General features: G+C 41.3%; 6 protein-coding genes across 7 annotated transcripts; 4 read left to right on the forward strand and 2 right to left on the reverse strand.

Annotated features, from left to right (window-relative positions):
- The first annotated feature begins 11,333 nt into the window (after positions 1-11,333).
- On the forward strand, positions 11,334-13,258 carry bhlhe23 (basic helix-loop-helix family, member e23). Its single transcript, XM_049580864.1, has one exon. The coding sequence runs from the start codon at positions 11,786-11,788 to the stop codon at positions 12,467-12,469; it is 684 nt and encodes a 227-aa protein (XP_049436821.1). The 5' UTR covers positions 11,334-11,785; the 3' UTR covers positions 12,470-13,258.
- A 35,304-nt stretch (positions 13,259-48,562) lies between these two features.
- slc17a9b (solute carrier family 17 member 9b) lies at positions 48,563-65,310 on the reverse strand. Its single transcript, XM_049581257.1, has 13 exons — positions 64,545-65,310; positions 61,829-62,026; positions 61,183-61,322; positions 59,597-59,696; positions 59,172-59,302; positions 58,965-59,061; positions 58,138-58,234; positions 56,863-56,950; positions 56,733-56,767; positions 56,482-56,597; positions 52,689-52,744; positions 52,519-52,548; positions 48,563-52,142 (listed from the first exon to the last, which is right to left on the reverse strand). The coding sequence occupies exons 1-13, from the start codon at positions 64,676-64,678 to the stop codon at positions 51,964-51,966; spliced, it is 1,401 nt and encodes a 466-aa protein (XP_049437214.1). The 5' UTR covers positions 64,679-65,310; the 3' UTR covers positions 48,563-51,963.
- Positions 65,311-67,816: 2,506 nt separating this feature from the next.
- LOC125892142 (glucose-induced degradation protein 8-B homolog) lies at positions 67,817-70,425 on the reverse strand. The gene is made up of 5 exons (XM_049581934.1): positions 70,325-70,425; positions 69,831-69,960; positions 69,510-69,706; positions 69,188-69,385; positions 67,817-68,911 (listed from the first exon to the last, which is right to left on the reverse strand). Exons 2-5 carry the CDS (start codon positions 69,946-69,948, stop codon positions 68,738-68,740), a joined length of 687 nt encoding a protein of 228 aa, XP_049437891.1. The 5' UTR covers positions 69,949-69,960; positions 70,325-70,425; the 3' UTR covers positions 67,817-68,737.
- A 1,807-nt stretch (positions 70,426-72,232) lies between these two features.
- Positions 72,233-98,134, forward strand: dnah12 (dynein, axonemal, heavy chain 12). Its single transcript, XM_049581918.1, has 74 exons — positions 72,233-72,345; positions 72,520-72,747; positions 73,894-73,981; positions 74,077-74,103; positions 74,210-74,399; positions 74,494-74,563; positions 74,659-74,817; positions 74,913-75,108; positions 75,305-75,493; positions 75,605-75,758; positions 75,847-75,938; positions 76,053-76,231; positions 76,328-76,463; positions 76,560-76,685; positions 76,775-76,909; positions 77,956-78,149; positions 78,231-78,471; positions 78,578-78,763; positions 78,868-79,068; positions 79,224-79,418; positions 79,519-79,640; positions 79,728-79,863; positions 79,950-80,096; positions 80,248-80,367; positions 81,278-81,434; positions 81,531-81,703; positions 81,813-81,965; positions 82,056-82,295; positions 82,802-83,047; positions 83,159-83,278; positions 83,392-83,501; positions 83,647-83,830; positions 83,939-84,079; positions 84,174-84,257; positions 84,422-84,610; positions 84,691-84,810; positions 85,046-85,234; positions 85,312-85,463; positions 85,632-85,770; positions 86,574-86,740; positions 86,986-87,241; positions 87,366-87,662; positions 87,930-88,108; positions 88,291-88,483; positions 88,644-88,805; positions 88,916-89,110; positions 89,385-89,518; positions 89,598-89,760; positions 89,871-89,951; positions 90,042-90,218; positions 90,321-90,452; positions 90,556-90,645; positions 90,783-90,923; positions 91,022-91,263; positions 91,344-91,491; positions 91,593-91,738; positions 91,859-92,073; positions 92,162-92,354; positions 92,654-92,846; positions 92,960-93,132; positions 93,697-93,837; positions 93,976-94,134; positions 94,259-94,554; positions 94,628-94,881; positions 94,980-95,120; positions 95,235-95,372; positions 95,452-95,685; positions 95,769-95,957; positions 96,065-96,168; positions 96,253-96,457; positions 97,175-97,312; positions 97,421-97,512; positions 97,610-97,677; positions 97,829-98,134. The coding sequence occupies exons 2-74, from the start codon at positions 72,536-72,538 to the stop codon at positions 98,020-98,022; spliced, it is 11,922 nt and encodes a 3,973-aa protein (XP_049437875.1). The 5' UTR covers positions 72,233-72,345; positions 72,520-72,535; the 3' UTR covers positions 98,023-98,134.
- Positions 98,135-99,267: 1,133 nt separating this feature from the next.
- Positions 99,268-103,553, forward strand: asb14b (ankyrin repeat and SOCS box containing 14b). The gene is made up of 10 exons (XM_049581931.1): positions 99,268-99,341; positions 99,866-100,028; positions 100,104-100,156; positions 100,246-100,377; positions 100,461-100,619; positions 101,002-101,247; positions 101,469-101,637; positions 102,062-102,596; positions 102,980-103,133; positions 103,230-103,553. The coding sequence occupies exons 2-10, from the start codon at positions 99,904-99,906 to the stop codon at positions 103,403-103,405; spliced, it is 1,749 nt and encodes a 582-aa protein (XP_049437888.1). The 5' UTR covers positions 99,268-99,341; positions 99,866-99,903; the 3' UTR covers positions 103,406-103,553.
- Positions 103,554-105,720: 2,167 nt separating this feature from the next.
- On the forward strand, positions 105,721-121,522 carry tasorb (transcription activation suppressor b). 2 transcript variants are annotated; one of them, XM_049581924.1, is made up of 23 exons: positions 105,721-106,118; positions 107,635-107,780; positions 107,924-108,016; positions 108,104-108,176; positions 109,023-109,114; positions 109,472-109,606; positions 109,715-109,839; positions 109,955-109,986; positions 110,337-110,442; positions 110,666-110,769; positions 111,656-111,765; positions 112,230-112,302; positions 112,420-112,494; positions 112,789-113,658; positions 114,205-114,515; positions 114,622-114,724; positions 114,831-115,705; positions 116,400-116,522; positions 116,829-116,988; positions 117,084-117,192; positions 117,305-117,483; positions 119,101-119,235; positions 119,475-121,522. In XM_049581924.1, the coding sequence occupies exons 1-23, from the start codon at positions 105,836-105,838 to the stop codon at positions 121,001-121,003; spliced, it is 5,841 nt and encodes a 1,946-aa protein (XP_049437881.1). In that variant the 5' UTR covers positions 105,721-105,835; the 3' UTR covers positions 121,004-121,522. The 2 variants fall into 2 exon arrangements, with proteins under 2 accessions (XP_049437881.1, XP_049437882.1); XM_049581925.1 differs by having other exon boundaries at positions 119,478-121,522.
- Positions 121,523-121,896: the final 374 nt, after the last annotated feature.

The raw sequence follows: 121,896 nt of genomic DNA on the forward strand, positions 1-121,896 counted from the left end.
CTGCCTACTTGATTTTTATGATACCAAACTAACGACCAGCAATCAAAATGGAAGTGCTACATCCTAAAGCATCATCACAAACTCACTATGTACTTTACGATGATATACTTTAAACAGTGGAGGTGGTAACTGACAAGCCTGCCATCACAGGAGGTTAAAATGACCCCGGCTCGAGGCCCATGGGGGGGCCAAGCAAAGGCCTATGCACCACTCCGCTGGAATGGGTGTGGATAAGGGGCCCAGTTTGGAAATACTTGTGCCCCTGTCCATATTTCCTAATGGCTGGCCTGGTGAGTGATGGACACATTTTCCTGCTGTATGAACTCTCTGCTGAGACTGTTCAGTTCTACAAGCCCATGTACTCGACTCGACTTGGCTGCTGCTGATACCAGCTCTCATGCATGCTCACTGCCATCCGCACTTCTTGTACATGCCGAACTGCAGCCTGTATGCCGAAAAACACAGCAGAGACCAGTTTGGGGCTGCAGGACTGGCTAGATTTGTTCATGTACAGGCGTCAGACACTTGTCTCAGTACTTGTTAGCCTGCTATTTTCTGTTTTGTTTTGTTTTTTACTTTAGCTTGATCCTATTAGCACACCCTGCTATCTTATGGCTAGCTGCTACATCTGCTGGACCCCTCCCTTTTACACAATCCATTAGTAGTCCAAAACGTTTTTCAAAAACGCTTGTGAGTGGGTAACGCAGGTAAGAAGACTCTATGCTTGGGCTAATAATACTGGTTATGAACAAGTCAAATGTTTCTAAGATAGCTGTAGAGACTGATATGGCAGTGGAGACCACACAACTCACCAGTGAATTGGTTCATGCATTTGTGGTGCTCTTTTTAACATCCTGTGTTGACTTAAGACAGAGTATGGCTGCGGCACCTTTAAGGGGGGCGAAAGGGACTCCAAAGTGGGTCAGAGTAAAAATATCTTCAACAATTATTCATGGTACCCCGCCTATCTCTACCATACCTCCACCCTGTGAAAAATCTGCATTGCACTGCAGTGAGGGGAGACAAAATGGAAAGAAAAGAGATAAGGAGTGAGGAGAGACATGGATGAGAGAGGTTTGGGGTAAAAAAGAGCAAAGACAGAGAAAAGAGTGGGTACATTGTTTACTTATTTCGGCTTGGCTTGTGATGAAACGTGGGTGCAACGTGCAATGCACAAAGTACAATGTGTGCCGCGCAAACACTTCCTTTGATGCTCGATGCTAAACATTTGCTCCACCGTCGTCAGCAAGCCTCCCACCAAACACCAACACTGTACCCACCATTTCAAATGACTGCCAAGACTGGCTGAATTAAACATGTACCACACCAGTCTTCATCTTTCTCATGTAACTTTCTGTTTATTCTAAGATGAAGCAAAGGGTTTGGATTGGGTGGAAAGGCTTTTACAAAGCAGACTTTGTGAAGTCTCTCTGATTGGGCAGGTACAGCGTATGCCGGCCTGTGATTTGTGACAGCGGTGGGATTTTGGAGACTTTGGGTTGGGCGCTTGAGGTCGAATGAGTGTGAGCGCTTGGGTTTGTTTCGTTCTTTTGTGAGTGCCTGTGTGAAAAGCGTTGTGATTGGAGCGATGAATAAAATCAAGGGCTGTGATTGGTTTTGAGGAAAACTAGATTCCAGCGCAGCAGAAGGGTGTCATGGCTGCCAGGTCCCTGTAGGTCTGCACTGTAAATCCACACATTAATCAGAGCCGGCAGGGAGAGATCAAAGGAGCCTGTTCCATCTTTACTCAGAGCAGCACTTTGATGTGTGTGTGAGAGAGAGGGGGGGCCGAGAGCGGGGGAGAAAGAGAGAGAAGGAGTGTATGTATGAGAAAGGGGGGAAAGAGTCAGACAGAGAGAGGGGTTGAAAATTAGGATATGAGAGACAGCCTGGAGAGAAAACCCTCATGTTTGGATCCTGCTGGGTCTCGATATAAAACATATTAGCAATAATCAAGACCTGCTGCAACTTTGAATATCAACACCAGCTAACACTAAAGCATGTGTACAGTTCATACACTATGTTGTCATTCCACTGCAGCCACAGAACAAACAGCACAATCAACAGTGACAGTGTAAGGTTGATGCAGCACATTTGACAGTACAGTACGGGTCTGCATGCATTTATACACACATTTGTGCACACATGCATTGTTCCTGTCAAATCTGACAGCGCCGCCATATTCTCAGCCATAGAAAATACTTTTCTGCCCCATGGTGGTCCTCTCCTGTCACTGCAATGTAAACCCCCCCCCCCAAAATGTGGAGTGCCACCATTGTATGGCAGCTGAGCCTGCAGTTGCTATGGTGACGCCGAGCCGCAGCACAGGCTTTAAAAGCATCATGTATTATTAGTTGGTGTGTTGACACTTTTGCGTTTCTTCCATTCTCTGTGAATCAGAAGCTTTTAGTGCTCAGTCCCCCTGGAGAAAGGTGACGACTGTAGTGCTGTCAGTCGAACACTAGGGGATGTGATCATAATGTACCATGACTGCCTGCACTGGATACTTTTCTTACTGTGGATCAGTAGTTGATTTAGCTTGAGAATATTTTCTTTAAACAGACGCTCAGAGAGTGTAGACAGTGATGCCTTTCTTTTGTCTGCATCTTGTTTACAAATTGCTGTTGTTATTGTGCCACAGTTAGATTAACATGATTATTGTATAAAATCAAGATATCCGCTGTACAAACTAAAAATAAATATATATGAAAAAAAAAAAAACTCAGCCTATACTAAATTGTTTTGTCTGACTGATACACGTCTGACTGATTCCATTCTGCATCTGAAGTATTTTGTCAACTGCTGGGCTTTCCTGCCATCTGCTGGTTGAAGTATTGCTCATCATCCTGTGGTGGTGAAAAGAAAACTCTTTGCTGCAGTCAGTTAAAACTTTGTCTCCTTGTTCTTCATCAAGTCACATGTACAGAAGAGCCTTAAACACCCCAGCAGCTGGAGGCACATATTTGAATATGGATATGTTGATGTTAAAGGTCCAGTATACAGGATCTGGGGGGTTAGGTGGGCAGAAATTGTAGCCTATATAATATTTATAACTGTGTTTTAATTAGTTTATGATCATCTCAAAATAAGAATTGTTTTGTTTTCTGCAGAATGAGCCATTTAAATCTACATAATGGAGCCCCTCCAAGATGAGAGTGTTGGAAAAACACTGATTGTTTTAATGTGATCCTGCTTTATTCTGTGTTTTTACCAGTTAAAACCACTGGGTTAATTTGTTTTGGAAAGTGGGAGACATCTGCGGATAATTCAGCTCCTGGTAAAAACCGCTTCAGCACCTGGATCTGAACTTATCAGAGAGTAGAGGTGAGCAAACATTAGCATGTGCTAGGCTAGCCGCGCATCTCTGACACGCCAAACACTGTCAGAGGAATATTGATTTGTAACATGAAACTGCTGTATTCGGTGTTTCTACCTGTTTAAATCAGTAGGTCAATTTGTTTGGGCGAGGAAGAGAACGTCTGGTTTAGAAATAAGGTGAGCACACATTCGATCATCAGAGACAAAAAGGTGAGCACACTTTACTTTACTGCACACTTTGGGCGAGCAACCCATCTGGAACATGCCAAACAGTGTAGGAGAAACACTGATTCACAATGTGAAACTGCTTTATTCAGTACAGGTTGTAATCACCTGGTCTGGTTGTTCTGAAGAGGAAGAGACCCCTGCTGATAATCCATGGTAAAAACCTCCTGAACAATGAACACTGAAGGAAATCTGCAATCCTCACCACTAGATACCACTAAATCCCCCTCAACCTCACAGAATGGACTCTTAAATAGCTGCCAGACATTAAACACAAACCAGACACATAACTAATACCTTAAAGAATGTTGTAAATAATAAACTCAGTGAGCCTCAGTTGTTCTTACTTGATTGTATACGTTTAATTACAACACAGATCTGATATCAGAGAAGCCTTTGGTGCATGCATATGTGCATGGACTGAGACATACCAAAAACCTCAAATACAGAACAATCATTTCAGCCTTGTACAGTGTCGGCCCCACGTTATTCAGATCCTCGTATCAATAATGAGAGTCAGACAAAGTGTGTGTGTTACTCTGCAACATCATCAAGGTCGACGTCTTATCTTCCAGGCAGGAGTCTTGCAAAATGAAACAGATGAATGTGAAGGGCACTGATGTTTCTGAGGTCAAATACATGTCATTGTCATGTATAATCAAATTAAACATTCTTATAGGGCATTGAATCAAACATTTCTTTATGATCAAAAATTCCTTCAAACTCTCCTCTCAGGTCAAGCAACATCTCAAACATGAAAATGTATGATCAAAATTGCATGCTGTTAGCATAGCTAACAGGCTAGCTGTTGTAAATTTTTTTCCAGTGCTACTTGTTGGTGTCAAAGGTCAGAGCTTGAGTATTGTAAAAAGTAGCCTCATGCTACACCTCTTCAGGCTGCACTAAATCTTTATGCTGTGTTGTGTTGTTCTCTACTCTACATTTAGGATAATAGGCCTTTTCATAGTAAAGCACAGGTGTAAATGTTAACAGCTGAATCCCAATTAGCTGCTTCAGTTTCAGGGCCCTGATGTGCATGCTGGCTCACTCTCACACTGTCACGGCTTAACGAGATGCTTGAATAAAACGGGCCATCGTTAATGTTATTAGTAACACCTGTTCTTTTCCTTCAATGACAAATCAAAACTGTGAAAAAGGCCGACTGACTTTTTTATGGAGTGAACCTTGTGTAATTACTAACAGACGAAAATACGTTTTACATGCTTTTATTTATAGTGTTAGTTTTGCATGTTTGTTTTCTTTTCTCAATCAGACTGCTTTTAGTCATGGTGTTGAGAGTGATTTTTTTTGTGTGTTTTACGTCATGTTAGTTGTTTTGACCAGTTATTGTTTGCATAAATTCAAACCTTTGCCGTCATCTTCCTGTTTTGTTTTCATTTTGTTGTTATTGATCGCTCCTGTATGAACGCATTCATCTTGTGTTGCTTTTTCTTGGAAAATCAATCCCATATTTTTATGTTCTTGTTTGGTGTTTTTCTAGTGTCTGGTTCACGGCGAGACTGTATTCAGCACTGATGAACACACACACACACAACCACAGAGAAATTACACTGAACACACTGAAGCACATTCAATACAAATGTTATTGATAATGAGAGTCAACTATACCCATTAAAACATTTGACGATTATTACTGCGTAAATCAGGTCAGGATGTCATGTAAGGCGACAGTCTTTGCAGTCAAGTCCTGAGTCCTACACAAGTCATAATGTGCTCTTCAAAGCATCAAATATAATGCAATATTAGGAACAGACTAATAATATATTAAATTTAGCAAAATCATGAATGCTTTTAAACATTTGTTTACATTTGTAAAATCAAGTTTGATGAAAGTTGTTGTGTCTCTGTCTATTATTTTCTACCTCCACTGTGGAATTGTCTTCAGTACAGGGGCATAAGTATAAACAGTGCAGGCAGTGCTGTTGCACTGGGGCCCATGATGTGGGGGTCTATAGAGAGAGTGGGTCCTCCAACCATGTGTTAAGTGGAGAATGGTATCTTATGAGTGATTGCTATCTTGAAAATATACCTGTGTTCAGGGTGTTGGTAGCAGAGTGGATAGTGCCAGCGCCCCATGTACAGAGGCGATGCCTTGCTGCAGCGGTTGCAGGTTCAACTCTAGCTTGCAACCCTTTGCTGTATGTCAACCCCCACTCTCTCTCACCCCATTTCACTCTGTCCTGGTCATTAAAGGCAAAAAGCCCCCCAAAAAATAATCTTTAAAAAAAAAGAAAATATGCCTGTGTTCAAAGAAGAATTCTCATTCAATTAAAAAGCTATATATATGCCCTTGAGGAAGGCAAACCGATCTGTGTCATGTTTAGTTTTTCTTTTTTTGTAAAATAGTCAATACCATCTATAACAAAATTATATGCTTATTCTATAACTATAAATCAACTATTAACATTGTTAAATTAAATTAATGATTTCTTTTTTTTCCTTGGTGTTTTTTGTTATATACAAATATGTAATGATGACTGTTGGGTAATATGTCTGTTGATGTTATCCAATGTCAAGTCTCTGATCATGTGACAATATGTGCATAATAGTGTGCACTGGGGCCCGTCATAACTACCTTATGCCATTACTTTGGTATCATTTCTTTTCCAACTGGTGCTCAGTAACATAATGCTTGTCTTCCTGGTTCTTTCCTGCAATTTGATTGGATGCTGTCGATTTGGTTCAAAGTGGATCTGATGGATTAAGCATTGACTTGAATGAATGGCCTTAACGTTAAATGATTCAGGACATGAAGAGAAATTCATTGATTTGTAGCACGCTTTTTAACATGTTTTTTAATCTTTGGGTTTGGGGTAAGTTGTCAGGCATTTTCAAGGTAAAGGCCCAAATCATTGGTGTTAAAGTCCAAGTTGTCACAAACTGGCTCAATGAATGTGACAAGTAAGGAGTCCACACAAAAGATTTAGTTAAAACACACATAATTTATTCAACTAAGATTAACTTCAATAACCAACAGAGTGTGTAGGTCAGCAAAGTCAGTAATGAAAGCCATGTATGGGTGTGTGTCAGGTGTGCTGTGGAGGTGTTGAGGATGCAAACCAAAAGCAATGATGCCAGGTGGATATCTGCTGCAGGAAGGGAGTGAACAAGTGAAAATATGAGGCAGAGTTTATCGCCTGGACAGCCCCGGTGAGCTCAATCAAGGCAACAACCCTTCCATCTCAGCCAGCTCCCTCAGTCTTTTTGATTTTGTTGAGTTAAAAGTCATCCTATTTGTGATTCCAGTCTGACTCAACTCCACGTCATGTGACCCAAGTCCACATCTCTGGTATGTAAAGTACATGTATAACAAGTATGAACAGTTTCTTATTCAGATGTGATGGTGCCTCTGACTGTTTAACAATTCAGGCAATGGCTTCTTTACATCCCGATTACAGTGACAGCTGAACAATTAGGTCATTATGAGCTAAATACCAATTAGCAGGATGTGTCAGCTTTAATGAAAGTCTGCTAATCACTATTTTATTAGTGGGTTTTTGAGGCAATGCAAAGTGCAGTAACTTACATGTGATGTGAAAAAGAGAAAAGGCTCAAAAATAATAACACCATTTGCATACACAATAATAATTACATTAGGAAAGAAGATCGGTGGTCACAAAGAGACCTTTGCCTACACTCATTTACAAGGAATTTACTCTGGTGTTTTGGGGCATATAAAATAAATATAATGTAACTTATAAAGAGGAAATAGAGGCAAAGTACTGCAAACATAAATATAGAATAGAAGATTTACAGTAAAACATGAAAAGGGTACTATTAAAATCAGAAAACAAAGGTTCATTGTGGTTCTATATAAAACATCAAGGTTTTAATAGACCCACAAGTTGCTTTGAATACATATCTGTGTCTGATATGGTTTGGACACTAAAAAGTTAAATTAACTCGTTAATAAGTCATGTTTCCGCATCACACTACAAGTAGCACATTGTGATGCCTTGAAATCATGCGACTTAAACTGAGATTTAACAGCAACAAACTCAAACAAATAACATTTATGTACATTGATAAACATACACAACAACACAAATAGGACCACACACACACACACACACACACACACACACACACACATAAACACACTACTGCACACATATACGCTCTTTATAGAGGAAGATGTACAAGTGAAAACACACTCACACAGACACAAACACACCTATGTATTCATTTATTTTCTCATTTATACTTTTATTTTCTTTCTGTAGACCGTCCTTTTGTTCGTTTTTATTTTCCTGCTGCCACAAATATCACTAATACAATGGTGTAAGTAAGCTAGGACAGGCCTTTGTCCATGCAATTGTGCATGTATTGTCTTGACATAAAAAGAAACTTGACACTGGACAGCATCAACATACATATTACCAAGCAGCCATCACTGCATATCTGACAAAAATATCAGAGAGAATTAATCATTTAATTGAATAGTTTTTGTAGTTTGTAGATTTTATAAAAATAGTAAAGAAAAAATAAGAAAGGAGATGGGTTTGCCTTTTTAAGGACACATATGGCAAACAGCACCATTTTTAAATTAGGAACTTTTTTTGTTTTTATCATTCCTCTTTGAACACATTCAAGGTGGCAATCTGTCACTTGCGAGGGCCCGCTCTCTCTACAGGACCCTCCACCCCACGGGCCCCAGTGCAGCTGCACTCCCTGCACATCTACAGTTAATCTCTTGTATTCTATATTTAGGGTCCGGGCAGCTAAGCTGCCAGGACACTGTTGTACTCCTAGGTATTCTTCTTCTTTCTTCTTTCTTCTTCTGAGGAAATCATACTTCCCATGGGTGAAAACTTTGCACAAAGGTCCAGTCTCATGCCAGATATCCTCAGCTGTAAACTCAAGCCAATAGTCCTGATGGTGGCGCTACAGCAAGCATCTAAAGTTCAAAACTTTGAAAATTCATAACAAATCAACCATACGTGCTACACCTTCACAACTTTCATCAAACTGTAGCCCCAATACTGAAGAAACTTTTGTACATTTAAACCTATTAAAAATTCTGGAGTTCATCACTCTGGTTTTTTTTTTCCAAAAACTGTAAAACTTCTTAAACCTATCTCCTCCCACAATTTTTGCTCAATTGACACCAAACTTGCTACAGAGTATCCTCAGACTGTCCTACAAAAACTGCGTTTCTCAGATTTTTGATTTATTAAAAAATAGAGCCTACAGTGCATCAAAATGTTTGACTGTAAACGGTACTGTAAACATATACATGCAAATTCTTGCTAAATAAATCTTCAATGTTCATGAAAAAAATGACAAAATTCTAGAGTCACGGTAGATGATGTGTGGCAAATTTCAGAATTTTATCTCAAAAACTGAATTTTTGACAGTATTTTGAATTTTGCTCTAATGTGAACAATTGGAGTCAATGTAAAAATGGTAATTTTAAACATCAGTTTTTCACTTATGGAGCAAATCAATCATTGTTACAAACAAATTACCAACATCTCCATGCTGTCTAGATGCAATATGTGTATTTTCAGATTTTTGTTTCGATAACTCAACAGTGGTTTGAAATCTGCTTTTCCATGCATGGACGGCTGCTAAACCTGCATGTCTGGCTTAGTCAATTTGTGAAGCTACACATAAATTGCTGCTGACTAATTAGCTCAGTAAGATAGAAATTGATTTTTAGTCTCAGAGGTTGTGAGTTCAAGCCTCAGCTGATGCAAAAGGCAGATTGTGTTGCTAAATTCCTAAATGTCTTCCAATTCTTCTGCTTGTTGCTCAGAATTGCCTAAAAATGCCCGGACCCGACCCATCGCTGCGCAGCAGCTATAATTATTTTTTAATCCTTTATTTAAACAGGTTGTCTTGTTGAGATCAGAACCTCTTTTTCAAGAGAGACCTGTGTACAAAAATAACATGAACAGTTCAAATATAGACAAATGTTAACACTTAAGATATGCAATTACAAGTGTGATTGCAAACACATAAGTACAACCTTTTAAAATGTCCACATGGAATAAGAGAATGTAACTTAAACATTTTGGAGCTCATTCCATTTGTATGCAGCATAGTGTTTGAAGCCATGTTTTCCAAGTTCAGTGTGAACTAGAGGTACAGAGGATGTTAGGATGTCCTGAGACCTATTATTGCTAGATACTGAATTTAAATGCAACCAGAGAGCAGAAGTAACTGGGCAGTTTTTGCAGGAGAGCCTTATAAAAATAACAACATACAGTGCTGCTCCCTTCTGTGTGTTAAGGAGGAACATGCTACCATTTCATATAAGACACAACAGTTTGTGAGAAATGTATCACCGCAGAGAGAAGGATGCATATGTACAATATCAGTATAATCAAGCATATACATATTTGTAGATTGCACAGTGGTTATATGATGTTAACCTGTACCCCGTCCTATCTTCCTGTTTGCATGTACCCTGCCTCTCGCCCAATGTCAGCTGGGATAGGCTCCAGCCCCCTGCGACCCCAAGGATAAGTGGTTACTAAAAATGAATGCAACAATGGCAAAAAAAAAAACTTTTCTCCTTCAACAGGTGAATGTGAAAACAGCTTTCTGGTGTCTCACATACATCACTCTGCACAGTGAAGGTCAAACACCAATAGAAGTAAGTGAAACACATGTATTTATAACAGAGGGGGGACTACAAATGGTCTCAAAAAGGATCACACATGAAGTTGGTGTTAACCTCAGATCCACAAGGTGGCACCATCACCCAAACAATTTCCCCAAGAATACACTGTGGACTACAACCTGCAAGAAACTGAACCTGCAGGAAGCCAGATGTGAAGTTGAGCTGGAGTAGTTGATCACACGTGGATCATCGTCACAGTGTAATGCTCCGTACTGGACACTGAGTGGCAGCCTCACCTTCTCTATTGAATTTCATGCTTAGGACACCTGTTTCTTTGCCTCAAGAGACCTTTTACTTGAAAAGGTTTGCTATTATACTACCTGTTGTGTCTGGTTTGGATTCTTATACATACATCCACTGAATTACTAGGCCTATAGGGGGTTACTCAGTTTTCTTAACACTTTGTATCACCTGTGGCATCACTGTATGTGCAGGTGCAAAAGCCTGTAGGTGGCCTATATGATATTGTCTTAAAATGTACTAATAGCAGCTTGTAGTGTTCATGATCTATGACTCAGTGAAGGCAAATTTGAAGCCATTTGTCCTTCACTACTGACTGGCCGGTGTAAGATGCTGCCTGCAAAGGTGACTGAGTGTAACTTGTCATTGAGCATTTGGTGCCAGTGCTGACTCTGCTTGCATGCAAGGTGAAAAGGTAAACTTATTGATCTGTCCAGAGCAGTAAAGCCAACCTATCACTGTGATTTACATGCACAGCTCCAAGAGTCTGCACCAGAAAGAAGAGTCTGGAGGTCAGCTGTTCAAACCTCACAACCTCTTTACATCCTGTCTGTGCCCTCCTGCTCCCCTTCTTGATCTCTCATTGTGTGTTCCTGATCTAGACAGACATCTCCTTCAGACAGGTGAGTGCTTTATATCCACCTACCTGTCTGATGCTGATACATGAAGGTTTGCACCCAGCTCAGGTTGCATCTGCAAAATATCATTACATATCTCTTGTTTTATGTTTGTTTAAATGCCTCATGATGAAACATGTTTGAATATATCAGTGCACAATACAGTAGCAGCAGTGAGGCTGGGCTGCGTGTCAGTTTGCGTTGCAATTATCACATTATGATTGAAATTGGGAGTAGACTCGCGCTCATCCCGAGTTAATTAAAACGCCCCCCTGATTGGACGGGCAGATAATCCCGGCGGGCCTCCTGCTCCTACTAACTTGCGAGCAGGGCAGAGCGCGAGTCACAATCTGCCCAAGGCGAGGGAGGGCACGAAAGACGCGCGAGAGGAAACCGACCGTACGAGGGGGGACACGAGCGCTCCGATCTCAGCGAGCACAATTAGACAAGTGTTGCTGAACGTGGGCTATGCGCGCAACAAGGGGGGAGCGCAGTGTACAGAGGAGGTGAACGCTCGTAGAGGCTCAGCTTCAGACTCACAGCCTCCTTCTTGAAGAGTCACTGCACTGACAGAGGAAAGGAGTGAAGGGAAGAGAGGGACTCCTAGAAAACAGCAACTCTTGGAGAGAACTACGTGAGTACTACAGCATACAGTTTCCAAAACAAAAAGGGTAGCGGTAGAGAAACAAGCGGAAGAGTAGACTTTTCCTGGTCACAATCTGCTCTGGAAGAGAAAATGAATGTCAGCGAAGAGAACCTGCTCAAGTCCATCAGCAACGACGCGCTCCTCGACCTGACGCAGCGCTACGGCCAGTCAGCCTTCGGGTTCGGACCCGCTCACGGCGCTGGGAGTCCCGGTCGGTTCCCTCTCACACCGACCACCGACTTCCTCTCCGGGCAGACCGCGAAGTCCAACGAGAGCGGCGGGGAGCACACAAGCGACGACGAGGACGGCTTCGACTCGCTGGAGTCCCGGAAGAGAGGCTCGTCATTTGGGGATGACAAGCCCGGGGGGCCCCTCGCCAAAAAGTCCAAGGAGCAGCGGTCCCTGCGGCTCAGCATCAACGCCCGGGAGAGGAGGAGGATGCATGATCTGAACGACGCGCTGGACGGCCTGCGCGCTGTTATCCCCTACGCCCACAGCCCCTCGGTGAGAAAACTCTCCAAAATAGCCACTCTCCTCCTGGCCAAGAACTATATCCTCATGCAGGCTCAGGCTCTGGAGGAGATGAGGCGGCTGGTGGCGTATCTGAACCAGGGACAGACCATAACTTCACCAATCCCCACCGCCCTGGCGCCCTTTGGACAGGCTGCCGTCTACCCGTTCTCGGGCTCTGCACTCGCCACCTGTGCCGAAAAGTGCACCACTTATTCCGGGACACCGTCGAGTCTCTTCAAACACTGCAACGACAAGCCTTGATTTGGTTTCATTCTCTTTTCCTGAACTTTTACCTTTACTGCACCCATGTCCGTCTCTCTCTCCCACTCTAGTTATTTTTAAATCATTCTGTGGAAAAATAAAACAAGTTTAGTCTAATGCATAAAATATGGTTAAGTAATTATACTGCAATGTCTCATCCAGATTTAACAAACGCTACATAGAAAATAAACACTTTGGGCCTTCCTATAAGATGAAGTTGTCGCTCGTACTTTACACACACCACAGGCCATGTCCAAAATATGAGTTTGATTAAATTTTTAGGAGGATTAAGTTATCAGCTCTTATTTGTAATCTATGCAACATTTACCAACATGACAAGTAGAAATGCCAAGAAATGCGACCTAATTACACCTTTTAGATTTATTAACCCAGCAATCATGAAAAGGACTTCCCTCGACTGACTGTACTGATGCTCTGTGGAGGAACACATGTGATGTTGGCTGATATATTTTCTGAAACGATGTGTTTGGGGTTTTTTTAATTTTTATTTAAGTTATTGCACATCTCACATGATTGTATTGTATAACTGTGGAAAATCACTTGCTCCAAGCCCGGCTATACTAATGGTTATATAACTACAGCCTATACATTGAAGAAGCGTTTTTTTGGTTGTGTTGCAACATGGATTTCATATATTGTTTATATGTCTTTATAATTAAAACACATATCTATGCTTGGACCCGGTTTGCTTCATTTCAACAGACATTTTTTGTCACACTAAGAGCACATTAAATGACACATAGAACGTGAAATGCCAGCCACGTTTGCATATGACATATTTAATTTGCTTTTTTTTATATGATTATTTAAAAACATTTATTTTTGCTTATTGTGTTTATTATGCTGTGGGCAATATGTGTGATAGTTTAAGACTCTGAAAACTGATCCACTTTTAATGTAAAAAAAAAAAAACGAAATCATGAAAATTAACCGCAAATTGTAGTGGTTAAAAAAAAATCTGACAAACAGTCGCCTCTCACGCTGCTAACATGATTTCCACTTCTCACCCTCTGACTGGCCCTCCCTAAAAATGACTTGGCAACTTCTCTTTTCTTGCATGAGAGACCCTCTGACATGAGGAGCCGGGTCTAAATGAGCTCACAGAGGCTGGTGGGGCCCGTTTGGCACGCAGTGGGGTCGGTGGCGCTGAGGGGAAGGGCGCACGAGCCGCCCGGGGCACCCACGACCTGTCTCTGGGTATTTGGGTGATTGCAGGCTTCCTTGGCGGGCTCTTATACTCTGGACAGCTATTAACACGATTTCAGCTGCTGTCTCCCTGCTCCACTTAATTCAGTGAACGTTGCAGGGTCAGTTTTGCTCTGCAGGTTGTGACTTGTGAGTGGATGGATTTAGGAAAGAATAGTACAATGGTATTTATATTCCTGAAAACATATCTGTGTGTGTGTTTTCTTTGTCTACTGACTGTCTCCTTTGACAGCAGTCACCTTCACCTAGATACTGACACTTTCTTGGTCCACATTTGCATGTTAGTCTTGGCTGATGTTGGTGCTATAATGTTTGGGTTAATCATTATATTTAAACTCAGGATTTTCTTGGTGTGAATAAAAACACCTGGCTTGATAACAGTAAGATATGCTTACAGTGTTTTTACAGCAAATTGGGGAATTATTTTCCAGTATATACCATACAGAGCTGAATTAGATTATGCAGAAATTACATTGAGTTTTCAAATCAGTAAAAATGTTTTCCCCATCACACCCAGTCCACAAAGTTTTAAGATCATTTTAATGTGCCAAACCAACAAAAATCATCACGTTTACCCCTCTGGCACTCTTCTGTTATCAGCCTTTCTACATTAATTTGGTTCTTCACAAACTACATGTGGTTTTGAAGACATCAGACCAGACATTTAGATCAGTCTATTTATGCAAGTCAGAGAGTGACTAAGTGATCCACCCTAGTCTCTCTCTTACAATTTAGCTGCATGTCACAACAACAGGCCACCCATGGCATCTTAAATTGGCCCTCTGATGACACATGTCTCGTCTGAGGCCCCACGACACAGTCAGGGCAGCGGGGATGAAATGTGACAAATGCTGCCGATGATTTGAGGGCTCGGGCCCCGCGCTCCATCAGTCCCCGCACAGCCTAATTGCCATAAATGAGATGGTTGCTTTTTTTTTTGCACGGATGGTTGAGTGGTCACTTTCTGTCCCTATAGGCCTCTAATGTGGAGCTGCTGAAATATATGTTTTATTGTGTCATCTTATTATCTTAATGGCCGTCAGAGTGCATGGTGGCAGTGTGTCATTTGGTGTGTAGGCTAAATCTATACATTAGGACAGATTTGTGATTTTGCTAGTCACATGGTTTAGTGTTTCCTGACCCTATAGCCCACCAGTAATGGATGGTGTGTGTATAAAATCACCAGTCATCTTCATCTTTCCCTTTACAGAGATAAATATGTAGTTAAGAGATGTGTAAGCTACGTTTTCTTTCTGTATTTTGCTTTTTCCTAGATGAACGCCTGCTAAGTATTAAAACAATATCATTAAATAAGTGGCAAAGCGTGCCAAGTGCCCAGTGTATTTATGTTACTCTGTGTAATATGTGTTGAGTGTTCATTTGATTTGATAATAGAGCGAGATACTTTATCAGTTTAATTCATTTTTAAAAAATGAATACACAATTTATGTCTCATATCGCTTTTGCATTCTGGTACAACAGCAGATAAAATATAATGAAACTGGTCAGAAACTCAATTTAGTGTGTTTATACCAGGCAAATATACAACACAAAGACTAAAACAAACATGCAAGAGGATGATTTTTTAGCAATTCAATTAGAACTGTACAAACACATTCAAATTTTGGATGCAACAAAGCAAACAGATCAATGCTTCAGTATGCCCTGGGCATGCCCCTGCAGAAAGTCTGCCATGTGTGTCAAGATGTAAAAAACAAAAACACCAAGTGAGCCCGTCTGAAACACTTGAAAAGAATGCAATCATTCAAAAACGTTGGCAAAATGATGCTTTAAAAAAAAACAAAAAAAGCAATATATTTCATAGAGAAAGCCAATCATGCACATTTAAAATATTCAATAAAATATCTAAGTGGCATGTTACCGATTTGTTGGATGAAGGCACATTTTGACCCCCATAAAAACACATTTTCAACCAGGTGGAGCATTGCAAATAACCACAATTTCACCTGTAATTATAATGAAATGTTCATGCCACATTGTTGCTGCAATTTGTTACATGTGATGTTTTACAAAATACTAAACAACCCATGTAGTTCAAACTGTTTAATCCTCTATCTGGCATGTAAATACAAAATATAGATGCTTAATAAATGGCTTCCAACACATTATAATGTAGCCATGAGCAGATATAAAGACATTTGTGAGCACAATTCATATTGGTCAACAATTACAGCTTCCATTACAAGGACATTTAGATAACTATAACTGTGTTTTACTACATTGTTGTTTCTTTACACACCTGCCCACAGGAGGAGTTATAGATGTTGACACAAGCTTTTATTAAATGTTTATGTACTGCTTCTAAATGCTAAACAGGAGAGTTGGAGTGTTATAGAATTAATGCTAGACTCAAATTCATGCTATATAGAATAGGATAAAATATATCAGATATAGTAACATTACAAAGAACATCCTGCTGCTTACTCTTACCTATTGTCTGTTGTTGACAGAGTCTTTACACAGACAAACACACAGCACCACAGTCAGTGCACCAGCACTCTCACGACAGCCCAGTGTGGTGCAGGAGTACGGACAGACTGTGTGATGTCTGTAAACATTTGTGTTTGCTCTCAGTGGGATAGAAAGGGAGTGATTTCATTAGCATGGCTCAGAGCTTTGAGGTATGTTTGTGTGGTTTTCTCCAACCCGATGGTATAGTACTAAAACCATATGCCCTTAAGTGCGTACCTCTGCCTAATGCATCTGACAGCGCTGTTTTCTCTAATTAAGTTCTCTCTATGTGCAAGCTCATGTGTCTTATGCACATTGTAGCACTTCATCACACACACACACACAGACTGTACTTACAACAGGGGGCCTTGAAGGAAAATGAACATACTTCAGCTCTGATTATGCTTACAGTGGGGGATAAAGGGGCTTTATAAAACATTTGAATTTTTTTTTCTATTATTAAAATTTGCTCACAGAAGCATCGCTGTGGCTGTAGAGGCCAAGTGGCATGGAAGATTTTGTTGTTCCGGGCAGGTTCATGATGGGCGGTAGGGGTGAGGAGGTGAGATAAACAATAGGGCTAAAGAAGTGAGTGTGTGCATGTGTGTCTGGGGTGGCAGAAAGATGGAGCGTAGGATGTGGAGGAAGAGATGGTGCCTCAGTGTTTTTGTGCCGGCGGTGGCACTGTAAGGACCCCCCACCCACCCATCACCCATGGACCCCCCAACTTCTCTGCTCCGCTATGACATCACACTCTGTCGTCCCTTGCAGCCCCGCCTTGTCGGAAGCAATGAGCGGGTGAGTCAGTTGGTTCCGAAGAGCCATGTGATTCGGGGCGACGTTGCTGCAAGTGCAGCGGGATGGGCCGGGGCCCTTCATTCGTTAATCAGACTTCCAAAGGGGGGTGGAGAGCAGGATGTCTGTTTGTATGTGTCTGTGTGTTTTGTGCATCGTGTGTGTGTGTGTTTTGTGCTCATATGGCCGCAAACCCTTGAAACATGGCAGTCAGGCAAAGCGTTTTGCCTATCGCCACAAGGCACCTGACACCACGCATGGTAGACCCAGACAGTGTGGCAGGGGCCAAATTGGGCCTGGTGGGAGGGAGCGGAGATGGAGGAGGGGTTGTTAAATATGATGTCCTACTCAGGTCCGTGGTGGCTCATCATCTCCCATAGGTGCTCTTTGTGAATGTGGAGACAGATCTCATGACGTCCCAGTTTTGTTGCACCACTTCCCTTCCACTTTGCTAAAGCATGCCAACATGCCTTTTCTCCTCCCTCCGCAGTCCCTCCCCCTGTTTCCATCACTCTCACTCTTTTCTCCTTTTAGCTTGTTGTCTTGACAGAGGATGCGAGTTGACAATCAGGGGCATCCGTTACTCTAGCACTGCCTAATCTCTGTAATGGCCCCCACAGATACAGGACTGGTGGTGAGCAAACACACACACACACACACACACACACACACACACACACACACACACACACCTCAACTTGCTGGACAAATGTACATGCAAAGCCCTGGGGTCAACAATCATCTCTGTGTTCAGCCTTTTGTACACACCATAACCTCTTCACTCACATTGTCTACTCTCTGTTACTCTTTCTCCCTCGTTGTCTCTCTCTCTTACACACACACACACACACACACACACATACACAGACACACACACATGGCCCAGCACCCCTCTCCCTGTTCAGTACCAGCTGAGGAGCACCGTGGTTTTGTGGGGAGCAGGGGGAGCTCGTTATCCTCATTAATTAATGACAAAAGCGATGTAATTGGCCATCCATAATCCTCCATGCGGAGAAGGTGTGACAGGCAGGGCCGGGACCATCCTCTCTACAGCGAGTGCAACTCATAAACACACACAGAGAAAATGAAGACACATTTCATCCTGTTTGTGTGTCTGTGTGGGTGTGTGTGTGATGCACTTGAATAGGAAGACTTGGCTTGTAATTACAAAGTGATGTTAAAGGTCTCAGCAGAAGGGAAATGTAAAACTGTGTATTTCCATTGCTTCAGTCTGAATCTACGCAAATGAAAAACAATTCAAAGTATGCCACTTGATTTTCTAATTCTCATTCTGTTGTGGCATTTGAGGCTGCAACATGCTGTGCCCCCCCCCTTCTCTGAATGAAAAGACAAGATTAATGGCACTTCCTGTCGCCGACGATCTTGCGCTAGCCTAATTAAAACCATTGGAACATGCGCGTGGCCAAGGATCAGTGGCTTTTAATGAGGAGCTTGTAGGCTGATTTGGGCCTCATTTTCTGCTTAATAAGGCCGGTTTAAAAAGTAATTTTGGAGGGATGTGACTCCTTTAAACCTGCTCATTATCAATGATAGCGCTTCACTTAAGTACTTCAGGAAACGCTGTGTTTAATTAATATTGTGTCGCGCACGTGGATTAGCTGACAGGCTGGAATGGTGCGAGCGCGAGCAAGTGAGCAAGGGAGCTAAAATTGATGAAGAACTTTCAAGGGCACTGATTTCATTAAGCAGCTTCATTACAGCCCAAATAACTCTTCATGTCATTTCAATGCTTCAGTCGCTCTCACCACACACACACACACACACACGCACACACACACACACACACACACACACACACACACACACACACACACACACACACACACAAAATAATCCTATGCTGAATGAGGAAGGTGCACTGAGGATTTTTACATTTTAAATGAAAATAAGACAATGGAGCTTTTGCTTCAGGCAATGACATCTATTCTCTACCTGCTACCTGACAACATTTTTTTGTATTCTTTCTTTGTGTGTAATTCTGACTTGTTTTCCCATTTTATGAATTGTGTTTTCTATTTATTATGCCTTTGTCATTTCAGAGCTCTTTTTCTTTGCGAGCTCATAAACAGAGCTTTTAAGGTCAAGCAGTTTAAGGGCTTGGGAGTGCGGTGGCAACTTTCACTGTGCGCTTCTCCCACAACACTGAGGCCACAAAGGCTCTTACGGCCTCTTCATCCCATTGTGATAATCTTCTTAGCCCCCTGACTCAACTGTTCAATATGTATAGAGCCGAAAAAAAAAAACGCTGGACTTGAGGGGCTTTGAGTGTCCTGCAGCTCAGTCTCTGGGATTTCCTCTCTCTAGGACCAATTACCACACGCAAACAGTCCGAGCACTTTGCTATGACATGAGGCTCCTTTGTTAAACTGTGACGAGGCTTAGTGTACATCAGTTAGTCAGTCAAGTTCTCAGCCACCCTACAGGTGATTATTTCCAGTCCATTTACCTTGCCTTGATGTACAAAACTGATTTGCTTATGACAATGTGGGAAAATGTGCTCAGCGGGTTTTGTAGCTCAAAATACAACTGAATTAGTTATTTAAGTAGGTAAACAAAGCCAGAGCTTTTTTGGGTGCCTGATTTCACTTGTTATCAAGAGAATGAAAAACATATTAAGTCCTTAAGCATAAGATACAAATAATATAGAATTTGAATAAATCCCCAACAGTGTCACCAGCAAAACACCCCACACCATCACACCTCCTCCTCCATGCTTCACAGTGGGAACCAGGCATGTGGAATCCATCCGCTCACCTTTTCTGACTGTCACAAAGACACCGGTTGGAACCAAAGATCTCAAATTTGGACTCACAGACCAAAGCACAGATTTCCACTGATCTAATGTCCATTCCTTGTGTTTCTTGGCCCAAACAAATCTCTTCTGCTTGTTGCCTCTCCTTAGCAGTGGTTTCCCAGCAGCTATTTGACCATGAAGGCCTGATTCGTGCAGTCTCCTCTTAACAGTTGTTCTAGAGATGGGTCTGCTGCTAGAACTCTGTGTGGCATTCATCTGGTCTCTGATCTGAGCTGCTATTAACTTGCGATTTCTGAGGCTGGTGACTCGGATGAACTTATCCTCAGAAGCAGAGGTGACTCTTGGTCTTCCTTTCCTGGTCGGGTCCTCATGTGTGCCAGTTTCGTTGTAGCGCTTGATGGTTTTTGCGACTCCACTTGGGGACACATTTAAAGTTTTTGCAATTTTCCGGACTGACTGACCTTCATTTCTTAAAGTAATGATGGCCACTCATTTTTCTTTAGTTAGCTGATTGGTTCTTGCCATAATATGAATTTTAACAGTTGTCCAATAGGGCTGTCGGCTGTGTATTAACCTGACTTCTGCACAACACAACTGATGGTCCCAACCCCATTGATAAAGCAAGAAATTCCACTAATTAACCCTGATAAGGCACACCTGTGAAGTGGAAACCATTTCAGGTGACTACCTCTTGAAGCTCATGGAGAGAATGCCAAGAGTGTGCAAAGCAGTAATCAGAGCAAAGGGTGGCTATTTTGAAGAAACTAGAATATAAAACATGTTTTCAGTTATTTCACTATTTTTTGTTAAGTACATAACTCCACATGTGTTCATTCATAGTTTTGATGCCTTCAGTGAGAATCTACAATGTAAATAGTCATGAAAATAAAGAAAACAGTCTGAAACAATAATTTTTTGATTCCATTAAATTGTGCCATCCATTTAGTTTTTTGATGTACATCTCCGGTCTTGCACAATATACGTCACCAACACCAGTGTGGCCGTTACCTTGGCATATTTCACTTTGTTCATATAGACAGACTAAAAAAGTATTAAAATATCGTAAGACTTCAATAAATAGCCCAATGGACTTAAATCACTGAAATCAATTGGCCTATATTTGGGACAGGCCTTTAATTCCTTTAACATAAAACTGTTGCTCAGCAAAGATCAGAAATACAATCACATTGTTTATTTGAATCTGTATGAATATTATTTGTTTAAAACTTTAGGCTTCAGATAATATAACAATTATGAATTATTCATTTGGTCTAGCTGATATGAATAACTTACAGGGTATTCGAGAAATGGACACATAATTTGAGGTAGCCAACAACCTGCTTTTATACATCTGAAGTACTTCTGTAAAAAAAAAAAGGTTTGGCAACCAGACCAGGTGTTTAATTGAGATAGGCCTTTATTTGTCAAAATTTGTAGCCACACCAGGTAAAAAGGGACTGGGCTTTTAATTGAAGTCTTACAGTAGGTGAAAATCACCACAAGTCTGGCCACGCTGAGAGCTGCAGCTATGCAAATGGAGAGTTAGTCAATTCCAAAAGAGGCATTGTGGCTTCAGCAAGAGACAGATATGACAGCCCTCATGTGACTTTTGGGTGTGTTGTCCTTCTAATTACATATTTTATGAGAATGTGACTTTCTTGACTTGGAAAATTGGCGATTAAATTGTTTTAAATTTACAAACATCGTATGTGTAATTAATGGCACAATTCAAACAGGATCAAATTACCATATGTATTTTTCACAAATAACGTCCCATGCTGGTCTACCAGAATGGGAGGGACTTTGTCTCTCTATATAATCTCATTTTAAGTACATTTTTTTACTTACAAGTTGTTCCCCAAACTCTTCTTTTACTCCCTCATAATTGACCTCTTTCCCTTCACTAACCCCTGCCCTGCACAATTTGTACTTTACTATTGTTTTATAAACTGTGGGACAAAGCAAAAGAAGCTAGTAGCCTTGAGTTGGTTGATAATTCAATCTGGGGGACAGAGGAGGGAGAGCGGGTGAAATACAGAGAAAACGAGGCGTTACATTTCGGGGAAGAGATAAATTGGGAGAGAGACATGCTCGGTCTAATCTCCACAATGGGGACCTGCTTACATTATTTTCGGCATGTCTTGTTGATAGTATTCACACTGTACAACATCCTATCAGGTAATATCACAGTCTTTGAAGGATTAGCAGGAATAAGAGGGGTTTTATTCTGTTTTGTGGAAGGGGATAATTCCTCTGAAATACTCTAACATTTTCATACTAATATGGAAATGGATTTTAGCTTTTTTTTTCTATGCGGAGGTTCCTTCAGGACACAGTGATAGAAGAGTGGATTTTGGTGATTGAATGAGAGTGGGAGAAACAAATAGAAACAGATAGATGGAAGGGATGTCAGCAGAAATGTTATTCAATAAAGCCATCTCTCTTGTTCTCTCTCAGTGAGAAATACTTTCAAGGCTTTTGATTTTTGTCACCCTCTCTTGATGCGGTGTTGTGGGCTACATGAACAAGTTAGCATTAGGCCTGCTAATGCCACAATGGTTAGTACAAAAGCTCTAGATAAGCCACAGCTCCGCTACCTTGTTATTTTTCATAGAATGCAAATAAGAGGATAATAACGTCGGATATGATCCGCCTGAAACAGTTCTCCAATTGTTTTTGGTCCTGAGTCAAACAACAGAAAAACACCTCTTGTTTGTTTCCACGGTATCCCCCGCTGTTTTTGTTTTGCTAATATGAATATCTGGAAAGAGATGAACTCATATGTGAGACATACCAAACACTGCAGTGAAAACATCACCTTGTTAAAAGACAATATTGCTCTCAATTAATGAATCAATTAACTTATCTAACTGCCAGGCTACTGTATATAAATCATTCATTATCACTGCTCTGCTAACCTTCCAGTGTTATCTCAGTGGTCCAATAGACGTCCCCCAGGTCCCTCTGTCTCAAGGTTGATCTGCACAGACGATGGACAAGAGACAGCTGCCCATCAGTCTCCTGCTACAGCGGGCCATTAGAGCACGGCCTGTGTTTGCGTCTGCCTGTGTGTTTGTCATTTACAGGTTTAATTAGACACTGCTGTTAATGGCGGAGATGACTTTGGGGCGATGGATGAATGACACTCAGGCAGCAGGGATACAATATGTTTCACTAAGAGTTGAGGAGGGGAGGCAAAGAGAGGAAGCTACAATGGAGGAGTGGAGATAAAGCGGAGGGAAAGAGTGAAGGGTGAAGGGAGGGTCATATTGATATTATTTATGAATGGATGGTTCTGTGTGTGTGAAAATGTGTATACATGAGTGTGTGTCTGTGTATGTGTATGTGTGTATGTGTGTGTGTGTGTGTGTGTTTGTTAATGGAGCCCCATACTGTATCTCTGCTGGTCCAGGTCACCTGCCGTTCCCTCTGTTGTGCTAAGGATTATCCCAGGAAGTGAATTGGAGCAACAGTAATGTGGAGCGTGCCTCTTACTGTAAGCCCGCCCAGGAGTCTCACACACACACACACATGGATTTCTGGAGAGGACAGTCCTTCCCACACATACATACACACACACACACACACACACATAAACTGACACACATTAAACATGTATAATTCATCAAAGGGAGACAATGATGACTTTGCATATTATCTGGTTTTGCATGTTTTGAGCTATCACATATAACCTGCATCACTGCTGTAAATTGTTAGCGGCCTGATGGAAAATCTCTTTGTAGAGAAACATGCTTAAAATTCATACTTTTTTAAAGGAAGAGTGTGTAAGATTTAGTGGCATCTAGCAGGGAGGATTGCAGCTTGCAAAACAGCTGAAATTTCTCAAGGCTGTAATCCTTAAGTGATCTTGTTCTGGAGGTTTTTACCTTGAGCCGAATCATCCGCAGAGGTCTCTTCCTCTCAAAAACAAATGAACCAGGTGATTAAAACCAGTAAAAACTCGAAATTAAGCAGTGTTACGTTCAAAATCAGTGTTTCTCTTACACTGATTGGCTAGCCCAGTCGCTAGCCCAGCACTAGCTAATGTGTGCTCACCTGATTTCTGATCCAGACATTCAGGAGATTTTTATGATGAGCCAGCAGAGCTCTCCTCCCTTTACCAAACAAATGGATCCACTGATTTAAACTGGTAAAAAGTTTGAATAAAGCAGTTTCACGTTACAAATCAGTGTTTTGCAATGCTGTTTCGCATGTCGGAGTCAGGCCGCTAGCCTAGCATTTGCTAATGTGTGCTCACCTTTTCTCTCTGATAACCTAAGAACCAGATGATCAGGAGGTTTTTACCAGGAGCCAAATCATCGGCAGAGGTCTCTTCCTCTCCAAAACAAACAGACCCAGTGATTTAAACTGGTAAAAACACTGAATAAAGCAGTTTCACATTAAAAATAAGTGTTTCCCAATGCTGTTTGACTCGTCATGGAGGGCCTTTTAACTATGGTGGCAGACGTGAAAACGTGAATGGCCTTATCTACAGCCAGTGGTTGGTTTGTTTGCTCTGGGCTACTGTAGAAACATGGCAGTGCAACATGGCAATCTCTGTGAACGCGGACCTGCTCCCTACGTAAATATAAACAGCTCATTCTAAGGTAACGACAACATAGCGATTCTTAATTTCAGGTGATTATAAATTAAAGAAAACATTATATTGTATATCTGCCAATATATCGAAATCTGCATTATGTGGTTTTGATTTAGTTGTTCATTGATTCCTGCAAATATGAGTTATTACCGGATTGTAGTTATAAGTAAAGGTGACAAAATGTGATGGATTGTCCAATTTAAGTTTCAAGCGTGCTCAAGTTGATTTCATACTGTGAAAAAATGGAAACCATCGCATACTTGGAACAACAAACAGTCAATAAGTCGATCAACAGAAATTTAATTGGCAACTTTTTTGATAATTGTATTAATGCTGGTTATTTGTAATGCTGGTCTCACCAAGATGTGATGCATCTCTTTGTCAAACATGATAGTAAATTGAATGTTTTCGGGTTTTGGACGGTTTGTTGGACAAATAAGATGTTTGAAGACATTCCCTTGGGATGTGACGAGTTGTACCAGGCATTTTCTTTTACTATTTCCTGTAACTAATAATTGGCACATTAATCAATAATGGAAATAACTATGGCTATGGAGCATGAATATATTTGTATTTCATATTTTAAAACCAGTACTTTACTGCCTGACTTGTGAACAACCAGAAAAATCCAGCAGCACTCTGTGTGATGTTATGAGTTTCACCAACTGCTGTACAGGTGCTTCCGTGCTGTTGTGCATCACAATAAAAACATGTTTTCCTGAATACATGCTGTTCATAAACAAATTAATTTATTACTTTTTGAGAATGGAAACGCTAAATATTACTAATCCAATCCCATCAATCATAATCTTCCTTCTTTTAATATTGTAAACAATAAGAACAGTGTTTTGTGATCCAAGCCAGGGAATTACACACGACACATTTATATTATCCCCTTTTTGTGCACGCGCGTGCACACACACACACACACACACACACACACACACACACACACACACGCAGACTTCTGATCTTCCTTATAAGGTGAACATGGGATTTCTGGTAATGTCCCGGCTCCATTTTCATTTTAATCACGGCAATGGGATCAGACAAGCTGGTAGGGCGGGCTTGGCCTGGCTTGGTTGATTGTTCTGATTGAGTTTTCTTTGTTTGGCAGATATGTAATACAGCCTGCTTAAGAGGATTTGATAAGAGGAAGGAGGTTATTGTGTGATTTAATCATGTTCACTGAGGTGAACCTGCACTTCTCCACTTCCTGACAGGCAGACAGCGACCTTAATGTCTCAGCACACAGAGGGACAAGTTTGTTGGCATTTAAACCATACTGCTGGTATGCCACAAAGCACTGTGGTGCAGTTTATGGCAGGAAATATTTGTGCCCTTTTTCCCTTTGTTCTTGAGTAATAAGTGATCTAATATATACATCCAGAGAATATAATAATTATTATAATTTTATTTTTTTTATTATATTATAATTTTTTTTTTTTTTTCAAATTTCCCCTCATCAGACTACACTTAATACCCTACTATGACAAAGTGAAATTCTGCAAATTCATTACAAAGGAGAAAGTGAAATATCACACTGATTTAAGGATTCAGACCGTTTGCTGTGACACTTGAAATTAAGCTCAGGTGCCTCCCATTCCTCTTAATCATGTGTGAGGTGTTTCTACAGCTTGACTGGAGTCCACCTGCAGTAAATCCAACTGATTGGACCTGATTTGGAAAAGGACCCACCGTCTATATAAGATCTCACAGCTTACAGTGCATGTCAGAGGCCGTTTACACGTGGCCGGCCATTTTCATAAACGGACATTTCACCGTCTCCGTTTTCAAAAAGATCTTCGTTTACACTTACCCGTGTATATATACACAAGAGCATGCCAAACCTGTAGGTGGCAGTGTAACGAGAAGCTCAAGCCTTCCATGTATCCATTGTCACCATAGCAACATAGGTCGCACTTTTGACACAGGCGTAAGTTCCGGCGCATACTGTGACGTCAGCTGTCTATAACTCCGTTTATCTCCATTTATCTTGATCTTTATATCCAGTTTACATGGATGGAGTTTTCCAAAATCTCCACTCTGGCTGGAGTTTTTAGAAAGACTCGTTTTCAAAGGAGAAATCTCCGTTTGCGTGTAAACGAAGGGCACAAACGAAGGAAGATGTCTCCGTTTATCAAAATCACCGTGTACGTGTAAACGGCCTCTCAAACTGCCCTGCAGATCTCAGAGACAGGATTGCATTCAGGCATAGATCTAGGGAAGGCTACAAAAACATTCCCATGAGCACAGTGGCCTCCATAATTCTTAAATGAGGAAGTCTGGAACAAGCAGGACTCTTCCTAGAGCTAGTGGCCTGGCAAAACTGAGTAACTGGGGTAAAAAGGCCTCAGTAAGAGAGGTGACAGAGAACCTAATGGACCTCAAACTCTGCCAAAGGCTCACCTTCTGAGTGGACAATGACTCTGAGCACATAGTTGAGACAACGCAGGAGTGGCTTGGGGACAACTCTGTGAATGTCCTGGAGCTCAAACTCAATCGAACATCTTTGGAGAGACCTTAGAATAACCGTCCACCAGCTGTCCCCATCCAACCTGACGGAACAAGAGCGGATCTGCAGAAATCCCCAAATCCCTGTTAAGGGTCTGAATCCATGTGTCAGTGTGATATTACATTTTTTTCTTTACAATAAATCTGCAAAAAAAAATCTGAAATCCTGTTTTCGCTTCATCATTATGTGGTGTTGAATGTTTTTTAAGTATTTTAGCTGAAGACTGCAACACAAAATGTGGAAAAAAGTGAACGTATCTCAAAGCTTCCTGAATGCACTGTATTTGTGCTTCAGTTTGTGTGACTGGAGTTGGAGCAGAAGGGCCAGTGTTTTTGCAAACTGACAAAACGTGGCTTTGATAATGACACTGGTTGTCAAGATTTTAAAGGCAGTAGCTGCAATATTCTATTAAATCCATAAAAAGATAAACCAGCAATGTTTTAGGCTGTGCATCAAAATTGTTTGACGTCCTATACCCCGTCTATGACAAACACTACTGAAGACATCAATCTTTAAAACGGTCATTAGAACACAAACATAAACAGATTTCCTAAAATAGCTAAATAGTACATTTGTGGGGGACTATTTTCAGCTTCACATTCGGTGTGTAAGTGAGTCTTTATGGCAGCAGGACGATGCACTGTGTGGGATTGAGAAAATCAACTACAGCGTGTGTGTGTGTGTTCACTGTTACAAGTGAATGCGTCACCAGTGCCACAGTGTGGTTCCTGAATGTGCTTCTGACACTACAATATAGATCTATGGCTACACAGGTGATAGTTGTCAGCAGCATCAATTCATTGTTGGTTTGGGCTTTTTCTTGAGGATTTGTCGACACTAAAAGTAGAATTCCACCACTTGTTTTTAAAGGTTTAGTCGCCACAGATGCACAGTTTGAAGAGAAAGTGTAGGGTTTTGAAGGATGTCTGGATGGGTTGCGTCTGGCACTGAGGGGGATCTTTCACATTTTAATGTGAAACAAAGATGGATTAGTTAGAGGAACATCCGCAGACAGATAATAGACAGATTATGGATGAGCAAATGTCACGCGGATAAACTATGTCATGAACAATGCACAAAAGGTGAAACAATGCAAACAGTCACTGACATATCTTGAGGACTTATAGGTTTTTAGAGAAACTGAAAATGTATATGCTTTTTCCATTTTAAAATGGGCTTGAGGGCAACCTAAAATCTTACTATACCAGCTTTCTATAACATATATTATTTAAAAAGCATATAATTTTTATGCTTTAATCGTTTGTCACATTCATATTAATGACAAATGCTGGCACCAAGGTAAAAACAGTGCTCTAAATATGTCCATAAGGGTTTCCTGATGTCTAACTGGTCTTGCTGTCTGCCACTGGGAGGATTAAGCATGGGGCTGAGGTGGTGATCTGACCCCCTTCCCCTGATGTTCTCTCTCCCTCTTACGTTTCTCTTACGTGCTCCTCGTTAACACCAGTGACAAAAATCATCTGAAGAAATAATCATCCCAGCTCGTTGGATTCATTTGCAGTTAATTCAGCATTGAAGAGATAAGGCAAAGCAAACTTGTAATGTAATGCAGCGTCTGTGTATGTGTGTGTGTGTGTGTGTGTGACTGTAAATGTGTGTGTAAGAGCGAGAGGCAGAGAGAGAGAGAGTTAAGCCTAGCATTAGCTTTGCTCAGTTTGTGGCTTTTCCTCCATCAGCAGCAGTATTATTTACATGAGTCCCAGCAGGGTGCCTGCTCCTGGTCCAACACTTCAGCTCGTTACTTGTTGGTATTTTGACATGACAGTTTAATCTAGATTGAGAGAAACAAGACACACAACATGCAAACTCCCACTTCTGCAATTAAATTACATAAGAGATATCATAAATGTCTCTTTTCATAGTTTGACACTTAGACAATTTCAAGAGAGAGATCGCACTGCGGGTTTGGATTTCCTGGATCTAAGCATTACAATATTAATATACATTTTTTAACAGTGTACCCTTAATTACTTAATCCTCTTATTCCCTCTGCAGTGCTCTGAAAAACAGGGTCATCTGTGTTTGTGTGTGTGTGTGATTATGTGCTTGCATCTACTGAATATCATGAGAAAATCTACTGTACGTGTGTGTGTGTGTGTGTGTGTGTGTGTGTGTGTGTGTGTGTGTGTGTGTGTGTCTAATATGTCCTGACACAGTACTGCACCCAAACACACCGCAGCTCCACGACCTCAACTAACTTCAGCCCCTCCTTCCACCTCTGTCAACCTCTGCACAAACACTCAGTCGTGCCAGTCACATCATAATCACATCAAGATATATGTGTATGCATATGCACATAAGTGGGGAGGACACATCCCTCTTAATATTTACAACATGAGCATTTGTCCACTCCGAATAAAAACATTAAAGTAGACATTTACAACATAAATTGATGCAGAAAAGGAAAAAACGGTGCATAAAAAATCATTAGAATGCAGGAAATTAAGTGTTTAATGCTACCCCCAAACCCCTTGCTTCATATGTGTGTCCCCGAAATGCTGAGACAAAAGCTACGCCCTTGCATGTACAGTATTTATCAGCAGCAGCAACAACCTGAGTGGCATCTTTAAACTTTAATACTGTTAATAATTTATTCACTAAAATCTCCTTTTTTCTACAAAATTGTCAACATGCTACGTGAATTTTTCCTTTTTTTCGGTGTCAGACAACCACGTGTCTTAGCTCAGTTGTTTTTATACAAAAGACATTCATGAATTATTACTTCAACCAATATCTGCTAACTATTTGTGAAAAAAAAAAAATCTTGTGGAATATTTCCATCTCCTCCTTTCTTGTGGCATTTTGGGCCTACCAACCCCACAGAGGCTTTGCGGCTGACTTGCTGGCTGGTTGAGTGTGACTGGTTGGCTTAGCGTCAGCTGTTGGCCCAGCCAGGCTCAGCTCAGATTGCTCCAGATTAGGAGATGGGGCACTCTGAGAGCAACTATGATCCATATTAAAGCTGCATAAAATGAAAATTGCAAAGATTTAGAGGCGGATCATAGGCCACAGAGAATTTAATCACAACCTGGCAGTGTGTGTGTGTGTGTGTGTGTGTGTGTGCAACTCTCATAATACAGAGCACATAGTGACATGAGGATTATCGATGTAGGCTGTATTTACTTATCAACCCAGTGTTCCGAGATGTATCACAAATGTTTTATCAGTGCTGCAGCTCCTTCTCTGTCATGGCTACCCGAGAGCATGATGATGCATGAAAACTGTGGAGGGTTTTTTTTGGGTTTTAAAGACTGTGGAGACAAATGTGATGCGTTCACAGACAAAAAACGGACATGCATTTGTTCTGTGTTGGTGTGCGAGTGGGCGAGAGAGAGAGAGTGTGTGCGTGTGTGTTTATGTGTGAGCGGACGCAGCCGGGGATGATACTGTTCCGGTGTCCTCAACACTTGTAATCCCCCTAAAGCTTTAAATACTGTTACTGTGTATTCAAAGGGTGGTCTAGTAATAGATAGCTGTATAGAGGTCCTTAATATTTGGTTGTTATACTTTAGATATATTTTATTTCATATGATAAAACATTTGCCTTCTTATACCTTCAAAACTATTAATTAGATCTCACATAACTCAACACTAACTCTTCTTTATACTGTCAATTATACAGTATATTAGACTCAACTTTGGCATGTAGGTATGATGAACACCTTAAATGACAAAGAACACAATTTATTTGGATTGGTGGAAAGTAATTATTACTCACTCAGGATTTAAGCATACCTGCACTTAGCTTATTTCAATATGTGATACTTTATATTTCTACTGTTTCTCATTACATGTCAAAGGCAAATATTGTACTTTTTCTGCACAATAGTAGTTTAATAGCTGCATTCAAGGGCTAAAGTTTCGATTCAACACTGGGGAGGACACATATAAAATCAAGGGGGTTGTGGGTCCTCTAACAGAACATTTTGAGCATTCTGAAGAATGCTGGGGTATTTTTGAGCACCAATTAGTCACTTTCCTGCATCAGTTAATGGCATAAATATCTTTAAATTTTCAAGTCCTTGGCTACTTTCATGTTTTAATTGGGGGTGACAAATGCACATGTTCTAAATATTTATGCACCTTTTGGCTGTATTTATTTTGCAGATTCATACAAACACACAAAATATGCAGTCAGTGCATTAAATCTGATGTTGTAGATGTAGATTAAACCATCAAATGGCACAGAAAGTATAATATATAGAATATAGAATTGGTTCTACTTCGACCAGCTAATTCTCTTTAGACAAAATCGTTTCACTCCAATGTTAGAATGATGGGGTCCATTCTGCATAATGAGTACTTTACTTTAATACTTACAGTAAATCACTTTAACTGATATTTTTTCTGTGCTTTCATTTCAGTAAAATATTAATGCAGTTTTATTAGTAATGGCATTTTCCTTCATGGTGGTGCTGCTGCTTTTACCAAAGTAAAAAAATCTGAATATTTCCTCCACTTTGTGTGTGTGTGTGTGTGTGTGTGTGTGTGTGTGTGTGTGTGTGTGTGTGTGTGTGCACGCGCGCGCCCTGTGTTGTTAACACAAATCTTGAAGATGTATATATTAGGGGTAGGAATTGCCAGAGGCCCCACAATACAATGTTATCACGATATTTATGTATTTAAGTCACGATACAATATACAATATACAGATACAATATATATATGTTTGCGATATGCCGAGTATTGCGATTACATATATTGTGATATATTGTGATTTAATACCTGTTTTCAACTGTCAGTTATGTCCCAAAGGAAAACTTTCTCAACATCAATTTTCATTTGATGAAATAAAGTTTTCAGTCTGTTCATGTCACCTCAACCATTTTTACTACAGCAAAATGTATCTTGTGGACTAAAAAAAGCAACTGATTTTGTTATTGTAGTAGAATACCAGAATTTTAGTATTTGCAGCATTAACAATTTATATGGTTAAATAATCAATAGTCAGCACAATATTGCAACACAAAATTGTGCAATATTATGTTATATTATGTATCAGTTTTCCCTAATCTCTATTGTAGCTCAAATTAGGGCTGGGCGATATGAAAAACATCAAATATCATGGTATTTTTTACCAAATACCTTGATATCAGTATTGCCATCATATTTTAGGGTTGACTATTGGTTCTCTCAATTAATAGATTTTTCTGTTTAAAAAAAATCAAATAACAGCTAAAACAGTCTCGTAAGTTCAGAAAATTACATCACTTTACCGTAATGCCAGATCTGCAGCGTTTAATCAATTAGTTGTCAACTATGAAATGAATCACCACCTAATTTAATACCAGATTAATTGGTCTGAGTAATTTTTTAAGAAAACAGTCAAAATTTTCTGATTCCAGCTTCTTAAATGTAAATATTTTCTGGTTTCTTTACTCCTCGATGACAGTAAACTGAATATCTTCGGGCTGTTGACAAAACAAGACATTTGAGGATGTCATCTTGTGCTTTGGGAGACACTGATCAACATTTTCTGACATTTTATAAAACAAACAATTAATCAATTAATCGAGAAAATAATCAGCAGATTCATTGACAATGGAAATAATCATTTAGTTGCAGCCCTATGTGATGCAGCCAGGAAAAGACAACACTTACACAATATATTGATATCCAAAATCTAAGACGGTATCTATTCTCATATCAGGATGTCAGCCCTGTTTCAGATGTCATCTTCCTTTATGGTATCAGTAATGAAAACCTTTCTATTCCTTTATAGTGAGTTGTGCATGTTTTTAGTGTATGTGTTCAGAGCCTGTGTGTTTGCAGCCATAGGCTACATGTGCTTGAGAAACCTGACAGAATTCATGACTTGTGCCCTATTTGTGCTCACCTGTATCTGCGTCTGCGCTACATCTAAACACACATGATGTTGCCTACATGAATATCATTTCTTTCCTCTCACTTTCATTGTCTCTTTCAGGTCTGTCTTCTGTTAGCTGCTTCCTCCTCTTATTCGTGCTCCCTCCCTTTTCTTCCATTCCATATTTCCAAATCCCTCTCCAAGAGCACATTGTGTGTGTGTGCGTGTGTGTGTGTGTGCCGGCATCATTGTCGTACACACAAATGTGCACACACGCACATGCACAGAACGCAGACTTAGATCGAGCAGATGGTGACCGTATTCATTTTTTCCCCGACTAACATTAACCATTCATTATAGACAGCAGACTAAGCCAATCCCACATCCTCCCCCATGCAACATGTACACACACATCCACACACATGTCCAATAATTTTGCCATCAGCCCATTGACAGTCCCAAAATCTTGTGTGCCCCTCAGTCAGTGTTGATACTCTCTCCTTCCAGACGGTCCCAGCTCTGCTCTGACTCAATCTGTTGACATTTCTGATTCCGTCCCCATGACTCAAATTTCTCCTCCTTCACTTCAGCAGCCCACAACAGGAATAAGGAGCATCTGACGCTTCCCTCTGCCTCCCCTTCCATCCAATCCTGCAATTTTTTTTTTTGTCTTTGTTCCTTCCACTTTCACTGTCTGGCTTCTTCTGGCAACTTCCCCATAAGTAAGAGACACAATCACTCCGTTTTCTTCCTTTGTTTCTCTTTTCCTCTGTGTCTCGTTTACCTCCTCTCGTCATTTCTCTCTCTGTAATCAAATAGAAAAAAAAACAACCTAAAACCTGTTAGGCGGTAAATCAGGTTTAATCTCTGGCTTGAAGAAAAGATGAACATTAATCCACATCTGTCCATACAAATGTTTACCGCTCATATTTCAGACCTCATTAGGCCCTGCTGTTAAGCTGCATGCTCACGGTTATACATGCATGCTGCAAGAAAAAATAGAAGAGGATGCAGGCAGAGAGGCTAATGTGTGTGTAAAAATGTGTTTTTGTGTCAAAGTTTGTGTGCTCGCAGACATGCACGCTCACCTCCCCGGATGCCTCCCCTGTAGTGAAAGCCATCTGAGGAGGATTTGGCCCTCTGCCTCTCTGTGTTGTCTGAAGGGTGCAGAGGCAGAGAACTCTCACACACTTAAACTAATGAGAGTTTTAGATGCAGTCAGAGAACAGTGTGAGTTAGTGTTCCTCAGCCACCCGCTGGACATCAATCGCCCTGCGGCCTGAAGGCTTTACTCAGTTCCTTTTGCTAAACTGCACCCATCGCTGCCCTTTCCACACACTTGCACAGACCCACATGCACAGACACAGTCGAGGCATCCTGAGGAGTCGAAACTTTCTGTGATCTACAGTGGAAAGAAATTTACCAACATAGTCTGCAGCAGTCTCTTCCAGACAGAAGACTTTTTTAAAATGACAGTATTATGATTTTTGCAGCAAGAAATGGACACAAATTTGAGTAGCTCTAAAAAAAAAAAAAAAAATTAAGGTTGTTTTAAAGGTACACTGTGTAGTTTCTGACCACTGGGTGTGCTATGGAGCAGCGTTGTTAAAAGTGGATCTCTGTTTTGTTTGTATCTTACACATGAGCAGTTGATGCAATATGCAATACTAACACTCAAGCTTCAACGTCCAGGGCTTGCCATTCGGGTAGTTCCCCAAATGGCCACTTGAGGCTTGCTCCAAGAGCAAATCACTTCATGTTAAAATGTGGGGGTGAATTTTTATTTAACTCTCTGATTTAAATGTTATCAATTAAGGGCATGGCTGATTTGAGTGACAGGTGGGTGCCGTCCAAGTTGCTACCACAGTTCAGTGTAGGTTAGATAGGCTAAAGTACCTATGGCATAACCCCAGATTTACTGAATGTAGAGTATAGACTGAATCACAATGTTTGTTTACAATCACTACCAGGTAGAAAACTCCAGCATCACATACATAAAATCATATGGCGCTGAGCAGATGCTGCCTCAACTGGTTAGTTTTGGCTACTTACAAAAGTCCCACCTAAAAAATAAAAAAGTACCAGTTTAAGTGTACCCTATATAGCTTTACTTGTGACAGACAGACAGCCTTTTCCAATGGGGAATTTAAGCCATTATCTCAGAGCCACCAGACTCCATTGGAAAAAACAGGAATTTTACCCAGCAGAACACTGGAGTTGCTGGTCTACCGCAACCTCACTTGGTTAGGGTGTAAGGTAAAGCTGAGCAAACATTACACTTACACACGCAGTACACACACAGCACAGTAAATAAGCAGAAACATTAGATAGGTCTGTATCTTATAAATGTTACAGTTACAGCTGAACATGACAACAGAAATAAACAAGTCTGCCACTTTTATAGATTTCCACAATTGAAATCGGTTACCAGTTGTCTGCCTGAAGTGATTGCTGTTGTTAGCACTACATCATGGTGATTCAGCCTATAGGTGTAGCTGTAGCTGTCGTCATTTCAGTGTGTCTTCAGAGCATGAACATTAACTGTAATGTTTTGGTCACTGGATAAAGTCTTGTTCAGCATTTAGCTGTACGGAAAGACCCTATAAGGAGTCGGATGTTTGGCAGTAAGGAGGCCTAAAAATTTTTTTAATGGTTTTAAGCCTGTTTATCACAAGCAAAAATTAGCATTAACATTAGTATTATCAAAGACTATACAACAAACACTGACTTTCACCCGTGAGAGCAGTGAGAGCATCCCGTAAGATCCTAATGTCAAACCCTTTTCTTTTTTCCTAAACCAAACCATACGCTTTTCTTGCCTAAACCCAACCATGTGTGTTTGTTGCTGTGAAAAAAAAAACCTCAATTCACGTTGTTGTACAGACATAGTGCATTTATTTTGAAAGAGACTGTATGTAAACATTAAATTTCCTGTGAAAACAGAAGTGTATTTTGAAAGAAGACAATGCAAATAACAGGCAGAACTGGACACAGTGTCCCAGAACGTCAACAACCAATGCACCCGGGGTACCTTGCACGTCGTATGTGGACATGGAAAGTCCATGACCAAATGTGGATATGTGACTAGGTCGGAGTGAGAATGTGTTGGTAAAGCACCACGCTAACTAAGCTAGTAGCTAGCGTTAGAGTTAGCTCCTCCATCATGTCCAAATATAGTCCCTTCTGGCTTCAGAAAAAAACAAAATGGCGACATCCAAAATGTTGAACTCGAGGCTCCAAACCAGTAGGTGATGTCACAGTGGCTACGCCCATTAGTTTATACTGTGTGCTGCCACCATTACTGCTAAACAGTTGGCGGCAGTAAAAGCAGTTAAGAGGAAGACTGCAAGCTAGCAAACACTGATGTAAAGCCTGATTTTATATATTCAGAAAATCAGCTTAGAAAACGTTTTGTGAGGAAGGAATTTTTTGCTAAGTAATACCAAATGTAAACATAACTTAATTTACACGGAAACTCCCCAGAGCAGATTTAAATTGTATCATTTTACAGGTTAATGTATTGCAATCCAAAACTCAAGGTGGTAAGTGTTTTGTTGAAACAGTTTCAGTGAGGTGTTGCATTGATAGTGTGTAACACTGATGTATTGAATTGCATTAAATGTCAAGATCTCTTTTTTTGGACATGATGACAGAAACACCATACTGATGCATTGTGAATTGTCACATAAGGACCACAAACTACAGGCCCTAAAAATGTTAAAAATGAATCAGACCTTATTAGGGTCTCATCAGAAAATGAATATAATAACCTTCATGTTAACTGCACAGCAAATCTATTGTGTTGTATTATATTGTGCATGTATTTATATTCTCTACCCACACATATACATAATAATATTATTCCCATTATGACACAGACACAGTGGTAGCCTTACAAGTTGGCTTTATCACAATAAACTGTCGTTATTTTCTTTATTGCACTCTCAGGTCATGAACCTTTATGTATTGACTGATGACTGAAATTCCTATTGAATCATTTATCACTTACAGGGTTAGGATATTATGGGACACAACCCCTGCACGTGTTAGCCACATATATCACAGGTGTGTCAACATGCATTTGACTGTGTCTTTATCTCTTCATTTTGTGTGCCGTGTCTATATTTTTTTTCAAAGTACAACCCCTCCCCCCAAAATACTGTAAAGACAAAACACATTAACACAACCCCTGTCTGTCCTTTTGTCTCCTCTCCATCCAGCTCCTCTTCTGTCAGTCACCCCGCTGCCCTAAAACTGTCCTAAATGACTTAATCTACAGGGCGACAGTACTCCACCAGAGAGGCTGCTGAGTGAGGAGCGTTTCTGTGCGCTGTAAGGGGATTGCTGTAATTACTGGGATCTGTGCACCGTATTTATCTTTTCAAGGGACGGGTGATCCTGCCATAAAAAGCCCAACATTTGGCAGTTAACTAATGCACACCATTAGATTGATTGTGCTGGATTTGTGTTTGTGTGTGTGTATGTGTGTGTGTCCCATATTTCCCTACTGCTGCCATGGTCTGTGATGTGTGTTAAATAATGCTCGGTTGTTCTCTGTAATCCTGATTAAATGGGGGTTAATGTGTGTCTGTTATACTTTTTCACAGACTCTCCAGCCGTGACCTTCCACGACGAGAGAGAGAGAGTTTGCATAAATGAACTGGCTTACGAGACATGATTAGACGGAGGGAGATGCAGCGAGACAAGGCAGAGGTACGAGGTTCAGGTGGCATCAGTGTCTGTATTTGCTGCCTTGATGTCTCAGTACGTGGGAACAACAGAGACAGAACGACTGACATTTTGTCGAAAAATAAATAAAAATCATTGTCTGATATGCTCTTTTCTTAAACATAAACCTCAGCAGCTTTAAAAATCTGACATTAGGAGTACAATAAAAGGGAGAAAATAATGAAAGAAAATGAAATTATCACTCTTCTTGGATGTGGCAGAGAAACAAACAGATTGACCACGCTCTTCTTTCCAAAATCCTCCCCCGTGCAGGCAACATGTTCCTCACGTCCATCTTGGCTGTGTTTTTTTCAGATATTTGGTGTCAGTGTGTGTGTGTGTCTGTGTCTGTCTTTGTGTGTGCGTACGTGTAAATGTGAGCATGGGTTTGTGTGTGTGCGGGTTGTGAAGACGGAGGCTGCACCAGGCTGTCCAGCCTACACACAAACCGTCCCGTCGTTAAATCACCTTACTGTTCCATCCACCATCCACTGCCCTGAGCATGTTTTTCATTTGATGTGTGTTTTGGTTGAAATGAAAGACACACGGGGAGAGGAGAGTGAAAATAAAAATGCAGGGGTATCGAGACAGGAGGCATAAACACTGGATGTCAAAGTAACTTCGGACTGTGCTCTCTTTGCATTATTAAAACTAACTTTTGCCATCTTTGTCACTTCAAACTCTTACGCACACACACACTCATTTAATCTCTCTACTCTGTCCTCTTTCTCCCACTTGTTCCTTATTAATTTTTATGTTTCTGACCTCGGAAACGGGCATGAGTACACAGATATATTACAGTAATTATCTAATTTTACAGTGCCATTAAATGTCACAGAAATCCAGAGTTATGGCATTAATACAATAAAGAGGGTTTGGGCCAGAGGGATGATAACTTAATACTGGACCAGTCTGTAACAAACTGTCTGCGATGGATACTTGCCAGTTTTTTTTTTTATAACAACATAGTCAGTGTCTTCTTCTGTCGAGTTAATTTGCAACTGCAAGCAGGATAAAATAAATCATTTAAATCAAGTGAAAATCATGATACAGAAAGTTTCAAAAGTCAAATGCAAAGTTTGTTAAATTCCATGTGTGCTATTAAAACCCTTTTATATTTAGCTGAATATTTCAAGCACAATTCTGCACAAGGGACAAAACATATATTTCACATCCTCATTTCTGCACTAGGACAACTATGTTTTCCACTCGAATTCAAATTTACGACATATTATATTTAGATTCTCCTCATTTTCCCGGATCCTGGCCGGCAATAGTGTTATTTACTGTGGCTCTGACTGAGGCACATTTGGGAGCAGTTCAAATTCAAAGCTGTGCCAATCTACTCGTTCCTTTTTTTGTCTTTTTTTTTTCACCCCCTTCCATCGCCCTCTATTCCTCTCACTCACTCTCCACTCATTTCTACCTACCTCTGTCCCAGTAGATGGAGATGTGAAATATTTAAACACACTTTGTTGTTTGGGGACAATGCACTTCAGCAGATGGGCCATCGCCGCACAGACCCCAATGTATGCAAATCTCCATACAAAGCAGCCCAGGATGTTTTCAATATAACACAAGTGCCTCAGGCCCTGTTTTAATCCCTCTTTACCCGCAGCCAATGCACTGTTTCATCCAGTCAAACGCCTTAAGCGCTATGTCAACTTGGACATCTGGCCACATAACTGAACCCAAAAAAAAGTGTGCATGTGTGTTTGGAAGGGAGCATGTTTGTGGAGGGTTAGAGGGAGAGATAAAGGTGATACAGTGCATGCTGTCGGACTGAAATATCCAGAGATGAAATTATCAGTGGCATCATTAGTGGCAGAGTACATCAAAGGACCAGGAAGTGGAGTTTCTGAGGTGGATTCTTCGCCCTCCACACCAGGGGAAGCAGGTGCCAGTGCTGCTTTCTTCATTGTCTCTTAACTTGTTTTGCTGTTTTCTCACTTGTTTTTCTCACCCCCCCACCCTCTAGGAATAAGCAACCACAAGCACACACACAAGTGCATATGCGTGCACAGATGCACCAACACACACACACACACACACACACACACACACACACACACACACACACACACTTGTGTACCCAAATATGGCACGGTAACACACGCGTGCTGCCTGCAGACTTTCTGGTCAGAACACTGATTTCTGTCGTTGTGACATCTGAAGGGTGCTACAGCACAGCCAGACACCTGGATACACATGGCATCTTTCACTACTGTGTGTCAAAGTCCACGTGTGTGTGCGTGTGATTGTTTGTGTGCTAGGTGTGCGTTAGGTGTGGGGGAAGGTGCCATAGAAGGCAGCATCTCCTGAGGGTAACTCATCAGCTTTTCCTGGATGGAGCACAAGTTCAGATGCTTGTGGCAATGTTGCATGTCCTCATTGACCTACATGATACAGAATACACACATACACGTATGTGGCACATACATCCGTGCAAACCTACATGTGTACACGGCAAGATTCACGCACTCACATGGGAGAGTGAAGTCATATGTGATCATGCAAATTCATGTCAACGTTTATGAGGATCGGGCGGTTTATTGGGTTTGGGCTCTCATTAAACGTAGCTGAAACTCTCAAGGAATGAAGGTTGCCGAGGAAAATAAAACGTGCAAAAGACAATAGTTTATAATGCACGTACTGAACTTAATAATGTTTCTAAAACTGAGGTGAAATGGTATGCTAAAGCAGCCTTTCTCCTCTGGTTCATTTGCATGGTCAATAAATTTACAACTGCGCATAATCTCAAGAAAAAAAAATATTCTTTTTTTTTTAGATAATTAGCATGCATGTAAAATTTATGTTTACGCTGTTAATTATCTGTGAACAGCGTAAGTCTAACAAAAAATCTGATGTGCAATATAGGGTCAGGAGGAGGTTATGTTACTCATGGATGGGGGGGGCGTGAAATACACTGGGATGTGCAAAACACATCTTATTTATTAAATGACAGATTATGAACATGGTCTTTTGTTGTTCTGTGTTCCAAATTGCCTCTTTGGGAATGCTCAAGTTTTCTAAGTCCACGTATCTTTATATAATATATATAAAACAGGTTAGAAACAGGCTGTCATAAATAGACCTCGACCTGTATTTTCACACATATAACCTTAAACTGCTTTGATTATATTTCCATTACTGTTTCCTGAGTAAGAAGCACTAACTTCAAATTTATTTGAATCTTTGGAAGACATTAAATAGCTGCACTTTCTTATTTACAGCTTAATAAAATCACATGGATTAAGATATAGCACGGTCAAGTGCCTAAATGATGATAGATATTAATGGGAAGCATTTTTCACTTGAATATTCGATATCTTTTTCATCAAATTGTAAAAATGTGTTCAGGTTATGAAGTAGCCACTATATATCGGAGCTCTGTGAGCATATTCCTTTTGCACTGTGTTTGTAGCTGGCATGAGAGAGACTGCCTGCAGCTTGTGTGATGGTCTGTGGATATGTGTGGATGTGGGGGGGTGGGGGTGGGGGGTGGGGGGTCTTGTGTGTGCATGTGTACTTAAACCTCAGGCCATGAAAGTGTGTGTGTCCGTATGTGTGGCTCATTATGTGGATTGTGGTTGCATGTGTATGTATCGGTGCGTGTGTTTGTGTGTGTGTGCCTGTGTGTGCAGGGGAAGAAAGAGTGTAGGTGAGTGCAGAAGACAAACCTGTCAGTTTCACAGCTGGTTTCTCTGGCTGCAGGGCTCAGGCCGGAGCCGGGTGACACTCGGCATCACAGCACCACAGCACAGGGCCCGGGGTAAACACACCATCATATACTGTAGGCAGACGTACACACACACACACATACCTTGGTTGGCTGCCCTCACCCTGTAAGACCAAGAGACCAGTGAAACACACCACCTGGGCAAGTCATCATATCTTGTCAAAGATTTTTTTTTTCTGTCTTTTTGGCTCGGTGGAGGTGTGAACAACATCACAGACCAGATTGCCTGGCAATGGACTGACCATCATGTTGTAAGGAAGGGGTGGGGGGAGGTTGAGAGGAACACAGAGTGAGAGAAATAACAAGAGAAAAAGTATAATGTAAGATGAGAATGGCTCTCTTTTTATTAGCCCTGTTGGAGGATGGAGCTGGCTTGTCTCCCTGCATCATGAGCCACAGTTGCTTGATCGGGACTATCATGGCCACTCTTGACGCATTATTGATGATAGAAGTTGATGTGGACTATTAGCTGGATGGTCCCTTCCTGCGTCAAGAGGAGACGGTGTTCCCATCCTTTGGTCTCATTTCGGGACTCGCTTCATAGCGTGTTCCCGAGCGAAGTGGACTCTCTGTGGGGAAAAGAGCCTCAGGCAGTCTCCCCCCCTCTCATCCCTCCCTCCAAACCAAAGCATCCCCCCAACCATCCCCGCACATTTCCATCTCCACAAAGATGGAAGTGATGGCAATTTCTTCAGGGTATTAGGAGGATGTTGACCCTTTTGTTTTTTTGTAGTTCTCATAACCGGTGCAGTTGACAAACAAAAAGCGCATCAAGGTAAGACAAAAAAGGACAGTTTTAGCACTGAGGTTAGGAGACATATTCATCCACAATGTGCAATGTCAACGTGTTAATTGTGATTCTGTAGAGCGCTCTTGAGCAGCACAACGCAGGTATGCTCAGAAAAATAAGCAGCCACCTTGTGAATTCTGTTGACATTTTGTGGAGAAAGATCCTAAGTGGAGTCAATTATAAAAATAAAGTAAACATGTTGACAGGAGAAATAAAACTGTGTTTTGACTGCTGCTGTCAAGGGAGGTTCCCCTGTCTAAAGTTTACACAGCAACTGATTATGCTTCAGTGATTCTGCCCTGGATATGTGTGTGTCTCTACGTGTGTGTGTTTGAATGTGTGCACTCAGCGATCAACTTCTGCTAAATACTAATTACTGAATACTTAGTACGGATGCCCTTTCTATTGGGTCCCTTTAGTATAAACATTCATTATGGCTCTTTTTCTCCTTTGTAGCCCCATCATCATTATTCCATCGCATCCCCCGAGGAGTGAGGCAGAGCTGAGGCCGGGGCCGGACCCGGCTGGGGGAGAAAACACTGTAGAACCAGAGCGCCAGGACCTGGAAATGCACACAAGTGATATTTGTGCGCGGAGATCAAAAAGCGTTTACCTTTAGATGTTTCCCTGATATGAATATTCAACATCCTTATTGAAATCTAATTTGGGTCTCCTTGTCTCAGGGGTCTTTTCATCAGTGCCTGTTGCCTGAGGCCAGTGCTGATTGACAGCCAAACTTTAGTAAAGAGCAAGCAGGAAAAAAGGGGAGATCTGGTGGTGTTGGAGATGTGAGCGGTGTGAAGCCAGGGAGAGCTGGAACAGATGAGTGGAGGGGTGCTGAGGGCGGCGCGGGTGGGGGTGGGGGGCTTGACGGGGGTGGGGTATTTAACCTCCTCGCGTGCATGCACAAACAGAATGCTGCAGATTATTAGGAACTAGGAGTGAAAATAATAAGCAAAAGGGAGCGTTTAAACAAATGTTTTATCAAGTCAGGCTTTCTCCTGTGTGAAATCAATTTTCTCCCTCCAACCACGGTTGTTAACACACAGCTCTGTTTTGTTTGCAAAGAAGGATCATTTGGTATTTCTTATTTTTAGTAAAAATAGGAAAGATCTGCATAGAGCTGCAATGATTAGTGGCATAGGTGTAGATTTTGGGGTGGACAGAGGGGACACGTCCCAGTCAATATTTAAAAAATGTGCATTTGCTCACCTGAAAAACATGAAAGTATCAAAGGACCTTTATTTGAACATAATCAAATACATTCTCACTATAAATTGGTGCAGAAAATGCACAAAATAGTGTATAAAAAAACAGAATGCAGGAAATTCTGTGTTTGATGCTCAAAATTTTCTAGCGGTGAACCACTAAACTACCCATTTCATATGTATGTGCTCCAATATTGAAATGAAATTTATGCCCTTGATAAGTCAAATTATCAAATAGTTGATCAACAAAAATGAACTACTTTAATAATACAACAGTTGTAGAGAAATTAAAAAAAAAAAAAAAAAAAAAAAAAAAAGCCTGCAAAATATTCTCTGATTTCAGCTTCTCCAAACTGAGGATTGCCTTTCGTTGCAAACTTCTGGCCATTGATTGAACAAAACAAGCAATTTGAGGACATCATATTGGATTCTGGGAAATTTTAATGGGTTAATTGAGAAAATCATCATCAGATTTTATAATAATGAAAGTAAATGTTAGTTGCAGCCAAAGATCTGCAGGCCGTCTATATATAACAAGCTACAAAAAATCTAGGATGTTTTTTGTGGCAAACAACTCACTACTATTATTATCTGAACCGATTTCTCACCTGATTTATCTTCATTACTTAAATTTACCTATCATCCATAATCACTCATTCTCGATTCAAGACATAGCAACAGATTGACAATATGAAATTTGCTTGTACGTGCATTTTACATTATCTTTGAGCTGAAACAATGAGTTGATTACGCAAACAGTCGATAGACAGATAATTAACCCGCACTCCTTTTGATAATCAATGAATCCTTCTGTAGCGAAAATGTGTAACATTTTGTGCCTCCATCTGCTCAATTGTGAAGATTTGCTGCTTTTCTTTGTCCTGTGTGATAGCAAACTGACTGACTGCTATTACAATGTTTTCTAACAGTTTATAGACCAAGCGATTAATTGAGCAGATTGAGCGATAATGGCAATAATTGTTAGCTGCAGCCACACTAAAATATATATTTAAGCGCAGGTGTAGATTTCAGTGGGAACCCAGGGGACACGATGAACATGTGCATTTGTCTCCCCCAATGAACACATGAAAGTAAAATTAAATCAAAGACATTTACACAATAAACTGATGAGAAAAGGCACTAATTGGTGCACAAAAAATCACCAGAATGCAGGAAATTAAGTGTTTGATGCTCAAAAATTTCTGGCAGAGAACCTCCTGTTTCATATGTGTCCCCCCCAGTGTTGAAACAAAACCTACGCCCTTGTATTTAAGTATAATAATACAATCATCGTTCTACTGCTATGTTTGCCACAGTCAGTGGTAAGATTCACATTTAACAAAAATAGTTTAGTTACAGAAAGATTTGCTTTTTTTTACACAGAGTATTTCATTTATTCTCCTCTTGTCTTAAGCATGTGATGCTCCCTGCCAAATGCATAGCACCATATTGTTTTCTAAAATTATATTTCTAAACATTTGTTCAGTCATTTGTCTCCATTTCTGACTCAGGACCTGTGAACTCTGTAACCATTCATTTGGCAAAATAAGAACAGGAAAAACAAGAAAACTCTGTGCTCTCACTCTGTCTGCAGGGGGGAGAGATGGACCGCAGTGATGGAGTACTTTTGTGTCTTTCTTTCTTTTCTTTTTTTTTTTCTGCTTATATAATAACAAATATTAGAGGCTGAAAACAGCCTGAGCTGCCCCTCTCCTGGTGCAGCTCTGAAACCACAAAACAAACACTGTGAAGAAGGATTCAAACCAAACATACCTGTGGAGCCTATAGAGGCAGACATTACAGCAATGGAAGCTTCACAAAAACTGTCAGGGTCGGATATTGTTCTGTAAAAACTAATATTCCTATTGCTGGTGGTGCTGATGCCATGTCCATGCACACACACACACACACTCACACACAAACCAGCACTGTCCTCATCTGGCCAGTGGGTTGAGCATGGTTTAATGTTATTATTGCGCAGGTGTGGGTCCTGTCCCTCAGGGTTCCATTAAAATGATGCCCCTCTCAATAGCGGCTCCATTTGCTCTTTAGATTTAACACAGGCCATATGTCTAGCAGGAGGCAAACAGCTGATGGGGTTTAATTGACAGAAATCAACATATTTGGTTGTGTGTGTGTGTGTGTGTGTGTGTGTGTGTGTGTGTGTGTGTGTGTGTGTGTGTGTGTGCGCGGGTCTGAGTGTGTGGTGTGCTAATGGTGGACGTGCTTGGGCTCAGGGGATCCCTTTAAAGGGTCAATTGTGTATCAGAACAGAGTTTGGAAAGAAAAAAGAAAGAGGGCAAAAGAGAAGAGAGGCAGAGGCAGACACAGACAGAGATATTGATGGGAAACAAAACTAATTCATAATGGAGACAGAGAAAACTGCCACAGATTCAAAGCACAGTTTAGCATTGCAGGACATAACCCTGCACATCAATGTGTGAATACATTTCCTTCATTTTGGAGCTGACACTCTTGTCCATTCCAGGAACACCGCTGTGTACAGAGTGTTAACTTCATGTTTCATCTCGCTTCACAGAGACACTGTCCCTGGCTGCAGTCAAATCATGTAAAATTGCCTCTGTCACGGAGCTGATTCAGGCTCAGGAGGGGACCCAAAACAAATGAGTGTATCCACTGCAGGGCCCTCGAACTTCATCAATCCATGCGAGACACTGAAATAATTAGATTTGACGTACCAAACCATTTTATGCTCACTTAAAGGTCCAGCGGGTAAAATTTAGAGGGATTTAGTGGCATCTAGAGGTGGGGATTGCAGATTACAGCCATCTGAAAATTCTTGCGGTTAGATTTTCTTCAGTGTTCAGGAGGTTTTTATCAGGAGAATTATCTGTCCCCTCCTCTCCAAATCACCTGGACCTGGAGATTTAATCTGACTCTGAATAAAGCAGTTTCACATTAAAAATCAGTGTTTCTTCAATGCTGATCAGCTCATCAGGGACATGCTGCTATCTCAACATCTTCTAATATGTACTCACCTTTTTTCTCTGATGACTTAAGATCCAGATGTTCAGGAGGTTTTTAGTGGGAACTGAATCATCCGCAGAAGCCTCTTCCTTTCGGACCCGGTGATTTAAACTGGTAAAAACATTGCAGAGGGGCTGCTAACTACGGTCACCCACACACAAAAGTAAATGGCCCCATCTAGAGCCAGCAGTGGGTTCCTCCCTTCCAAGCTACTGTAGAAACAAGGTGGTGCAACATGGCAATCTCCGCAGACGAGGGCCTACTCCCTACATAGATATAAAAGGCATTCTGAAGACCAGTTCAGACCAAAATTCGCAACAAGACAAAACCGTTTTAGAACGTTGCAGAGAAAAGTTGCAGTGCTGTGAACTGGCCGTCTGAGCTCGACTCAATCTGGTTGATGGTGTCATCTGCAACTCAGCTGGTCAAATTGCTGATGGCTGGTTTTATAACGTAGAGCACGTCACCTGTTTCATCAGCCAGGTGTAGAGAAGTCCGCTGGTCAAGTCAAAATGACTGCAGACGGCTTGTTCGCTTGCTGCGGCAGGAGTTCCATCTTCGCCAAGCCCTCTGTAGCCGTCCTCACGGTGTGCCAGTGTCAGACAGTGGGTCATTGCTTCTGCTGGCTGTATGTGCTGTATGTGCTTATGTCCCCTCATGCACACATATTCTCATTGACTGATTAATTGATGCTGCTTATTTATAATATTGTTTTTCGCCGTTTCATCACTACTACAAATGCAACTGTAGCCAGTATCTCACTACCACGGTCCTCATTCGTATCTTAAGAAGCTACAAATTATATTCAGTCACAAAATAAGCCAAAAAGGCTGGAAATCAGAACAGAAGTACAGAGAGTTGTTGCATAGATGATGATACACCGTCTCATCTAGTTGCATCGGTGTGGATCGGCAGGTTTTTAGATCATTGCAGAGTGGCACATTGCAAGCAACTCATCTCGTCGCTAATCTTTGGTCTGAACAAAAACACAACAGTTCTTATTTTCAGGTGATTATGTACAAAAGGAAACATACTTATTATATTATATTCCATCTCTGCCAATATATCCCCCTAAATCCTACAAACTGAACCTTTAACAGAAATATTTCTTGGATATATTTTTGAAAAGTAGGAGAATGGTTAAAGTTCTTCTAAGTCATGAGGGATAACCCAACATTAGGCTAACAGGCGCAACGCAATTAGCACATAAAACCTGTCAATGGCCCACAATATCACAGCCCTCTAAGGAGTGGCAGACTTATAAAGCCTCCTGATCTACCACTACAAAGTCATTAATCCTTCCCACACAATGACCAGTCTTAAACAGGGCCTCTATATTATTAGGTAGCCCTATATGGCAGTTTAGCTTTGCACTAATTAGCATTCAGATCAGGGACCGCAGAGGCAGCCCCTCCACCACAGAGGAAGGACATAGGATGAGATGGCGACACAGTGAAATGTCATTAACTTGATGTTAATTACTAATTAATGGGGCTATTTCATTTACATGTATCTCTGGCTCTCTGATGGGGCCTGCCTTTACTGGGTTACTCTTACCAGCCGACAAGTTGGGGGAGGGTTTATCTCCCCTCTCCTCTACACTCACCCTCACAGTGTTTCATCTCTGCTAATTAAATAGTGGGCCACTCATCATGATTATGTCTGCTTTTACAACACCATTTTCCGTCAGTGAGAGCACTCCAATAAGTGACTGACCACCTCTTTAGCGCCGTGGCTGTTTTTGTATGAACTATACATCAAAAGCCAAATTCTCTGCCAACTCCACTCCACTCTGCTGACTTCTATCTGACTTGTTACTTTCACTCACTTGTGACCCCCTCCCTTTCTTTTCATTGCCACACGGCAGCCACAAGCCACCCGTCTCCATGGCAACCTGAGCCGTTCGGTCCCATGAGAAGGGAGTGGGTTGGGTTGACTAGCGTCTGGCCATTCGCACGTGGGCAGTGCCAGCTAGCCAACATGGCACGCAGCATCCTGCCATATGGTGCCACCACATACGTCCTGCTAGCCCCGGACTTGGGGATCTGGGCCTGTAGTGAGCCGCTGGTGTGAACAGGACAGACCTGCACTAGACCCTGTTCAGCAGCTGATCCATACGCAGAATTGGCTGCTGATGTACAGACAAATGTCTCAGCTTCACAGTGGCAAAACCTTCCTCAGTCTTTATCTGTTTGTGTATACAGGTGTATGAAATTAATCTTTCATATAATCATGAATATTCATTATAAGTCATATTAATGAAAACTTTCTTTTACCATGGTAGAATGGAGGCCTTCTATGTAGCTTAAAGTATTCAGAGACTAGATGGCACCATGTGCTCTCCTCATTGCCGATACTATGCTGCCTCTCTGTGGCACCACAGAGAAAATACACACAGACAGTGGAGCACATTGACACAACTCACCACTGCTGACAAAATATATTTTTATTCAAAGTTAATATATGCTTTTAAATACAACACATCTTAAAAGCATCAGAATACTGCATTTTCTTGAATGGTTGTATTCTGTTTTTTTTTTTTTTTTATCATACATATCTTACACGTTGTTATCAAAAAGGATTTGTCAGAAGGCTTTCAGGAACCTACAGTGAGATATGTTGGTGAACAGAACTCCAGTCATTTCACATGTCATTTCATATGTTTACATTTTGCAGGATGTCAGCACAGTAAACAGAAAAAAAGGGGACAAGCAGTGAAGGCAGTTGTAAAGAGTGCACATCTGCTGAGGCGAGTAAAACATCTGAGGAATGTGGGACGTTTGGTTTTAAAAAAGAAATGTTGAAGGCTGAGTATTTTGTACCATGTAATTAAATGGTGTATCTTAAAGGTCAAGGCATACAATTCGAGTATGATCACTATAAACCATAGTGAAGGTACAGAATCAGAGCGACATTTGCCGCGGATATCCGATTTCAATCAGATATCAAAATAAATTAGTCTAAACAGAATCTTTACTCTGAAATAGGGCTGGGCAAAATGTAGATATTATATCGATATTGTGATATGAGGCTAGATAGCGTAACATCTCAAGTGTCTTATCCTGGTTTTAAAGGCTGCATTACAGTAAAGTGATGTCATTTTCTGAACTTATAAAGCTGTTCTAGCTGTTATATTATTTACCTACTGGTGATTATTTAGCAAAATCTCATTGCGTAAATATTCTGTAAAAGCACCAACAGTCAACCCTAAAATATCGTCACAATATCGATATCAAGGTATTTGGTCAAATATATAGAGAAGTTTATTTTTCTCCGCATCGCCCGGCCCTATTCGGAAGGTTTGAATAAATCCTGTTAATTTCTTATACCCAAATTTTTGTAACCACTGACCAAGACAATGTAAGAAACATACCAGGCATTTCAGAAATGTAATCTACACCGACAAAATATTCAGCCAAAGGATACACTTCCCAGTGTTTACAGAAAACATCAATATAAACGTATGTGAACAACAATGACGAGTCGCACAGAAGCAACACAACTCCTACGAAGAAGGCAAAAATGTAGCGATGTACAATAGACAATAAATCTTCTGTCATTGCTTAAATCAGGCACAAAATAATAAATGCATAGATTTAAAGGTACGCGTGTCAAGTAAGCATTGAGATTGAAAATGAAATCTTAAGACTGAGCTAAAGCTAAATGCTACAATCTCTTCAACATTCAGCCAGAGCTATGCAGCTTGCTTTACGTTGCTACATACTTTACAGTTACAGCAATATGCCAAATCTTCTCCTGATTTCAAGTCCCCTCCCACCTGCCACCACAACATTCATCGTGTCAGTGTGTAACATGGAGACTGTTTAACTTTGCCTTCATGAGACAGAATGGACAGACACTAGCTCTGACACCACCGTGACAGGTGAATGGACGACCATCCTGCGCTAACTATCTCCCTCTAAAATACTGACTCACTTCCTGTCCAACATCTAGGTAACAATCATAAGTTAAGTGCGACGATAAAGGTGGATGATTTAATGCAAAAAAGTTAGAGATCAAGTTTTCACCAAAATGATAATATGGACCAAAGTGCAGGTCAGAAAAGAAAATAACTGAAGAAACTAGACAAGCACACAAGTCTATTAAAGTGAATCTTCGGTATGTTTTTACCTGGACCTCATATTTCCATGTTTTTGTGTCTGAGTGACTGATGAAGATAATTTTTGAAACTGGTTCAGTATTGAGAGAGCCGCCTGCAATGTAATACCAACAGGCAATTGTCCACCATCAATTTACATCTATTAGAAGTGATTGTTTTTGTCACTGACAGGCTCAGATTGTTATTAGAAGTGTCTGACAACATTGAGGAAAAGACCCAACAGTTCAAGGAGAAGTCTCACTCTGAAATCCTGCGGGAGGTGACTTGTTGCAGTACAAACAATGGTGGAAACTATAGCTTAATGTTATCTAAAGGATTTTCAACATGATGGGTATGTAACGGATTTCAATGATGTGGGAAAGCACGAGATTTCAGAATGAGACTTTTCTTTGAGCGAGACTTTGTAACAATATCAAACATCTGAGCCTATCAGTGGCAAAAACAAGCACTTTTAGTGGTTGTAAATAGATGGCGCACAAATGCCCACAGGGATAATAGTGCAGCTTGCTTCACTGCTGCGGCTGTCGCTGTCTTTGCTTAATACTGGACCAGCTTTAAAAACTGTCACTTAGACAAAAAGCACAGGTGAACAGGGTCCAGGTTGAAAATACCAAAGTTTCCCTTTCAGGTCATTCATACTGCATCATACTGTTGATAACTTACATAATCTTCGGTCATATTAGCTAATATATTTATTTCTCCTGTCACCTAAGTGTGAAAAAAAAATCTGAAATTGACAAAAAAAAATCAGAAAGCCTCATAAATACATAAGTTCTTAAAATAATTAAGTGAGGTATTTCTATTACATGCAACCACATAGAAAGAAAAAAAATATATTACCTTTGGTCTTACTCAAAACATATTCTTTGAGACAACAAACAGGGAGAATACACTCCATCAAGGCTGTGTTGCTGTTCAGCTCCCCATGACCCCTTTCACCCCCTCCGACTGTAACAATAAGATGGGCTTGTAACCATGGAGACGGGGGACTATAAATGGTAGATCGTACAGGACATTAGAGCGCCTGCCGAGTAATTAGTGGCTGGGTAATGAGGTGTCACTCAGACAGTGATGGGTGAGTGGGGCGTACTAATAAAAGACTTCAGGTAGGAGAGGCTGGACTCTCCCCACGTCACCCACGTGCGCCCACACCGCCTCCCCCACCCCTGCAGGGTAAGAACACACCACCTTGGTCTGTCACAGCTGTCAAAAAGCTCCTGAGACTAATACATCCATCACTCTCATGTATGATAACACATGAATTACAATTTCCATCTCGTTCCAAGTAACACATTCTGTAACAAATGACGAGCGTGAACAGCAGCCCGGCGCCTGTTTAACCACCGCGTGCTGCACAAGCTGGGACCTGGAGGTAGTGTAGACTCTTGTCATTCCCATTCCACCCTGAACTAACGGAGCATCCTCTAACACAGCTGTGTTTTTCTAGGGATTTGACGCTCTAGCTCCACAAGATTTTTCAGTTACAGTGTACAGGCTGTGCTGTGTGCTTTTCAGTAATGGCTGCAGTACTCCTTCAACCAGACACAGAGCCAGTCAAAGTTTCCCACGTTATATGTGGGCTTTATCCGTGTGCCACTTGCCATCCATTGGCTGGTTCTCCAATGTGGGTAATGTCCTAGCTGCTGGTTGCCCAAGGTCGTATCTCCCTTGAGGGGTTAGCACACTAGTCCCTCTGATGGCATGATGATTTAGATGTGGATGTTGTGGTGGCGGATTTTACTGGAGTCAATGTCGACCCGGCGGGCCTCAGCAAAGGCCAGGAAGGTGCAGAGGCCCAGCAGGTTGACTGTGGTAATAAGGGCAAACACGGATGCCCACGAGCCTGTGGCCTCGATGAGATATCCCGAGAAATACACCAGGAGGACCCCTGCACAGGAACACACACACCGTTAATAGTACATTATCACAAAGCTTTAAACAAAGCTCTCAGTATCTTCCATGTGACTGTTCAGTTTTTCCGCAGAGAAAATGTCACAGTCCATTACACATCCCTCACAGGACCACAAACTGTCATCCTCTGTTCCCTGTATTATTCATCTGACACACACCGCCATTATGCTCCCTTGATGAAATATGCATGGCACATAGGCGCCAGCGTGACTGACAGCAGACACACCAGCTCAAAGTTTGAATTTAAAGAAGCCGATGAATTATTTCACTTCATAGATTGGTGCAATTTAGCAACTGCTGGTGAAAGATTCATCACAAGTATTTTGTTCCCAACGTCCCTGCCTGAAACTCACCTAAGAAAGCACCACATGTATTCATAACACCTGTAAAAGAAATGCAGATACACAGATGTAAAATTCAAGACTTTATCAAAATTGTAGCTGGGCTTTAAAAAAATGATCACATGAAATGTTTGGTATGAATGAAAATTTCATAAAAATTCTGGAAATGCTTTTTAACTTACCAAATAAAGCTCCGGCACAGGACGGAGCAAGATCTTGAACATTTACAGATACGCCGCTGTAAGAGTAATACATTTCATTAGCCATTTCATCAGCCATAAATTGACTCCGAATTGCATCAGTGTAATACCAATAATCGGCCTGACAAATCTCAGCCACAAAATGATTAGAAGCAGAGGAGGAAATATCTGTGTTCAGGGAAATGTATCATAGACAGTTTGTATTCTGCTCCCAGCCTGCTAACAGACTGCATCTATATTGTGAATGAAACCAATCCATTTTCTTTCTTTACAAAGTAAGCTAAAAAAAATGGGTTATATTTAGGGCTGGGTATCACTACTTGATACCTTTAACCCAGTACAGAGTCGTATTGAAACTTCTCCAGTCAAACAAACCCTGCATTCGATCCTGTTTGTGCCCAGATCAAAGACAAAAGACTATTTGTAATATTTTGCTCGCAGCCAATCACCTCAAGCGTTCTTTGAGTTAATGTGGCATGTGATTGGCTGATTGGCCCACTACCGCAGCAGCTACAACCCATGGAGTCTGTGGTGGGTTGAGGCTGAGCTTGGTCTATATGACAAAGTTGTTTGTACAGTTATTCAATATACACTCATCAGCCACTTTATTAGGTACACCTTGCTAGTACCAGGTTGGACCCCTTTTACCTTCAGAACTGCCTTAATTCTTGGTGTCATAGATTCAACGAGGTGCTGGAAACATTCCTCAGAGATTTTGGTCCATATTGACATGATAGCATCACACAGTTGCTGCAGATTTGTCGGCTGCACATCCATGATGTGAATCTCCTGTTCCACCACATCCCAAAGGTGCTCTATTGGATTAAGATCTGGTGACTGTGGAGGCCATTGGAGTACAGTGAACTCATTGTCATGTTCAAGAAACCAGTTTGAGATGATCTGAGCTTTGTGACATGGTGCGTTATCCTGCTGGAAGTAGCCATCAGAAGATGGGTACACTGTGGTCATAAAGGGATGGACACGCTCAGCAACAATACTCAGGTAGGCTGTGGTGTTTAAACCATGCTCAGTTGGTACTAAGGAGCCCAAAGTGTGCCAAGAAAATATCCCCCACACCATTACACCACCACCAGCAGCCTGAACCGTTGATACAAGGCAGGATGGATCCATGCTTTCATGTTGTTTACACCAAATTCTGACCCTACCATCTGAATGTTGCAGCAGAAATCAAGACTCATCAGACCAGGCAACATTTTCCAATCTTCTATTGTCCAGTTTTGGCGAGCCTGTGTGAACTGTAGCCTCAGTCTCCTGTTGTTAGCTGACAGGAGTGGCACCTGGTGTGGTCTTCTGCTGCTGTAGCCCATCTGCTTCAAGGTTTGACGTGTTGTTGGTTCAGAGATGGTCTTCTGCAGATGGTTGTGTGTGAAAATCCCAGTAGATCAGCAGTTTCTGACAGACCAGCCCGTCCAACCATGCCACATTCAGAGTCACTTAAATCACCTTTCTTCCTCATTCTGATGCTCAGTTTGAACTTCAGCAGGTTGTCTTCACCATGTCTACATGCCTAAATGTATTGAGTTGCTGCCACGTGATTGGTTGATTAGCTATTTGTGTTAACGAGCAGTTGAACGGGTGTACCTAATAAAATGGCTGGTGAGTATATATTTTAATAATCTGAACACTTTTACAATGTATTCTTGTAAAAACCATTTGGATGGGGAGGAGTGGTGGTGGCATTTTAGGCAACTGAATAATTTCATTCACATATGGGTATTGAGTAAAGTAGAAAAAAATGTATCAGATGAGGTACTCTTGGTATTGGTATCACTTTATGGGTACTGGTTTTGGTATTGGTATTGGAATTTTTCAAACAATATACAGTCGGAGTGATGTTACTGTGGATAAGACAATTAAAAATATTGGGCCACTCTTCAACTGACAGTATAAGCACCAAACAGGAAAAACACGACCAACCACACAGCTGACACTTCCCCATACTTGTGGTCACATTTCGTCATCGTTTGGTTGTTTCTCAGTAACAAAACACCCAAGATTATTCACCCATCCTTTCTTTGTATGAAACTGTGTTTTTGTTTTGTAAAGTGAAGCACATATACTCACAGTTTAAAAGTTTAAGTCTACTGATATATGTATGTTGTCTTATTATAAACAGGAGTCTGTGTCATTTTACAAACTCTCACACAACTTGTGCAGTATAATCCAAGTCACATGTATCCAGTTGCCTGTTCAGTACTTCCCAAACAGCCAGCCCTTTCAGACAGTGAATGGAATTTACCTAATGAAACTTGTCTAAACTCTCTTCAAAGCCAGACTCCACTGACATAAAAAGTAATTTTACTCCCTGAACTTGGGAACTGCTGGTCCACCACTGCCTTGACTTTAGTGTTTTAAAGGCTTAGTTTTTAAGGATTCACCAAAGTCACACAATAACACAAACGAACTGATCCAAAGAGCGGCAGACAAGCAGCTTCATTGTTCAATTAAGTAAAATTACTGTTTGTCAATGGAGTCTGGGGTTGTGTGAGAGTTTGTAGTCTAGTGTTTTGATATAGTTTTGCTGTTGTTAAATGCAGCTGTCTATGACTTCAGTTCATTAAGAAAGAAGTAACTGATATACAAATGGGCATCTGGGTGGCGAAGTATTCCTTTAATCTGCACTTGAATATAGTCCACAACAAATGTACTATTTACCACCATTTGAGTAATGATTTCTAAAAACTTTCTGGATATGAAAGTCTCATTAAAAATGACAGTTAATATCAGTGACCCATTTTTAGCAGCCATGACCTTAAAGAAATAAAGAATAATACATTTGGCAATTTTCCTTATGTGGTTAGATTAAGTCTGCAAAACACAGAGACATTCAGTGAATCAGAGGTGCTTGGTGGGTCAAACAGCGGACCAAAGTTTCTAACTGCAGGCCTAATATAAGCTGAGATGCTGCTAATTCTACCCTAGTTAAGCTCAGTGGAGCCTGGGACACACTTCGTGGTGGGAGGTGGTGGAATATTTTACACTCTTGAGGAATAATTCAGCCTCTCATATGACCATTTGTATGTCAGTTACTCACCCTGTGTTACAATGAATATGGAGGAGTACAGTAAACATTCTTGATCAATTGGAGTCGTAGGGGTCTGCGATTAACAACAGCAAAACTATATTAAAACATCTGTTTACGAACTCTAACAGAACTCGTGCTGTTTAACCCAAGTCTCATTTACCATGTCATATGCTCAGTACTTCCCGAACACAAACATTTCTGCATAAAAAGTCTTGGCACAGACGAGTAGTGCACCTGCGATTTTTATGCAGAAGTGTTTTATATAGTAAATTTTTTGCGAGTATTGAGCATCTGCCTGGGTAAATGAGACTTTGATTATACTGCATGAGTTGTGTCAGAGCTTATAAACTGATATAGCTGTGCTGTTGTTACACACAGACCTCTGTGACTCCTGTTCATCAAGAATTTTCTCAGTTTCTGAATTCTTTGTTCACCTGAGGCATGCACAAGAAAAAATAGCTTTAACCAACTTTCTTGACGAATTCAGCATGAAACAGAGTGAGTAACTGATATACAATTTGGGGTTAAGTATTCCTTTGATGTCTCAGAGGCGGCTAAGTGCTGCTGTACTTATAGAACTGGAAATGAATGTAATGGTTTTAAAATGGTTTCAAGGCAGCAATACAAAACACAAAAACAAGCCTTGGGCAACACCACATTTAAATCTAATAAAAGGTGGTGGTTTCAGGGTGAGAGATAACAGTGTACAGATATTCTAGGTGGCAGTACCTGTGACTGAAGGTGGTGAGGCCCATGGTGGCAGACACAAATGCTACAGCCCAGGGGAAGGTGGTGTTGCCACACAGAAGAAGGGTAAACACACTGGACACACCCATAGAGAAAAACTAAGGAACAAGTGCACACAAAGACCAATCAAATACAATGTTACACAGTTCATTATGTTGGAGTATAAAGAGACATTCATACAGTTAACAAATAGCATACACATGCACTAAAAAGGCAACTGTCAAATATCGTACCTGCATCAACTTCCTCACAGAGGCTGTATCAAAGCCTGTGGGGAACAGGAGAGAGATAAGAACAGACAATTACACAGCTGCATTGTCACTAAAAAGAATTCTGATATCAGCTCATCATCAGTCGCCCCACCTTGACTGATGAGGTGGTCAGATAAGCAGCCACTGAAAAGGGAGGACGGGATGGCCACCAACCACGGAATGACATTAAACACCCAACCCTGGAGAGACAACATATTTTCTTTGGTACAGACATCATCAGACATTTCCTAAATTTTTATCTCGCACTGCCATCTGGCTGAAATGTCTCGATTAAGTAGACTGCCATGAAATTTGAGATATCAGCTATCCATGGTTCCCAGAGGATGAATCCAATGACTTTGATGATCCCTGACTTTTTAATCTACGTAATGCCACCAGCACGTAAAGGTTTTTATTTACCCTGTAAAAAACTCTGCATCTACCAGGTGGATTGGAATTAAATTTTCAGGTTTCTGACTGATGCACCATTATGTCTGTAGTCACCTTACTTTTCCTCAAGCACCACCATAAGGTCTAAATTTAAATGTGTCCAATACTTATGACCAAAACTGCAAAACTAATAACATTCCCATGAGCTCCAGCTGTACTTTGTGTTCAGTGCTCATTAGTAAATGTGAGCATGCAAACAGGCCAAACTAAGATGGTGAACACGGTTAACGTCATACGTGATTACAACCCAATCACAAGAAAAAATGGCATTGTACGTTTCTAGAAAACCACGAAATTTGCACATTACAATGTGGCAGATGTAGTGGATACTTTAAAATGTATCACAGCATTTCAACAACACTGTGGTTAATGTGTGGTTATGTTTAGGCACAAACACTACTTGGTTATGGTTAGGAAAAGATCATGCTTTGGCTTAAAATACCAAATTTGAGGGCACAAACCCCGCTGGAGAGGCAGTCACGTCTCGGTAAAAAACAACCACTTTTTGTGGCATTAGTCACGCTTGAAACACGGCAATGACTTGTTAAAAAAAAAATCTGTTTTGTTGTTTTCAGGCATCTCACCTAGATGTCAGGCATCCATCATCCACTCCACCTCCCGATGACAAAGCCCGCTCATATAGGCCTTCTACATCACTTCAGAAATTATGATATGGTATGTATGAAAGTGCAAAAGAAATGTATCTGTGGTATCCAGAGACGTACAATGCCAAAATTCTCTTCTGGTGACTGGGCTGCTGATTGATGTAAGCAATAGCTGTTAGCTATTGTTAGCCCAAAGCATTGCTACGCACAAGTGCAGTCTCACAGTAGACACTTAGTCATGTTAATATGAATTCAACTCTCGCAGCTATTTACTTTACTTATTCCTATTATCCTGGGGTCAAATATGTGATCAAAAGTTCACATAAGGTTACCTTGGCATCTGGGAAAGTGTCTTTAAAGAATGTTGGCAGCCATGACAAAAGAGTGAAGAAGGTGCTCGCTGTGCAAAGGTGTGTAACGATCACAGCACTGTTCAGAATGAAGAGAGAGAAACAAACAAAATAAGCACATTGAAACTATGTTCATAAAAACTGTAGATATACCAAAGGTTGCACGGTGTTGTCATTAACAAAGGCATCGTCCCAATTCTTTGAGCTCCTTCTCAAGATGTGACTGAAACCTGTGTCTGTGCCACATGTTTGTCATCTATTGTTTTCCTATATGAGTCATACTCGTGTTGAGACAAGTGGCATGTGATTGAAAGGATCAAGAGTTTGTGACTATTTTAAGCTCACAGCTATCAAACTATCATCGTACCAGTTTCTCTCAAGGTGGATCAGATACGTCAAATAAAACCACAGAGGTTCTCCCTGTCACTGGAAATGGAGCGTATCAGTTGCGTTACAGTATATAAATATCCAGGCAATAGGGAGAGACTGGAAGGACACGTCAGAACTCGATAGGAGAGACATTAAAGGCAGCCAGAGACTGGGCTCGCTATTCTGAAATCTGGTACATATAAAAGCTGGATCATAGTCTACAGAAACTGTTGTATTACAGAGACCTCCTTACTAAATAATGATCTGTCAAGACTGAGATATGATTTATACATTTCTACATTCTTCCTTTTAAATTATTCTTCTAAATTTCTATGCCTACGGGCGAGGGAGCTACACAGAGTACAGAATGCACACATAGACACAGAAGTTTGCACTTGCACTCACACACACTCCACACACTTCCTTTATCTTTATCTCACCAGACTGCAGGTTGTTTGAGGAGCCGTAACCAGTGTCTTTTGGACAGTTTGGACTGGGGCCCACCGCTTCCCAGGGACTCCAGGGTGATGATAGGGCCTGCAAACACAGACGAACACAGACACGTGAGCACACAAGAGGACACTGACTCCTCTTGTACAAATAAGCCTCTGCAAGATACCGTGGACACATTTAAAAGCCTTGCTTGCCTTCTCCTTTGAGCAGATATTTCCACATGCAGTAGGCCCACAGGACTGAGAGGAGACCCGACACGTAGAAAACACTCTGCCAGCCGTACAGGTCCAACATGAGGGAGCCAGCCCCCCCAATCACCAGAGTGCTGGCGAGAATCAAAGGTCACAACGAGACACAACAAGTCAAAAAAAACACACCCGTCTTATCGAGTAGACGCATACACTCCATGAGCTTAACTTTGAATGCAAACAAATACCAGGATGTCATAATAAAACTGTCTACACATCTGCATATAGATAATGAAATCAATATTTTATATCACAATCTGCACTGCTTTCAAATGAGCCCCTCCTCTTTGCACTTGACAGCAGCGATTTCCTCGGAGGAAACACTCATCTCTTTCCCACAATCCCCATTTATTGCATAACGCTTGACTCACCCCAGGTAGGAACCGCTACCCACGGTGCTCATGAGGAAGCCTCTCTCGCTTTCCACCACCTTTTGAGAGCACAGGCTCGCCAAAGAAGGGTAATGAACTCCTGAAATCAGGACACAAAACATAATTGGTTAGCGTTTGGAAGAAATTAAAGGGAGGAATAAACAAGGCAATAAAACCAGGATTTTACCACCCTCAACACACAAGACAAACATATAAATCTGAGGGGAAATAAGGGCAGGAGTGAAGGACACAGCAAATAATTTGGCACGGGCTGAAACATAAGCACCTAGGTTTTGAAACAAGGGCGTGCTGCTAAAATGAATTTAAAGACATGTCCCTAAATGGTAGATCTGTTTAACCTACTCTTAATGTAGGCAGAGTGTTTGTTACTAACTGCTCCATTAAGCTTTCCCTTTATTTGCTTTTCACTGGCGATGCAGAAGAATGTCTGCACCTTCTTGATGGTCCACACAATGGGGTCACACGCTAACATTCTCAGAACAAAAAGGAGTGCTTGCAGTCTATGGCACAATCAATGGGATATTTAAAAACAGCAGGATTGTGCACTGAGTCCTTGTAAAGCACGAGTGACGATTCTCTCTTGACCAATCAACAGACTGATGTGTTTCTAGCTCCAACTTTTAGTATCAGATTTGTGTGCTAGCAGAGGGATTTTATTGGTACCATCCACAGCTTCTGACAGTGCAAAAAAAAAACTGTTTAATGTGTAACAAACTTAACCGGACTGCTTGGTTGAAACGAGGCTTGAATGTCATATGGTTACTCATTCATTCATTTTCTGTAGCCACTTATGCTGTTGGTGGTCGCGGGGGGGGGGCTGGAGCCTATCCCAGCTGACACTGGGTGAGAGGCAGGGTACACCCTGGACAGGTCACCAGACTATCACAGGGCTGACACATAGAGACAGACAACCATTCACGCTCACATTCACACCTACAGCAAATTTAGAGCCACCAATTAACCTGCATGTCTCTGGACTGTGGGAGGAAGCCGGAGTATCCGGAGAAAACCCACATTGACCCCCACCCCGGGTTCGAACCAGAAGCCCTCTTGCTGTGAAGAGACAATGCTAAGCACTGTACCACTGTGCTGCCCATATGGTTACTCAATAAACAAACAGTTCAGTTTGTATTTATCTAAAGAGGAAATGAATAACTATTTTATTTAGATATGGTCACTCAATAAATGAATAAGTCATCCATTTATTCTTTAGATAAATACAAAAATTGGACTGCTTTTCAGTTTAAAGTGTCTTTCAACAAGACTGTCACACTGCATAAAAATTTACCATACAATGTACTTTTAGAGAAAAACAACACCACATTCACTTGACCATGATTTTAACATGTCTATGTGTGCTTTCATGTTGTCTGCCTGTATCCAGTCCCCTAACACAGACAGCAGACTTTAAAATAGTTAATGTATATGCCCTTTCCGGACTTTGAAAAAAAAAAAACAAAAAAAAAAAACATACACTCATTTTTCAAGGTCTGGGTTATGTGTCACCTCAACGACTTACAGTAACCTCGAGATGTGATTCGTCTCATTCACACTGTCCATCTCACCTTGCAACAAGCCCATGAGGAAGCGGGCCAGTGTCATGGAGAAAATTGGCTGGGAGCAGAAGTGGGCCAGGATGGGCGTGAAGGCCGTCATCGACCCCCAGGCTGCTGCAGACAGCAGGAGGACCTTCTCACCTCCCACCCTGTGGACACAGGACACAGACATACTAAATAAATGAATCTTTAACCTTAGAGTTGCTTTTATCAGCTAAAGGTTATGAGAGGTGGCACAGCTTTGACCTCTTGGATGTCTCGTAACACTAGTAGCACTGTTTTCCCACCATAAACATTTTCTCTGTTACACTTACACAAATAAAATTACACTTTTGCTACTATTAGCTTTGGTGTGGCAGTTCTGAAGTAAATAAATTCTCTTCTGTTGATGACACTGTGTGTTTACAGAGGAAACATCTCGCTTCATTCACTGTTTTATCAGTTAACTCTGAGCAAACACAAACGGGCTGTTTGCGTCACTGCCAATGATGTCCTCATGCAAATGACACTTGATGAGCAGGAAGCTCAAACAGGTGCCAACTGAAAACAAGCTTGACTGTCAGCATTCATCCGGGTAACACACAGGAGAGTTCAGTTCACCAGGGCCACTGTTATCTTACAACATGACTACTGTTTTAGCTCCAGTGCTCCTCACCGGTCGCTGACGTAGCCTCCAAGCACTTGGGTGAAGCAGTAGCCCCAGAAGAAGCTGCCCAGCACCATGCCGGTCTCCCTCTTGCTCCAGCTGAACTGTTCCGCCATGCTGACGGCACAGATGGGCATCGCCACACGGGCGCAGTAGAGAAGGCATGTCCCAAGCAGCAGCACCACTGTCCATACCCTCGCTACAGGCCTGCACGAGAGGGAGAACAGAATAGATTGAGCAGAGGCAACGTGTGGGGGCAAACTTTGGACTTAAAACCAGTTAGGGATGTCTTATCTAATTCTGGGAGGGAAGGCACTGCTCCAAGTTTGTCTGCACTACATCCAACATGTTTTAAAGGGGAACACCAACCATATTCAAGAAGTCCAATGATGTATTTCCTTGAATTAGGAAAGTTCAATTAATATTTGTGAACATGAAAATGTACCCATACAAAATCACAATGACATAATAACAATCACTTCCAGGTGGACAACTGGCAATTAATTTTAAAATGCGGAGATACGTAAAGTCAGCAACCTTGTTTCTTTCTGTTGTCATTTTCAACCATAACTGTAACTTTTAAAGACATACAGTAATAAACTTTGGTCCCACCATCCTCATGTTTCTGCTATGCTTATTTTATGAACTCTGTTGCTTTGCTATCATCTTTTATAAACCAAATCTACCAGCACAGACGATAACCAACGTACTGCTGTGGACAGGGCCGCAGCTAAATGTATTTCAGGCACCTAAAAAGACAATCATTATTAGTGTAAGTGTACACTGCGTTTGAATATTTGCTCCACTTTACCTTACATACTAACCAACTGAGGCCGCAGTAACCCAGCATCTCAAGTGCTCTGCTGAATAATTACTGTTTCTCTTAAAGGAGTTTGGTGGCTTTGATATAACAGCTGATATAAACTGATATATATATTTTTAGGTGGTCCATTTTAGGTAGCTTAAATCTAGGAGTGGAGGAAGAAATTAATACAGAATAGCACTGCAATATTTTTGTGTGGCAATATCGTATCGTGACACAGTGCCAAGTATCGATTTTTTTTAATAATGTAACTTATGAATATGACAAATACAAAGTACATTTTAAGTAGCCAACTAGAACAATATAATCAACTGGTTTTTCAGTCCACTAGATACATTTTGCTGCTACAAAAAAAAAAGTCTGAAGTGAGACTAAAAACTTTATTGTATTGGATAAAACAGATGTTGACAAAGTTTTTCTTTGGGGAACATAATTTACAGCTGAATAAGGTAATAAATCCTAATAAATTTTATTGCAATACTCAGCATATCGCAACATATTTAAAAATCGCAATAATATTGTATCGTGGATCCTCTGGTGATTCCTATGACTACTTAAAACCAGCCAATTGAGGCAGTGTTTGCTAAGAGTCATATGATTTTATGTATGCGACACATAGATTTTCTACCCTGAAGTCATTGTAAACTATCCTTGTGATTCAGTCTGTACTCAGAACTTTCCCTAAGGTGCCCTTGACGTCATCTACAACATATATATGACCATTCATTGTCTATGGAGCAGCTCCAGACTAAATACTAGGGGTGGGAATCACTAGAGGATCCACAATATGATATTATCACAATATCTAAATCACGATACAATATTATTGTGATTTTAAATATGTTGTGATATGCTAAGTATTGCGACAACACATATTGTGATATACTGGGGTTTATTACCTTTTTCTGCTGTAAATTATGTCCCTAAAGGAAAACATTGCCAACATCTGTTCAGACATTTTTGCAGCAGCAGCAGCAGCAGCAAAATGTATTTATTTATTATTCTAGCAGGCTACCTGATGTTTAATTTGTATTTGTGATGTTGTAATTTATGTAATTAAAAAATCGATACTTGGCGCTGTGTGACGATACGATACTGCCGCACAAAAATAGCTTGAAACTGCTGTATCGATTTCTTCCCCCACCCCTTCAAGATTATAGGCTATTGTTGACATTTCACTCTGATGAAAAATAACATTTCCGCAGATAATTATCATCACCGTTTTATCTCATGTAATATGAAGGAGGCTACTTCATTGTTAGGGTTAGTGAAGCCAGACAACCAAAAGAAGTGTAAGTTGACCCTACTCCATACCCTATGACATCACAAATTTAAGGTTTAGCACTCTAGTTTTTGGACTTGTGAAAGTGTTTAACAATATTTTTTGGACTGTCTTTGGCCACAGAAGTAACATGTATGAATTTATGAAAATGGGCCTAGCTTCCCTTTAAAGTCTCTTCTATCTCCATTTAACTTGAATTCATACATGTGTCAGCTATAATTTGGGGGATTTCATGTGCTGAAATTCAAGGAAATGACTTTTAGAGAATGGAGCCAAAACAATATGGTGACTACTTCCTACTTCAGGAGCCATTTGATCTATGTGGCACTGCCACTACATCTTAAGAGTATTGCTATATGAAGCGCCATAGTTGATACGTGTCATTTTACCCCCAGATGTTGAAGTGCTTTAATTGCAAAATGGCTCTATTACTGATAGAGGAACGTAGAGGGTTACAGAGGAAAGAGTTGCTCAAAAAGTATCGGTATTGATTTGGATTAATCACATTTCTCCGGGGACATTAGTTAGCCTGCTAAGTAGCTAAGACGTTGGTGATTAAAGAGGAAAGAAAAAGAGAAGCAGCACTGTTGAATGTGTCTCTGCTGGGATTAAAGCCTTACCTTGACCAGTTGGTGTTGTGTTCAGGCCACTTCTTGTGACACCCAGCAGCTCCGATCTTGTCAGACGGATGGTTTTCCTTGTGACAGACCAAATCTGGACTATAGTTCTTGCCATATTTTTGAATAACTGCCATTCAACAGCGAGTTACCAGCAGCCTCCTCTCAACCGCCTCGGCTGTTTACTTTCGATGTGTTTCCGGTCGATCAGTCAGAGAAAAGTAGACAGAAATCAGACCTTATCATAAAGTGTGTGCGCAATCATATCTCTACGCGTAACTCTGGTCCATAACCTGTGCGGCTGGGCTGACGGGAACACAGCAGGCGATGGTCACGGAACTGAGCTGGAGGAGGGAGTCTGTTTTTCCTGATGCCCTAGGAGGAGTAATCCACGTGTCAGTTTTTCTCCCCACAGTCTCCTCCTGCCGCCGGCCACGCAGTTCTTCTTTTGATCGGTAGGGTTAATCTGGAAGTGTTTTCTCTTTAGTATTCCCCAAAACCGGTTTCAACTGTCTTTCCTTGCCGATTCCGTATCATCCAATACGCCAGAGAGACGCCTCTGGCTCTGGCTCCGGTCCCTCTCCAGTCATGACGGTGCAATATAGAAATGTTACTGTGTCGTCTATGGGAGCATCGCCCGAGCACCAGGATGTAGTCTCCTCCTGACCCGTCCTTGCCGGATGGAGACGTGATGGTGCCCGTGCTGAGGAGCTGCTGTGTGGAGCACAGATATGCGCAGTGTGCCTACAAGGTTGTTTAAATGGTCCGTCTGCCCCTGGCTGTGTAAAATAGCAGGCAGTCGTTATATAAGACTCTGCATTTAGCACAACTTTTAGCTGCTCCATACAGGGTGGATGGTGCTGGAGGAAGTACTCACATCCTTTACTCAAGTTATACATGTGATAAACAGTGATGGGGGAAGTCCTGCATGTAAAAGTCCTGCATTCAAAATCTTATTCAAGTAATACAAAAGTATTTGCATCAAAATAAAGTAAAGTAAAAGTAGGCTGCACATTATGCAGAAGTGCCCATTCAGAATCATATAGTATTAGATTAGTGACGTGATGTGTGCATCACTTCAATGTTGCTAGTAAAGGTGGGGCTTATTTATATTACTTATTATACTTCTGGGTAGCTTAAATTTTAATACTATTTTAATTCATTAATTGATTTATATTTTGTATTAATCTTCTGCAAATCTGCGAAAATACTGTACTTGCCTCCAAAATGTAGTGGAGTAAAAGTATAAAGTAGTACAAAGTGGAAAGTACTAAAAATACTGTACTTTCATCCTCCTCTGAAACATATTATGAGCTATAATGGAAAACACAAAAACAAGTTGAGCAAAGCATACTAAATTCTACAAGGCAAACAAGGAAATACAACCAATATCATGAGGAAAAAAGGGAAGAGGAGTTGGAAATATAAATAACATATGCAAAATGGGAACAGATGTTCACTGAAATTCACAAAACTATCAGTTCCTTATTTTTGAGGGAATTTGCTTGGAGGATAAACATGAGTTACTTCTTGACCCCAGACATTATCTCAAAATAGAAGAGCTCAAGCTCAGTGCTTGAGGAACTGTGGAGAAGACCATGCTAACTATTTACATATTTTCTACTCGTGTAAAGTATTAAATACATATTGGTTCAAAGTATTTACATTGATGGAAGATTAAAAAAAAACAACTGTATTTAAAAGCAGAGCACATCAGTTTGGGAACGCCTTCAGCTACTCTTAGTCAAGATGAAAAATACCGCAATCCTGAGAATCACAGCACTGAAACAGATAAAGGGTGGAAAAAACTAAGTCCCCAGACTGAATAAAATGGAAAAGTATGATTCAAGAAGTAAAATCCACAGAGAAAGTCACTCACAAAATAAGGATTAGGGAAGAGTTGTTTGAGGAAAGGTGGTTTATAGAAGATGAGAGACTGTTACTATAATCATTGTATTTAATATATAAAAATGCGTACATTGTATAAGAACTTAATAGTTATTATCTTCTACTATTAGTTAGCCCACATCTCTTTGAATGTTTAGTTATTATTTTCTTTCTTTGTAGTGAATTTTAAACTAAAAAGCAAATAAGCTGTATATATGAAAATGGGCTTGAAAAAAACACAGTGGAAATGTTAAAATCTTTTGTGAAGTACTTGAGTTAATTTCTGCACATTTTACCTAAGTAAAGATCATTTGTATCTTTTATGTTAAAGTATTCATTAATAGTTATGGAATAACTGAACATATTTATTAGGCTAAGTATTTCCATTTCATGCTTCTTTATACATCTACTCCACTGCTATTCAGAGTTAAATATTCCACATTTATTTGACAGATTTATTTACTACTTTACAGGTTGATTTTACAAAACAAACATGTGAACTCATAAAATATTTGATGTACTATTATAATACATAAAAAGTACATTGCATAATTAAAAAGCTCCACTGCCTCCAATTGCCAAGAAAGCACCTTTTTTTTATTATTATTTTTTTGGGCATTTTGCCTTTAATGGACAGGACAGGTAAGTGTGAAAGGGAGAGAGAGAGAAGGGGGGATGACATGCAGCAAAGGGCCACAGGCTGGATTTGAACCCGGGCCGCTGCGGCAACAGCCTTGTACATGGGGCACCTGCTCTACCACTAAGCCACCAACACCCCACCAAGAAAGCACTTTAATGCATCAGTGATAGTACTCCAATGAAGTATGATGATATAACACTCACGTTGGCCATTTTTCTGCACTGAGTACATTCACTTTTGTACTTAGATATGTTCTGTTGATAATCATACTTTTACTTACGTGGCACTGTCAACAAAGGACCTTTAGTTGTAATGGAGTATTTTTAATATAATGGTATTGCTACCTCTACATTTTAAAGAATGTGAAAACTTTCTTCTCAATTCTGCACCCAATAATATACATTTGATAGGATTATTATTTTTCATATTGCAGCTGGCCAGAGTGGAGCTTATTTTAACTGTTTAGGTAATTGGGTTTAGTCTGAAACAGTGGATCATATATCATAAACTGATCATATTTTTGTGAGAAAAATTACTCTGCAAAGTTACCAGTAACCATAGCTGTCGTATAACTGGAGTCAAATGTACAATATTTCTCTCTCATATGTAGTGAAGTGCCATAAAATGGAAACACTAAAGTAAATGTACTCCAAAATTGTTTACAGGTACAGTACTTGAGTTACTGTCCCACCTCTGCTGCTGTACCACTTTGAAAATCCCAGGATTAAAAACACACCAAGCTTTAAAGTCCTTTATGACTTGCGCAGTTTAAAAATTCACTTTTATTGCAAAATAATATCCCAGCAAAAAAAGCACATCAAATTTTGCAAAAGAGCTACTTATTCCATACATGTAAATAATCCATCTGTAAAAGTGTCTCCAAGTCTGTGGACACAGATTTAACCATTCACATCTTTTAATATTATCCGTGGTATTTTATAACGTATGAAACTGAGGTTGCCTTTAAGCTCGCACAGTCACAGTATTCTGCAAACTTATTTAGCATTCCAGGAATCTTGCCTTGTCCCGCTTGTTATGTGCTACCGCGATAAAAGTTTCTCTGTTCTTGTCTATGTCAGCATCGTTTTATAATGTATCAAGCAGTAATGCAGTACGAGTCCTACGCTGAATCTAACTTTCAAGTCACAGTAGTTTGAAAGATCCCAAGTATCCTGCTTTGGCTAGTGCCGTCACATAGAGTACTAGCTAAAAACTACTAGTTGAAATGTGTATGTCTTCTGTAAGGAAAAAAGTGTGTGTTTATTTGAGGCAGTGCACACCGAGCCAGCCATTTTCCCTGAACATCAAACTGGTCACACACAGAAAGTGACAGCCTAATTTAGGCTTTATTCACAACCTCCTATGCCAACATCTTTCCCTGCCAACAGACAGAAAAACTAGTGTAACTGAATTATACTAATTTTACATAAACAAATATGTAAATCATAATACCAAGTAAATAATGGTCTGCATGTTACTATAGTGTGAGAGGTCATTTTAAAATGCCATCAATCCAGTTTGCACATTCTAAGTTATTAAAGTATCAAAAAGCAACCCTTACAAAAAAAGAAAAGGTTGTACTCTATATGAGTCAGTTTGTTGGGGTATAAATAGATAAAGGAAATGTGTCCATTTTGTAATGTTGTGGTATGTTTTCACTGGGGGGTCCTTATTTTGGGTCTTCGATGGTTCCCTTGCTGAGGTCTGTCATTTTGGGATACTTCACTTTCTTTTGGTCAAGTTCATTTTGAGCCCACAGCAGTAGCTTCAGGAGCTTGGCCAGCTTGGGTGTTGACTCTCTGTTTTCATAGTCTAGCACACACTGATTCACTTCACTCCATACCTGAAAGATACGGACAAAGACATGTTACTGCTTTGTATACTATAAATATGGACAGTGGATCATAGCCTGACATCAAGTCCTCCTTTATATGTTATTAATTACACTAACACTGAACAGTGTCCTCATGCTGCAGAGAATGGTACAGCTTTTTTTTTTTAACTTAGTGTGAATTACATGTGCCATGTAGTTTAAACTGATTCTTAAGAAACATAAATACAGAAAACTCAAGTGCAAGACAAGACAGGTATAAGCTTTACTAATATGCTTTGACCCTACCTTTTGTCTCTGCATCATATTGAGCAGATCCCCAAAGGGTGACTCCTCAGGGTTGTCGAATGCCAGCAGGGCCAGTGTCCTCTCCATCTCAGTCAGACATTCTCGGCTCTCCTCCCCCTGCTCTGCTAACTGAGACTGGGCAAATTCAAGGGCGGCTTCGGTCTCCCTCAAACGAATCAGCTCGATCAGATGCTGCTGCTGCAAATACAAAATGCCAGAGGTTGCAACAGTCAGTGAAAACAAGAGAAGACCAGCAGAATGAGTTGTTAAGAGCACAAAACATATTTGTCTACAAAGTGATGGGCATTCTGTGTTATTTTACCTGTAAGTGGAAGTAAAGGTAACGGTTTGTATCCAGCAGCTCTGGGTGCAGACTGTTAATCAGCGCTATGGCGTCCTGGATCTGTCCCTTCAGGATCATCTCTCTGATCTTAATTCTTTCATCTAGGGAATCCAAGTCAACACTGGGCTCTATTCCGGACTCCATCCTGAACTTCTCTGCTGCCTCCTTGAAGCCCTCTGTTGAACAGAAACCATGGTGAAACCCTGCACAGTTCACATCCAAGCACCGTGTATATCTGCGCAATTAATCTTTACAGACAACCGAAAACAAACTTTGAGAAATAAATAATCGGTACTTCACCTGTCACCAAGTAGTTCATTATGAGCCTGTTCATATCAGCTCTCTGAATATGGACATTATTGAGTTTATCCATCCACTCTTCCCTTGTTATGTCCTCCGGCTTCTCTGCATAACTCATTATGGTAATATCCTAAACGAGTACAGAGAGGTTATATTGTGAGTTGACAGAATGACATTTCACGCATTTAAACCACTGAATTCAATGTATAATAGCAGTTATATAACGTTATAACCGTTTTAGTACATAGCTCTTCTGTTTGACACCAACGCAACACCGGAAATCCTAAGTCACAACAGTTCGGGCCTTCGATGAAAAACACAACATTGAAGCCTGAGTGTCGACAACACGAATCAAAACAAAGACAACGTCAACCTTTTAGGTGCATTTATATAGGATACACACATCTGGGTCGAGTGTTGTTTAATTTTATTGTCTCCTATCGACGTGTATATACAGTCATATACGAGTAATATCGTTTCATAATTCACAATACCTTGAAATTTTGTCGCTACTTCCCAGCAGTAGCTAGCTAGCTAGCGGAGGAAAGCTTCTTCTTCTTCTTCTTCTTGTTCCTGTTCCTCTTGTCTGTTTCCGGTACCGTAATCTACACTGTAAGTACGCGCTGCTGCCCTCCGGAGGCGACTCAAAGCATTGCATGACTGTATTTTTGTTTTTTATTGATCATATTTCACAGTACATTGAACAGAAACATATTTTATTATATACATTTAAAGATTATCTTTAAACATCACATGTTAAATAATAAAATTAAACACAACAAAAGAAAGTAACATAAAGATCAATGCATACATTAAACTGCACGAGGGAGATGAAAACCCAGATATAATACACGTTGTTATTATTAGATACATTTTACCAAATATTTGAGAGGCTGTAATAGCTTTCTTGTTCGTTTTTATTTTATAGTCAAAAAGATATTGCAGTTCAACACAAAACAGACGGATATTCAATGTAATCTGAAGCACTCTAACCATATTGATGTGATACTTGCCAACAAGCCATATAAGCTTGAGAGCATTATCAGTAGATTGTGAGCCTGAATAACAATTAAGAAACATGATCATGCCTTCTAATATTGTTGTCAATCTCTTAAAATTTAGATAAACTAACGGAGAAGCTCAAACAACAATTCTTGAGAGTAGGTACACTTATAGACAAAAATGAGACATTTAATCAATTTCTGTTTTAAGAAAGAACATATTGGAGAAATATCTTCTTTAAATTCATATAATAATGTGTTACAGTGGATAACCACTGTGATTTTACATTTATTATAGCCATAAATTGTGTTTGTGAATCCCCCATATAGGCTTGATTTATGCTAATCTTACTAGACAGGCAAAAGATTCAAAGAAAACAACAAAATGTGTACAGGTTTTGACATTGGGTAGAAAATAATTTATTTGGAAACTTTAACAACTAGATCTTTTTTCATATAAAGTAGGCCTCGCATAAAATTAAAAAACCCCAGTAAACAAGTATCATAAAATGACTTGAGTACAATGCATGAGTGATTACTTTCCACAAATGGAAACTATTGGTTTTATATCTTGAATGCCATATCAAATACCCAATCATCTCTCTCACTCCCTGTTTTTTCTGAATGTATTTTAAATTATTTATGTTTTCACTCTTTCTCTCTTCACCTTTATGTACTGTATCTGCATTAAATTTCTTTTAAGGGCACAAGCAGGCATCAATCCTGCTTTTCAGAGGAGGATAATAGGAGTGTGTCTGTGTATGTACATACCAGATTGATATTTTATATTGATTTTTATAGCTACTTTTCTACCATGGCAGTGCATCACACACAGCAGTCCAATTGACACTTGAAATAAGGGGAACTAAAGCGACCTCTACTGGTGTAATCATGAAATACAACAAACTGTAGGTTGCTTTAGGTAGCAGAGGGACTCTACAGACATCACAACCCCTCCCTAAACCAAGACAGAGAAAGAGCAGAAATATCAGCGGTGCATTTCATATTATTACATAAGTATAGCTCCTTGTTTATTGATTTTTTTTAAATAAACCCACATCCAGGATAAATGATTCCGTTTAAATGGGTACAATGTGTGCGACCACTGTCTGAACATCAGAAAAATGTCTGGGAGCTGTGGGTGATATTGCTGACTGATATAGCGGATTAAAAGGGGATTTTATTTTGCAAACTACACATTAGAAATAGAAAATATTATTTAAAAAACATTCCTAGACTAATACATTGACTTATCCAGCAGCAAACTACTTTCCAACATTATATTTTATTATTAATGTTGTCTATTTGTATGTAATGTTTCTGGTTTAGGTCATAAACGTTAGCAGCTACATGACTAGCCCCGCCTCCCTCCCATGGTTACCATGTTTACTGTTTCTATGGTAACGACGCTGTTAACGTTAGTCTCAGGAGTTCATTTAGAGGCTAAATTGTGTGAAATAACTTTAGCTGTTATCAAACTTACCAAAGAGAGAAGATATTGAATGAACGACCAGGTAAAGTGACAGCTACACTGTTGTTATTCTCTGAAGTTACTACTGCGACATAACTTTTGCTTATTTAGGGTCAAACGTAGCTAGTTAGCTAACGTTAGCTTAACTAAGTTAGCATAGCGTTAATTACAATAGCCGTTAAGTTACGTTTTTTTTTTTTTTTGTGATTCTTTTCAGCATCTTGTTGCCAGAGATGGCTTCCTCCCCCGGAGTTTTCAAAGCTCCAGCAGTGAAGGGCATGTCACAGTTTCCAGTCCTGCCCCCGATTGAAGGCACGCAGGGCCGGAGTGAGGTTGAACAAGCCGTTGCAGCGAAGGAGGAGATAGCGAGGAAGTTAAAGGCTCAGAGGAGACTGCTGAGGCACAGAAGGAGTAAAGCGCAACAGGAGCAACTCCATATGATATTGTATGTTGTGTTTCAGCTCAGACATTGCAGTTGTTCTGTCTGCACCTCAATGAAAGCTGTAACTGTAAACAATGATCTCAGTAAGGGACTGTTCGTTATTTATGAGAGGGAAGGAGGTGGGGTAAATAGGGTGAGACATGTCAAATAACTGTTTAAGCACTGGGGAGTGGCATATGGATACCCGACCTGAGCCCGACGGGACCCATGGGAACCCGATAGGTCAGGCAGGGTTCGGATAACAAATCAGAAATTTTGCTTGGGTTCAGTTCAGGTTCAGCGCACTTGACATGTTGCTGTGTTGTGCTATGGCTTATTCAAGTGCTGGAATTTGTTATTTACCTGACAACCTGAAAGCAACACAGGCCAATAGTTACATTTCAGGCAGGAAGTGGTAAATATTCAGAATGAGCTTATGAAAATGGAGGACACTAGACAAAACTTGCCATCAGGAAAGTTTAAAACTGCCAAAAACCATGCAGGGATATTGGCGGTATGGAGGCATTTGACATTCATCTTTGACTGTGTGTAACAGCAGCCGTTTGATGGTCATTTACACACTGTCCATATGTGATCACGGTAAACAGACAAGCTGTAACCACGATAACTATGTCAGGTTACAAACTGCGTTGGGCTTGACTCGAGTCGGGTTCGGGCTTAAAAATCATAAAGTTTGTTGGAGTCGGGCCAGGCTCGGTTAGAACTGTCTTGCCCTCGGGTCGGTTTCGGTCAGGCGCTCTATTGTGGAGGGACTTGGGTTTTTTATTTTTTATTTATTTTGTATTTTTTTTAAAGAACACATGCCCTTCAAACTCGCAGTTTGGAGGCATAATTTCTTCAAAAATCTGCTAAATTACAACCTTTAGACATTTACATCATTGTCAGAAACTGTAAAAACAGAAATTATAATAGGATTTTTAAATTCACAACAGTCCTTGAACACATCATGTGCGACAAACACTTCAGTCAGGAATAAAACATAACTAAATCTGAGTTTAGGAGGGAGGGTCATGCATTTTCAAAGTCACACCCCAGCCATCCCCTTCCTCTGACAAATAAAGAACAGTCTCTAAACTTAGGCAGAAATCATGTAGGCCTAGGTCATTGAGTTCCCTGCAGTGTGACAGTTTGTTGACTGAATTATTACAGGGTGTCCAGAGCAATGGAGGAATACCGACAGAGCAAAGAGAGGGGAGCAGTGCGCAGCCAGTCACCAGAGCCACAGTTCCCACCTTCTGTATGACAGTTATTTAGATGCACACATTTTTGTTATATATCTATATAAAAATATTGCACAGTATAATGTGGTATGTTTCAAAACTTCCTTTACAGATGCTTAGTGAGGAGCGGAAACGGAGGGTACGTTTTCTTTTCAGTATTAAATTTCACATGTGTAGAGACTAAACTGTATTCATATGCATATCCTGCCTCTTTTCTTTTTTTTTAAATTTCATCCCAATTGTAGATGAACTACATGTTCCTGAAGCAGTGTGTAGAGAGCCGCCCAATCGCGCCAATCCAGCAAGAGTGGTTGGACTCCATTGTTGCCCGAGTCTCTCCCAAACTTAAAGAGGGCCCTGACACAGATAAGCTACTACAGGAGCTTTGTGAGGAAGTGAGCAACGACTTCCACAATGTGATTGTGAAGTACACAGGTAGTGCCAATTGTTTTTGTCTTTGTGTACGTGTATGTTCACAGAGAACATGTAGACAAGCCAAGTCTTATGATGCCATATTCACTCCATTTAGTGGACACAGTACTGAAGAATCCACAGACAGAAGGATCAGTCTCAGACGAACAGACAGCTGCCCAACCAAAGTGAGTGTCTAATGTACGCAAATGATTTCTTCACTTTAACTAAATAATGATTGGTTTATCTTTAATGCCCTTCTGTATGTTCCGATCTTTTGCAGAATTCTTGATTTCTCCAAGCCCTGGCATGATCACTTCATCCGAACCCGCAAAATGATAAAAGCAAATTTGTACATACTACATCCGGTAATGCAAACTGTCTTGGATATTGGCTACGTGACATTTTCTCCACTGGTCCTGGTTGATCTTTCAAAATGCAGGTAAGTAAAGACACCACAAATGCAACACACGGCTGCTAAAATAAGCACCTATCAGCGATATTTCACATTGATTTTTGATTTAATTTTGGCTTCAGGGCTTTGGGACCTGTGGACTGTAAGAGCCTACAGAACAAAATGGCTTTGGAGTGTAAGAGGACAGAGGATCGTATCATGAATACCTGGTTTCCCAAAGTCATCCACTTATTAACAAGTAAAGAAACACTGAAGGGAGTTAAAGAGGAGAAACTGGATTCCTTCTTTGACTGTGCGTCCACCCTCATCTCCAATCAGGTGCGAAAAGGCTGACTTGATTTTGAGCTTGAAAAGAGTCAGAATGAACAGTTTAATACTATTTGAATCAAGGTTATTTCACTTATTGGTGTGGGGTTTTTTTTATAAAATACATGGATACTGTAGCATTGTTTGTATGTGTGTTGCTTGATTAGGAATTTAGACTCACTGACATTTTTCTTTTGTCAATTCCCAGTTGAAATCCCTGCTCCAGACAAGTGTAGAGGAGTTTGTCAGTGTGTTTGATCCAAGCAATCACGACCGTGTACCCCTCTTTCGTATGACCTTGACATTTGATGATGAAAAGATGGAAATTTATCCCACCTTACAGGATCTGGAGGCTTCTGTTTTTGAGATTCTTAATGCCATCACAAACACTCTGCAGGTAAGGTTATGGTTATTAGCCATTTAAAGGAAAATTACCACTTTAAGGCCCATTTTTTCATTAAAAAAAAGATTTTGAGCTGGTACTGATTTCTATGACATTAATCCATAGAAAGTACAGATGGTGCAGTCATGGCTGACACAAGCCACATCTTCATTTGTGGATGCCAAGGTGGCTGATCACATCCTGACTTGGGCTCAGGTCACCGTGAAGACTGCTGTGTGCAAGAATCTAGAGGAACCTGACAAACATTTTCAGAACTATGGTGATGTTTTATAATGCAATAAATTCCAATCTTCAGCCCCATTGATTTTAATTCCATTTATTGCTGACTTTTCTGCTTCATTCTGCAGTCAGCAACTATGACTGGCTTGTCAATGGAACTGCACAGGCTCGGGTGGAGAAGTTCATAGAAGAGGAGCACTCTTTTGATGAGTACACTAAGGTAACAAATCATAAAAGTTAAATCATGCTGCATATGTTAAAGACCTATTCTTGCCCTGTCATCAGTTTCTTTGCTGATGACTGTCAATGTGTGTAATCTCACTGCTGTATAAAGCAAGTGGAGGAGTTTCGTCTTCTGTCAAAGGAGATTATCAGCCTCCCAGCAAAAGCCCACTTCTTGATGGTCCATCTGGACTGTGAAGAGCTGAAACAGGGGCTGGCCAACAAAGCCAAAAACTATGCTGAAATTCTTCTGAAAAAGCTGATCACCAGCCACAGAGAGCAAAATCTACAGTGAGTCACTTTTTTGTAACACTCTTTTACTAAACTATCCATCTGTGTTTAAAATGCTAAAGTGTTTCTCACAATGCCTTTTGTGTCTGTTCGAAGGATCTGCTCTGAATTTGAAACCATCAGCAAGAACATTCTGAAAGTACCAGAGAGTACAGAGGACATGGCTCAGATCACTGATCACATTGGTTTCAGTAAGACAAAGGGTATTGAAGAACTGAATGAAAGAATTAAGGTAAATAACCTGATGATGCTGTTGTATCTCACACCAAAGCATATTGAGTTATCTTATACGTATTCTAACCTGATTTACTGCCTCGTGTTCTGACAGGAAGCTTACTATCGACTCATCTACCTCCTGGATGTCCACATCATTGAGCCAGAAGATCTGGAGCTTAATACAACTGTCTTTCTCTGGCCGCAGAAATTACTCCAAGTCTTTGAGCTCAGTGATGAGGTAATGCTCTCCTATCAGTGCAGACAACAGTATATCATCATTGTTTTTTAAGGATGACCTCATTCTAGAAAGGCTGTGTCATTTTCCAGGTGATGCAGAAGGCCAGGCAGAAAGGGGAGCAGGAGCTGCTGGCTAAAAGAGAACGATTAATGATACAGCTGGAAAAGCTGGGGCGCAGGATAGAGGAGTTCCCACATTGCTCTGAGCTGGATATGATGCAGCAGGTACAGTGTCATTAGCACTATCAGATAACCTTAAAGAAATATGTTTGACGCTTTGAGACATACATGTATTCACCTTCTTGCTGAGAGTAAGATAAGACGATCAATACCACTCTCATGTTTATCACTAAAATATGAAGCTACATCCAGCAGCTGATTAGCTTAGCTTAGCATAATTACTTGAATAAGGGGTAACAGCTGGACTGCCTCTGTACAACCAGCACTTCCAGGTTGTCACTGTGCCTGGGCAACAAATAGTCTCCTAACCCACCTTAAAAATTGTTGTTTTTACACTAAAGTTTTTGTATGTAATAGTTAATTAGTTAGGTTTAGGTTTACTTTGTTAGCTTCAGACCCTGAATGTATTATTAGATCTGGATACTGGACCCCAAGATGGCGCCTATTTAGTCCAATGAGAATTGCTCTCCTGACACACACATCAAAAAAGTGTCTAGCTCACAGGTTTATTTCCATGGTCTGCCCCAAACTGAAAATGTACGGTAGTGTTTCGCTCACTGGCCCCACCTGCAAGTTCCTGCTAGGCCCAGAGACTTTTCATTGTGAAGTCACAGATTTTTAAATCGCTTTCTTGCCTTGAGGAGAGTTTTACAAATATATATAGCGCAGTGAATCTAAATATCCAAACAGAAAGAGTCATAACTGACCTTTTTGCAGTTCAAGGTGTCCTGTCAGTAGTTTACAAACACCTCTTTTATAATAGGGATCCATGGAGAAAGTGCATCTTGAGCCGCAGGGGAATTTTTTAGGTGTTTTCCACATTACAGTCTGTATGCTACGTTAAGCTATCCGCCGTCTGGCTCCAGCTCCATATGAAACAGACGGATGTGAAAGTGGTGTAGACTATAGCTCCAAACGAACTTGATCCTGAAATAACTTGATAAACATTAAAATATGCCTTTCAATTCCTTGTCAGTGTCAGTGTAATGTAAGTAGTGATCAGAATGGTATAAAAACCATCAATAATTGTATTTTAATGTGGTTTTACAATCAGTTGTAAGATAATTGTCTTGTCATTATGTTTCGGGCAGTATATGACAGATGTCAGAACAGTTCAGAAACTTCTCCAGGAGGCTGAGGAGGAGATTGTCCTTATAAACAAAGAAGAGGCCTTTTATGAAATGGACCAAACCTGTTACCCAGAAGTTGAGGTCATCAGAGACAGTATTGATCCATATCAGAAGCTGTTTGGATTTGTGCTGAAGTGGCAGCGAACAGAGAACAGGTCTGGTTTCAGTTTGATGGGCTGTTGTGTTTTAATGAAAATATATTTCCCCATATAACCTTTAATCTTCTTTGTGAATAGATGGATGGATGGTTCATTCCAGGACCTGGATGGTGAGAGTATGGAGGTGAAGGTGGATGAGTTCTTTAGGGAGATCTTCAAGATGCTCAAGGTTTTCCAACAGAAGCAGAACAAGGCTGGGCAAGAGATGGAGAAGATTGCTTTGAGGAAGAGGCAACGACCTGGTGAGGATGAACCGACACTGGAAAGCCCCACAATACTTTTGTGCTCCGCTGTTATGGAACAAATTAAAGAGTTCAAGGTATTGTATATAATATTTCACAGGAGCGCATTAATCAAGTCTTATAGTAGGTGAAGTCTTGTTAGTGGATGCTAAACCATTATGTGGAATGTGTTTGTATCACCAGGACCATATCCCCGTGGTATCTATCTTGTGTAATCCAGGCATCAGAGGTCGCCACTGGGACCAGATGTCAGAGATAGTGGGGTATGATCTCACTCCTGATTCTGGTACCACATTACGCAAAGTTCTCAAACAAAACCTGGCTTCTTACCTGGAAGAGTTTGAGTCCATCAGCACCGCAGCTAGTAAAGTGAGAACTCTTGAAATTTGTGTTGCTTCTTCAGAGTTTGATAAAAATCTTAATACTAAATCAATGTGCTAAATGTTATAAACCCCAACTATGTGTCTCGGTAGGAGTTTTCTCTGGAGAAGGCTATGCAAACCATGATGCATATTTGGGATGGCATTTCCTTCCACCATCAACCTTACAGGGAGACTGGAGTGTCCATCCTGACCTCCTTGGATGAGATTCAGACAATGCTAGATGACCAGATTGTGAAGACTCAGACTATGAGGGGCTCACCGTTCGTCAAACCTTTTGAAAATGAGATCAAGGTTGGGTTAAAGTTTTAGAGAGTTTATTCGTCTAATGATTATAAACAAATTTACAATTTGCATAGGATGCATAGGAGTTCTACCACATGGGAATAATTTTAACTTTGCCCTTAACTAGTCCTGCAGAGATTTAACTGTTTGTTCTGTTACCTCAGCAATGGGAGGAGCGTCTGCTTCATATCCAGGAAACCATAGATGAGTGGCTGAAGGTGCAGGCCCAGTGGCTTTACCTGGAGCCCATCTTCTCTTCTCAAGACATAATGCAGCAGATTCCTGAAGAGGGACGACTTTTTCAAACTGTTGACAAAAACTGGAAAGAGGTCATGAGGCACTGTGTTAAGGACCCTAAGGTAGTCAGCAAAAAAAAAGTTTATGGTGGACACATTATTCTTGAAAAAAGAACATTTTAAAGATGAACATTTTGTGTTACCTGATGATTTATAACCGTAGATTCTGCCAGCAACCTCGCTGCCTGGTTTGCTAGAGAAACTGCAAAATTCTAACACCCTCCTGGACAGCATCATGAAAGGACTGAATGCCTATTTGGAGAAAAAGCGTCTCTTCTTTCCACGGTAAACAAAAGATTTTGCAGTGTTTCTTGTGTCCAGTGCTTTGTTATTATCACATTTTTTGGTACTGACTGTCAATTCCACTGCCAGGTTCTTCTTCTTGTCCAATGATGAAATGCTGGAGATTCTGTCTGAAACCAAAGATCCACTGCTAGTGCAGCCCCATCTGAAGAAGTGCTTTGAGGGTATTTCCAAACTGGACTTTCTACCCAATCTGGATATTCAGGCAAGGCAGTCACACATTGTTATTGTTACATGACACTATGGTTGATGAACTTTTATTTAATTGTTAAAGTTATTGTTCTTGCCCAGGCCATGTATAGTAGTGAAGGGGAGCGTGTCCCACTGATCCAGCTCATCTCTACGACTGAAGCCAAAGGAGCTGTGGAGAAGTGGCTGTTGCAGGTGGAGGATGTGATGCTTCGCAGTGTCAGGGATGTAATAGCCCAGTCCAGAGTGGTGAGATCACTGTTCCCATACTTTAGATAGTAAACAGTGCTGTGATTTGTTAACTCTAATACCATCATGTTTTGTATGGATACACCTACATCTGAGGTTCCCCTTATCTGTGAACAGTAACGTGAGTCAGTGAGTGTGGTTGTACTGATAGGCCTATGCTGAGACTCCACGGAGCCAGTGGGTAAAGGAGTGGCCCGGGCAGGTGGTGCTCTGCACCTCCCAGATTTTCTGGACCTTGGAGGTTCATGAAGCCATCGGAGCAGGAGCTGATGTAGGTTTTTACATCTTCTTTATCTGAAAATGTTACTTTTTCGTTGGCTTTATAAATACTACTAATTGCAGCTAAAAGGTACAGTTAACCCCAAAATAAAGAATACATATTTTCCCTCCCACCTTTGATGTGAGTTGCCGATCATTGGAGATACCATCCGTAGAGATGTCTGCCTTCTCTCGAATATAATGGAACTGGTTTGCACTCGGCTTGTGGTGCTCAAAGCGCCACAATATACTCTTGAAAAACTCAACGTCAGCATCTCTTTCCAGAAATCATGACCTGGTTACTCAAGATAATCCACAGACCTTGTTGTATGCACTTTTATGTAGGAACTGTTTTCCTTCCACCAAACTACACCTGGCAACTGTATCACCACGCAAAAGGAAACATGCATCTACTTTACACTCACCTAGCACCACTGAGTTAGCTTTGCAGAGGAGGATATACCGGTAATTAATGTTTACTTTTCGCGTTGTCAAAAGCAGGGGCCTCTCATCCATGAGTAGATGTAGCTTCTGTGCAGTGATATGCTTGGCAGGTGCACTTCACTAGACACAAGGTAGTTCCTACATAAGACTGCTCACAGCAAGGTATGTGGATTATCTTAAGAAGGTAGGTCATGAATTCAGGATATTTTTAGCTACTATCTTCACACCAAAACAATCTACATTAATGAACAGCACTAAAACTAAGGGGGAAACATGTATTTTTGATTAAGGGGTGAACTGTTCTTTTAATGAATATATGTTTAGTGTTTTTTTGATGGAATTTTTATAGTGTAGTGGTACAAAGCAGTGATGTGTGTTACTGCTGACCAACATACCTGAATTTTTCTTTTGATGAGCATGACACCATCACAGTGTCACCTTGAGAAAAAAAATAGTAATAGGGTTTTTGCTCTCTGCAGGGTTTAAAGAACTATCATCAGCAACTCCAGAATCAGCTGAATGACATTGTGGAGCTGGTGAGAGGGAAACTTCCCAAACAAACACGAACCACTCTGGGAGCACTGGTCACTATTGATGTCCATGCCAGGGATGTGGTCTTGGAGCTTATTGAGAAAGGTCACTAATGGCACCAAAGACAATGTGAACCATAATTTGGAAATAGCATCAAGAAAATATGCTTGAAAAATAAAAGTACATGTCCGTTTTAAACAGGTGTATCAAATGAAACAGACTTCCAGTGGCTGGCCCAGCTCCGTTACTATTGGAGCAATGACAATGTTCGTGTTCGCATCATCAACTGTGATGTTAAGTACGCCTATGAGTACCTGGGGAACTCGCCACGTCTGGTCATCACTCCGCTGACTGACAGATGCTACAGAACACTGGTAAAATATCTTACAAATAGCCTGCTTAAACATTATGCTTTTTAATTGGAATAATGCTGAGTGATCATGTATTCTCACATTTAATTCCAAAGCTCTCCTTCTGTTTTAGATTGGAGCATTCTACCTGAATTTGGGTGGTGCGCCCGAGGGTCCAGCTGGAACAGGAAAGACTGAAACCACCAAAGATTTAGCCAAAGCTCTAGCTGTGCAGTGTGTCGTCTTCAACTGTTCTGACGGACTGGATTACCTCGCTATGGGCAAAGTAACACCAGCAGGAATATTCTTGACTCCAATGCCAAAACTATAATGCAAAAACATTTTTTAACCAATCCTTTGGGGCATTTTCTCACAGTTTTTTAAAGGTCTGGCTTCATCTGGTGCGTGGGCATGCTTTGATGAGTTCAACCGTATTGAGCTGGAGGTGCTGTCCGTAGTGGCCCAGCAGGTGCTCTGCATCCAGAGGGCCATTGAGCTGAAGTTGGAGCACTTTGACTTCGAAGGGACCATGCTCAAACTCAATCCCAACTGCTTTGTGTCCATTACAATGAACCCTGGCTATGCAGGACGCTCAGAACTCCCAGACAACCTCAAGGTCTTTAATTAATGACTTATGAATTATGAATTGTGGGTTGGCACAGGTACAAAGATGTTTTCTGTTCCTACTTCTGCTCTACAGAATTGATAATATACTCTACTTTATTTGATCCCAAATCTTTAAATCACTCCAGTTAGCTTGTCAACATCACTGTGATACATTGATGATGCTTTTATACCCCTTCAGTAGAGCACGTCTTAGATTTTGGTATATTGTAATATCTTAAATGTTGTACCCACTTAGTCATTATATCCACATTACTGATAATTATTTCTTAAAAATCTCATTGTATAAATGTTTTATTAAAGCAACGATAGTCAGCCTTATAATACTGTCATAATATCGATCAAGGTATTTGTTAAAAAATATCATGAAATTTGATTTTCTTTATATATCCCAGCTCTCCCCTTCAGTATAATCAAACATAATAGACATAATAGAAAGAAGTGTGTGAGTGTCAAACATTGGCAATAACACACACTTTCTTCCATGTCTCTGTGCAGGTGTTGTTCCGAACCGTGGCCATGATGGTCCCCAACTATGCACTTATAGCAGAGATCTCTCTGTACTCATACGGCTTCCTCAATGCCAAACCGTTGTCAGTAAAGATTGTGATGACCTACAGGCTCTGTTCAGAGCAGCTGTCCTCCCAGTTCCATTACGATTATGGCATGAGGGCCGTAAAAGCTGTTCTTGTGGCTGCAGGAAACCTCAAGCTCAAGCACCCTGATGAGAATGAAGACATACTGGTATTTGCGCTGTTTCAATGCATTTTCTAAATGTGATTTTGCCCCAGTTGTGTACTCCCCTAGTTTGCAGTGTTTGACCCTTTCACTTTTTCCACATGTTGTGACGTCCAGCTCCTGAGGTCTATAAAGGATGTTAATGAACCCAAGTTTCTCTCCCATGATATTCCGCTGTTCAATGGAATCACCAGTGACTTGTTCCCGGGTATCGCCCTCCCTGAGGCTGACTATAAGGTTAGATATGCTAATGGCATTACTTATTTGTTTGTCCTGAATGTAACAATATCTGTGTGTTTATTAATAGTGTCATGTAAATTATAATCAGTGTTTCTCCATGTCTTTGACAGCTGTTTTTGGAGGCTGCTGGAGAGTGCTGTAAAAATCACAATGTACAGCCAACGCAGGTCTTCTTACAAAAGATGATCCAGACATATGAGATGATGATAGTCAGGCATGGGTATGTGGTATTTCAATTTCACTGTATCATATTATGATAACCTGTTATTATGATAGTATGTATACATTTATCACATGACAGGGACAGGGCTTGAAAGGAATATTTGAAACATGATATTTTGTGAAGATATTCTTTTTTGTATTAGTTTCATGTTGGTGGGTGAACCTTTTGCTGGGAAGACCAAAGTGCTGCACGTTCTCGCTGACACGCTGACTCTCATGAATGAGAGAGGGTGTGCTGAGGCAGAGAGGATCATCTTTAGGACGTTGAACCCAAAGTCCATCACCATGGGACAGCTCTTTGGACAGTTTGACCTAGTTTCCCATGAGGTAGACCTGTGCCTTACATCCTCTTGTATTTATTCTGCATTACAGATAAATAAAAGATCTGTGTATTTACAGTATAAATGTATACTTTTTCCTTTTCCTCATTCTAAGTGGACGGATGGAATTGTGGCCAACACATTTCGTGAGTTTGCCTCTGCTGACACACCAGACCGTAAATGGGTGGTGTTTGATGGTCCCATAGACACACTGTGGATTGAGAGCATGAACACTGTGCTGGATGACAACAAAAAGGTTCATAACACACAGCAAAAACATTTTATATTTATAATTTTTTGTTTTTCATATACTTGAGTAAGATTGTTTTTGCTTCTCGCTTCTTCCACAGTTGTGCCTGATGAGTGGTGAGATCATCCAGATGTCGAATCAGATGAGTCTGATTTTTGAAGCAATGGATCTATCTCAGGCCTCGGTGAGTTAGATGTTTGGAGTTTAATAGATTATTTATCTCACTATCCTTTCTTAAAATTTAACAATTGCCTCAGATGCTGAACACTTTTGACTATCCAGTGGGAATAAACAATGTATCTAGCTTGATTGATTGATTATTCATTCGGTTATCATCTTTTGCTGCAGCCTGCCACAGTCAGTAGATGTGGTATGATCTACATGGAGCCGTCTCAGTTGGGCTGGGAGCCCTTAGTGATCTCCTGGATGAACAATCTTCCCGATACTCTACAGACCCTGGACAACCGCTCCCTGCTGCTGGAGCTCTTCCAGTGGCTGCTGCCACCTGCCCTCAGGATGCTGCGAAAACATTGCAGAGTAAGTAACCAAGACACAAATATCTGTAGAACATTTAGAAATGCAAGTTTGTCATCCTTGATTATGGTTTTTGTTTGCAGGAAGTTGTTTCCACGAACAACAGTAACACTGTGGTGTCCTTGTGTCGACTGTTTGAGATGCTGCTCACTGAACCTGTGAAAACGAGTCCTGAGGATAAAAATATTCGCACCTGGATCATGGTAAAAGGCCTGAATTATTTGTTATTTGGAATCAGTGTTGAAAATTAAAATCTTAGTTCAGTAAAAGTACAGAAGTATTAGCATCAAAATTTGCTTAAAGTACCAATAGTATAAGTAATCATTATGCAGAATAACCCATTTCGGAATCATAAATATTATTTATTCAAAATGTTTCCATATCAGTGAAATCACATTTTTGAATAACACTCCCGCTTGTCTTCCTTTATGATCGCAGGCAGCTTTTGCCTTCTCCTTGGTGTGGTCTGTGGGTGGCAGCTGTGACGCAGACAGCAGAGAGAAGTTTAGTGAGTTCTTTAGGGCGGCTGTGTCAGGAGAGACAGAAGAACATCCTATCCCTGCCACTGTGGGCAAATGGGAGTGTCCAATGGATGAGAAAGGCCTGGTGTATGACTATTTCTATCAGGTATTGTGTAGTTATATCACTCACAGGTGTTTCACTTTTGTTTGAATCAGTAAATCATACTATTATATCTTTGACAGTTTGAAAGAAAAGGCCGCTGGGTTCACTGGAATGATGCCATCATGAATGTCAGCCTGGGGGACAAAAACACCAAAGTGCAGGAGATCATTGTTCCTACCATAGACACAGTTCGCTACACCTACCTCATGGACCTCTGCATAAGCTACGGAGTGTTAGTATTGTCATTATTTCCTTAAATTATTGTTTGACTCCTACCTGTGCCATAAACTGATTTCTTTAAAGTAGTTCTCATTTTATTTTAAACTGAATTTATTTACATTTTATCTGATAAAATGTATTTTTTTTTTTTTCAAAACCCTTTTTCTGTCTCTCTGGTCAGGCCTCTCCTGTTTGTTGGTCCTACTGGCACTGGGAAGTCAGTTTATGTCAAGGAGAAGTTGATGAACAATCTGGACAAAGACCGCTATCTACCCTTCTTTATCAACTTTTCAGCTCGAACCAGCGCCAACCAAACTCAGGTCAGCATTTTGGAAGCTGGGATGCAAAAATGTCCTTGCAGAAATGTCTGGATTGCTAGGAGAATGTTATTAGATATAATAATCTAAACCGGGGCTATCATAAGTGAGGCCCAGAGGCCCAGGGGCCAAAGTTGGTCTGCCAAAAGATTTGAATTTGACTGTGAGATGTTTCTAGCAAAAACATAACTCTCTGTTTATGCTGTTTTACTTTTTTGTGAGGTAAAATGCTCTTTAAAGATGTAGGAACCCTTCTCATAAACTTAGCCTCGTGGGCAGTGTGACACTTAGCGCAGGAAGTCAGTTTGAGTGAGGTAAGAAGAAAAATGGAGATGCAGAGACAGTGGAACACAGATAGAAGGCTTCTCAATTAAGGTAACTTAGGATCCTTGTACCATTTTGCAAATTAAAAACACAATACAGTATAGTACAATAGGTGCTAGCCTTTGGCCTATGGCCCACCATTAAAGGGGAACTACTCCCATTTTAAAAATTCACGTTATTCCAATATGTATTCCATATACAGTGTAGATAATCTATAGAGCAGCTCCCGATGTAATACCTGATGACATTACAAGTTTGAGGCTTTCTTCTCTGGTTCCTGGCTACTCGCTCATGTTCACAAATATTGATTGAACTTTCCTGGGCCATGGCAACGTATTGGAATTCTTAATTCAGGTGGTGTTCCCCTTTAAATTTTAGTTTTGACCTGCCAAAGAAAAAATTGGGCACCCCTTATCAAAACAAACAAAGGGTAAATCTTTAATTTTAAATTAACTTGAGATTCTGTATTTGTTATCTTCCAGAATATCATCATGTCCAGGTTGGATAAGAGAAGGAGGGGAGTGTACGGGCCCCCCATGGGAAAGAAGTGTATCATCTTTGTGGATGACATGAACATGCCTGCTCTGGAGCAGTTTGGAGCGCAGCCTCCTGTGGAGCTTCTTCGACAGTATATAGACCATGGACACTGGTATGAACCATCCATTTTCATGTCATGTTTCAGCCCAATCTCAGATATTAGGGAAATACACAGACATCGCCCTCTTCAGTTGAAAAATGTGAAAACACCACTCTAGCTTTGCACATATACAAGTCAGTATAGTCAAGGTCAGACATTTAAGGGAACATAAACATAAGAAAAACACATTTCTGAGTGGAGGGGACTTTAAGCATGGTTCAGTAAACAGACAGACCTTATCTGTTATGCTCTGGCAGGTATGACCTGAAGGATACCTCCAGGATCTCCCTTGTCGACCTCCAGCTCATCTCAGCCATGGGCCCCCCTGGTGGTGGAAGAAATGCTGTGACATCCCGCTTCCTGCGGCACTTCAACATTTTTAGCATCAATGCCTTCAGTGATGACACCATGGTTCGCATCTTCTCCAGCGTGGTGGCCTTCTATCTCAAAAATAATGAATTCCCTCCTGAATATTTTACCGTTGGCAACCAAATAGTGACAGCTACAATGGAAGTGAGTCCCCCCAAAACACAGAAATATGAGGTGGATGTTTTTCATGCATGTGTAAAAGGCTCTTATCAATCATATCTAGTCTTTATCAATGCTTTAACATGTTGTATGTGTTTAATTTCCAAAGGTGTATAAGAAAGCCATGGAGAACCTGCTTCCAACTCCAGCAAAGTCTCACTATACCTTTAACCTGCGGGACTTCTCACGTGTTATCCAAGGCTGCCTGCTGCTGAAGAAGGACTCTCTGGAGAATAAACGCACTATGATACGCTTGTTTGTCCATGAGGTCTTCCGCGTCTACTATGACCGTCTGGTGGATGACAAAGATCAAGCGTGGCTCTACCAGCTGATGAACAGCATCCTCAAAGATCACTTCAAAGAGTCCTTTGAACAAGTGTTTGATCACCTTAAACAAGGCAGCAGAGTAGGATGAGATTCAGTTTTATTTCCTGTAGTGTCATGTGCTTCACTATCGTCATGTTTTACAGAATGTTATGAAATGCAGGAAGGAAGATAAGCTGCTTTGGCCTGTTTTCACTCCTCACTGCCCAGGATCTAAATAACATTTGATATCTTTTTTTGGATACATTCACTATATTTCTGCTCTACTAATACAGAATTTTCACTTCAGAGACAAGTGGGAATTTTTTTAAAATTTTAATTTATATCATACATTTTCTTCCTTTCTCAGTTGGTTGAGGAAGACATGCGGAACCTTCTGTTTGGTGACTACATGAACCCTGACCTGGAGGATGATGAGCGCTTGTACGCTGAGGTGCCCTCGATGGAAAGCTTTTCTCAAGTGGTGGAGTTGTGTCTTCAGGAATACAACCAAATGCACAAGAATCGCATGAACCTCGTCATCTTCCGGTAAACAGCTTTGATATTGATTGTCAATTCAACAACATGCTCCACAAAAATATTGGTCCGAAGCTGTTAGTTATCTCATTAATAAAAACAAAATCATAAAATAAGATCAGTTTTGTGAAATTTATAACTGTCTTCGCATGGAAACTTGATTAACTGAGAAAAAAAATGTCGCCACTACGTAGCTATGTCCTGGAGCACCTGTCCCGTATCAGCCGTGTGTTGAAGCAGCCACGAGGTAATGCTCTACTCGTGGGAGTGGGAGGCAGCGGACGTCAGTCTATAACTCGTCTGGCCACATCCATGGCTCACATGACCATGTTCCAGCCTGAGATCTCTAAGAGTTATGGGATAACTGAGTGGAGAGACGACCTCAAGGTCAGCGTCGTGGTTTAGGGCAGACTTTTGTGTCCTTTAATTCTAATGCATCACATGTATTTTTTTCCATTTTTAACTGTGCTTGCAGTTCTTTTGCATTTTCAAACAATTGTGGAGGATTTCAACAATACCCTGTCTCCCTGCTTTAATTTTGTTTTAGATGCTGCTAAAAAATGCTGGATTAAAAGGTCAGAAGACCGTGTTCCTGCTCACTGATGCTCAGATCAAAGATGAGGCTTTTCTAGAAGACGTGGATAGCATTCTGAACACCGGGGAGGTGCCCAATCTGTTTGCAATAGACGAGAAGCAAGAGATCATAGAGGTAGGCTGTCACAAACTGTATGTATACATTTATAATGCAATGTATACCTTGTATAAAAGACATACTCATTTATGTTTCATATTACTCTCACTTCATCTCTGTTTATCCAGACAGTACGACCCATTGCTCAGGCTGGTAATAAGAATCTGGAGTTGAGTCCTTTGACTCTGTTCGCTTTCTTCGTGGCACGCTGTAGAGAGAACCTGCACATTGTTGTGGCCTTCAGTCCTATCGGAGACGCCTTTCGAAATCGCCTGCGCCAATTTCCATCTCTTATCAACTGCTGTACCATTGACTGGTTCCAGGTACTGTATAGGCATTTGGAAGGGCGTGATTGCTTGTACTTTGTATTTTGTCTTGCGCAAAATGTACCATATGATAGATGATAGTGACAGTGTGTCAGTCAATCAGACAGTTACTGTACTGTAGTCATGTGTGCTTCCTGGACCAGAGATGACATAGAAAAAAAGAGACATAGATTAGTTTATTGATGCTATTATCAGCAGTGTCAGCAGTCTGTCTTTGCATGCTCTCGCCTTAGTTGCTATCCCCACTGTCCTTTCATCTCTGCTCTGACAGCCATGGCCAGAGGAGGCTCTTGAACGAGTAGCCAACTCCTTCCTGGAGTCACTGGAGATGAGTGAAAATGAGAGGCAGGAGGTCGTACCCATCTGCAAAACGTTCCATACATCTGCCAAACAGCTCTCACAGAGGTAAGACACTTGGTTATTTATTACTTGTATATTTAATGGTAGAGCAAAGTCCTTGATCTCGCTGTTGTTTTCATCGCAGATTCCTGTCTGAGCTGGGTCGCCATAATTATGTGACCCCCACGTCCTACCTCGAGCTGATTGAAGCTTTCCGTCTGCTGCTCACTCAGAAAAGAGACACTGTCATGAAAGCAAAACTCAGGTATACCAACGGTCTGGACAAACTAGCCTTTGCTGAATCTCAGGTACATGCAGCTCATTTTTTGCAGGAATTTGATTGTTTTTTTTCTACTTCTTTTTAAATTACAAAACATTGTAAATACAGTTATTTAACTCATTTGATGTTTCTCTGCAGGTTGGTGAAATGAAGAAGGAACTTGTAGACCTGCAGCCCAAACTGGAACAGGCAAAGATAGACAACAACAAAATGATGAAGGTGAATATCTTAATTCAGCCTCAGCATCAACCTAGAGTACCAGTGTATATGAATGAACTGAATGTAATTGTTTAATGTTGTGACTCTCAGGTGATTGAAGTGGAATCTGTAGAGGTGGAAGCCAAAAGTAAAGTTGTGCGTGTCGACGAGGAGGCAGCAACTATAAAAGCCAATGAGGCTCAGGCTCTGAAGAACGAGTGTGAGAGTGACTTGGCTGAGGCCATCCCTGCCCTGGAGGCCGCTCTGTCAGCCTTGGACACTTTGAAGGTGAGCAGACTTCAACTGCACTGCTTCACTGCACCAAGTTTAGCCACTCAATCCAGCACAGTTTAGACAGTTGAGTAAGTTGAGCTGCCTGTTTCGTTTCAGCCCTCTGATGTCACAATTGTGAAGTCGATGAAAAATCCTCCTTCGGGGGTGAAGCTGGTGATGTCTGCTGTGTGTGTGATGAAGGAGATCAAACCAGATAAGATAGCTGACCCAGCTGGAACTGGAAAAAAGGTTAGACTGAAGAAAAAATGTCTTATAAAGATATCATGATTGTTTGCCAAAAGCATTTTATCATTACAACTAATTTGAGTAACATGTTTTCTCTGTTGTCCAGGTTTTAGACTACTGGGGTCCAAGCAAGAAGCTGCTGGGTGATATGAACTTTTTACGAGATCTTAAAGAATATGACAAGGACAATATTCCTGTGAGTGTGAAGCTACATTAAATAATGGAAATAGACACATTCTTTGTTTGGGTGTTGTCTGTTTCCACTTCATTTATTTTTTTTCTAAACACTTACAGTTGTGTTTTGCTCTGACTAACTCCTCTATTTCTTTTCAGGTCTCTGTGATGCAAAAAATCCGTAATGAGTACATGACTAATCCTGACTTTGACCCAAGTATAGTGGCCAAAGCCTCCTCTGCAGCAGAGGGCCTGTGCAAGTGGATCAAAGCAATGGAGGTGTATGACAGGGTGGCAAAGGTGCAGTAATGTTTCTAGCTTTGCGTGAGTCCTCTTTCTTAATATACATGCATGCATACTTCACTTATTCTTTGAGCTCAACCACTCTTTGGTTGTAGGTCGTGGCTCCTAAGAAGGCCAATCTCGCAGAGGCGCAGGAGTCCCTTGCCACTACCATGGCCCTACTCGACCAGAAAAGAGCTGAGCTAAAGGAGGTCGAGGACCGTTTGGCTGCCCTTCAGAAAACCTTTGAGGAGAAGACACAAGAGAAGGCCCAGCTGGAGTTTCAGGTGGATTTGTGTGCTAGAAAGTTGGAGAGGGCCGAGAAACTCATTGGTGGTCTGGGTGGAGAGAAGACCAGGTCAGGATTCTGTTTTTTATTATTTTCTACAAATAGGGTAATTACAGTATGCCACTGACTGAATTAATTTCTGTCTTTAGATGGTCAAAGGCAGCAGATGACCTGCAGAGCACGTACGACAACCTGACTGGGGATGTTCTCATCTCCGCTGGTGTCATCGCCTACCTGGGGGCCTTCACTGCTGGCTTCAGACAGGAATGCACCAAGTTGTGGACCAAGCTCTGCCAAGTAACAGTCCTCTGGTTCTGTACTCATACTTTTTTTTGTCAGTTTCTTTGAAATATTTAACTGCTTGATATCTTTCTTTTCACCTACCTTGATGTCTCTAGTCCAAGAACATTCCATCAGCAGATGACTTCTCTCTCAGTAAGACTCTTGGAGATCCCATCAAGATCAGGGCCTGGAACATCGCAGGCCTTCCCAGTGACTCTTTCTCTATTGATAATGGTGTCATTGTCAGCAATTCACGTAGATGGTGAGTCCATATTGCTGAAAAATTGTTTTAAAGTTAAGTTAAACCTTAAAGGAAATATTAAGAAAACGTGTACAATTTAACCCATGTTTAATCTCATCCCTCGTGTTTGTGTTTTCGTAGGCCCTTGATGATTGACCCTCAGGGTCAGGCCAACAAGTGGGTAAAGAATTCAGAGAAAGAAAACAACCTGAGTGTGATCAAATTAACAGACGGGGACTACATGCGAACTTTGGAGAATTGTATTCAATTTGGAACACCCTTGCTGCTGGAAAATGTCGGGGAGGAGCTTGACCCCTCTCTGGAACCACTGCTGCTCAAACAAACTTTCAAACAAGGTGCTGTGAACATGAGATGGCTCTGAGGGTGATATTTGAATTTAAAACTGTGAAAATTCTAACTTCACTCATTTTTTGTTTCACCAAGGCGGTGTGGATTGCATCAGGCTGGGGGAGAGTGTCATTGAGTACTCCAGCGATTTCCGTTTCTACATCACTACTAAGCTGAGGAACCCACACTACCTCCCAGAACTGGCCACCAAGGTGTCTCTACTTAATTTCATGATCACCCCAGAGGGCTTGGAGGACCAGCTGCTGGGGATAGTGGTTGCCAAGGAAAGGTAATGATCATAAAATGGTCACATGGCATATGAAATCAAATAAAGCTTTTTTATGTAGCGCCTTTCATACAAAATTGCAACATGAGGTGCTGGACAATACAATGAAAATTATACAGTACAAGTAAACAGTAATTAAAGGAAATGACAAACAAATTAAAAAATTAAGATAAAATTGATTAAGAGAATAAAAATGTATGTCTTAAGATTAAGGTATTTAGAGATTGGTGCCTTCAGCTATACCGCTTAAATACTTTGCATCACTTCTTCAGAGCATACTTTCTGCTTCATCTGCTGTGCAGGCCAGAACTGGAAGAGGAGAGAAATGCACTAATCCTGCAGTCAGCTGCCAATAAGAGGCAGCTTAAGGAAATTGAGGACAAAATCCTGGAGACGCTGCAGTCCTCTGAGGGAAATATCCTGGAGGATGAGAGTGCCATTCAGATTCTAGACTCCGCAAAGATCATGTCCAATGAGATCAGCAAGAAACAGCAGGTGTGGGCAATGCACAAATAAGTCTTAAATGTTGTCGAGAGAAAATGAGATCCAGACTGTAAACGAGTCTAATCATTAGTAATCTAACTTCCCACTGTTTACCTACTCCCCAGATTGCAGAGAAAACGGAGATCAAGATAGCAGAGTCTAGAGAGGGTTACAGAGCAATCGCCAAGCACTCTTCAATCCTGTTCTTCAGTATCGCTGACCTCACAAACATAGACCCGATGTACCAGTACTCTCTCAGCTGGTTTGTTAATCTCTACATTAACTCCATACAAGACAGGTGAGTGAGGACATGAAGTGTATTCTTTTTACCTGGACCTGTACGCTCTGTCATTTCTCCTCTATTCTTACTGCTGTGTCACTCAGTGCTGAGAATCAGACAAAAATAGAAATACATGGCAAAAATAGCATATTGTCAATATTTTAGAGACCCCCCAAAACTTTCCAAATCATGTCATCGGGGGAGCTCATGTCTTATTAAGAGGCCAAGCTCTGCCTGGCTCCCCTGTGGTTTGTACCCTGCTGCAAGTGGGAGGGAACAAATTAAACTTTTTTTGTGGAGCTGCAGATGTGCCCTGGACACACAATGATGCATATGCATTTTTGTACTATGTCATCACAAGTAGCAATTGTAAACATTATGAATCTGTTTCATTGTACTCTAAGCATATTTGTCTTAAGTGAAAGCAACTAGTGGCAAAAGACTGAGCACTTTACTCAGTCTGCAGAGATTTAGCTAACATGTCTGCAGAGATTTAGCTAACATGAACTTTTAGCATAGGGTTACATAACTTTTAGTCTGTGTTCATCTGAAGCTTCTTATGTTTTGTTTTTTGTTCATCAGTAACAAGTCCAAGATCCTGGAGAGGAGGCTTCAATACCTGATCAGTCACTTCACCTATAACCTGTACTGTAACGTCTGTCGCTCTCTGTTTGAGAAGGACAAACTCCTCTTTTCCTTCCTCCTCTGCTGCAATCTCCTCCTGTAAGTGTTAAAGCTACTGCAGGGATATTGGTCACATAAATTACAGAATATTATTAGAATTTGATTTCAGCTTTTAACCACATGTTCATATGATGATACACTGTGTGAATTTGTGCCATCTTCTTTCATTCTGCTCAGAGCAAAAGGGGAGATTGAATACTCTGACTTCATGTTCTTTCTGACCGGAGGAGTGGGCCTGCAGAACACCATCGCTAACCCTGACCCCATCTGGCTACAGGACAAGAGCTGGGATGAGATCTGTAGAGCCAGTGAACTGCCGGGCTTACAGGGAATAAAGTAACAAGCAGCACTAACTCAACCAAAAAAGCTTGTTTTGTGACATGTTTACAACTTCACTGTCCTGTTTGTCATAAATTCCCTTTGACTAATGAAGTGAATCTACATGTTATTTATTCCACAGAGAGGCTTTCATTGAAAACCCACAAGACTTTAAACCTATTTATGACAGCAAAGAGCCCAGCAACACTCCTCTGCCTGCTCCATGGTGTGAACAACTGAATGAACTGCAGAAGATGATCATTGTTCGCTGTCTCAGGCCTGATAAGATAGTTCCAGCTGTGACTAAATTTGTGAAGGGCAAACTGGGAAAGAATTTTGTCCAGCCACCTCCCTTTGACCTGAGTAAGAGCTACCTGGACTCCAACTCCACCATCCCACTTGTGTTCGTGCTGTCTGCAGGAGCTGATCCCATGGCTAGTAAGTCCCTACAGTACCAGTGACTGACTGTCAAGGTTCCAAAATCATTACAAATAACAATGTCCCTCTACAGGCTTACTGAAGTTTGCCAGTGACATGAACATGGATGGTGCAAAGTTCCAGTCCATCTCTCTGGGGCAGGGCCAGGGACCCATTGCAGCCAAAATGATATCCACAGCTATGAAGGATGGGACGTGGGTGTGTCTGCAGAATTGTCACCTGGCAGTTTCCTGGATGTCCACCCTAGAGAAAACCTGTGAGGACTTCAGTCCAGCAACATGCCACCCAGACTTCCGCCTCTGGCTCACAAGCTACCCTTCATCCAAGGTAACGTTAGATGCATTTCATTTAGCACATGTGTATGAATTAGCAGCAAGACAGAGCTTTATTTTTATTATAGTCCTAAACAACCTTTCTGATATCAGTTTCCAGTGACCATCCTGCAGAATGGGGTGAAAATGACAAACGAGTCTCCGACAGGACTCCGACTCAACTTGCTACAGTCTTATTTATCAGATCCTGTTTCCGACACAGACTTCTTCAATAACTGCCCCAATAAGGAGCTGGTGAGTTGGGGGAAGCAAATTTAAGATTTGTATGTGATAGAAATCAGCTTTTGTTAACAGATGAAAGTTTATCATCGTGAATGATGTTCTTTGAACTTTGAATTTCTCCACTAGATTTGGGAGAAGCTCCTATATGGACTTTGCTTCTTCCATGCTCTAGTTCAGGAGAGGAAGAAGTTTGGCCCACTGGGCTGGAATATTCCCTACGGTTTCAATGAGTCTGACCTACGCATAAGCATCAGACAGCTGCAGGTATTCCTTTAGTATTTCAGTGACCATGTTTCTGCATCACAAGAATCTAAAAGTGCATTTAATTAGTTTTCCTCTTTAGCTGTTTGTGAATGAATATGAAGAGGTACCCTTTGAAGCCATAACTTACCTGACCGGGGAGTGTAACTATGGTGGCCGCGTGACAGACGACTGGGATAGGCGGCTCCTGATGACCATCTTGGCCGACTTCTACAACAAGGACATCATTGAGAAAGCTAACTACCCTTTCTCACCCAGCGGCGAATACTTTGCCCCACCTAAATCTATCTATGAAGACTACCTTGAATTTATTAAGGTAAAGCCACTTGAGATAACACACTTTTTTTATTTCTATATAATGACTTCCAACTGAGTAGCAATATCTCTGTTGTGTTTTAGGGGCTTCCTTTCAGCCAGCATCCAGAGGTGTTTGGGATGCATGAAAATGTCGACATTTCTAAAGATCTCCAGCAGACAAAGCTGCTGTTTGATTCACTGCTACTCACCCAGGGTGGAGGAGCTAAGGGGGGGGCTAGCTCTGGGAGTGACAACACACTGTACGAAATAGCGAATGACATCCTTACTAAGGTATAAACTAATCAAACCTTTGTTTCTGTTGGCGTTTCCTTCACCTAGATTGTAATCTGAACGCACTGCATCGTACATTTTTAACTAGCCCACTTTATTTCCCACAGATTCCAGCCAACTTTGACACCGAGGCAGCTCTCTTGAAGTTCCCAGTACTCTACGAGGAGAGTATGAACACCGTGCTTGTGCAAGAGATGGAGCGCTACAACACGTATGGACAAACAGCTCGGGGCAGAACTTGAAGACATACAGCATCATCGCCTGTATGACCTACTGTTTTCTTTCCCTCTCTCAGGCTGTGTAGTACGATCCGCGTGAGCCTGCAGAATCTGTTGAAGGCCATTAAAGGTTTGGTGGTGATGGATGCAGAGCTGGAGGCAGTTGCAGTCAGTCTGATAGTTGGAAAGGTCCCGGAGAAATGGGCCAAGCGCTCTTACCCCAGCCTCAAGCCTTTGGGCAGCTACATTACCGATTTTCTTTCAAGGCTCAAGTTTTTGCAGGTGAGACTGTTAGAAGGTCCAGTGTGTAGGATTTAGGGCAATATATTGCAGAGTGGGATATGAGATAATAAGCATGTTTTCTTTAGTGTATAATCACCTGAAAAGGAATCGTTGTGTTTTCGTTACCTCAGAATGAGACGTTCATATCTGCATAGGGAGCAGGTCCTCGTCTATGGGGACTGCCAAAACAGACAAACTGCAAAATGCTGAACAGTGTCAGAAAAACATTCATATTTAACGTAAACTTATTTATCCAGTGTTTTGTACCGGTTTAAATTACGGGATCTGTTTGTTTTGGAGTAGAAGAAACCTCTGTGGATATTCAGCTCCAACTTAGAACCCCCTGAACGTCTGGATCGTAAGTTATCAGAGAAAAAGGATGAGCACCCATTAGCAGGTTCTGAGCTAGTGGCCCATTAGTGTCACAGGAACACTGATGTGTAACCTGAAACTGCTTCATTCAGTGTTTTTGCACGATTTAATCACCTGGTCCATTTGTTTTGGGGAGGAAGAGACCTCTGTGGATAATTTGGCCCCTTGTAAAAACCGAAACAATGGTTACAATCTGCCATCCTCACCACTAGATGCCACTAAATCCTACATACTCTTCCTTTAATTAAGAACATTTAGATGAACAGGAGACAGACAGGACTATGGTTATTTATGTTGAGTTTGTCCCTCCACTTAAGTTTTCCCTTTCACCTTGTGTGCTTGTAGGATTGGTATGACACCAGTAAACCCAACGTGTTCTGGCTGTCTGGCTTCTTCTTCACCCAGGCCTTCCTGACTGGGGCTATGCAGAACTACGCCAGGAAATACCATGTCCCCATTGACCTGCTAGGCTTTGATTTTCAGGTCAAAAGATGAACACTTTGCAATCCCTCTGTCTCCACTTCAAAGATTTTCTCATAGTCCCAGGAGTAAATTGATCTGTAGTTCTGGTTTCATGATTTTCTCTTACAGGTTCTTCCCATTGATGAGTCAGACACATCGCCTGAGGATGGTGTTTACGTCAAGGGATTGTTTCTGGATGGAGCCCGATGGGACAAAGAAAGGTAGTTAATTCTAGGATTATTTTTAAAAAGATCCTTATAAATCATTGTAACAGTGAAGTGCAAGGAGACTTGATAAAACTGTTTGTCTCCCTATTAGTGGAGTTCTGGCTGAGCAGCAACCCAAAGTCCTGTTTGATGTGGTGCCAATCATCTGGATAAAACCCAGTATGTACATTGCCATCCTGGCTACACTGCCAAATATCTGACAAATGAAAAGCATGCCATTTATGTCTTCAGGTGTCTGTTTCAAACCTTTAAGTTTAAGTCATTTTCCTGATTCTCTGCTTCATCTCTTTGTGTCCTTCCCACCCGACAGCTGAAAGGAAGAGCATCAATCAGACTCAGGAGCTGTACGTCTGCCCTCTCTACAAGACCAGTGAGAGGAAGGGAACCCTCTCCACCACAGGCCACTCCACCAATTTTGTCATTTCCATGATGTTGCCCACAAGCAGGCGCCCTCAACACTGGATCAAGCGTGGTGTGGCCATGCTCTGCCAGCTTGATGACTGACTTAACAAACTGTTAAAGACTTGAGCACTTTACTGTAACACTTTAAACACTTTGAGGCCTTTTTTGGTCTCTCTTCCTTCACAATTCAAAATAAACATAACCTCTTTTTGTGACCAACTAGAGTGCGTGTTTCAAAACTATGGGTCAAGTATGTTTGGGGATAGCCTTGTAGTTCAGTTGCTGCTACAAAATACAAAGCCAGAGAGTTTTCTGTCATAATGTTCCCCCGAAAAACTGAAACTGAAAGGCACTTATATTAACATGGCAGTAACAAAATGTGCACCAGATGCACTATAACTTTTTAATGGAAAAGGATGACAACATACACCTTTAAATCCAAAGAAAGTCCTAAAGTGATTCCAAAACAAGTGTATAAAAAAGTGTGCTGCATTTGTTTTAAATATATTTCATGCCGCCTCCCCGAACACAACTTACATGTTAATTGTGTACCACAACTCTTACACTGTTACTAATTTAGGCTCTTCACTTTTGCCGTTTGAGTTTTTACACCAGTTCACAAGAATTCATTTCTGGCATCAAGCTGGGTAAATGTGTAACATGCTATTGGAACATATTTACAGCCGTGTACTGTAACAGTAGTGCAGCCACATGCCAAATGGAAAACAAACAAAACTACTCTCTAAAATTAAAAACATTTGGCTCGTAATGAGAACTAGAAATACTAGTGACTAGAGACATCAGTGTTCAAATAGCTCTGCCATAAAAACTTGATGATCTTGCTTTTTGGTTTCTACCCTCTGTATGTTCTCCATTCTTCCTGCCTGTTAGACCCTTTGTTCCTTTTCTCAGCACCAACTTGCTTTTGTTCATCACCTTCCTCTTAATTCCACCCTGTGTATGTACAAACCTGAATACTCTACAAGCTATTAATGTGTATGCTATCATCTGTTGTCTTTGTTACAACAGGCTTTGCGGTGTGCACCCAAAATAGTACAGCAACAATATGGGTAAAACTGCCTTCACGAATGATCCCTGAATACAAAGTGGAAACAAAAAGGAACTTGATACACGCCATATGGAAATTTACACTCACACTAACTTATTTACATATGTAAATAAGGGCCTGCTGTGTTTTTTAATAACTGCTTATGTGTTATGAGTGAATGTGCACACGAGCTGAATGGGGGCAGTTGTTGCAGTGCTCAGTGGGTCAAAGCTAGGAGCTGGCTGTGAAGACCCCGTGATCTGATATTTATAGGGGGAGGGATATAAATAGCTGCAGTGTGTGTGTGTACTGTGGAGCCTGCTGGCCCAACTGTTGTAAAAGCCATCGAAGGTGCACAGCCATTTCACTGAAGGTAAACACAAGACAATAAATAATTAATGCCTGTAGAGAAAAAGTTAGTTGTTAGTGTGGAGTTCGCAGAATAGACAAGCTTTATGATTTGTTGCTGTTGAATTTATATGTTGTGGCCTAAGTTTTCTTAATGACTTTTCCTGTGTTGCTTTAAGATTTAAGAAAGGCTCACGGCAGGTATTTGTGCAGTAGGAATTCTTCGCTACAAGAAAGAAATATTGTAAACTGTCAGCTGGAGATTTGCTCTCAAATGGCCTATAAAGTTCAGAGCTATAGGGCAAAAAACTAGAACAAAATATGCATGCTGATAGGACTGGTTAAATTCAAAATCTTGAGTGCATCTGAGTGCCACTTAAACTCTGACATCTAACTCAACAACAGGACCAAGACTGCTGCTATTCCGTGTTAAGCTGCACTGTGCTGTAGTTTACTTTTCCCTGTTGGCATTCAGGGCTGCAAGTGGTGTGCGAGTTCTCATGTGCCAGATTTAATGGTCTTGTTTACCTTATGGTGGCTTCTCCCCAGAGCAACTTCTTGTGCGTTGACCCTTTCTGGACTAACAGATGAACACGGAGACTGAAGATGACTTTTATCAGTCGGAGGATGACTTGGATGAAGATGAGGCAACACAATACATAATTGAACAAAGTCTGATTCAGTATAGAAAGCTCAAAGGACTGAATCCAAGGTTAATCTCCAACCACATAAATCTTTCTCTCTGTATTGTGTATCTCTTGTTGATCATTTAAATTTCTTTCAATAGTGATCTGAAATCCGGTGAAGACCCTGATGAGATTTTCAAAGCAATCAAGGAAGGTAAGATGATCTTTAACCTGTCGGAGCTGATGCAGATTATCATTAATCTTGCCAGATGTTCCGATATAACATCCTGTCTTCATGTTTAGGTGATGAAGATGCACTGAACAGACTGGCGATGCAACCGGAGACTCTGTCCAGAGTTGATGAACGAGGATGGATCCCGCTGCATGAGGCTGCAGCAGGCGAGAATAAAAAGATACTAGAGATTATCTTCTCAGGTAGGGATGCTATTAAAGGTATGACTGTAATGTTGGACCCCTTTTTAAAATCTGGCAGGTTTATTAGTTGACTTGTCTTTCAGCATCATCCCCGGGTGCAGCCCAGTGTCGTACTCTAAAGGGCGAGACACCATTGTTTCTGGCTGTGGTTCATGGACTCAGAGAGAACGCTACATTCCTGTTACAGAACGGTTGTAGCCCGGATCTCCAGAATGATGAGCATGATTCACCTTTAGTTGCAGGTATTTGACGTCTGAATGAAAAATGCACTTCTTTTAAAAAGTCTAGCGTGAAGGATTTAGGGGGCATCTATATGCAGAATTTTATTTTTTTTTAAGATATTTTTGGGGCATTTTTTGCCTTTAATTGATGGCATGCAGCAAAGGGCCACAGGCTGGAATTGAACCCGGGCCACTGTGGCAACAGCCTTGCTCTACCACTAAGCCACCAAGTAGTTAGTAGTTAGTTGGTTTAGGTAAGAGTGGGATTGGCTTCGCAGAAGAGAAGAGAAGATTTAGATCTGCAACCTCACCTCTAGATGCCACTAAATCCTGCACACTAGACCTTTAACAGACAACCAATGATATTTGCTAATTTAAAACCTCTCTCTCCTACTGCTTTCAGCTATTCTGAATGACCAGTACGACTTGGCCACACTGTTGCTTCGCTACGGTGCCACGGTAGACCAAACAGGACCACTAAATAGGACAGCACTACATGAGTGTGCCTTTTTAGGCCTGGAGAACTTTGTCTATCTGCTCCTAGATTCTGGTGCGGACCCAAATGCATGTGACATCAAAAAGAAAACCCCACTAGCTCTGGCTGCACAGAATGGACATCTGAACGTGGTGGAGGTCCTGTTACAGAAAGGTATATGAGATACAGGTGGTTTAACTCCCACTAAAAATTTCAAAAAATATCTGGATTCCATTACTTCACTCACTTAGTTGTTCCGACAATTGATGGTGCAGTAATAGAGGTTAAAAAAATTATTTATGCAAGACTCTACAGATATCTTTCCATACTGTTTTCCAGGACTGAAAATCACCTATTAGATACATATTATTACAGTATCTGTATTGATTTTGTAGGTGCCCATGTGTGGTGTGAATCGGAATCAGGCACCATCTTGTTTGAAGCATCAGCGTCAGGAAACCCTGACGTGATCTCCCTGCTGCTGGAACATGGAGCAGATCCCAACCAACCTCTTTACAGTGGCCACCTCCCGCTTCACCGTGTGGCCTACCATGGACACATACTGTGAGGAATATCTGTGTTACAACATTTAGCTTTCCCACTTGTCAAATAGAGTTTGAACCACTGTCATGTTTTTAAAGGGACAATTCACCCCATAAAATCCAGAGTACACATTTTCCTCTCACCTGTGGTGCTGTCTATCAAGCAAGATTGTTTTGGTGTGAGTTGCTGCTTCCTTCTGCACAGTGATACATTTGGACGGTATAGTGTAGAAGAAAGAAAATAGTTCTTACATGAAACTGCTTACAAGAAGGTCATTATATTTGGGAGAAGGTAGGAGGGAGTATATTTGGCTGATATCTCCAACACTGGGCAAGTCACACCAAAACAGTCTAGACTGATAAATAGCACTACAGGTAAGAGGAATAATATGTATTTTGGATTTTGGGGTTAACTGTCCCTTTAAAAGACGACTCCTTTTTGACAGGGCACTGGAGCGCCTCATCCCAGTCACTAAGCTGGAAGCTGTAAAGGAAAGTGGGATGAGTCCTCTCCATTCTGCAGCTGCTGGGGGACATGCCCATTGTGTGGAGATGCTGCTCAAAGCTGGCTATGATCCAAACTTCATGCTGCACCCCAGGGTGCGCCGCAACTATGATGATGAGCGCAGGTCTGCCCTCTTTTTCGCTGTGTCCAACAATGATCTTCAGTGCACCCGCTTGCTGTTAGAGGCTGGAGCAATGGTGAACCAGGATCCTATCAACTGTTTGCAGGTGGCTCTTAGACAGGGCAACTATGAACTGATCAACACACTGCTGAAGTCTGGGGCAAATGTAAACTACTACTCCCGTGTCAACACCACTCACTTCCCCTCAGCATTGCAGTACGCCTTGAAAGATGAGGTTATGCTGAGAATGATTCTGAACCACGGGTATGATGTAAAGCGTTGCTTCGACTGTCCGTATGGCGACAGTTCCCATGACTACGGTCCTTGGACAACTTCAGTCATCAAAGACATGGTGGTGAGGCGAAGCTTGTCTGAAAGGAGAATAGTGTAAAGCAATGGTTCCCAACTGGTGGGTTGCGGCCCCAAAGTAGGCTGTGGGTCCATTCTTAACCTTTAATTTTGAAGTAAAGTTTCCTGCTGTAGAGAGAGTGACTGGGCAGCTTCTTGACAGAGACAGCAGACTATCTCAACGACATGGCCACGTATGCTGCCGAATGCATTACACTGTGGGACCTTGAACTAAAGACCAAGGAATCTGGACCCCGTGGCTGGACCAGTTGGGAACCACTGGTGTAAAGCATTGAAACAAGATGAATGAACTGCATGGGGTAACCAGTGGAGGACAATAACATTTTCTTTCATGTGTTAACTTTGCCACATGTCTTTGTCTCCCTCTAGTTCTGTGAGGTGATTACAGTGTCCTGGCTGAAGCACTTATCTGCCCAAGTGGTGCGCATCATGCTGGACTACACCGACCATGTCCCCTTGTGCACCAAACTGAAGGACACCTTGGAGGAGCAGCAACAGTGGCTGGAGATCTGCCACATTCAAAGTGAGAGCAGCGTTAGTTATTTTCTACCTGTCACCCAAAGTGTATTGATGATCATTATGTGCATTCATTAACTTAATGGACATTATTTACACTTAGGAAACGCGCGGAGCCTGAAGCACCTTTGTCGGTTGCGGATAAGGGAGCATCTCAGTCACCTGCGCTTGAGAGCCCCAGTTTTCATCAGCTACCTTCCTCTTCCTCCCAGGCTGAAAGATTACCTACGTTACAAGGAGTTTGATGTGTACAACAGGGGGAGCATGGTCAACTTATAGTGACAACACATTGACAGTTGCCAGATATCACTGTGATAATGGGATGGAGAAAGTCAGTATACATCATCTGTTTGCATTGATATTATGTGTTTTGGAAATGATGTAGTTTTCCATAATATTGCAAAGCATAAAATATGTATGTACTTTTGAGTGCTTTCCTTTTTTGCTGTTACAGTGACTACACTGGTTAAATGGGTCCTACAGAAAAGGGCGAGAGGCAGGGTAAACCCAGGATAGGTTGCCAGACTATCAAAGGGCTGAGACATTATGACAGACAACCATTCACGTTCACATTCACAACACCTAGGGGCATAGGCGGATAATGAGACAATGGGCCCCTGGGTACAGATATGCAAAGGGCCACGTCACCTGACATACACAGGAGCTAGATACGCAGACTTTGTGGTAGTTTTGTGTCTCTTTGTGGCCGTTACGCATTGTTTTGTGGGATTTTATTCCCTTGTGGTTGTTTTTTGTTTCTTTGGGGTAATTTTGTGTCTCTTTTGTTCATTTTAAGTTTCTTCCTGGTCGGTCGGTGTTAATTTGACACCTGACATTTTGCAAGTGAAGGCCAGGAGGCTGCCTAACTATTGTGCCCAGTAGGCTCATTTAGTAACCACTACATGCCTACATATGATTTATAGTCACCAATTAACCTAACCTGCATGTCTTTGGACTATTATTATAACAATAGGGAGGCCATTATTATTATTATCATTATTATTATTATTATTATTATTATTGTAAGAATGATTATGTCACACCCAGATTCTTATTGAAAAGAGAGTAGTCAATTTTATGATGTGAATATAGGAAATTTAAAGGAGACATGTCATGACATCATAAACCCAGTAAAACATTTACAATGTAATCAAAAAGAGTACTGAGGTCTTTCTTGTAGGATGGATGGATGGAGGAATCTCCGCCTCTTTGTCATCACCTGGTGGTAGAATGAAATATTACAAGAGTGGGATTTGTTCTGTGTGTTTATAGTGTTCATAGTCAACTGTTGGACTTAAGTTTGGGCAGCTGTTTTGTTTGGACTGGTGTGATCTGTGTGCCATAGTCAGTAAGTTGTAAAAACATATTCTAAGACAACTGCCAACATGAGGACGTTGGTATTCGTTCTCTGTTGTTTGAGAATGTTTGAGTGATGTACCCTGGGCTGTACAGTATGTGTGTGTAGGCCTGTATCAGATGTCACCTACCAGCTATATGTGAGTGTGGGTTTAATGTGTGATGTAAAAAAAACAAAAAAAAAAACAAAGATGTTGAAATAAGGTAATCAGTAATCAGGGCACTCAAGGCTTCAAGATAAGATAAGATAAGATAAACCTCCATTGATCTTTGAGAGGAAATGTGGATTTCACTGTAGCACAAGGACAGCAATAGTACAGATAAAAGGTATAAAGCAAAAGAATTTATAATAGTATTTTCATTTTTTATATTTAGTAATAGAAGTAGTAGTAGTATAGCTAAAACAAAAAAAATAGAAAACAGCAAACAACAAAAATTGTAAGGTGAAGAGATAGTTGAGATTAAAAGAGATAAGATAAGATAAGATAAGATAAGATAAGATAAGATCGTGATCCCTGGAGAGGAAATGTGGATTTCACTGTAGCACAAGGACAGCAATAGTACAGATAAAAGATAGAAAGCAAAGCAATAATAATTTTGTATTTATTTTTAGTAATAATAATAATAATAATAATAATTTTATATAATTCAAATAATATAACGATGTAAAATAAAAAAAATAGAAAACAACAACAAAATTTGTAAGGTAAACAGAAAGTAGTGATTAAAAGCTGCAGACTCAGTAAGTCTTTGTTAACAGACCTTAGTTTTGTCTCTATTCATAGACAGATGTAATACAGATATAACATAGTATATTGTCCAAAAAAACCATTATGATGACATGGGATATTAGATATTAGTTGTAGAACAGAAATATCGCATAGGATGGAATAGAACAGAATATCAAATACAACAGTATAGAATGGGTAAAACATGATATAGAACACTAAGTGTAATATAGTGTAGTATCATATATTAATGATATGATACAAATATAGCATAATTAATTGCAGAATATATCAACATATATAGAAAGGTATACATAATAGGTGTAAAATCCAGCAGTCCAGCAGAGAACAGCAGCATCCTCCACTTTATTCCTACTGTACCGTTCACCTCCATGTTCACCTCCATCACCCAATAGTGGAAAGCTGCAGTACATCCATCCGCCGCTGGGTGGCGCGGATTTTCTCGTATGTAAACATAGTGACGGCAGCGTTTTGCAGTGGTGGAGAAGAACGTGTACGTCATTTTCACAATGGCGGAGGCTGGGTGAGGAGGAGAGTGTGTGTGTGAAGCGGCGCCGTAATCGTTAGAGCTCCATTGCCCGTTAAACGTGCACGGTGCCCGAAAATGGCCCTGAACCCCAACGCGGTGGGGAAAAGGGACTCAGAATGTACCGAGACGGACGATCTCCAGCCAGAAGGCGGCGAACCCCCGAAGAATTCAGCCGCCACCTCGGCCACAGCCAACCAAAATGGCGATCAGCCTGGATGTGGAGACGGTGTAATGCCCGACCAAGAAGCTCCTGAGCGGCGGAGGAGAGTGCAGGCAGACGCCCGGAGCTTTAGCAGTTCTCCTTCGCCGGGCCAGAGACCGAATTTTCAAATCCCAAGGAAGACCAGGGAACGGAAAGGTGGTGCTATATCGCTGCTATTTTGAACAGAGACTGTCCTGTCTTTCATAATTCTGCTGCTGCATGTTGCTAGCCTGCTAGCTAGCTAGCTGGTCTCGCTAGTTTTAACGAGTTTAACAAAACGTTCACGGATATTTTAGGTTCAGATTAAAGCAACGTCACACTGTGTAAGCACGCGGATGGTCTTGACAGATGCAGCGTGACATGTTTTTGCACACATAGCTTTGTTAGCCCACCCCAGGTATCCAAGTTACCACAGAGCATTAACGTTGGGCAGCTAACGTTACCTTCCTGTGAAGGCGCCTGAAAGCAACACTTTGAGGACTGCCCGTGTGAAAGGCCACCTTGTTTGGCTTCTTCACCTTTTCATGGGACCGTGGTGTGATTGAGTGGTGCTGCTGGTGTCATGAGTGTGTTGCAGCCATCACCTGACAACATGTGCGTGTCTCATTGACCTCAGTGAAGGGCATGGATTTATCCACCCGACCCGTCTATTTAAAATGTTTTCACAGCCCCATGCCACCGTCAATGAGATCCTATAAGGGGTGTTACTGCTATATCAGAGCATCCCCTCTGCACCTCACTTCAGTAGTCCTCACAGTACACTACAACCACACTGGCCCCGACATGTCAAATAGGTGGCGGCACCCCGAGCAGCGTGAATGTTACAAACTCTGCTATCATGCATCTGTTATTTGGATATATGCAAAGCTGAGTTGGAGTTGCTGGACTTCATATTTGGAGCCTAGTTTTCCTGCAGTATCTGACCAACTCATCAGGCTGCATATATAATGTATAAAATATCTTACTGCCTGATTGGAAACTGTTAGACAGACCTGGCTGTGTGTGTTTTCATCCCTTTGTCTCATATGACAGATGTCTACTACTTGTCACCCCAGGCAAATGATGCACCATCCCTTAGTCTGCTAGTGGTGGTTTCTCTTCTTTGCATGTGGTTGAATCAACATAATGAGCTCCATGTAAACACAGACAGATGCAAGGCTTGTCACCTGTACAGCGATGTGTTGATGTTAGAGATACCTAGCTACTATTGTTGATCAATGTTCAACTGTTTCTCTAAAGGGCAGCAACCTGTTGTCACAAGCTAGCTGTAGCACATGAGAAACAAGTTTAGCCTGGGATGCTGCCGGTTCATTGCAACCTCACTGAGCTGTACTAAAAGTACGCAATGAGTTCTTGGCTGCAGGCATATCACTTCCTCTTGTACCTAATGTCTTATACACAGGGGCATGTGACTTTTTGACATTGCACTGGAGTTTAAATGCAGGTCACGTCTACCCTCTTCTTGTACAAAAAAAAATCACATTTCAGACTTGATATATTCATCCAATATTACCCTATAAATTAAAGAAGAGGATGATACTGCTGTCTGCCGGGGTCTGACTAAAAGTTTTGGCATGCTATGCAACTTGTTGTGCTTGTCCTCCTTTGCACGTGGGCACATCTGCTGCAGATGCTATATGCTAATCCACTGATTTCACCTCTCTGTGTGCAGGCTTGTACCAGTTTCTGCCCCCTGACAGCCGGGAGTTTGAGGACCTTGTGAAGATTGTGTCCTCGTTTTACCTAGACGCATCATCACGAGGAACCTTCTCCTACTGCAAGGCCAGGCTCATTCACAATGAGCTGCTTGAGAAGGAGGTTGGTGATTGTCTTTCTGTATCCAACAATGTCAGCGTTAACATTTTAGTTGCTCCTTTGTTACTGATGGAACCTTTTTGTAGGTTTAAAGGAACAAATAGAGCAACATTTAATAACAGTGCTGCTCCCCTTTTTTTTGTCAGTTCATCGAGAAGCGAAGAGAGATGAAACAGGAAGGGCGGACAGAACAAGAACTGACTGAGTCGTACTGCTTCCTTTACCCAGACAAATCCAAGGTATTGATGATAAACAAGTTAGAAAGCATAGTGTTCTTTCTTGTCATGTGACGATTCTGAGCTTTGTATGTTCTCTTGTATGTCTAGCTCCACTTGATCTGTGAGAAGGGTCTGTCGGTTGGACACGCCAGGATAACTACACTAGGGAATCCATTAAAAGGTAAATTACTCTCTTGCATGTTGCTGTTGCCTCGAAAGGAGACTATTGTTAAAAATGGAGGGATTTGCAGCACACTATGTCCTCTGTCCTTGAACACTTAGAGTGGATTTAGCAGGGGGGAAAAAATGGAAGAAACCTCAGGATAAGCAACTGCGAAGGGATCCCTCTCCCAGTATTGAGATATGATATTGTTTTGAGGGTTGCCAGCCTTATTAGCTTCCTGTTTTGATGGATTTTATTTGAAACTGATAGATGTTTGATTGACACTTTGACCTGGTGAACATACAACTATAGATAGCTGATACATGCCATATCAACAGCTGGGGATAGCTCTGATATATCCTACAATATATCACTTAAATGCTGGTTCACAACTGCCTACTCAGGAATGAAAGTTTCATCTTTTTCTAATTAATATAGTTGTTATGGTTTGATATCGTGCTGGGTGATTAATAGAGAAAATCCGATATCACAATATTTTTGTCCAAGTACCTTGATATTGATGTTGCAACAATATTCTAGGGTTGATTGTTGGTGCGTTCACAAAATGTTTACACAATTAGACGTTTGATAGATAATCATCGGTAATGTGGAGATAATGATTAAGTGGGTTAAGGCAAATAATAGAACAGCTAGAACAGTCTGGTAAGTTCAGAAAATTACATTACTGTAATTCAGCCTTTAAAACCAGGAAAAGACAACACTACAATCTTATATGATATCTAGTTTCATCATCTCAGTATCAATAACATATTGATGTATTTCCCAACCCTAGTTTGATTTTTAGAGTGTGAATATGACATTTAAATGTGACAGAGTATGATGATTTTCCATTTGTCATTGCAGGTGTTTATGTCTCCAAATATTCTGATCTGTTACAAATGAATCCCTTTGAAGTCGGCTCGTCTGGAGACATGATCGTTTTTAAAGTTATGAGGGTATGGCTGCCATTCTATTTTCATTTTGAGATGCTGACTGATTTATGATGCTGATGATGATGATGATTTTTTTTACGTTCATGCTGCTATTGAGGTTTTCAAATTAAGCTTCAAATCTCCTATCATATTTTATGATGTCATCGCCCTTCAGCAAAAATCAAAAGTCCTCAATTTGAATAAAGTGGTTCATAATATTAAATGAGTTAGTGATCTTTGTTAAGTTTCAGCAACATAAATACAACAAAAAAATTTCGACTGCTTTATTCCTATGGCTGCCATTCTATTTTCATTTTGAGATGATGACTGATTTATGATGCTCGCGGGACTTTAAGCTGACCAGTGTGTTTTGTCTCCCAGGGCCGAATAAAGCACATTCATGAGAACATGCCTAAGAATGCCATGGAACCTACTCCCAAGTTTGACTGTCACTTGTCCAAAAGTGGCAACAGGGTCACGTCTTTGCTGTCTTACAGGGCTTTTGAGCTCACACAGGTAAACATGGCTTCTTTTACATTCACTTACTGCACATATTGTGTTATCAAAGTCATTTGTTTCTTGAACAGAACTTGTGAGTTTTGATGTGTCTTTCTTGTCTTGTAGCAATATTTTTTCGAGTTTGCATTTGATGAGATCAAGAATCGGCCCAGGCATGTGTACCCCTACGCTGTGGTTTCCTTTAAGTACAAAGGGAAGGAAGCTGCAGCGACTCCTATGACTTCACACAGGTACGTATTCCTGCAGGAAATGGTAAAACTCAGCAAGTACCTTCAGGTGGTTGGGGAGGTATGCACGGCGTTCTGTGTTGTAACGAGGCTTTTTTTTTTTCTCTCTCCGTAACAGGTTTAACACTATTTCCCCTGAAGGAAGTCGAGGTAAAACATTTCTTAAACTTATATATTTGATAAATATTTAATGAATCACACAAGCCATTTCACACCAGGAGTGGAAACACTGCTTTAACCAGCTACCCAAGATCTATCTTAAACACTTTGATTTGCACGCACACTTTTTTATCAGTAATAGAAGAGTGCATTTTCAGTGATGCACCCCCAAAATTATCCAAATTAGATACAACTGCCAGTTCATAAGAGTTTAAAGAACTGTGTGTGTGTCAAAATATGTGCCTTTTCATTGACAACCCAGCAGTAAATAAAAGCTATGAACGATGCTTTCTCTTTGTATCTTTCCCGACCTTTGACCTGTGCTTTTTATTGTGTTGCAGGGAAGAGCTGCTACACTGTGTGGAGTGGTCCACTAGTAAACAAGGGCCAGGAGTTGTTCCCAATCTGTTTACGATCCTCCTCACGCCCCTACCTCCCTTTCAAACTGTGAGTAAACTGTTATATTATTCTGTGTATCTCCAGAAAACCTCCACAGTGCTATTAGAGTTTCCACTGTTAATTATTAAAGACACTTTTTGCCATAAAACACTTTTATGTGCTGACCTTTAACACGGTTGAGAGGAAGTTAGAACGCACTTCTTGTTCAATATACAGACTATTTTTTCCTTGGAATTTGTTGTGATTTGCTGTTTGATAAATCCCCACCAAGGCCTGAGAAGCTGGAGGTGAGTCGAGGCATGCAGCTGGAGCAGGTGAAGCGCAAGATTCCCTCCGTGCTCTTTTCTTGGGACACCTACACTGCATCACGGGAAGGTCAGTTCTGACCACACCTATGTGTGAACCTCATGATTAAATGATAGGAAATCGCCCTGGGGATGTAGACGGTAATGCATTACCTGAAATTAAATCCATAAAGTTTTTCTAAATGCATACGCTGCATCATGTACAAGAGAAACAGCTACTAAACTAAAGACATCGATATGATTATTAACAAGGTGCTCTGCATTATTTAAGAAAAAAATAAGCCTATAGAAAAGAACCACTACATAGATGAGTTAAAAGGCTGTACCAAATTTCTGTTTTTTACGTTCATGCTGCTATTGAGGTTTTCAAATTAAGCTTCAAATCTCCTATCATATTTTATGATGTCATCGCCCTTCAGCAAAAATCAAAAGTCCTCAATTTGAATAAAGTGGTTCATAATATTAAATGACTTAGTGATCTTTGTTAAGTTTCAGTAACATAAATACAACAAAAAAATGTCGACTGCTGTGAAAATGTTGTTTTTGAAAGGCTTAACGCTAGCTAATATGTAGTGAAGCAAAATATTTTGATATATAAAAACCATTTTGTGAATTTTTCAAACGACTACGTCTGCATTTTTCTTTGGACCACAGAACGCTCTGGAGTTGTTGGAATTGCTTGAATAAGTAGGAAACAATCCTACACAGGAATCTGATTTTACAAATAGTATAACACTAATAAAATAAGTGTAGCATGTGTAATCCTTATCTGCAACTGTACAGAAATACCAGGTTTAAACAGAATGAATAGACGTACAAATAAAAGCTGCACAGCATCCAAATGTCAATTTAGAATTCAAATGCCAAGGTTATGAATGAAGCTTCGAACTATTCGGTACACCACAAATGAGTTATAGGTCTGCTTTGTATTCCAAAATGCTTCTCTTTGTCCACAGTGATGAAATGTGGGATGTCCTGCAGCCTGTTTGAGGTGGTGGATGGAAAAGGCAAACCAACCAGCGGCAGCTTGGCAGCACTGGTCAACAAACTGGAGAGGGACAGGATGGTGAGTCACGCTCTAGCTGTTACCTACCAGGCTCTCATGCATGAAAACCCCCAGAATCAGTTCACTGAATCAGTTTGCCAATGATATACTCAGTGGTGAATTTAATTCAAGGACTCAGGGTGTCCAGTTTAAATGGAAAGCTTGTGTTTTAGATCCTTCTTGTTTCAAAATCTGAGAAGAATAAAAAGAATAAGAATAAATATAAAGTCAGTTACACAGTGTTGCATTTAGTTGTCATTTGATGTAATTAATTGTTCAATGAACAGTTTTTTTTACTATTTAACAAGAAACTAGTGCAGGGAGAACATCTGTCAAACTGTTTTAGTAACTATAAACAAATACAGTAAATCTGTATACAAGTATACACACAGGAATAAGTGCAAACCTGTATTATAATGGCTCACATTATCTGGTAATGATACACCCTGGTGCTCTTGACTGTAATGCATACTCTCCTTATTTAGGTGCTGGTGAAGTCCTTGTTCGACAGGGGCTTTCTCTTCCTGCTGTCCTCAGCGCAGATGGTTGAGTCCAAAGGTGCTGAAAAGCTTTTACTCTCCTCTCATAACTCTCTGCTGTGTCAGTTGAACACCTACTTGTTGCCTTCGGTGAGGGTCAAGCTTTAAAAAAAAATCTGTGCTGTTTGTTTTTTAGAGCGGCGGGGGCGCGTTGAGAAGAACCTGCAAGCATTATTCATCTTTCAGGAGTCAAGGATGGTTGTCAAGTACTGTAAGTATTATTCACTATCTATCCATCTCTGGTTCTGACCCAGTGGCAGCGTCTGCATGAAGCTCCGGATTGGAATGTTTTATTAGCGAGGAGAGAATGTTGAAATACAACAGAAATCTTTCTCACATCTACCTACTGAAGGCTCCTCTTTTTTTTAAATAAAAAGCACATCAAAAATAGAGTTGAGAGGCTTCAATGTCACAACACTGACTCCTGTTAATAAGATCCCGTCTCTAAAGACTCATAGTGCAGGTCTTCACCTTTTGCATAACACTAATGTGTCCTCCATCGCAGCATCCAGACTGTTCGAGCCGGAGCCACTGACGGCAGAGCCCCAGCCTGCTATCCTGTCCTCCATGGATCCCTTCATCCCTGCTCTGCACTACGCGCTGTTCAAGCTGCGCCCCAACCCGGGCAAGGACCTGAGCCTCGGGGTGGAGCGTCAGGCCACTGATTACCTAACTCGTATGGATTCGGGCACAGTGCGGCCGTTCATTCTGCCCGACTACAAATATAACGTGGATGATAGGACCAACCCGCTCCCAGTGCCCAGACCCAAATTTAACATGGAAGCTGTGCTGCGTTCTTACATCCACAACCCTGCCAACTACATGTTATCTCTGAACAAGACAAAGGACATCATTGAAAGAATACGGAACCCCGTACCCATACCTATGCCCATACCCACACCTGCTCCGGCCCCAGTGGAATACAGTCCCGTTTCTGACTGGGGCGGCTCGGACAGGGGCTCAGACAGGCCAGAGAGACCCGCAGAGAGACCCGCAGAGAGGTTGCCTCAGGAGAGGCCGCCTCCAGAAAGGCAAGCACAGGAGAAGCCGCCCTCAGATGGCACCAGACGGAGGCAAGGGTCGGGGCATTCAAATGGGGCCCAGCCACAGCACAAGTCCGACGCTGAGCCCCAGCCGCAGCCCGCTCAGAGGCTGCGACTGTCTCAGAACGAGTATGATAAAGACAAGATGAAACAGTTGCTTAAGCTAATCCAGCTTCATAAGAAAGCACTAGTGAAGGATCCTGGGAAGGAACGGGGTGAGGACGTGGCTTGGGACGCCAACAGTCTAAAGAGGAAGTTTGAGGGAGACGAGAGAGGGGGCACAAACAAACACCCACGCACAGATCCGCTGAGCAACGGGGAACCCAGTCGAGGTGAGGGGAGCTGCAGCTGTCTGTGCAGCTTAATTTTAAAATGTGTAATTTAATTTTAGTTTTTGGACAGTTTCCACCTACTGCTTCCAAAGTCAGTTCCTCTGAAAGAATGAATATTATATTAGTCTCACAACACAGTCTGATTAGTTCTCAGTAATTGCATTGCAAATTAAAAAAACATTGCTGCCCATTGGCACTAGATTAACAAGCAGCCTGTGTATTGGCTTACAAATGAAATTACTTTGATCGTTTTTAAATGTCAAGATGCATTTTTGTTGCTAATCCAGATAGCTGTTCCTATTCCTGTGTGCCAGTGCATCAAGTGTCACAACTGTAGAGTTCAGTGCAGTAGAACTTGAAAAATCTGTCATCTCAATAAAGGTAGTTTCAGTTTCCATGGTGAATAACATTTCAACTATAATACCTTCTCTACACTCCCTATATATTGCACACAAAGCTTTGGTTATTAAGGAGCTTAGGATATTCTTGTACACTAATGTACCAGATTTAACACATGCCTCTAATTAATTGTGTGTATCCTGCTAGGAGCCCAAGCGGATGAGATGGGAGACGAGGGTGGACAGAGCGACAATCTGACAGCAGTGATGGAAAGCATGGGCATCTATGACACTGACCTGAGGGCTCATGGCAACACCAACACTTCTACGGTCAACGAGACCCAGCGCCTCCTCAAGATCCTTCTGGCTACTCTCAACAAAGCTGTGGCTCAGGGTTCAATGTCTGCACAGTCAAACCACGGCGAACCGTCGACCGGTCCAGGGAGGGGGGAACCCGCCTTGCCTGAACCAGATGTGAAGAAACAAAACGAGCCTGCATCTCAAACAAACTACACAGAGGTGAGATGTGAACAGCTGATACTAGGGTTGTTGTTTTGGAATATTTTACCATGAATTAAATGTGTTTGTGCATCTAAAAATAACCACTGGTGTTTCCTCTGTTTAGGAGGACATGGACTGTAGCCCTGGTAGTCCACTCAGCGCTGGCTCCCCAACAGAGCAAGCACACACCTCAGACAACCCAGCCTGGGTCAACCCTGCCGATGAAGGTATCTAAAGCAGTCTGTAGCACACACAGATCTCTCCCTGCAGGCATGTTTAGATCTAGTTCACAAGGCATTACTGTGACAAGTTCTTCTGTCTTCTCTCCTCCAGACAAAGCACAGCCTTTCACTGAGCCAAAGCCCGAGCCTGAGCCAGAGCCGGAGCCTGAGCCAGAGCCGGAGGCTGTGATGGTGGCAGAGAGCTACCCAGAGCCGAAGACGCCCGTAGCAGTGGAAGTAAAAAAGGCGGCTGCACCACCCACGTTACCAGTCGTTGAGGAAGTTCCCTTCAGGCCCTCCATCAGCCTGGACACCATACTCAACCAGGAAATACACAGTCTCACCTCTGACATTAAAAACATCATGACGACGCACCGCATCTGCTATTCGTCGCAGCTGCCCCCGCGGTTGCCTCCACGCCACTGCTGGCAGCCCAGCAGCTGCTTCTCAGACTATGTCGTACCGTACGTTTCCCCCGTCCCTATTCAGGGGCATGTCAAAGCACTGTGTGAGAAGATGGACAAGTTGATCCCGGCCCCACCTGCTCCCTCCAAAGTCACTTCCCCACCTCCCCCAGTGACAGCATCTAATCTTACAACACCGCCCCCCACCCCTATGCAGACTTCCAAAACTAAAGAGGAGCCCTCGCTGTCGAAGAGCACCGCGTCACACAAGGGTAAAATGGGCACTGTCAAAGGGGTGGCATCTGCTAGGTCTAAAACTGAAGGCTTATCAGCAGAGTTGGGGGGAGAGATCTATTCTCCCTCTCAAGTCACAGCAGACTCTCCAGAGCACAGGTCCCAAAACCCAGGCCGTGCTTCTGGGAGTGGGTCCAACCTGCTGGCTGGCAGCCTCATTGGTCAGCTGAAGCCTGAAGTTTTCAGCAGCCTGGTGGAGATCTTTAAGGATGTCACCAAGAACACAGTCAAATTCTACATCTACTCCGGGGACGAGGGGGAAGAGAGCACCGTCTGCAAGGAGATCAAGGTACGATATGTGGTCTCAGTGTAGTGTTGAAAGCAGAGCAGCGACTGTTATTCACATTATTGATTAATCTGTGGGATGGTTTTGTGTAATTAATCGTTGAGTCAGTAAAATGTTAGGAAATACTGAAAAATGTCTTTCAGATGTTTCCAGAACCCTAGATGTCATCTTCAATTTGCTTGTTTGGTCCATTCAGAAGCCCAGAACCCAAAGATTTTAAATGTACATCTAAATATAAACTTCTTATATTTGAGATACGGGAACTGGTGATTGATTTGAGAAACTTCTTTAACTTTAATTGCCCTAAAATCGCTATCTAATAATTTTCTGATTCATTTCATCAAATAATTTCAGCACTACATCAGTGTTATTATTACTAATGATTTTACATCATTGCACATACATTTTCTCTCATATTCCTCATTTGTACATTTAATGTAGTTCACTTTTTTATTGCAGCAGCTTAGGAGATTTCTGCAGTGGTAAACTGCACAGGCATACACAAGTGACACTGCAGATCAGATTGACAGTGGGAATGTGAAAGGCTACACTAGCTCTTCTTTGTCACTATGTGTTCCATGTCTAGGTGCTCAGCTCTTTCTGTATGTCATTCAGTCAGTATTTGTAAGTGTAAGAGAGAAGGACACGTTCATCTGTCTGTCTCTAACAATTACGTCTCTTCCCGTCTGTCACAAAGGAGTACTTGAAAAGTCTTGGCAACAGCGAGTGCAGCCCGCAGACATTTCTGGAAAACAGCGGCAGTTTAGATAAACTCCTCATCATCATTCAGAACGAGGACATCGCTGCACATGTGCACAAGGTATGGTCACCTCCTAACACCCTCTACGTCTTAGTCACGGTCTCACGGCATCAGCTGATCGAGACAGTGATCAAACAGAAATAATAACTTCCTCCTATTTGAATTCAAATGTCTGCTTCAGAGTATTTTTTTTTATCTGGTTGCTCTGTTAGATTATGTTAATTCACAGGGTTATTATATGCATATTGCATCATGATATATGTTACATGAAAACATGTTTGATTGATTTATTATGTGAGCAGAGTGTTAATAGAAGAAGCAATAGAAGAACTCATTTGTAAAAACCTCATCTTTCCACCCCTGCAGATCCCGGCTCTGGTGTCTTTGAAGAAGTTGCCTTCAGTGAGCTTCGCTGGAGTGGACACTCTGGACGATGTCAAGAACCACACTTATAATGAGCTGTTTGTGTCTGGAGGCTTCATGGTGTCTGATGAGTTTGTCCTCAACCCTGACCTTATCACACAGGGTAAGTTTTACTTTTCTTCTTGGGAGCTGTGCGAGCGCAGTGGAAATTCATCAGGTGGACAGTACTTGAGCGCTCATGTTGCTTGTTTCGTGCAGATCGTTTGCAGGGCCTGCTGAAGTTCTTGGAGGAGCAGAGCACTCCTGAACACCCCTGGCAGTGGAAGGTGCACTGCAAGTCCCAGAAGAAGCTCAAAGAGCTGGGGAGGTGAGTGTCTCAATAGGAGCTTTAGTTATCAAATCAAAATGGTCTTAAGCAACTTGAGCTGTGAATAAACATCTTGACACTGTCTGAATCTACTTTTTCTGCTCTCTTAAAGGTTAAACACCAATGCCATGGGGCTGCTGAACCTTCTCACAGCCTATCAGAAGAAGCACCTAGTGGAGTTCCTCCCTTATCATGAGTGTGACACCCAGTCGCGTCAGGCTCCAGACCTGGAATGCCTGATCAAGCTCCAAGCCCAGCACACACAGCAGCGGCACCTTATTTTCCTCACAGGTATCTTCATCCTCATCAGCTTAGACTACATCTTTCCACCAGTCTTCTGAAACAAGCGTCAAACTACAAAGTTATGTGTCAGTGGGAGGTAGGAGTGGGCGATGTTTCGAACATATTTAATATACTCCAGTATCATTTTATGAAGGATATGGCAGATGACAATATCAGAAAAAAGGCAGCCCAAAAGTAGGGTTCCGTGTATGTAAAAGAGACTTATTCTCCCTCTCACTCACACATATACACACACAGGCTCCCTAAACTAATCACGCGCCCACCAATTTAATGTCAATCATTGAGTTCACCTTAATTCAAAATGGGGGAAGATCCAGGAGTGGGCCAATTATATGGAGATGGCAAAGGCTTCTATACTCTTTGTAGGTGTTTTGGTTTCAGGATTGCAGATGTAAAACAGACTGCTGTACTTAAAATATGCCACAGAATGATTGCTGCTAAAGGTGGCAGTACCATTAATCTGTTCCATCACTTAAAACACTACTTAGTGCAGAACACAGCAGTTAAGCCAGTCCCCACTTTGAAAAAGATGGTCAAACTAGCCCCCACATTGTTATGCAGTATGTGTATACACTAGGTATTATGGCAAGAGAGTCTAAAAACTCACTTTAAGATAAAAGCAATTGTTGAACTTCACATTCATTCAGTAAGTCAATAATTAAAAATAATAAATATACTCAGTAAAATAAAACAAAATGAAGAAATATTTGATAATACTTAAAAATAAAATCTGTAGCCTCCCAACTGTATGTTAGAGAAAAAAATCGAACTTAAATTGTGTGAATATTTGATCAAACTTACTAACTCGGCATGTGCTCAGCTGCTGATGATTAATTTAGAGAATTTGTTCCCTGCTATATACTGCCCATTTGTGTCGTTCCTGTAGAAAAAGCAACATACAGAGACTTAATGTGGCCTGTAGTAATGGTATGAGAATGCTTTTTAAACGATTATTCAGGCCTTGAGCTGAGCTCACTTGGATTTTCATTAAGTCTGTGGAAGCACTTTGTGGGTGCAGTTTCCTGATTTCTCTTTTTCATATAAAGTTTTATAATGTAGTTAATGTATGTAAAGTTACTAATTTATTTATTGTATCTGTTGTATTTTTGTACATATTGTCTTTATTTAGTGCGTCATGGACCTTTCTCTGTGCCCTTAATAAAGTCTTATTATTAACAAAGAATACATTTACCGAGACCAATCTGACTTCAAAGTGACAGTACCACACCTAAGAGTGTCATCCAGACGATATCAGGACATTCAGATGTTGAACTCAAAAAATCAAAGCCCATTAAAGTGTTAACTATGAGCTGTGCGCCCTCTAAGTTCTGATTAGTTTACTAGAATAATTACACTGGTACGATCATATGCATCAAAAGGTTGAATCAAACAGTTATGCTATTTTAGAGGCAATAAAATAATATTGAGATATGTACTATATATTGTGGCATAACCCAAAAATATGAGATATTATTTGCAAGCCATGTTGCTCAGGCCTGTGTTGAGATGTTGGTGTGATGTATTTTCCTTTTGTATTCTCTAAATTTTACATTATTAGAATAATAAAAAAAAAGTATTCTCTCTTCTTTTGATGTGTCTTTACAGAGAGGCCATTTGAGATGTTCCTACAGTACTCCAGAAATGGAATAGTGATAGGGAGCATTGATGACGTTATGAGTGGTTTCCACAGTCTGATTGGCTCCATCAATCAGAATGAGCTTCCAACACCGCCCTCCACAGGTGGGTAGCGTCAACAGCAGGACCAAACACCAAAACGCTCAGGATTCCTTGTCATTTTGCTGCAGTGTAATTGCTTTGCTAAATTGCGTTTTTTTATCTCACCAATTAAAGATGTCTGTACCCAGCAGAGTTTTTAAAACACATTTGGTGTTGTTAATGCAACTGTAACACATTTGTTTGATAATATCTTCCTCTCCACTTTTCCATTTCTCTGCCTCTGCCCTTTCCTGCTCTCCCAGTAGTGAATGATGAGTGTGTTGAAGAGGAGGACATGTCATTAGACTCTGACGATGGTGAGCCAACCACCATATCAGATCCCTCACAGCAGAACCAGGCAGTTGAGAAGGGGAAGCCTCCACTGCCGCCCCCGCCAGAGACGGAGGAGTTTCGTCCTCCACTCCCAGACCAGCAGGCCACCCCTGAGAGAACTCCAACACTGGCTGACTACAGTGCTCTGAAAACGGCCATCTCTCAGTTCAAGGCCTCCAACCAGATGGGCATAAGCTCTTCAGACATTGGCGGCTTGTCACCGGGAGGTTTTCCAGTGAATCCCCACCAGAGCTTCCTGTGTCCTTCAGCCTCATGGTCATCCTACACTGGCTCCTCCAGCTATGCGGCCTCCCCTGCCTATCCTGCCTCACCCTGCAGCAGCACCCAGGAACAGGAATACCGCCCAGTTCCAGCAAGCGTCTCTGCCACAGCCCCAGCCCCACCCGTCATGGCCCCAGGCCAAACCCCACCTGTCATGGCCGCAGTCCCAACCCCACCTGTCATGGCTACAGCCCCAGCCCCACCTGTCATGGCCCCAGCCCTACCTGTCATGGCCACAGCCCCAGCCCCAGCCCCACCTGTCATAGCCACAGCCCCAGCCCCACCTGTTATGGCCCCAGTCCCTGCCCCACCTGCCATGGCCACAGTCCCTGCCCCGCCTGCCATGGCCACAGTCCCTGCCCCACCTCCCATGGCCACAGTCCCTGCTCCACCTCCCATGGCCACTGCAGGACCTCTAGCCAACCTGGCTTCTCTCCCTTTGGAGGTCAAACCTCCCCCTCCACCTCATCTCATGATGCTGGGCCACACGTATGGCTCGGACACTGGAGGAGCTGGAACTGCTGGGGACTCTCCGCTCACCTCCTCTCTCCCCTACACAGACCATAATGACTCAGCCCAGCCAGGCTACATGCCTGGCATTGCTAAAAATGCTAGCGGGACCCCCACGCAACATGATAGGACACTAAGTGGACCTGGGGAGGGTCTATGGGGGACAGCAGGGACCAGCACTTGTCAGACTGCTAGCAGCCAGGTTGTGGTCACATCTGGCCCACTTGACCCCAGTGGGCTCCCCAAGATTGGGGAATCCGTCGGAGGCAGCAACCCTGTTAATCAGGGGGGCAGGACTCAGGTGAATTGCGCTAACAACCTTGGACCTTCTGTGGGAATGCCCACAATGGCCACCAGGGGGGGCTCAGTAGTCAGACCTAAGCTGCCTCCACATCCAATGTGTGGTGTGGGCTATGGTGGTATAGGTGGCATCCCTGGACATATGGATCATGGGCCTATGCGGGGTGGTATGGGTCCTGGTTCTTTAGGGGGCTACCGAGGGAGAGGAGTCCCACCAGTAGGACTTTGGCCTCGTCCAGGACGAGGACATGATCTGGGGGACGGGACTGGAGGGGGACCCTGCTCTTGGGGTTACCCAGCAGGCAGGGGTGGGGCACAGGATTACTACTCGGACTACACATACACTCACAATTATGCCCCTGAATAGACAATCAACGTGATCGAAGGGGCAACACAAGCGCCATACTCCAGAGACTAGAGCTGGCTGAATGTATATATTTCCTTGTCATAAACACATTGATTTAAATCGGTAAATAAGGATCCTGGTTTTCTACATTAATAAAAATTGATACAGGCAGTGCCGAGTGTCCTACTACCATGTAAACTGTACACTCTTTCCATGTGAGCTGTTTGAGACCCTGTTCAAACCACTATATTTATATTTGCCAACAAATGTTAATGGCCTTCCAGCTTCTCGGAATTTATCTCGTTATTTCTGTTTGTCCAGGTTTTGAAACGGTTTGTGAACAAGGGGAAAGGCTGATATTTTTTTAAGGAAAAAAAAAAACAAACTAGTGAATTAAATTTCACTTTTGCTGTTGGTTTTCTTTTTTTATTTTACATATTTGGTTGTCCTAAATTCTATTAAAATAAAACATTTCAAATCTTGTTTGTGTGACCAGTTTGATGACAGTGTCTAGCAAACTATTAAAAAATATAAATCACAGCTGGCTTACTGTCCTTTTACTCAAACTCCATACTTCAAGCTACCTACGATTTTTATGTGCAGTGCGAAGATGAACGATAAACCTCAAATAGCAATAGACCAAAATAAAGTGCAATATGGAAAACACGGTGAAAGTAAAATGATTACATTGAAAAATTTCAATATGAATCAAGAGGTCAAAGGGGTGTGTTGGTTGGAGCATTAAAGAGCCTTTAGATATTATGGAAATAATTTCTGACCATGACAAGGCGCAGGGCACTGCGGTAGAAATCAGTTAAATCTATTTTCTCCAGCAGAGTAAGCTGTGTGTGGAGAGCAGTTTGGAGGAAATGCAGCACTTAAAAGCCTTTTGAGACTCCATGCTGAGTGCCATT

Source organism: Epinephelus fuscoguttatus, linkage group LG7, assembly GCF_011397635.1.
Source record: "Epinephelus fuscoguttatus linkage group LG7, E.fuscoguttatus.final_Chr_v1".
In the NCBI taxonomy this organism is placed as follows: domain Eukaryota; kingdom Metazoa; phylum Chordata; class Actinopteri; order Perciformes; family Serranidae; genus Epinephelus; species Epinephelus fuscoguttatus.

What these genes read in the sequence shown, in the direction of transcription:
- dnah12 (XM_049581918.1), top strand. Translation starts at nt 72,536, where the DNA reads ATGGCTTCCTCCCCCGGAGTTTTCAAAGCTCCAGCAGTGAAGGGCATG. An exon ending in CAGCCTTGGACACTTTGAAG is followed by an intron (nt 90,219 to 90,320) that starts GTGAGCAGACTT and finishes GTTTCGTTTCAG; the next exon opens with CCCTCTGATGTCACAATTGT. An exon ending in CTCTGCTGCAATCTCCTCCT is followed by an intron (nt 93,838 to 93,975) that starts GTAAGTGTTAAA and finishes CATTCTGCTCAG; the next exon opens with AGCAAAAGGGGAGATTGAAT.
- bhlhe23 (XM_049580864.1), top strand. Translation starts at nt 11,786, where the DNA reads ATGAATGTCAGCGAAGAGAACCTGCTCAAGTCCATCAGCAACGACGCG.
- asb14b (XM_049581931.1), top strand. Translation starts at nt 99,904, where the DNA reads ATGAACACGGAGACTGAAGATGACTTTTATCAGTCGGAGGATGACTTG. An exon ending in TTTCAAAGCAATCAAGGAAG is followed by an intron (nt 100,157 to 100,245) that starts GTAAGATGATCT and finishes CTTCATGTTTAG; the next exon opens with GTGATGAAGATGCACTGAAC. An exon ending in GGAGGTCCTGTTACAGAAAG is followed by an intron (nt 101,248 to 101,468) that starts GTATATGAGATA and finishes TTGATTTTGTAG; the next exon opens with GTGCCCATGTGTGGTGTGAA.
- slc17a9b (XM_049581257.1), bottom strand. Translation starts at nt 64,678, where the DNA reads ATGGCAGTTATTCAAAAATATGGCAAGAACTATAGTCCAGATTTGGTC. An exon ending in ATATCTGCTCAAAGGAGAAG is followed by an intron (nt 59,062 to 59,171) that starts GCAAGCAAGGCT and finishes CTGTGTTTGCAG; the next exon opens with GCCCTATCATCACCCTGGAG. An exon ending in CTCACCACCTTCAGTCACAG is followed by an intron (nt 52,745 to 56,481) that starts GTACTGCCACCT and finishes TTACTCTTACAG; the next exon opens with CGGCGTATCTGTAAATGTTC.
- LOC125892142 (XM_049581934.1), bottom strand. Translation starts at nt 69,948, where the DNA reads ATGAGTTATGCAGAGAAGCCGGAGGACATAACAAGGGAAGAGTGGATG. An exon ending in ACCTTTACTTCCACTTACAG is followed by an intron (nt 69,386 to 69,509) that starts GTAAAATAACAC and finishes TTGTATTTGCAG; the next exon opens with CAGCAGCATCTGATCGAGCT. An exon ending in ATATGATGCAGAGACAAAAG is followed by an intron (nt 68,912 to 69,187) that starts GTAGGGTCAAAG and finishes CGTATCTTTCAG; the next exon opens with GTATGGAGTGAAGTGAATCA.
- tasorb (XM_049581924.1), top strand. Translation starts at nt 105,836, where the DNA reads ATGGCCCTGAACCCCAACGCGGTGGGGAAAAGGGACTCAGAATGTACC. An exon ending in GGTCAACCCTGCCGATGAAG is followed by an intron (nt 114,725 to 114,830) that starts GTATCTAAAGCA and finishes TCTCTCCTCCAG; the next exon opens with ACAAAGCACAGCCTTTCACT. An exon ending in TCCAACACCGCCCTCCACAG is followed by an intron (nt 119,236 to 119,474) that starts GTGGGTAGCGTC and finishes CTGCTCTCCCAG; the next exon opens with TAGTGAATGATGAGTGTGTT.